The sequence below is a fragment of the Medicago sativa genome, chromosome 1 (assembly GCF_051527215.1).
Source record: "Medicago sativa cultivar Bolivia chromosome 1, Bolivia_mono, whole genome shotgun sequence".
Taxonomy (NCBI): domain Eukaryota; kingdom Viridiplantae; phylum Streptophyta; class Magnoliopsida; order Fabales; family Fabaceae; genus Medicago; species Medicago sativa.
The window spans coordinates 6,674,545-6,787,597 of NC_140749.1; the positions used below are offsets into that span (position 1 = coordinate 6,674,545).

At 32.5% G+C, this 113,053-nt stretch overlaps 16 protein-coding genes and 1 non-coding gene across 25 annotated transcripts; 8 read left to right on the top strand and 9 right to left on the bottom strand.

Moving 5' to 3' along the window:
• Positions 1-519: 519 nt before the first annotated feature.
• On the top strand, positions 520-5,880 carry NPGR1 (no pollen germination related 1). Of its 2 annotated transcripts, none has more exons than XM_085758072.1 (6): positions 520-818; positions 1,672-1,955; positions 2,339-2,597; positions 3,528-4,771; positions 5,023-5,170; positions 5,310-5,880. In XM_085758072.1, exons 2-6 carry the CDS (start codon positions 1,764-1,766, stop codon positions 5,618-5,620), a joined length of 2,154 nt encoding a protein of 717 aa, XP_085614198.1. In that variant the 5' UTR covers positions 520-818; positions 1,672-1,763; the 3' UTR covers positions 5,621-5,880. The 2 variants fall into 2 exon arrangements, with proteins under 2 accessions (XP_085614198.1, XP_085614199.1); XM_085758073.1 differs by having other exon boundaries at positions 805-1,163.
• Positions 5,881-7,098: 1,218 nt separating this feature from the next.
• On the bottom strand, positions 7,099-9,418 carry LOC146952124 (Acyl-CoA N-acyltransferases (NAT) superfamily protein). Of its 2 annotated transcripts, none has more exons than XM_085758076.1 (4): positions 8,810-9,418; positions 8,345-8,431; positions 8,128-8,179; positions 7,099-7,735 (listed from the first exon to the last, which is right to left on the bottom strand). In XM_085758076.1, the coding sequence occupies exon 1, from the start codon at positions 9,397-9,399 to the stop codon at positions 8,812-8,814; it is 588 nt and encodes a 195-aa protein (XP_085614202.1). In that variant the 5' UTR covers positions 9,400-9,418; the 3' UTR covers positions 7,099-7,735; positions 8,128-8,179; positions 8,345-8,431; positions 8,810-8,811. The 2 variants fall into 2 exon arrangements, with proteins under 2 accessions (XP_085614202.1, XP_085614203.1); XM_085758077.1 differs by having other exon boundaries at positions 8,806-9,418.
• LOC146952125 (uncharacterized) lies at positions 7,099-12,014 on the bottom strand. Of its 2 annotated transcripts, none has more exons than XM_085758078.1 (4): positions 11,809-12,014; positions 11,124-11,229; positions 8,128-8,179; positions 7,099-7,735 (listed from the first exon to the last, which is right to left on the bottom strand). In XM_085758078.1, exons 1-3 carry the CDS (start codon positions 11,940-11,942, stop codon positions 8,165-8,167), a joined length of 255 nt encoding a protein of 84 aa, XP_085614204.1. In that variant the 5' UTR covers positions 11,943-12,014; the 3' UTR covers positions 7,099-7,735; positions 8,128-8,164. The 2 variants fall into 2 exon arrangements, with proteins under 2 accessions (XP_085614204.1, XP_085614205.1); XM_085758079.1 differs by lacking the exons at positions 7,099-7,735; positions 8,128-8,179 and adding exons at positions 10,308-10,500; positions 10,895-10,939 and having other exon boundaries at positions 11,809-11,936.
• Positions 12,015-12,758: 744 nt separating this feature from the next.
• On the top strand, positions 12,759-17,725 carry ZCW7. The gene is made up of 4 exons (XM_085758074.1): positions 12,759-13,437; positions 15,995-16,154; positions 16,966-17,157; positions 17,257-17,725. The coding sequence occupies exons 1-4, from the start codon at positions 12,794-12,796 to the stop codon at positions 17,260-17,262; spliced, it is 1,002 nt and encodes a 333-aa protein (XP_085614200.1). The 5' UTR covers positions 12,759-12,793; the 3' UTR covers positions 17,263-17,725.
• A 1,833-nt stretch (positions 17,726-19,558) lies between these two features.
• LOC146952127 (uncharacterized) lies at positions 19,559-21,469 on the bottom strand. The gene has a single exon (XM_085758080.1). The coding sequence runs from the start codon at positions 20,684-20,686 to the stop codon at positions 19,811-19,813; it is 876 nt and encodes a 291-aa protein (XP_085614206.1). The 5' UTR covers positions 20,687-21,469; the 3' UTR covers positions 19,559-19,810.
• Positions 21,470-25,231: 3,762 nt separating this feature from the next.
• LOC146952128 (uncharacterized) lies at positions 25,232-31,694 on the bottom strand. The gene is made up of 10 exons (XM_085716893.1): positions 31,526-31,694; positions 31,323-31,456; positions 30,328-30,609; positions 30,159-30,239; positions 29,973-30,082; positions 29,090-29,165; positions 28,840-28,947; positions 28,111-28,239; positions 27,933-28,017; positions 25,232-25,783 (listed from the first exon to the last, which is right to left on the bottom strand). Exons 1-9 carry the CDS (start codon positions 31,692-31,694, stop codon positions 27,937-27,939), a joined length of 1,170 nt encoding a protein of 389 aa, XP_085573019.1. The 3' UTR covers positions 25,232-25,783; positions 27,933-27,936.
• Positions 31,695-42,678: 10,984 nt separating this feature from the next.
• Positions 42,679-43,215, bottom strand: LOC146952129 (uncharacterized). The gene is made up of 2 exons (XM_085700901.1): positions 43,028-43,215; positions 42,679-42,943 (listed from the first exon to the last, which is right to left on the bottom strand). The coding sequence occupies exons 1-2, from the start codon at positions 43,213-43,215 to the stop codon at positions 42,679-42,681; spliced, it is 453 nt and encodes a 150-aa protein (XP_085557027.1).
• Positions 43,216-45,605: 2,390 nt separating this feature from the next.
• LOC146952130 (F-box/kelch-repeat protein At3g06240-like) lies at positions 45,606-48,556 on the top strand. Of its 3 annotated transcripts, none has more exons than XR_015033917.1 (4): positions 45,606-45,754; positions 45,950-47,385; positions 47,920-48,117; positions 48,197-48,556. XR_015033917.1 is itself a non-coding variant. In XM_085758108.1 (4 exons), exons 2-3 carry the CDS (start codon positions 45,959-45,961, stop codon positions 48,053-48,055), a joined length of 1,563 nt encoding a protein of 520 aa, XP_085614234.1. In that variant the 5' UTR covers positions 45,606-45,754; positions 45,950-45,958; the 3' UTR covers positions 48,056-48,097; positions 48,197-48,556. The 3 variants fall into 3 exon arrangements, 2 of the variants coding, with proteins under 2 accessions (XP_085614234.1, XP_085614224.1); XM_085758108.1 differs by having other exon boundaries at positions 47,920-48,097; XM_085758098.1 differs by having other exon boundaries at positions 47,920-48,556.
• Positions 48,557-50,122: 1,566 nt separating this feature from the next.
• Positions 50,123-50,194, bottom strand: TRNAP-UGG (transfer RNA proline (anticodon UGG)). The gene has a single exon. It is a non-coding gene; the product is annotated as a tRNA-Pro (tRNA).
• Positions 50,195-51,567: 1,373 nt separating this feature from the next.
• Positions 51,568-53,419, top strand: LOC146952132 (LIM domain-containing protein WLIM1-like). The gene is made up of 5 exons (XM_085758239.1): positions 51,568-51,825; positions 52,231-52,327; positions 52,424-52,467; positions 52,559-52,648; positions 52,931-53,419. Exons 1-5 carry the CDS (start codon positions 51,691-51,693, stop codon positions 53,150-53,152), a joined length of 588 nt encoding a protein of 195 aa, XP_085614365.1. The 5' UTR covers positions 51,568-51,690; the 3' UTR covers positions 53,153-53,419.
• Positions 53,420-54,976: 1,557 nt separating this feature from the next.
• LOC146952133 (F-box family protein) lies at positions 54,977-57,354 on the bottom strand. Its single transcript, XM_085758230.1, has 2 exons — positions 56,280-57,354; positions 54,977-55,822 (listed from the first exon to the last, which is right to left on the bottom strand). Exons 1-2 carry the CDS (start codon positions 57,153-57,155, stop codon positions 55,304-55,306), a joined length of 1,395 nt encoding a protein of 464 aa, XP_085614356.1. The 5' UTR covers positions 57,156-57,354; the 3' UTR covers positions 54,977-55,303.
• An 8,387-nt stretch (positions 57,355-65,741) lies between these two features.
• On the top strand, positions 65,742-67,368 carry LOC146952134 (uncharacterized). The gene has a single exon (XM_085758119.1). The coding sequence runs from the start codon at positions 66,015-66,017 to the stop codon at positions 67,119-67,121; it is 1,107 nt and encodes a 368-aa protein (XP_085614245.1). The 5' UTR covers positions 65,742-66,014; the 3' UTR covers positions 67,122-67,368.
• A 5,963-nt stretch (positions 67,369-73,331) lies between these two features.
• LOC146952135 (exocyst complex component EXO70I) lies at positions 73,332-75,946 on the top strand. The gene is made up of 2 exons (XM_085758134.1): positions 73,332-74,176; positions 74,491-75,946. The coding sequence occupies exons 1-2, from the start codon at positions 73,349-73,351 to the stop codon at positions 75,787-75,789; spliced, it is 2,127 nt and encodes a 708-aa protein (XP_085614260.1). The 5' UTR covers positions 73,332-73,348; the 3' UTR covers positions 75,790-75,946.
• Positions 75,947-77,755: 1,809 nt separating this feature from the next.
• On the top strand, positions 77,756-79,202 carry LOC146952136 (uncharacterized). The gene has a single exon (XM_085758148.1). It carries the CDS (start codon positions 77,814-77,816, stop codon positions 79,005-79,007), a length of 1,194 nt encoding a protein of 397 aa, XP_085614274.1. The 5' UTR covers positions 77,756-77,813; the 3' UTR covers positions 79,008-79,202.
• A 5,653-nt stretch (positions 79,203-84,855) lies between these two features.
• On the top strand, positions 84,856-85,783 carry LOC146952137 (uncharacterized). Its single transcript, XM_085758262.1, has 2 exons — positions 84,856-85,357; positions 85,677-85,783. The coding sequence occupies exons 1-2, from the start codon at positions 84,986-84,988 to the stop codon at positions 85,773-85,775; spliced, it is 471 nt and encodes a 156-aa protein (XP_085614388.1). The 5' UTR covers positions 84,856-84,985; the 3' UTR covers positions 85,776-85,783.
• A 1,115-nt stretch (positions 85,784-86,898) lies between these two features.
• LOC146952138 (WD repeat-containing protein PCN-like) lies at positions 86,899-94,671 on the bottom strand. The gene is made up of 11 exons (XM_085758249.1): positions 94,391-94,671; positions 94,162-94,299; positions 93,030-93,327; positions 92,877-92,940; positions 92,366-92,476; positions 92,053-92,218; positions 90,897-91,020; positions 89,996-90,573; positions 89,407-89,588; positions 88,855-89,115; positions 86,899-87,547 (listed from the first exon to the last, which is right to left on the bottom strand). The coding sequence occupies exons 1-11, from the start codon at positions 94,571-94,573 to the stop codon at positions 87,208-87,210; spliced, it is 2,445 nt and encodes an 814-aa protein (XP_085614375.1). The 5' UTR covers positions 94,574-94,671; the 3' UTR covers positions 86,899-87,207.
• A 2,175-nt stretch (positions 94,672-96,846) lies between these two features.
• On the bottom strand, positions 96,847-102,567 carry LOC146952139 (70 kDa peptidyl-prolyl isomerase-like). 4 transcript variants are annotated; one of them, XM_085758175.1, is made up of 13 exons: positions 102,341-102,567; positions 102,153-102,239; positions 101,209-101,454; positions 100,943-101,023; positions 100,752-100,832; positions 100,417-100,611; positions 99,825-99,914; positions 99,528-99,703; positions 98,824-98,946; positions 98,580-98,726; positions 97,709-97,836; positions 97,518-97,617; positions 96,847-97,118 (listed from the first exon to the last, which is right to left on the bottom strand). In XM_085758175.1, the coding sequence occupies exons 1-13, from the start codon at positions 102,522-102,524 to the stop codon at positions 97,011-97,013; spliced, it is 1,746 nt and encodes a 581-aa protein (XP_085614301.1). In that variant the 5' UTR covers positions 102,525-102,567; the 3' UTR covers positions 96,847-97,010. The 4 variants fall into 4 exon arrangements, with proteins under 4 accessions (XP_085614301.1, XP_085614290.1, XP_085614312.1 ...); XM_085758164.1 differs by having other exon boundaries at positions 99,825-100,022; XM_085758186.1 differs by having other exon boundaries at positions 99,825-100,022; positions 101,157-101,454.
• Between the last annotated feature and the right edge of the window lie 10,486 nt (positions 102,568-113,053).

Genomic DNA, 113,053 nt, shown 5'->3' on the forward strand with positions numbered 1-113,053 from the left:
TAAAGATGATTAATTTTGTCGAGTAATTTTTTTTTGGTAGTGGTTGGGGTTTGAACCCCGGACCTTGCACATATTATGCACTGTCCATAACAGCTGAGTTAAGCTCACGAGGACTTTTGTCGAGTAATTTATAGACACACGAAGTGGTTTTTTTTAGCACAATCAAATTTTTACCATACACAAAAGGAAATAATCCAACCCCTAACTACTTGATTAATGATTTTAAACTCCTTACCAATTGGATATATTCATTGTTGATAAATCTAGTTTTATATTTATGTAAAACTAATTATGTCATGCAACTACTTTTTTTTTTTTAAAGAACCTAAATACAATTTATATGGAAAATAACTTCATAGATCCCTCCAAAAAAGAAAAAATGCCTAGATATTTAATATGCATTGACACAAATTTAAATGTATAATACCTACTTTTTTGACCAAATTAACAATTCCTACTTTTTTTTTTTTTTTTTGATATTTTGATATACATAAATATTTCCTTGTAGTAAAGTTGATAATTTTTCTTAACTTTGCATGAAACGTATCATCTCTAATCTAAATTTCCTTTCATACAAAGAAATGAAATATTGGTTTCTGCATAGTTGTCACTCCATTTTATAAAAAAGTGGTTCATCTTTATTATTTATTGAAAACTTTATACACTTTTTTGGGTGGTGTATAAAAATGCAATATTATAAGAATGAATTTGAAAATATAGCGACAGAAAAAACAGAAAGTTGAAGAGAAGGGTCTCTTTCATGGTGTGTTGAAGACTGCAAAAAAGTCCAGATTTTTGGAATCTGTGAAACTGTTGCGGTAAGTCCAAAGCTGCGTTCCCATTAACCTTTTTGTCTACACCCATGTGTTGTTCTTCTTCTGCATTAACCTTTTGTCATTTCTGTTTCTAATCAAAACCCATCATTGCTTTTCACAAAAAAAAAAAACTGTCATTTTTCATGCTCCCATCAATCATGGGTTTTTTTATATTTTGATTTTCTGTTGCAGAAACGTGTCAATTTTTTGTTACATTGTGTTTAGAAGAAAAGTTAGTTTTTGATATATATAATTCACCATTGTTGTGTATTTGTGTTTTTACTTGTGATCTTGTGTTGTATCAACACAACATTTCATGGTACAAAGTTGGGAAACTTTGAATTATAGGTAAAAGGGTTGTTTTGCATTCTTGATTTATTTAGTTACTTGTGTGTGTTTGGTTCTGCGGTGATGAAAATTGATTTGAATGAATTGATTATATATAATTGGTTTTAGTTAAAATGAGTTGAATGGGAAGTGATATATGTTTGGTAATCTTACGTTGTATCAATCATTTCATGAAATAAAGTGGGGAAATGTTACTTTAGTGTGTGTTTGGTTTTGCAGTGATAAAAATTGATTTTGAATGAATTGATTTTAGTTAAAAGTGAGTTGATTGTGAGGTCACTTATGTCTGGTGATCTTGTTTTGTATCAACCATTTCATGACATAAAGTTTGGAAATTTCAAAGTTTCGGTAAATAGGGTGTGGCATTTTTGGTTTATTTAGCTACTTGATACCAATGTTGCTTTAGTACATTATATTTATTTCATTTGTTTTGATTAAATTGCAAATTGTAGTGATAATTGATACGGATTGATGTTTGAACATTGATTTTCTTGTGCTCCTTGTGAAGGTCGGTATTGAGGAGTGATTTCTATTAGCTTCAATTTCAAAAGGAAAAGATTCATAGTTTTTCCCCATTTTACAATTTGATTGTTGAGGAAGATGTTGTGTGCTTGTTCTGGAGAGCAACACAAATTCGAAGAGGCACCACAGTCACCGGATTCCCTAGCAACAAGGGATTTCTCTGCTAGTGGGTTATCTTCAAGGACTGGAGACTGGGATTCAAAACTAAATGAAAATCAAGTTGAAGATGCTGAATCTTCTCTAAAAGAAGCCGCCTCATTAAACTATGAGGTAGAAATTAAAGAACCTTTACTCTCTAACAACATTTTCAATTGCAATTCATATTGTGTTTGTGGGTGGCTGAAATTACATTTGGTTATGAATTTTCCTTTTGAATTGTGATAGAGAGAAGATGGAAACAAACTAGAGAGAATGCGTTTTTGGAAACACTGTAAACAATGTTTTGAATTTTTTTAGAATTTTCAAAAAATTCCATAATGTCTTCTCTGATGTTTATTTTATCGGTGGAAATCGAAACAAGAAACACCAACATACCATAACGCGTCTCTTTATTTATGAAGTTGTTTCTGCTAATATTAGTTGGAGTTGTACTAGTAACTGTTTTTATGTTATTTTCTGTTTTTTTTTTTTTTATTATTATTATGAATTTTAAGGAAGCTAGAGCATTGTTGGGGAGGCTTGAATATCAAAGAGGGAACTTTGAAGCTGCCCTACACGTGCTTCAGGGTATTGACATCAGTACTTTGACCCCAAGGATGATCAGGGCTATTGCTGAGAGAAACAAGCTAAGGAAACCTCGGTCCAAAGCGGGTACTGTGCTACCTAATTTGATGTCAATGCATTCGGTGAGCCTGCTTCTTGAGGCAATTTTGCTTAAAGCCAAATCCTTAGAGGAGCTGAAGCAATACACTGGTATTACCACCTTCATATAATCATTATCTTGTTTCAATGTTTTCCATAATGTACATTGTTGTTTTGTTTGATTGAGGATGCTCTTTTTAAAAGCTGCGTTTATTGAAAGTTTTGTTCTTAGACCAAGTCTTGAACAATCTCCATGTTAGCATCAATTCATATTCATAAATGCCTGTAAATGCTACTACATTATGTGTGTTTTTGCTGTGTGATGTGGCCGTTGCACCCACTACTTTGCGGCCTTTGTGGGTTCTACTGTGATTTCCAATCACACTGCAATTGCAGCATGATGCAGTTGCGGACACTGCCATAACATTGCTCCCGAAACACGTGATGTGGTCTGCAATTTGAAACCTGATCATCATCTCTTTTACACGTTTTCCATAATCTACATTGTTGCATTGTTTGATTGGGCATGCTCTTGTTTAAAACTGCAATTATTAAATGTTTTGTTCTTTAATGAAGTGAATCTTGAACAATTTTTATGTTAGCATTTCATATATGCCTATAAATGCTGCTACATTATGCGTGTTCTTGCTGTGTGATACGGTCATTGCAAACTACTTTGCGGCCGTTGCAGTGTTTTGAGTTTTATTGTGATTTACAACCGCACCACATTGCGGCATTATGAGGTTGCGAAAACTTCCGCAACATTGTAGCTGCATCTTGTGACTCGGTCCGCAATTTGAAACCCTGATCAATATGTCTACACATTTTCCATAACCTTCGTTGTGGTATTGTTTGATTCAGCATGCTCTTGTTATTAGCTCCAATTACTGAAAGTTTTGTTCTTTAATGAAGCGAATCTTGAACAAATCTCCATGTTAGGATCAAAGTGTGTTCATAAATGCCTATAAATGCTGTTACATTATGTGTGTTTTTGCACTCAAAGATGTCAGCACTAATTATTGCTGCTTTCTTATCTATCAGAGGCTGCAAAGGAGTGCAGAACAATTGTGGATACAATTGAATCAGCTCTTCCTAATGGAATGCCGGACGGTATTGGTGAAGAATGTAAGTTGCAGGAAATGTTCCACAAAGCATTGGAGCTGCTTCCAAATCTATGGATCAAGGCAGGTTTTCTAGATGAAGCTGTCACTGCTTATCGGCGTGCTCTGGTCAAACCATGGAATTTGGAGCCAAGGAGGTTGGCCTGTCTACAAAAGGATTTAGCTACCACACTGCTCTATGGTGGTGTTGAAGTAAACCTACCTTCTCATTTGCAAGTGAATGGTCCAACAACATCAATGAGTAACATTGAAGAAGCAATACTTTTGTTATTAATTCTATCAGGAAAGATGGAACTTCAGGAAATAGATTGGGATGCTGAAATAATTGGTCATCTTACATTTTCGCTTTCAATGACTGGGATGTTTGAATCATTGGCAGACTGTGTAGAGCAGATCCTACCAGGTATCTTTGGTCGAGCTGATAGGTGGTACTTTCTTGCTCTTTGTTACAGTGCAGCAGGACAAAATGAAGCAGCGTTGAACCTTTTGAGGAAAGCTTGTGGTAGTTCTGAATCAAAGCATATGCCTCATTTTCCTTCATATTTGTTTGGTGCAAAACTGTGTTCCCAATATCCAAATCATGCTCATGAAGGCATCAAATTTTCACAGCAAGTTATCAATCTAGCCAAGCATCAAAATGAGCATTTTTTGGTTCAAGGCCAACAAATTCTTGGTGTTTGTTACGGGGCTGCAGCTAGAACATCTGTAGTGGATTCCGAAAGAGTTCAATTTCAAAGAGAGTCTTTGAACTTTCTAAATGAAGCTGCTCTAACTGGAAATAATGACGTGGAAGTGATGTTTAGCCTTGGACTTGAAAATGCAATTCAGAGGAATCTAGATGCAGCTTATCAAAACATAATGAGGTACTCAGACATGATGGTTGGAAGTTCTACAAGAGGTTGGCAGCTGTTAGCTCTCATAGTATCTGCACAGCAGAGGTTTAAGGACGCAGAAACTATAGTTGAGTTTGCTTTAGATGACACTGGGAGCGTTGATCAGTTAGAGCTACTTCGACTCAAAGCTGTACTTCAAATTGCGCAGCAGCAACCAAAGCAAGCTATTGAGACCTACAGAACCTTGTTAGCAGTAATAAATGCCAAAAAGGAGATTTCGCTTCAAGCTAAGAGCTTTGAGTTTGATCAAGCAAAAATATTCAGGGATGAGGTGCGTGTTCGTTACTTTTGAGGAAACATCACTTTTATGTTGAAACTAGTTAATTAAATCTAGAACCATTAAAAATAATCCTCTACATTATTATATGCAATAACTTTCATTTATTGTGGTACAGGCTTATCGTCTGCTATAGTAAAAGATTGTGAATTTACAATTACGAACAATTTGAAATTTTATCGCCTAGTTTAGATTCAGCTCCTGAATTTTTAACAAAAATTTCCCTTGCTTTTCATATTTTGCAGGCATTAACGGAACGGAAATTGGAAATGGAAGCATGGCAAGATATGGCAACCATTTATACAGATCTTAATTCCTTTCTTGATGCAAAAGCTTGTGTTGACAAAGCCCAATTGCTAGAATTTTTCTCTCCCAGAAGTTGGCATATTACAGGTATGGAACCTGAACACTGTTTGGTCATCTTTGTTATTGATGATAAGCCGAATGTTTCAGCTGTGCATCTTTTTGGCCTTGGTATTACCATATATTAACAAATCACTAATATGCAATTACATGATTATGGCAATGACAGGGATGTTGTTTGAAGCTCAATCATTATACAAGGAAGCGTTTGTTTCGTTCTCAATCTCGTTGTCAATAGAACCTGATTATATTCCAAGTATCAATTCAACTGCGAAGTTGTTGATTAAACTTGGTATGCAATCACTTCCACTAGCAAGAAGCTTTTTAATGAATGCTTTGCGATTGGAACCGACAAACCATGAAGCTTGGTTCAACCTTGGATTGGTTTCAAAAATGGAGGGTTCATTAGAACAAGCTGCAGATTGCTTTCAAGCTGCATATGAGCTGAAGCTTTCAACTCCAGTTCAACAGTTTGAGTGATTGAGACTTTGGCGAACTTAAATTCTTTGTGGTTGAGGAAAGTAAGCTTCACCAAGAACATAATAGACAAGACATAAGCAGCGACTGATAGGAAAAATTCATTGTATGGTTACCCTTGTTTGGTTAACTGATTCATAAAAAATGTATAGCTCAAGCTAGTTGCTTAACTATAGATGTACTTCAACCTGTTTCCAATGAATTATCAGTTAAATTTGACAGATTAAACACAGGAAATCAGAAGTTTGTTTTCGTTGGTACAATACGTTTTCTTAATTGTTACTTCTTATCTGTCACTGGTTCTTTTTTATCTGTTTTTCGCACTGAGAAAGGTTTTTTATCTTCTTTTTTTTTTTGTCATTCATCATTGTTTCAAGTTACTCATTCATGGTCTCAAGTATGTAGTATGTCCATCTTGGAAATATAGAGGACTTATCTTGGTTGTTAGGATTAATGGAATGAAGCTGTAGAGGGCAGAGCTGGCAATTAACTACGATAATCGAGCTTTACCATAAACAATGATTTGAAAAGCTATCATACTTCGTGTTAAAAGCTCATTTGGAAAATTGATAGAATGATGATTTGATTGGATTAGGTACCATTTTTCGTTTCTTAATTTGGAGGACTTTGTCATGGTCATGCTGTTAGCTTCTTATTTGGATTCTTTGGCAGTGTTTGGCTGTCTGTCTACTGTTCTTTACAGTGAGGTGATGGCTTTGCTTCATGGTTGTGTTGGGATTGGAACCTACAAGGCTATGCTTCATGGCTTTTAAAAACCATGTGTTATTAATTAGATTCTTTGCACACTATTCAGGGCCCGCTTTCTAAAAATCATTTCTGATATTACATACTCCCTCCGTTTCAAAATGAGTGTCGCTTTAGCCAATTGCACACAGATTAAGGAATGAAATAAAGTAGTCAAATGTCATAGCAATTTTACCAAATTATCCTAATCAACTATTGGTTTGTTTTTCATTAAAGAAAAAATAATACTTTGGAAGTAGTGTAACATAGTATTAATTGAAGGGTACAATTGAAAAGAAAAAGTTATTATTGCATTGAAAACCGAAAGTGACATTCATTTTGAAACAAATTTTTTTGGCTAAAGCGACACTCATTTTGAAACGGAGGGAGTAGACACTAAACTGTTTTTAGTCAATATGATTGAAAAGACATACTCTAGACACTATAAATTATGTTTTTCTCTCCCTTTGTTAAAAATTATTATCTCAAAAGCCAATTCCAAATAACTATTTCTTTTTCAACAAAAAAACCTAGTCATATTTACAGGAACATGACTGGTCAACTGATCCTGAGAACAGTTCCAGTGAATATGACCGGTCAACCGATACATGAACAAAGATCTATCATAAGTTGTTTTTATAAGCTCTAGGAGACAGTCTAAAAAAAATTGTAATAGATGTTTTTAGATTAATTCCATTTTAAAGAAATTAAATTATTTTTGTCAAGTAGTCCAATGATTGAAATCTCACCTTTTAACGTGAATAAGTGGAGAATACAGGTTCAAACCCCGCCCCTACATATATAATACAATCTCTCCATCTTTTTCTCTCATGTTCTCTAATATGTCATGTCATCAATCTCATCCTTTCATATATGAAACTCACCTTTTTTATTCAACTGTGTAGATTACACCATTCTCTCATCAACAAAGATAATCCATTCCCAATAGGTAGAAGCTAAAAGCAAGACATTGCTTTCCCGTTCATTTTCTGAAATTATACATTTGTATTGCACGATTTACCAAAAGCACATCTCTGGATGAACAAAATTTCCAAACTAGAGAGAGTAGACTCTGAAAAAGGGTGCCTTCTATGGTGAGAGAGTGTTTCATATCTCCCACGGCGTGGGAGTGAGCTTATACTATATCTGTCCCGCAACTCATTCCTCTCCATTATGCGTTTTTTATGGAAAGGCGGATATAAATGTCACACAGAAAGCCGAGAGGAGAGACAAACAGAATATTTCATTGTCTAGTATAAAAACGAATTGTACAAATGAAACAATTGCACTCAAGTTCCTGTAAATCATCTTCGGGACAAGGGAAGCATGTTGTGTAACGCTGTGTATAGAATCGGACTGGACCTGTCATTGATACTGTAACACAAGAAAAGAAGCCAATCAGGCAAATCAATCTTCCAAACAATAAATAGAGATGCATTTTCATTCTGTCAAATCAAAAGTACTTAATATTCCTTTCTCAGTTAACATATATCAATCTGTTACAAACATAAAACAACTGATCCTAATCTACAATACCTTAAGAAATCAATAAATTCAATCTAAATCAAACAGGTTTGTTCATTCACTACTTCTTGTATTTTTCCAAATTCAATTAGTCCTAAAATTTTCAATCACAAACTCAAATTAGGCACAACTTTATTATCAATTTTTGCATACCGTTGTTAACTTCCATAAATTACAAAGCTAAACAAAGTTGCATAACCGAATGGACAGAATAACTACAAAGTATCAGATAGATCATTCACCTAAATGTAAAACAACAGACAAATTTATTGTCTATCCTCAACCCATCTGCCACTGCATCCACAAATAAAAAAAAGGCAAAACACAACATGAGTGACGTATAAAAATATGGTAGAAACTCGTATTCAAGAAGCACGAGATATATAACGAAAGAGTCAATTTAAGGGTAGCATGAATTAAGAATTGCTGAAAATAAAGTGGCATCTCGAATCACCAAACCTTCAGAGTTGGTTCGCCATTATTTGAGTTTGCAGCTTGCTTTGACATTCCTTTTTGATGTGCCCAGATTTCTCAAATTCCTCTTGCCTGCAATCAACACATACAAGTTAATCAACAGTTACATAAATCATCATCAGTTTGTCATTAACAGTAAAATAACATCATAAGAGTATTTAATTTCTCTTGTTTATTCATGCATCATCCCGACCTCAACATGTAAGCTTAAATTCGTTACATATTTAAGGCCTGTTTGAGTTTACTTGTTTGAACTTATCTAGTGGCGCATGTAAAACTATTTGTGAGAGCATATGACATGTCCATTAACTTTATTTAGCTTTATATCTATAAACTCTATGGTAGCTTAGCTTATAACTTATATAAAACACAGTTTGACTTTATTATATGTTGTTATAGAAATAGCTTATACATAAACACTTCATGAAAATACAAAGAAAACTCACGTACAACTATTTTTTTCTTTTGTTTTTTGTCGAGTAAACCATTCCACGAATACCATCAGGATCAGCAACAAAACCCAAAGGTCGATAAAAGCCAAGAACTCTTGGCTCAGAGTAAAGAGCAATATTGGTAATCCCTCTTCCTACAAGATCCCTCATAAGCCTCTCGACAACAGCTTTCCCTAGTCCAAGCCCTTGAAACGAAGGATCAACAACAACATCCCATATTATGGCATTGAAAACACCATCACCAGTAGCTCTTGCAAATGCAACCGCATTATTCTGCGACTTCCTCTCTTGTATCCATACCATTGAGTCAGTGTGCTCGAGTGCAATGCGTATTTTCTCAGGGTTGCGCCGCGGAAACCCTACTGCTACGAATACTTTGTTAAGTGCTTCTAGGTTTAACCCCTCTGCGGTTCGGCGGAGAATGAAACCTCGCTTTTCTAGGGTTTCGTCGGATATTGAGAGTGGGTAGTCTAGGCTTGCTTGACAAGAAATGGTGAGGTTTCGTAGTGGGTGAGTTTGTGATTTGAAGAAGTTAAGTCGTAGGGAGGATGGAAGAGGAGCATAGATGTTGCCACGTAAGAGCAGCATATTATCACAACAAGAAGATACTACTCTCTCTATTCTTCAGAATTTGTAGTTTTTTTCTTCCTGTGTTTGTGACTTTTGTTTGTGTGGTCTGAGAACGAGTGATGTTTTTTCTGGTTTGGTTTGTGGTTGTGAAAGAGCTGTTGAGGATAATGTGATTGGTTTGGTTGGTAGTTTATTGTATGTATTGCCTATGTGCTTTCTTCTTGTTGGGTCCACAACTAAGTCACAATAGCCATGCTTTAATTTGCAAGATAAAGTTTAGACAAGGGAAAACATTAGGGGGACTGATTCGTTATTGTTTTTTTTATAGGAGGTCAAAATTGTAAGATTGTGATACTTCGGGGATCAAAACTGCAATTAAGCCTTTTTTTTTTTTCTCTCATGTAAATGTGTCATGTCATCAATCTCTCAACCTTAAATATTTTCATTCATTCTTTTAAATTTAAAACACATCTCACCTTTTGTATCCAATTATGTAGATTTCACTAATCTCTCATCAACAAAGATAATCCATTCCCATAGGTAGAAGCAAAAAGCAAGACATTGCTTTCCCGTCCATTTTCTTAGATTAAACATTTGTATTGCACAATTTACCAAAAGCACATATATCTAGACAGACAAAATTTGGTGATTTTTTGGATGCATATACTTCTAAACTGGAGAAAGTAGACTCTGAAAAAAATTATTCGCTATCCCTTAACCATTTAATCCAAATTGATCCAATATCTCATAGTGATCGATTAATAATACTAACGCAAAGCAAATCAAGCAAAGTTGGCATCTTAACATGTTACATGTAACTATGTAAGGCCCTCAAAGCTGGAATCAGTCAACAGGTTGATGAGCCGAGTTTCTGTAGAACGAAAATGGTTTTGCTGAAATTAATATCATACAAAGAGAAAGAGAAGTGTGTCAAACTACCTTCGCAACATATACCCATTTTCTTTCACCACCGATTCTTTACAAACAAACAGAACATTTCATTGTCTAGTATAAAAACAAATTGTACAAATGAAACAATTGCACTCAAGTTCCTGTAAATCATCTTCGGGACAAGGGAAGCACGCTGTGTATAGAATCGGACTGGACCTGTCATTGATACTGTAAAACAAGAAAAGAAACCAATCAAATCGAAAGCACTACTTTATATTCCTTTTTATATTAACATAAATCAATGTGCACAAACATAAAACCACTGATCCTAATCTACACTGCTTTAAAAAATCAGTGAATTCAATCTAAATTCAACTGGTTTGTTGGATTCACTACTTCTTTGCATTTTTCCAAATTAATTTAGTCCTAAATTTTTGAGTGCAAACTCAAAACAAACAAGGATATGCTCACTTGGAAGTACATCGAGGTGCGCAATACAATAGGCACAACTTTTTATCAAAATTTTGCATATAATTGTTAAGTTTCATAAATTTTGAATACTAAACAAAGTTGCATAACCGAATGAACAGGATAACTATAAAATATTAGATAGATCATTCACCTTACAAACAGATATATTTATTGCCTAACCTCAGCCCATCTGCCACTGCATCCACAGATAAAAGAATCAAAACGCAACATTAGTAACGAATAAATGTATCTGAAAATTGTTGGTCAAAAAACATGGGCAGGAAAGAAAGCAGCATATTGCAAGGAAAATTCATTTTAAAATAAATGATAACAAAAGTGGTAGAAACTCTTAATAAAGGTGGCATCTCGAGTCACCAAACCTTTAGAGTTGGTTCGCCTTTATTTGAGTTTGCAGCTTGCTTTGCCATTCCTTTTTGATGTGCACGTGCAGCTCGTCCTGCTGCAGATTTCTCAAAGTCCTCTTGCCTGCAATCAACACAACACATACAAGTTAATCAACAGTTACATAAATCATCAATTTGTCATTATTAACCAGCAAAATAACATCATAACATCATTTACTGTCTTTTGTTTTATTCATGCACCACCCCCACCTCAACATGTAAGCTTAAATTCATTACATATTTAGGGTGTGTTTGGATTGACTTATTCGAACTTATCTTCTGACATAAACGCTTGTGAAACTGTTTGGGAGAGCTTATAGAAACAACTTATGAGATGGGCCCGTTTGAATTGCCTTATTTGAGCTTATCTCTAGTGTATGAAACGTATTACACATGAATGTATTACATCATTGAGCTCTACAAATAACAGATTATAATCAAAGTTGAATTGAAATTTATACAGTAGTTACCAAAATTCATTTTTTAATACAAATTAATCTAAACCAGTATGATCACAAAGAATATAAAAACCCATATGAGTATTGAAATGAAAAACCCAAATCCGTTAAAAAAAAAAAACTTTGTAGGAATTGTACAATTAAGTTTGGTGGAATATTCAGGAGAAAAAAGAAAAGGGGAATTTAGAGAAAAAGGTTTAAACCTTTTCTGAGCGGCTTCAGCAGCTCTAGCACGCGCTTCTTCAGAGGCCAATCGTTCTTCTTCTTTGGTCATGCGCTTGTCACCGCCACCGAAGCAACCAAAGCATATACCCATCTTCTTTAATCCTTCGTTCATTTTTTCTCCCTCTTTCTCTTTATATATATCGCTATCCTGTTTCTACCTGTTCTGTTTTTTTTTTTTTTGTTTGTTTGAATCTCAACTTCTTTGTCTTTTTCTCAATATTTTATTTTTTGACAAAGTCTTTTTCATTATTATTCGTTTAATTTTTTAAAAAGGTAGTAATTTATTTATGGTTTTACCTTTTTTACTTTAATATTTATGGATTTGATTGATATGTACCATTATGTGAAGATTTTTTTTATGTCACTCAATTATAATTTTTTTTTAAAGACACTCAATTATATCTTTAATGATAATAAGATTTAATAACTGATCTTTTAATATGAATCAGTGATCATTGTTGTAAGACAAGAAATCAAAAAACGTCGCACTCACACGACGAAATCGCGAAGAAAAAAATCAAGATAGCTATGAAAATCACTTGTTTAGATTAAATGAAAGAGAAAAAGATGGATGATTTATGGTCAAAATTTTACCCAAAATCACTTCCTCAATGAAAAAGAAAATGAAAGAGATGATCTAATAAGAGAAAACTATTATCGACTTGTAGAAAATTAATTTTAAGCATAGAATATTATTGTTGATATATACACCAGTTAACATGATCCTTAACTTAATAATATTTATTAGAAAATTCCTCAAAAAATAGTTTTTATAAAATTGTACCCAAAAGAATATAGGTATAAATATATTCCTACCAAAATTTAAAAGAAAATATACAATATATTTAGCTATAATTTTATGGTCTAGTTTTGATTGAATTGTTTGAACGCGGTAAGATAAAGGAAGCAGAAGTAAGACTACGAAACCAGATCGCGCTTGAAAGCCAGTGGAGTGAGCGAGCTATGAGCATGAATACGATGAAGCTGGAAGAACAAGAAGACCTAACCCTAACTCCCCCAACCTCTCCTATCCAAATCGACAAAGACCTAACACTCCTTCCACGAATCAAACTCAACCTCACAATCCACCCTTCAAACCCATCCTCCCTCACCTCCCAAATCGACCAATTCCAACTAAAATCCTCTTTACTCACATTCCTTCAAACCTCCAAAACCCTCCCATTTCCTCTCCCCGAAGAAGATCTCATTTTCAAACGCGTTCATAAAGACCCTAAAAAACGTAAACGCGATGAACCTCTCGTTTACGGTACACTCCACATATGGAACCTAACCTTTCTCGAAAGCAAAAACGACGTCGTAGAGACTCGTAACCGTTTAGTTGAGAAAATGAATGGGATTGAGATGAATTTACTTGGTGTTAAATTTAGGCTTGAGGTTAGTGTTTCTGATTGTGATGATTTTGAATTCATGAAGAAAGGTTGGGAAGAGTTTTATGCTTTTGGGAGTGGGAATGTGAATAGGAGGAGGGAGCCGGATACGATTGTCATTAGAGGTGTTCCGTCGAGGTGGTTTGCTGAGACTAGAGTTTCTTCTAAACCCTCTATGCTTGTTACTCATACCATTTTTGAAAAGTTTGGCAAGATAAGGTGTGTTTTTCTTAAACCCTACAAAAATAATTCGGTTATTATGAATATGAATTTAATGTGTTTGTAGCTTATGTTAGTGCTTGATGAAAATAAGCAATAGATGTTTAGAGTTACTTAGTGCATGTTTGGATTGACCTATTTGAGCTTATGTACTGACAGTCTGACATGAGCACTTGTGAGACTTGGGGCCCATTTGGATTGACTTATTTTTGAACTTATGAAAAAAAGCTTATGCTAATAAATAAGTTGATTCATAAGTTCTCATTAACGAAAATGTGTCTTCATAAGTTGTTTTTTCATAACTACCTTGACAAACTTATGAATAATACATAAAAGCTTGTTTATTTGCATAAGATCAAAAATAAGCCAATCCAAACAGGCCCTAATTGAGATAACTTACGGAAACAACTTATGATGTCATAAGTTGTTTTGAACTTTATTTTAGATATAGCCAGTACATAAGCACTTATTTGATAAGTGCTTTTGTTATAACTTATAAGCAAGCAGTAAATTAAATTGTTTGTCCAAATAGGTCTTAGTTTGCTTAGTTAGTATGCTGGGGTTTGTTAATACTTAGTTAGTTTGTTAATTCTTCAATAAGCTCTAATAGTGAGTTTAACTTTGGGTTACAGTTCAACTGCTTTCAACAGCTCTAGCTGAGACAAATGCGGGTTCACAGTTCAACTGTCCAGTTTTGATTTTTAAACATTTCTAGTATCTTGCATGCATCTTTTCAATATGGTTCGTTATGAAATTTCACTAGTAGTTTTTAAGCTCACTAGCTTAACTTTTCACTTTGATCTCCAACAATAGAAGCATAGGTCAGTGACTATTTTGACATCGGTTATAGATTTTGTGAGCTTGTCAATCGAAAATTCTCCACTTCTGGGAGAGTTACTTTAAGCTTGTAAGCGTTTATGGAGAAGTTGAATGAATGAGTTTTTTAAAAAGCTAATTTCAACTTATCAGAAAAGTTATTATCTAGAAGACTTGTAGTTCTATTAAAATTCTTGTAGTGTTTCTTTTTCTGCAAGTGTTTATAGAGAAGAAGTTTATTCAATCTAGCTTTGCATCTGTTGTGATTAATAGAAGTATAAGTCACTTTTATTTGTATGTTTTTAGTGTAGAGATTAGTATGACAAAGTATGTTTAGGATCATGAAAGCCAGAGTTTACTTTGTTTTTGTTATCCTTGTTGTAAGAAGTAAAAAGAAATGGCCTTACCAACAAACACAAGTAAATTGAAAAGGCTGATGTTTGTGTTGCCTGTGTGAAAATTATTCTATTTGGCTATCTTAACAAGATCTCACACACAGCTGTCAGTAATGTGATTGTACCTGATTCTTTTTGGATTGACTTATTTGAGTTTATATACTGCTGTAAGCACTTGTGAGACTGTTTGAGATAACTAACACAAACAGTCCATAAGTTTTTTTCAACTTATTTCTATAAGCTCTTCATGATAGCTTATGAAAACAAATTATAACTTAAATGAAAATAGTTTGACTTTATTTTATATTTTCCTGTAGATATAGCTAATACATAAGCATTTAATTAAGTTGTGTATCCAAATAGATCTTAGTTTGCTTAGTTAGTATGTTGAAGTTTGTTAATAGCTAGTTGGTTAATTCTTCAATAAGCTCTAATAGTCTGTTTGACTTTTGGTCATGGTTTAACTGCTCTCAACAACTTGAGCTTAGACGAAACTGCTATCGATCCGCTCAAATAAGGTCATGGTTTAACTGCTTTCAACAACTTGAGCTTAGACGAAACTGCTATCGATCCGCTCAAATAATTGAGGCGGAGACAATGTTGGTTCACTGTTCATCCGGTTGAACTCTCGGATTTGGTTTTTGAAACATACCTAGCATCTTGTATGCATCTTTTCAATATGATCCCTTATGAGATTTCACTTGCAGTTTTCATGCTTGCAAGCATAACTTTTCACTTCCTTTGATCTTCAACAATAGAAGCATAGGTTGATAACTAAGGCATTAGGGGCTTTTGGACTAGCTTATGAGTTATAGCTTTTGTGAGCTTAGCAATTGAAATAAGTTTAAGGATCTTCACTTATGGAAGAGTTAGTACAAGCTTCCAAATGCTTGTGGATTGAATCAGAGAGTTTTTGAAAAAGCGGAAATGCAGAAGTTGATTTCAACTTATATATGAAGTTATTATTACCTAAAAGACTACAGTTCTTACAAGTGTTTTTTAGTATTTCTTTTTCCGTAAGTGTTTGCAGAGAACTTTATTCAAACTAGCTTTACACCTAATGTGATTGATAGAAGTATAAGCCACTTTTGTTTGTATGTTTATAGTGTAGAGATTAATATGAAGAAGTGTGTTTGGGTGAAGACCAGAGTTTACTTTGTTTTCACTATCCTTATTTTAAGTGAAAAGAAATGAACCTATCAACAAATATAAATAAACATGAAAAGGTTAATGTTTGGATTGCCTATGTGGGAATTATTGTAGTTGACTTGCTTAGCAAGCTCCCACACAGCTGTCAACAGTGTGATTGTACCTGATTATTTTTCTCTTTAATTTGTATTTAACAGGAATCTTAATGTTGCTGAGGACGATTATTCAGCTAAGGATGCAAATGAAGACAGTGGAGATCTAGTTTCGGGGCTTTACTGCAAGATTGTTGTTCAGTTTGAGAAATATAAAGACTTCCATAATGCATTGAGAGTTCTCTGTGGTCGCTCTTTGCAAAAGGTATTGGTTAGCTTCTAGCTTACGAGAATTTTCCAATTAGGTAATTGATTTCAAATTTCCAAAAATCCCGTATACATTTGCCCATGAAGAAGTTGGAGGAGAGAGTTTCTGAAAATGTCGTAATGTAGAAGTTGATTTTAACATACGTGGGTTGTTTAGAAGATTTACTGCCTTTGCAAAATCATTTTAAATTTTATTTTTCTACAATTATTTGTTGAAAAGTTTATCGAAATTGGGTGTTCAGTCTCTTACTATATTTTTTGTCACTTTATTGTGGAATCATACATATCAATAGTGGCTAAAGGAGCTGCAATAAAATTCCAGAAAATGCTTGTTTTGATGAGAGATAACTGTGGGAAAAGCAAGAATGTGATTGGATTGGTTGATTTCAATAACACCATCCTTGTTTTCCACCAAATAGCAGACTTAGCGCATGTTAAACCTTTTAAAACCTTAATTCTTGCATTTTGTAGATAACAAGTTGGTAACAAATTTTGTCAAAAAAAAAAAAAAAAAGTTGGTAACAAATAGCATGTCTGTAAAATTCCACATGCTTGTACATGTTTTGTTATCGTTATTTTACATAATTAGATATTCCTATTCATGTGCCGAGCAATGAAAGTAAAAGTTTTTTGAGCGAGTGCTGAAACTGATAATGTGCAGTAGCAGACTTGCATTACATTCATGATTCATGATAAGTATAGGTGATGAAAGCTGGGCAGCAATTAGCATGAGGAATACTTTGCAAAATTGAAAGCATGGATATGATTTTGATTCATTTTTTATGATTTGTGAAATTACCATTGAACAGCAAGGTTCAAGGTTAAAGGCTGACTACGTGGTTACTTGGGACAAAGATGGATTTTTTCGTAATTCAAGGAATCAACCTCAGGAGAAAAATAACGCAGTAATTGCAGCCGATCATTACAGAAGTGAAGCTCCCCGGCGCCAGGTTTACAATTCTCGCCACAGTCCAGATAGAGTGCGCCCAAGGAGATTCAAGGTGAGATTTCGATATTTCAAGGGCTATATTTTTATTTGTTTCCTTTGGTTAACTAGTTGGACCATCTGTATTGACAAGGAACCCCTTTATTTGATGCAGGAATAAGGACTCAACTTTTTGTTTTATTTTGGATACAAACTTGGCAACATTGTTGTTATGAACTGAACTCAAACTTAGACACATTGAATGTTTGCTGCCGCGGGCCTTCGGGGTCTACTTAGGCTTGTGGGGTTGGATAGTGGGATTGTATTAAGCTGTTATAACATATTATAATTTCATTATTCCACATTACGAAGAGCCTCAGCAGTTAAAGTTGCTCCTTGTATCAAGATCACAAATGTAAGGTAAAACTGTATACGTACTGTCTCAGTTGGTGGGAATTTTATAACACCATATAGTCCTTTAATGTTCCATGTTAAGACTTGAGTCACTTTAACTGAGAAGTATGCATCTGCATATTTGGATTCACTTGTGTGGGATGTAAAAGGGAATTTTAGAAACATAAAATTGTTTTTAATAATTTCTATATTAATCTTCTTAACAAGTGCCCTTAGGGCACTAGTTAGCATTTCCCTTTCTAGTATAATTGATTTTACTTGCAAAGTGAAGTTCAATTTGAAGTTCAAACTGGAGCTTTTATTGAAAGAAACTAACTGCAGTTTTAAATTTGTTGTTGTCAATTTGAATATATTAAAACCTAGTAAATCACTTCATGTTTTACTTATTTTTAAACTAAGCAATTTACATCACTTATTTTTTTTTTTCACATTATACCTCGTCCTTTTTTAACTTTTTCTACAGCTGCAGTTTTATGGTCGCTGTGGATATTATGCTTTGAAAGCACACTGTATATGAGGTTATAAAATGTATATAATCCACAAAAGTCTAGATTTATGGTTTGGATGATTATATATTCTATTTGAGCTTACACTGATAGACCTATGTGGATTGTCACTCTTGTCAGTGAATAATATAGATAGATTACTCCGCCATATCAACATTTTTTTTTTAAATAGATAGAAATACTTTAGTGAGTGGGAAAAAACTATTTGCTGTTTAAGATGATGACAAGAACATAGAATTATGGCGGAGAAGTCAACACCAACGTTTTTGCTCAAAAAAAAAAAAGAAAAACACCAACGTTTTAAATAAAATGTGTACAACCATATGTTATTCAAATATGCACTTAATGGAGCCAAAATGACATCAGCCAAGTTGGAATACATATTTTTACTCTAATAAAAGGATAAGGAAGACCTGAAATAAAATAAAATAAAACTCTCAAATAAAAATAATAATTAGGTTGTTGAACTTTGGTGATTAATGAACTTCATTTAAAATCGTATCAATCGAGAGTGTCTGAATTCTAATATTTGTTGGAACAATTTTTAGTTATGGTTACTTACTTCTCGACTCAACTATGAATTTTCGATGTCCATCTAAGACCAAAAAAAACACAGAACTCTCCAACGAAATTTTTTTTGAGCGTAGATAAATTTTTTCTGCAGCATCTGATTTGATCTAAAACCTAACTTGAGAGAAACTAAACTCCTGACGAATTGGACCAAACATGTGTTGGTGCAGTTGAATGTATAAACTAATGATATTAATTAATAATTAATCATCACAACTAAAAATGTATTTGAATAAACTCAATGTATCTTTCTCTCAAAATAAAAAACTCAATGTATCTTAATAGAGCGTGGTAGGTTGTGCAATCAATAGTTTCTTCAGAATCGGTAGCGTAATGATTTTTTTTTTTTATTATAAAAAAGAATACATCGATGACCATATCAATGAGAATTATTTTATAATTGTTTTATTATAATGTTTAGATTCAAATTTCTAACCTCCTATTCATTTCAAATATCTTGATAGGCTGAGTAACCACCACAGCCAGGCATGTCACTATTTTCTGATCTATATTGTCCTGGAATTTTTAGCTAAAAGGAAAGAATTAAAATGCTAGTTAATTAATCAAAATTCAGAGCATTTTATTTCCATAAGCAAATTTTACATAAAAAGAGAAATATACCAGGGGCGGCCTATTGGATTATTTTGGATATCATCATGTTTGTTTCTTTCAACTTATGTCACATTCTTTGAATGTAATAATGATTCTAAAATATTCTAATAAAAAATAATGATTCTAAAATAGAAGTGGTATAGGAACTAACTTGTTGACATAAACTGCACAAAACTGTACATCTTGGAATTCTTGGTCTATTTCTTTTAAATATCATCTTATTACTCCACTTAATGAAATTTCACTGCTCCATTTCCCTCAAATGAAGAAAATCCAATGTTCCACAAGTATTCATCTTAGAATTTGACTCAATTAATTATATCACAGGCATTGATTACATAAACTAATCCTAACTCTACCAAAATCTACACTGAATTTTTAAAATTGCAGTTACATTGCACTTGTGGACAACAATTTAAAACAATGATCTACATTGAGAACAATGAACATGTAACAAGAAAGGTTGAATAGTCAACTCTTTTCAAGCAAGTCTTCATTCAAAAAAATATACAAGTATTCACATTTCACACAACCAAAATTCTAATCCTAACCAACAAAAATGCATACATGGAAAAGAAAAAGAAGGAGAAACAAAAATAAGAGAGTGATCTGAACAGCATACAATGATCACCAACTTTTCTTGTGTGAATGTTTTGCTTGAATCTTGTTCTTGGAAACATCATCAAAATCACCACCACTTCTTGGAGAAACTAATCCATCATTAGTAGTAACCATTTTCTTCTCACTCCATCTTCTAACATAATCTTTCTTTTTGTTAATCCCTTCATTAACCACCATCTTTTTTTCACTAAACCCTCTAACATAATCTTTTTTCTTCACCACCCCTTCATTTTTCTTCACCACCCCGTCATTATTCACTACATCCATTTTCTTCTCACTCAAACCTCTAACATAATCTCTTTTCTTCATTTCATTTCTTGATTTAATATCCTTCAAAGTTGGAATAACATACCACAGAATACAAGTGAAAATTATTGCAGCTGTTCTTCCAAACACAGTCAACAAAACCAAAATCATTATCACAACAAATGGCAAATAGAACAATGGTTTCTCCATCTCAATATTCTTCATATTCCATGAAATTCTCTTCTTGGGTTGGTTTCTTTCTTCCATAGCAACAATTGATGATTCAGCAGAAGACTTTTTCTCCGTTGACTTAGGACTCAAGCTTCTTGGTTTCACTACTTTTAACTCTTGGCTCTTGTTTTTCACCTTAACAACAATAGGGACAAAATCATCTTTATTTGAATGAACAAAACGAACAAAAGAAATATCATGAGGGTTCATTTGTGAATAAATTTTCTGCCTTTTATCATTTAAATCAGATAAAAGTGCTGAAAATTTATCTAAGCCACGTGTGGAATAAGGGTTATTTTTGCTATCTTTTCTTTTGTATCTTCTAGGGCTTGAATTAGGATTTGCACGACATAGTTCATCATCATCTTCTGGATTGAATGTTCCACAAACAAAAGGGTTCAACATTTTAATGAAATTTTGGTTTTTAGAGATATAAGCTTTTGGTTTGAGAAATTATGGGAATTTGGAAGTTATGTAGCTATAGATATGGGTTTAAACTGGTGACTGGCCATGGGCCCACATAAGAGTCAAACCAAATAATAAAGGATTTAAACTTCTAAGTAATAATCTTATAGAAGTTTCCTAAGGGATATTATTGGTATTTGACTAGTAAGAGAGGAGGACATTTTGTGACATATAGTTAGTTTATAGTCTTTTTTTGACCAATTGCATATGAATGAATTCTTTGTAATTAATAGTACACTATAGTGCCGTAAGAAATGAGTTATGGGAATGGGATAATAGGAAAGACTTGAGAGAACATGTTACTTGTGGAGAAGGGTGTTGAAGAACTAGTCTTTGATTAATAAATGTAAACATGGTTCCAAGGTGGCACTATGTTCTATATCGATCTGTAATGCCTTCTAGAAAGGTAGTGCATGGTTTGAATATGACATGAATTGTCAAGAAACTATTGACAGGGGATGTAGTTGTCAATGGATAAAATAATGGGATTTTTTTTGTTAAGAAATCTGCAGAAATAGTATATTATAATGTTGAATGTGGTAAGCATGTTTGAAATTTTATCTTGGTAGTTTTTAATGGAATTAGATTAGATTAGATTTGTTAAACGGTTGATTTTATATCTACTAATTTCTATTTCAACTTGAAGTAGCCTATCTCATCTCATCTCATAATATTGCATTTGGATTGAAGAGGGTTATGTGACTCACTGACTTACGTTTATAGTTTCGCATTAAATTTGGGCTACGCGCCATGAATTTATAAAGATTCAAGACAATTTTGTAAAGATTAATGCACAAGATTATAATTGTAATGTTAAAGATATAACTAACCATATGTAACTCCACTCAGAAAAAATAAGATATAACCATTAACCAATCATATTGATGACCCTAAAAAAAGCATATATTGATGCAAGTGGTAAGTAAGGGATTTGAGCCCTTTAAACATTTGGTTGAGAGTAGATAATTTATATTGTGTATCCTACATATATAATGTCAAAAAAAATGTTAAAAGGTATAACGCTCCATTTGTAATGTTTGATTATTTTATTTCTAACGAAGTTAATGTTTGATTTTCTTTCCGTAAGATATCATCATAGGCTCCTCTACATGGCGTAATATTATTTGAGAAGTGTCGAACAATAAACATAGATACATATACATATTTCGGTCGATGTTTGAACTTTAGTTTATCATATTTATATTGTGGGTATTTAGCCTCTTCCCTCACTCAACTATTGTTGGTGATATCCTAAGGCTTTAATCGATATAATATTTATTTTATTTTTGAGTAATGTTTTTTTAAATGAGTGCTCAAATTCATTTATAAAACATTTTTTTTAGTAAACTGATAAGATATCTTAGTATTAATATTTATACTCATTATCTATTGCATATAATTCTAATAATTGATACATGTACGTTGCACATTTTTATACAGTACAATCATTCAATTATATCTTATTATTGTGTTGTTATATTATTTTATAAAAAAAAATTAGCAAACATGGTCTGTTTGGTTCGAGAGTTTTGGAGGGAATGGGAGGGAATATTTTTAATTTGAAGTGTTTGGTTCAATTTTTAGAAGGGGATGGGAGGGGAGAGGAGGGGGGCAAATTTGATTGCACTATCAATATTATCCTTAGATTAATTTAAAATCTCAATATTATCCTTATAACAACATTTATTATTATTATATTATATTATCTCTCAAACAACTTTTATTATTATTATTATTATTATTATTATTATTATTATTATTATTATTATTATTATTATTATTATTATTATTAGGTTATAGGTTATATTATCTTGTAACATTTTTTTTTTGGTGGTGTCCGAGGTTCGAACCCGGACCTTGCATATATTATGCATTGTCCTTACCAACTGAGCTAAGTTCACGGGGACTTGTAACAATTTTTATTATTATTAGGTTATATTATCCTTGTAACAACTTTTATTCCATATTATTAACAACTTTTCCTTATAACAACTTTTATTACTACTTGTAACAACCCTATCACTAATCCATTATTCTATCGTCTACGTCGTGTTGTTATCGATTACATCGTTATTGTTTCATTATTTTATTATCCTTATTTAATTAAGTTTAAGGGTAAAACAATAAAATAATTTTAAAATTCCTCCCCTCCCCTTGAGAACCAAATTTTTTTTATTTAAAATATCTCACATCCCCTCCGTTAAAATCCCTTCTTCCCTCCTCTCCCCTCCTGATTCTCGAATCAAACGGACCCTAAATGACGTGTTACGATTGAATGAAAATTCAAAATTTTATATTTATATTATTTTGTATCATTATATTTATTAAACTGTTTTTTAAGGAATATTTATTAAACTCTTGTTTTGATTTTATATTCATGTATGTTTAGATATTAATGGAGTATGATAAAAAAAAATTGTCTAAAAAAAACTTTTTTCAAAAGGAGTATGATAATATCTTGAATTGTGTGATATTTTTGATTTTTTTTTAAATCATAGTGATTATTTTGATATTTAATTATAAGAATTACTCCATTTTAGAGGACATTAATTATGATTATTTATAATTTTTTTAGGGGATAATAATTTTATAATTGTTCTAAGAGAATTTAAACATCCATTTTTAAAATTACAAAATCAAACTCTTACCATAACATATTATGGATTATACGTCTCATTTCAATATACTCGAAAATATAACATACCCTTATTTAAATAAGATATTCAAAGAGGGTCGTACTATAGATTTATTTTTGTAGGAAAACGTGGTGCTTTGATCGTGAACGCAACCATGAGGTAACCATTTGATGATTTATATTGTCCAAATTAAATTCATCATTTTTATTGTTGTGATGTGTTTAGTGGGAATTCCAAGCATGTGTATTGTCTGCAAACAATTGTGAGATAAAATTAAAATATATGACAATGTTCTCTCCCAAGGTATTGCCAATGTCATTAGTCATTCCTTGTAAATATGCATATCCAATGTATTATTTATTGTACATAGTCAATGAATGAAAAACCTATTACAACTACTTTTTTTTAGAGAACCCCGTTACAGCTACATATTAGTTGAATACACTTGTTTCAGTCATTTTTTATATAAAACGGACAATCAAAGTATAGTAAATGTTAAGCTTGAAAAAATACACAAGTCATCAATTACTTCAAAAAAGAGCACCAAAACAACGACACTATCAAAACAAAAAGAAAACTTAAATCAATTTTATGGTAAAATTACACCTGGACATTTGAGTGATTCATTAATCCATTGATAATAATCATAAGAGAAACTCTTAATATATAGAACATAATGTCTTAACATTCTCAAAATTTGGAATAAGGGAAAAGAACAAAAAACTGAAACATTAAACATGATTATGAATTGTGATTATAAACATTGATATGTTTTTTTATACATTAGGTTAGAAACAAACAAATAAAATCTATTAACAGTGATGATATTTTCATACGTTGGGTTAAAAATAACATATTACTTTCTACCAACAAACGAAATTTATGAACAATGATGATATTTTATATAATTTTTGTTTTGGCGAAGGTTGTAGGTTTAGTAATTTTATTTTTTTCGTTCGTGAATGAACAAGTATAACAAACCCATAAACGAAAACTAATTTATTTCGTTCCTGGAAATCGTCATTTTGAAACACAAGAGTGTCCGTATGCACACTAGTAACAATTAAAACACAATTTAAATATATATTAATTCTAACATAATAACAAATGAAGAAAAAAAAATTAGAAAAAGAAAACAACATAAATGTCCAGGTCATATTCATCTGATTTAGCTCGTTTCAAAACGTTGTAAAAATATCTAATAGGCACATCTTTTATCTATTGTAACCTTAGCAAGTTTTGGAAAACCGATAATCCTTTGTTTTACCAAACCAATCATTACACGATGCAAAATATAGCAATTGTTCTTCATCCCATAAAATCATTGTTGACGTAATTTGTTAATTGCAACAACAGTTATGGTTGAGTTTTCAGGAACCCAATTATTTTATCTTTAAGCAATTGTTGCACATGTATATTAGATGGGGGAATAAATTCTCTCAATTTTTCTCAATCGCAACAACTAATTAAAACTATTGAAATGTAATATCTTCTTTAGTTCAAATGTAAACATATTTCTGAGTGACAAATATTCGTCTTAATAATAATTTATATAAAAATCATAATTAATCTAATATATTTGAATATAAAATATATTTTACATCAAAAATCTATCATCCTCATATATTAAATTAAAATTTAAGAAAATGATGAAAGATAGATCCAAAAAATCTTCTCATTATAAAAGATGTTTTCAAATAAAAAAAAATACATATAGCAATGTATTAGTATTTAATGGATGTGGGTCTCGAACCATTTTCATTTTTTTTTATTACCGAGCACTATAGTCAAGAGCAATAGTCATTGAGAGGTTTTTTCATGTTATTAAATTGAATGAAAATAATCTAACTTTCAGGTTTAAGTTTCATTTTTTATTTGTTGATTGCTTTTGAATGTTAATATACCAAAGATTCTTACAAATTGTCTTGTTAAGCAAGTAAGTCACCCTATGCAAGCAACAGTCATCATACACACACACTCACCCTTATGTTGACACGTGTAAAATAGGTTAAATCTGAACTGTAGAAAATTATTATTGCTTTAAATAGTAGTATAGTGAGACTTAGAGAGAAATCACGAAATCATATTCTACTTCCGTCAACTTCTTCTTCTTCAACAAACAACGAAAACACTTTCTTCCTCATAACAAACACAACAATGGCCGAAAAGAAAACTCGTCCCCTTCTTCATGAACATTTCAAAGAGTTGGTGAAATTTTGCGCAGTCAATTTGTTTGTGATTGGTACGGTAATCAACTGTCGTAACCAGTCGCATCATGATATTTTCTTCCAGAATGTTGAAGTCAAGATGTACTTAAAGTTATTCCTGTATGGATTCGAGATCCTATTCGCTTGTCATTCCTACTTTTTTGATGTATCCTACCTCAGCAAGTTGATCCCTCCTACAAGATGATATCATTATTGCATTGGAAGAAGTGGATTTGTTTAGGTTCATGGTGAAGGGACTAATTTGTTCCAGTGTGGCAGAAATCCAAGATTATTGTTAAAGAGCGATCATGTGGAACCGTGTTCATAATATACACAAGTTGTGAACCCTCTATGATGGTATCTTTTGAACAATATGTGTAATACTTTGATATTTCAGATTTGTTTTCATCATTTATTGGTACATATGTCCCCCTATGCCTAATGTAAAACATTAACAATGTGTCACCCGACTTGGACTTGGATATCATCTTCTTCAATTTTTGCAAAATATTATGAGAAGTGTAAACATTATGATCTTTTAAATCAAGTATGTTTTTGTTTTTAAAACCAAACTGATGAATCAATTAAGACTTCAACCTCCGACCTACTATACGACCTTCTGGAACCGATGTTTGATTTTCCAACGTATAAGACAAACCAATCCCAAGACATGATTTCGCCATAGTTCAATGTTTAGAACTCAGTAAATTCTTTGGAGTAAAGCGAAGAAAGATGCCGCGCACGCAAAGATAGAGAAAAACACCAGAAAAACAATCAAAAGAGGAATTTTCATTAGAATACTAATTTATTACCGTTTGGACTTTGTAGCGCTTTTAATTTCATACAAGAATCTTGGTTTGTGTTTGTTGATGTTGGTATTTGAGATTTGTGTCTGTGTTTTAATCGATGATGTGTGTTGTACTAAGGTCGGCTGTTTCTTTGTTGTTTTAATTTACTTATTGATTTTGTTTCACCGCATACGATAATCACAAAATTCTAGATCGATACAAAATAAAACACTTATGTTTATTTTATTTGGCTGTTACATAACATAAAATATTTACCATAAATTTGTGAACCTATTTGTGTTATCTCTTAATTTACATTAGTGTGTGTCACTCACGTTTTGAAACTCTCTTTATTATTCTTGTTTTAAAGAGAGCGAGAAAATTATAAAACGTTTTTTTTAAGGAATTTGCCACCAAATCAATCTTATATTAACATGATTGTTATAGTATAAATTATTATTACCAAGATATTTTTGAATATGCAATCTATATTGCCCAACATATTTATATTTAAAAGAAATAAACAAAAACTGTAAGTTATATTGAGGTTAAACAACCTATATTGATTTAGATTTGTGTGAACCCATTAATAACTCTAGTAATTTATGTTTAAAATGATAATTTATGCATAACTGACAAACTTGTGTCTCGTATTTGGATAAATTATACACATTCCTCTTTTGCCTACTAATTAACTTGTGAATGAACATTTTCTAACTAATTAAAGTAATTATGAAATATTAATCTACCAGTAAAAAAACATTTATCTCGTATATGGTCTATACTTGAAATTTCATAATTAGTACTATATTATAGTGCATTATAATTAGTAAAGAATACTTATCACATGTATAGTTTATCACTAAAATTAACGCATTATAATTAGTAAAGAACACTAATCACATTTATAGTTTATCCCCAAATATGTTATTTCTGTTACATAGTGAGAAAAAAAATAGATTAACTTTTTTTGTCATTTATCTTGTTGTTAGAGAATGTTTTGCTACGTAAAAGGTTTTCATATATAGGATTATTACTTCAAATTACCTAAAACGAGTGTAGCATGTTAGAAATAAAATAATAGGGACACACAATTAGTTAGAATGTGAATTCATTCATATCAATCTAACTTGTAACTTACATCTCAACCAGATTAAATACTCTTATGCACTCCAAATGCAAAATAAAAATAATATTTTTAACACTGGCCTATTTATAACAATTAAAGGTTTTTATTAAAAAAAACAATTAAAAGTTTAATCAAGTGATTTAGCTCAAATGATTAATGACATTCCTTTAAGATGAATTCTTCAGGCATGTTGAAAGAAAAAAGATGAAAAATGATTCGGGAGAATTTGAGTTAATTTCATGATGGAACAATTTTTACCAAACTTTATTTACTATCAAATTTTGGATTAACATGGTAAATTCTCATGAAAACTATAATACCAAAAAAAATAATTAATTAAATGTTTATTCTTAATTAAAGATTTATTTAAGGGTGTTAGCCTATATTTTTGAAGGCTATCATTAAATGCAGTCTAAGAAAGTTGACCTTATCATCGAAGAAATAAAGCGCCTCCTTTCAGTTCCAAAATTCTTTCAAACCAGCCTCCAGTGATGAACTGGGATATTACAACCTACACGGGAAGAGAAAAAAAAATTGATTATCATTTACCTTGCTTTGAAATTGAAAAAATAGTTTATTTAAGTTTTCAGTCATATAAAAATACCTTATTGTTGACAAACTTGAAGAGAAGCCCATGAATTGCTCGCCGCATACCCTGATGTTCAATGTTGAACAGATCGAAAAGTTTTGGTAAGCAGCCCCCATCAACCATGGCCACTTGGTTATGAACATCCTACATTAAATTTAAAAATAATGGGAAATGTTAACTTATGCCCTTAAGGCATAAGATAAGGAACCCAACATAGTAACTTTTTGTTGGAATGTGTGTATTCAATTTAACTTTTGAATTTATAATAAATAAAATACACAAAATTTGAGGGAATATTTCTACTTTTGAATTTATTAACTTGTGCCCTAAGGGCACAAGTTAACATGACCCAAAAATAATATATCAAAAGAATAACAAAGCTGCAGCAAGCAATTTATCCACCAATTTGATGAAACTAGCACAACTACAGTGCACAACAACAATCCAATTGAATGGAACCCCAATTCTTAAACGGCAGGGAAAAAAAATGGAAATTGAATAACAGGGAAGAATAACACGTAGCAGCAGCAACCAACAATTCATATGCGCAGCAAATTAAAGAGGTTGGCAAATTCTAGAATGGGAGTTCACTTTCGAACAACCATGCAGCAAGCACACCACCAAGGATTAATTTCACAAGGAGATTTAAATAAATGGTAGTAGCAATAACAGCACGAATGACAACGGGAAAATAATATATTGATAAGATTTTACAACTACTAATTAAAAACAAACAGAATTTACCTTGCCTAACTTATGCAATAACCCGATAGTATATAGTTTGATTTGTCTGTCATCCAATTGAACCGTTTGCATCAACATTGGTATTACACCAAGTTGCGCAAGTGCAACCTAAAACATTCATACAAAACAATTGAACACAATGGTTACATTCTTAAAGTCTAACATTCACAAGTTTGGTAACGCCTAGCATTCTAAAAGTCATAGGTTGATCAGATAATACGATTATGAATATATTGAAAGTAATGTCAACCTTGTATTCTTCCTTCCGAGTGACAATCGTACAAAGGATACCCAGGCCCAAATCAACGGTCTCAGGCAAGTTTTTGCTCTGGTTTCTGTTTAAGGAAAGATAAAGAGCAACTGTTATTGGAATAAAAAAAAAATAATCCTGCAATCCAAATCTGGAAATGAAAATATTGAGTCCATCTTTGCTCCATTTACCATCATGGATGTGTGACATGTGGCAAAATAAATAATCAAGGGTTGGGATTAAAAGGGTTGGAAAAAACATTGTTTTGTCAAATACAAGGCCACACGCTTCTCTTTTTTCTGTCAGATACAGGCCTAACCATGAAAATGCTAACAATTTGTTAGCATTTTCATAGATAATCAGCTTAAAAAAGGAACACCAGTATCGAGTTAAATAATTGATGTTCAATACAGTAGAAACCTAATCTATCTTTAAAATTGATGAATTCCCCGCCGCCGTTGTATGAATGGAAAGGGCAGGGCCGGCACCGGCGCCGGCGAGAGGGAGAGAGAAGCATGGAAGTGATGATGGTGAGAGGAAGAAGAAGGGTCATGAGTGGAATTGTATCTGACAGAAAAATCAGAAGCGCGTAGACTTGTTTTTGACAAAACAATGTTTTTCCAACCCTTTTAGCATGTGTTTGGCAACTTTAAAAATCACGGTGAGTTTTCACGGTAGCATAGAAGCAACAAATAGGAGCTTCATAGAATCACGTCAAAATATGCATTGGAACGCGAGATTGGAGATTTAAAAGCTGATCCAAACATGCTATTAATCCCATTCCTTGATTTTTTATTTTGCCACATGACACACATCCATGATGGTAAATGGGATAAATTGAGGAAAGTGAAATGGAGCAAAGATGCACTCGAAAATATTATGCTTTTCATACCTGATTATCTTAAGAACGGGTTTAATGACCATATCAGTTGGGAAATCCATGTGATCTACTAAAGCAGGAGCATTAACCGCTAAACTGAAAATCAACCGAAGCTGCAATAAAAGAATATTTAATGTTCATATTAAATTATCATTGTGGATGGATGGCGAGAGAGAGAAATAGACATACAACAGAACGACGAATTTCTTCATCTTTGCACACCAACATGTCTGCTAAAGACAGCATAATCTTCGGTGCAACCGTACTAATCTGTAGATAATGATTGAGTTATTAGATAAATAATATCAAATATAAAATAGCTTTATTTTTTTTTTATTACAAGAATATTAATAAATACCTCCATAGCATTTTCTTTATTATTAAAGCAGAGATGATTTAGAACATGGAGTGAAGATGTTTTCACTTTAAAATTTGGTTTTGCAAAAAACCAGTGAAACAAAGGAATTCCATCATCTATTTTAATGCCCTGAGGGCAATCAATTAGATGAGCAATTGTGTTCATAACCACGCAACTTGTTTCGGTATCACGAGCTGAGGAGGATTCCCGACGTTGATGCATTTTCACAATGTTCACGAGATCCTTAATCACGCCGGAACCACGAACACGTTCTTTATGTTGCTGCAAACAAAAAAATAATAATCAGAAATTCTGAGACAAAGTACCCTATATTTTTTTAAAGCTAAAACAAAAGCAACCAAAAACCTTTATGAATCCATGCTAGCAGCTAATATTTATCATGACTGTTAGGAAACATGGCATCCATGGAAGGAATGAGAGAAAAGCTATAAAAGTAACTTATTGATGGAAATGAATATTATTACAATTGGGAAAAGTTGGTTACAATGTGACACCTTAAGCCTATTTATAGGCACTAACTAACTAGTAACTATATGACTAACATATATCTCTAATAATGACAACAATAACACACTCACACTCAGTCATATTAGCCGGTATAAATGAAATAACTAACTATTAATAGAAACTGCATAATATATATCACACATACTACAATAAGGTAAGCATTGCAAATTTCATACTAAATTCAATATGATCAAGTCAACATCACTTACAAAAATATGTTGAAATCTATAGAAGAAGGAAGGGTATTAAATTCAATTTCGAACCATGCTTCTACAAAAGACAACTCAAAGCTTTGCATCATCGTACTCAAGAAACTTACAAAAATGTTCATTAAAATGCTACCTTATCACAAAAGATTTAAGACTAGCAGTCCTTATACAAAATGGAGGTATGAACATTTTATAGATTGAAGAACCATATACTCAACATTCAGAAATTCAGAGCTATTCAGAGATGAATAACATTACCTCCGAATCCGGGTCCTTGTAGATCCGCAGAAGGGTTTTGCAGCAAAGCCTATGCATCGTATCAGATGGCCCTTTAAGATGCATTAGTATATCATCTGTTATACTTCCAGCCTCAAGCATACCGAAGTCTACACCTAAAAACACATAAAACATAAGTTAAATTTGATACAAAGGAAAAGATTGAAGAAAAATCTAAGATTTACCAGCAACTAGTAGTGCTTGGAGATCATCCATAGATCTCAAGAATTTGCTCAAGTCCCTCATGTATTCAGTCCCGTTGCCAGGATTAGCATCTCGGAGCGTGGCATGGATACGGTCAACACTTGCTTCGACATCGTCATGTTTCCGTTTGCGATTTCCGCGAGAAGCCATCAGAGAAGATGAATCGATGATGCAGCGGCGAAGCTAGCAAAATTTTCATGAGGTGGCCATATATAAAGCAAAATAAATTATATTTCAAAATTAATAGTAAATTTTACCAATAAACAAAAAAAATCAAAGAATATTACTATTTTTTGGGGGCTAACCCTCCGGTTTTTAGGAGACGGGATCAAATATTAATCCAAAGTTTGATTGAAAAGTAAGTAAAATCAAACAAAAAAATATTTCTACCTAAAATTGAACTTGGGGTAGCCAACTATATATTATTAGGGGTAGCTAAATGTAAATATACACCTACTTATTCAATAATTTTTTTCTCTTTGGGGTAGCCATAGCCACCCCTTGGTCCTGAAAGCATACGCCCCTGCGATGATGGGTTTTTGGTAGTGGTAGAAGACTAGGGTTTTGGGGTTTTGACGGGTTTTGGGGTTTTGACGATTGAAACTTCTTTACTCCGAGTTCGAACCAATCTCCTATGAGTCCTATCTCTCTTTTTTTTTTTGTTATTATATTATTATACCCTTTTGTGATTATCTTTCCTTATGCACAAATTAAAAATAATAATTATTTTTTATAAATATAATATAATTATTTAGTTACTCATATGTTTTATAAAAAAAATTAAAATTATTTATTTAGTAATATTAGCTGATTTTATAATATATATAAATGTAATTGTATGCAAATGTCTTCCTAAAAATTTAAAGTATACATGTCATTCTAATTTTCTTATTAGCATTAATTATTTCTCCAATACATAAAAATGCTTACACACATCCCCGTTAGCTTGACTCAGTTGGTAGGGATATTGCATTTTATATGCAAGGCCTGGGGTTCGAACCCCAAATACTCTACTTCTCCACAGTTAAATTGTGTGAGCTCTACCACTAGGCTATTTAACAGAAAGAAAAATAAATGCTTACACACTAGACCCATGTGGCAATGCATTTTACATGTAATAAACAAATTACCTTAATGACAATTTTTAAATCATAAATAATTACCTTAATTAATTATTTCAAATAATAATAATAATTACCTTCATTTTTCATAAGTCTAGAGTAAAATGACATAAAAAAGAACAGTGTCAAACTAAGTTGGGACGCTTCTCTAATCTGTTGTCAATTACTCATACATATTATTAAAAAAATGAAAAATTACATAATAACTAGGGGGACATAGAACCTGACTCGGTCAACAACCCTAACGGGCAAAAAAAAAAAAAAGATCCACAAAGATCCAACCCTAAATAATCCTAACAATTAAGCGCGGCTCTAAAGTTTAGTGAATGAATCGATAGTCAACACTGATGGGATAAAACCGCAAGTGCACAGTTCTATCGAAGTAGTAATAAAAGAGTATCGTTCCGACAGGGAGTTATGAATTCAAATAACTTTCAACAATGATTAGAAAAGAGTTTTGAGTTATAAAGTTTGGATTTTTAATTAAAAGAAAATAACAATAATAAAATAAAAGACCTTTCGAGCCTAACAAACCACACGCGAAACATTACTAGATCTGGAAAATCAGAAACCAGTGCAATGACGACAAGTTTTGAAGCGGAACCTGAAAACGAACCTACCCTCGTGGGTTTTTCACGCCATCGTGAGTCAAGAACATCACTGTCGCGTACCAACAAACACAACCTCATTTGGTGTAACACAGACGCGAAGATGGTGGTATAACCTACCCACCAACCAACACGTTTCGGAAACTAAGCGCAAAAAGATCGTAAAGTCGCCGACATATCTCGCGGTTGGAGGTGGTGCAGAGGAGAGAAACTCATCGCGCCGCCACCACCACAAACCACTACATCTCTCCAACATTGTTTGGATTGAAAGAGATGAAAGACGGTTTAAAGTTTGAGAGAGGTCAGCTACCTTAATTAATGTTTTAAATTGTACGAACAAAAAAATTATCATGATTTTATAATTTCAACTCTATTTTATTACTCAATTTTAACTTAATTATTGTATTTTCTTTATGCTTTTTTAATCTCCAAAAATAATATCATACGTAAATTAAAAAAAATCAATTTTACATATTAAACCAAACAAAAAAAAATCTTTTTCAATTCTAATGTCGACTCTAATAAGCCAATCTTTTTTTTGGTGTCGTCTAGGGTCAAACTCCGAACCTTGTATATATTATGTGTTTTCCTTACCAACTGAGTTAAGTTCACGGGAACTCTAATGTTTTTCTAATAAGCCAATCAATTTTACATATTAGGTGATTGATATTTTTTTTTTTTATTTCGGCTCATATTTACATATTAGGTGACTAATGTTTTTATAAATTGTTGTTTTAAGGGTTAATAGTGTTTTACATCCTGTAATATAGGTCATTTCCGGGTTTGCCCCTTGTAATTTTTTTTTGATTCGGTCCTTGCAAAAAAAATTTGTTTCAAAATACCCCCTAGGCAATCTGAGTATGCATATTCGCTGATGTGGCACGTTGAGTCATCTTTTTTTGATGATGTGGCGCACAAATTGTATAATTAATTGTTTTTCATTTTTTTTATGGGTACACATTGCATTTGTGCTTTTTTTAAAAAAAAATTATATATATATATATATATATATATATATATATATATAAATTCATTCATATTAATTTAGAAAGAAAAAAAACTAATTTTTGAAATTTTAAAAAAAATTGAATAAATTAGAATTTTTTTCGAAAGTAAGAAGTTTTATTTTTTATTTTTTTTGTGGTGGATGGGGTTCGAACCCCGGACCTTACATATATTATTTATTGTCCCTACCAACTGAGTTATGCTAACGATGACACTAATAAGTTTTATTTTATAAAAAAATGAAAAATTATGGAACTTAATATATTTCGAAATTTTTGAAAATAAATATAAAATATATTTCGAAAATTAGAATAAAAAAATTGAAATAAAAACTCAAATTTTTCTTTCGAAATTAGTTGAAATTGACTCAAAATTTGATGGATGAAGAATATTGTTGCTAAAAATATAAAAGATTTGTTTCAAATATATTTTGTGCTGAAAATATATTTATGGACAATAAATAAATTTTTGTACCGTATGAAGGAAGATTTGATGCAAATATATTTTGAAAGGGAATAATTGATGGGTCACTTCAAGAAGGATTGTCCGGAGATTAATGGTAATTCCGCACACAAATTGTATCTGTGGGTTATGAGGATACAAGTGCTTTGGTGGTGTGTTGTTTGGAGGATGAAGAAGGTGATGTTTCTCACCTTGGGAGTGATGCCTTGAGAGAGGATGTTGAATGAATGATTAAAATAAATTATTTAGATGAGAGAGAATGAATAGTTAAGAGAGAGATAAGAACAAAGGCACCGAAGGTAAAGGCACCCTAGAACTGACTGTAACGCCCGTTTTGATTATTTAATTATTTTAAATGAGTTTTAGAATATATCTATATGATTAGTGTGATTTATAAGATTTATGTGATTTATATGATTTTTAGAGAAATTTACGAGACATTGTGACTTATTTTATTGTTTAATAAAATAAGATTCGAAAATAAAATAAATATTAAGTTGTGGGGTTATTTTGTGTAGAAATATATTTATTATTTGATGTAGAGATATATTTGTTATTTTGTGTAGAAATATATATGTTATTTGGTGTAGAAATATATTTGTTATTTTGTGTGGAAATATATTTGTTATTTTGTGTTGAAATATATATGTTATTTAGTGTAGAAATATATTTGTTATTTTGTGTGGAAATATATATGTTATCTGGTGTAGAAATATATTTTTTTTTTGAAAGATGGTGTAGAAATATATTTGTTATTCAGTGAAGAGGTATATTTGTTATTTGGTGTATTAATATTATTAAGTGGGAGAGATATATATTTAATTTAGAAATAAATAAGATTATGAGGAAAAGAGTAATTTTGAGGTTATTAAGTGGGAGAGATATATATTTAATTTCGAAATAAATAAGATTATGAGGAAAAGAGTAATTTTGAGGTGTAAGATAAATTAGATGAGGGGTTATAAATAAAAGAAGTTAGGTTTAGAAAGACATAAAACGTACGATCAATTTTTGGAGAAAACAAGGTTTAGAGAGAAGAGAAGAGAAGAGAAGAGCAGAAAAGAGAAGAGAGAAGGGCTGCCAATCGATAATTCTAAGGTAAGGGTGAGACTAACTTTCAGTAATATTAAGTCTGTAATTCTGATAATTAGATTTAACATGTTTTAGGTTAAGTTTATGAGAATTTGAGAATTAGGGTTTTGAGAGAGATTTGATGATTAGATGATGAAAACTTGTAGAATTGATGTTGAACTAAGTTTTACGAGATTTTATATTGAGGCCCTTGTGCCAAAGATTATTTAAGTTGTTGAAATTATTCCGCTGCGAAGTTTAAAATAATATGATATTGGATTTTGAAGGATAAATATTTATTTATTCAGTTTATGTTTTTAGAAAAAGAATGTGACATTTCGTTTAAGTTGAATTACTCTGATTTTTATTATGAAATTTTTATGTTGGGAAAACGGGGTGTTACAATTGGTATCAGAGCAGGTCGGTCCGTCCGGCCAAGTAGATGAGTCGTTGTGTCGTGTGACGGTAGAATACTGTCGTTGTGTTTTCTATTTAATGGTTATGTTTTATTATGTGATCATGTTTGACTGGCTAACCTTAATGTGGTTTTTGTGTAATGTTTGAAGTTACTATTTTGTTTAAGATATTTAAGTAATAATTAAATTCATTTATCTCTTGTGCTTTGAATTTCGAGGACGAAATTCTTTTAAGGGGGTAGAGTTGTAACGCCCGTTTCGATTATTTAATTATTTTAAATGAGTTTTAGAATATATCTATATGATTAGTGTGATTTATAAGATTTATGTGATTTATATGATTTTTAGAGAAATTTATGAGACATTGTGACTTATTTTATTGTTTAATAAAATAAGATTCGAAAATAAAATAAATATTAAGTTGTGGGGTTATTTTGTGTAGAAATATATTTGTTATTTGATGTAGAGATATATTTGTTATTTTGTGTGGAAATATATATGTTATTTAGTGTAGAAATATATTTGTTAATATATGTTATTTAGTGTAGAAATATATTTGTTATTTTGTGTGGAAATATATTTGTTATTTTGTGTAGAAATATATATGTTATTTAGTGTAGAAATATATTTGTTATTTTGTGTGGAAATATATATGTTATCTGGTGTAGAAATATATTTGTTATTAGTGAAGAGGTATATTTGTTATTTGGTGTATTAATATTATTAAGTGGGAGAGATATATATTTAATTTAGAAATAAATAAGATTATGAGGAAAAGAGTAATTTTGAGGTTATTAAGTGGGAGAGATATATATTTAATTTAGAAATAAATAAGATTATGAGGAAAAGAGTAATTTCGAGGTGTAAGAGAAGTTAGATGAGGGGTTATAAATAAGAGAAGTTAGGTTTAGAAAGACATAGAACGTACGATCAGTTTTTGGAGAAAACAAGGTTTAGAGATAAGAGAAGAGAAGAGAAGAGAGAAAGGCTGCCAATCAATTTTTAGTCCCTATAAAATTTTCAATCTTCACTTTTGGTCCCTCTTTTAAAGTAAACTCAGATGTAAAATTCATATTATTTAATAAAATTGTCCAGAAAAATTCAAAATATTATAAGAATAACTCCAAAAAAAATTCAGAATTTTTTAACAAAACATGAATTTAATATGAATTTTTATATTTTTTAAGGTTAAAAATTCATATTTAATTTGTGTTTTGTTAAAAAATTCTAATTTTTTTTAGGAATTTTTTTTAGAATATTTTACACATTTCTGCACAATTTCATTAAAAAATAAAAAAATTAAATTAAAAATAGGGACCAAAAGTAGTGATTGAAAATTTTATAGGGACTAAAAGTTGAAGGAAAATTTTAGAGGGACTAAAACAAAAAGTTGACATATTTATAGGGACCAAAAACATTTAACCCTTTTTTTTTTCTTCAATATAAGCAATTAAGGTATTCATTTGCAAAAAAAGTCAGCCTATTTTTGTTTTGAACATTGTCTAGACAATTTTCTTTGTTGATACTCTTATGTAGTTGTAGAGGTCAAAAGTGTCAAAATTTAAAAAATAAATTTATCATCAACTGATAGTTTTTTTTACTTGAATAGTTCAAATTTGGAGCTATGTACTAGAGAATCTACACAGGTAAAATTAACACCACATTTTTACACAACTTTAAAGTAGCAGATATATAGATCCTCTTACATATGTGGTTCAATATCCACTTTTTCACACACAACAATTGTTAATAGGCTTCCCCAAAGGCATTGACATTAACTTTGACAATGTTGGGGGAACATGCATAAGGAAACCCTTCTTAACAAGAGAAAACGTTGTTGTTGAAGTATCAGCTGTAATTTTCTTGAACAATCCTACAGTTTGGCACTCATTCGTGTGCTGGCTGGTGCAACTTTACCTCTAGCTCAGTGCCGAAATTACACAAACGCCTTCCATGCACTTCACCATATTATTGCAGATGAAGAGGTTCGGCCACTCTGATATTGTAGACTAATATTGCTTGAAATTATTGCAAGAATTATTTTTTAGGGTTGAATGCTTGCAACTTGTTGCTACTATTGTTTGACTACATTTTAATCTATTGATGTTTCAAAATTATATACTTTCCTTCCATATAAACCCCTTTTATAACATAATAACTTGGTGAAACTTTATGCAAAAATTAATTAGCCATATGCAATGATGTGAAAGTGCCGGTGTACAATAAGTCCAGGTTGAGGAGGAGTGGAAAGACTTATTATTTTGGTCCTCAACCAAAAGCAGGAGCCCCGGGAACTACCGAGGACAACCCAATTGACTTATGTGATGAGGGAGATGATTATATGTAATTGTTTGTAATGTCTAATTGTTTAGGATTTTTTTTTATGTTTTTGAATATGTTGCGCATTTTGGTGTTGAATAAATCTAAATAATGAGTTAATTTGAATAAAGTTGCACAACTACATGAAATCAATTAAAAAAATACACAATTTTATTTAATTTTAATTTCATCTACATTACATTACGTTCTCCCTAAATATGTGGTATCATCATCATCATGATGTTGGGTTTTAATTAAATTCTTGAAAGTTTGCTGAAAATGTTGACATTGAAGTGTCTTATACTTATTGTTCAAATTTGCAAGTCTGTTTGAAAACTCAAAAGAATGAAGAGAACACAACACATGTATTCTACTGAATCAACTATATATGTTTTCACATCGAATTTCCTCATATAAGATGAGTAATCACAAAAAGGAATGCAAAAATTCATATTTTGAATTTGATTAAAAAATTCATAAAAACTTTGATGTTTTGGTATTTTGAGTTTTTGACGCATTAAAAATTCATATTTTATTTGTTCGTTGTCGGAAAATTCTATTTTTTTTGGGAAAATGTTGTGTTTTATGTCCTTAACATGTGTGCAAAAAATAATGAAAAAATTCAACCTCTATGTAACTTTACTGGACATGTAGTTGAGAAAATAATTGCGATTTTATGCGTTTCGGTAAAAAATCAAAATAAATTGAGGCGTAGTCGAAATACTACGTAAATTTACAGATCCTCTATATGTAGGGGTGTAAGCGGTTCGGACTAAACCAACGAAACCGAAAGTCCAAACCGAACCAAACCGAAAAAATATTCGACCTTGTTTGGTTCGGTTTGAAACCGATCCGAAGCAATCAAAACCAATCTAGTTTGGTTTGGTTCATGGTTTTTCATTTCGAGATCCGTGAAACCGATGAACCAATTCGATGATAACCCCACTCCTTATTTTACTAATATTATCCTATCTCACACAAACTTATGGTTAATCCCAAAATTAAAGTCCAACATAAAATACTTTTTAATCCATTCACTTTCTCTCATCATTATCTTCATCCCATCACATCAGTCAGACTCTTTCATTTCTACTAAAAAATAAACCCTAGCCATCAACCACACCAAACCAATAGTTCATCACCACCGGCCACCGCTCTGATCGTTTATCTCTTGGTTAGTTTTATCATGTTTATGCCATTGATTTGTTATTTTGACAATGTTTTAATTATAGGATGTGCTTTTTGGAATTTTTGTGTTTGTTGATGAATGATGTATGTATGTATCATGGATTATTGAAATATTTGAGTTTGATGAAGTTGTTTTTGAAGAATGATGAATGAATGAATTTTGGATCATATGTATGAAATATTGAGTAAGGTTAGTTATGAAAAGTTGTTTGAAAAATAGAGAACATGAAAAAACAAAATATGAAATACAATTATACAAAGTTCAATGAAATATTTTTGTGAGAATATGATTTTTTTTAATTGTATTATTAAACAAACCGATCAACCGAACCAATCCAAACCGAACCAAACCGATTAGTTTGGTTCGGTTTCTTTTTTGAAAAATAGTGAAAACCGAACTAATCCGAACCGATGAAGATTTCATCGGTTCGGACATTTTTTTGACTGAAAACCAATCCAAACCGAACCGTTACACCCCTATCTATATGTATTTTTATAGAGGTGTCTGCAAAAAAATAGTTCAAAATTTGATTTCTAGATTTGATGTTTTGATGTCTTGAGTTTTAGGTGGATTAAAAAATTCATATTTAATCCATCCCTTGTTGAAAAATTCAAATTTTTTTGTGAGATGTTTTTTTTGTCCTAAACATGAGTGCAACAAATTGTGAAAAAATTCTACTTCTAGGTCACTTTTCCTGACTCGCACCGGGAAAAAAATTGCGATTTTCCACGGTTTTGGTCGAAAAATCAAAATAAATCGAGACTTAGTTGGAATGCTACGAAACTTTACAAACATCTTTATAAAAATACATATAGATGATTTGCAAAGTTTCATAGCATTCCGAATAAGTCTCGTTTTTTTTCTTCTGATCGAAACGCGCAAAATCACAATTGATGCTCTGCCAGAAATCGAAATTAAGTGCAGTTGAGCCAACGATAATTAACTGCAGCAGGAAAATATAAACGGAAGTTAACTACCGCTTGAGGCAAAATGTATTTTTCATGTATTTTTAGGAAAAACTCTTGTTAGAAAATCAATTCTCTACTCTTTAAGTGGAATACGTAGTTCTTCAAAAATAAAATTGAAATAAGTGGTTCTATTCTACCTCATTGAATATTTAATATTACTGATTGTCTTAAATAATCTATGGTGGTGTGTAACACCGGTTATTTAACCCTGCTTGTCCCAATTTAGTACACATACTGTAATTTTTTTTGAAAAGGAATGTCTTTGACACCAACATAAGTTAACTTACGTGTTAAGAACATGACTGAACGTGATTTATGTCACGTATGTTGTATTCTAACGTGACTTAAGTCACGCTGAGTATAACATCTGAAGTGATATAAATCACGTGGGGGTATTTTGTGGAGTTTGATTGGGAGTAAGCAGTTTTTTTTATGGGAGAATAGCAATTTTCATGTATTTTTTGATTGAGAAGTTATCCAATGAGCTTTTTTTTTTATAAACTATTAATTTTTCCACCCTATGTTTTACTAGTGCGCCCTGTAAATTTACCAAAAATGTCCTTGAGCAATTCAAATTTTAAAATCTGAACTGTGTTTTCCTTTGTTATAAGGTGAAAAAAAAATGAGTTTTTCACCAATTCAAATTTCAATACCTTTTGAAGAAATCTTATGACCAAGGACAATACCCTCGGTAACCATGAAGTGACAGTTCTCCCAATTAAGTACCAAGTTAGTTTCTTCACATCGTTTCAGCACGATGTCCAAACTTTTCAAACACTCTTCAAATGATGAACCAAAAACCGAAAAATCGTCCATGAATACCTCCATACACTTACCAATTAAATTGGAGAAGATAGCCTGAACACACCTTTGGAATGTTGCTGGTGTGTTACACATGCCAAAAGGCATTCGTCGATAAGCGAAAACACCAAAAGGACAAGTGAAGGTTGTCTTCTCATGGTCTTCGGGATTCACAGCAATTTGATTGTAACCGGAATAACCATCAAGGAAGCAATAAAAGGATTGACCGGAAAGTTTCTCTATCATTTGATCCATGAAGGGCAATGGGAAGTGATCCTTCCTTGTTGCTTTACTGAGCCTTCGATAGTCAATGCACATCCTCCATCCGGTAACGGTTCTTGATGGGATTAATTCATTTTTATCATTGGTGATTACCGTCATTCCTCCTTTCTTTGGAACCACTTGAAATGGGCTAACCCAAGAACTATCCGAAATTGGATAAATCATTCCAGCTTCAAGTAGTTTTACTACTTCCTTTCTTACCACTTCTTTCATTGTTGGATTTAAGAGGCGTTGTGGTTGTGCAACCGGTTTATAGTTTTCTTCCATCATTATTTTGTGCATGCAGTGAGATGGACTTATCCCTTTCAAGTCGGATAATTTCCACCCTATAGCTTCCTTTTGGGCTTTCAAGATCTTCACTAACTTTTCTTCTTCATCAACGGACAAGGAGCTATTGATGATCACTGGTTTGGTACCATCATTCTCAAGGAAAACATACTTCAAGTGCGAGGGTAGGACTTTTAATTCTTCCTTGGTGTCATCATTTTTGTTTTCTTCTTTGGATTCTTCTTTTAATTCTTCAAGAATGGCTTGATGTGGAAGAATCTCTTTTAAGGAATCCAGCTCCTTCAAGCACTCTTCAATTTCTTTGGCTTCTTCGGCACTTATGGTGTTGAGTGCATCTGTTAAAGCACTTTCAAGGGGTGTTCTTTTATGGATTTGCTGCTGTGTGGTCATGATGACTTCTTCAGTAGCATCTAGTTTAAAACATGCACCCTTGTCATTTGTGTGCTTCATGGCTTCTCGAATGTTGATGATAACTTCTTCATTGTCAACCATAACCTTCATGATATTATCATCAAGGTCAATCATCATTCTAGCCGTCTGCATGAAATTCCTCCCCAATAGTAAAGGTACATCTTCATCCTCCTCAATATCCATCACTACAAAATCAGCTGGGCTTGTCAACTTTTACCAGAACATCTTCAACTATTCCCAAGGGTGTGGCGAAGGATTTGTCGGCTAATTGCAATGTCATTCTTGTCCGCTTGATACATAAGTCACCAATTCTTTTGACGACAGACAAGGGCATGAGGTTTATGCTTGATCCAAGATCAAGTAATGCTTTACCAACGGTGGAAGCGCCAATAGCTACCGGAAGAGTGACTCTCCCCGGATCTTGTTCTTTATTTGGCAGTCTTCGTTGGATAATGGCGCTGCAATTAGCGTCACGCTGGACTACTTCTTCTTCATTAATTCTTTTCTTTTAGGAAAGGATTTCTTTCATGAATTTTGCATACGCAGGCATTTGTTCCAATGTTTCAGAGAATGGAATGTCAATTTGTAATTTCTTGAAGAGTTCAAGAAACCTTGCGTATTGCTTTTCCTTATCTTTCTTTGATGGAGCATGTGGATAAGGTAAGTGTTGAGTTAACACTTTCTTTTCAGCTTCTTTCTTCTTTTCTTTCTTTCTTCCCACATCTTTCATAACTACTTTTTTTTTTCTTTTTCGACTACTTCTAATTTATTTTCTAATTCCTCTTCCTTCTCCTTTTCTACAACTATTTCTTTTTATTTTTTTTATTTTTTTGTTTTTCAACTAACTCTCCTTTATTTTCTATATCTACATCCTTCTCTAACTCCACTACATCCTCTTCCTCGACAACATCTTCAACCTTCCTTTCAACCTCAATATCTTTACCAACCCCTTCACCGATCACTTTACCACTCCGTGTTGTTATAGCTTTTAATTGCTATGATTTGCAATGCTCTTTTGAATTTGGTTGTGTGTTGTCGGTGAATGTTCCTCGTTGATTAGCTTGAGCCATTTGTTGAGCCAATTGGCCTACTTGTGTCTCAAGGCTCTTGATTGAAGCATCGGTGTTCTTTTGATTGGTCATAGACACTTGTATGAATTGTTTCAAGGCTTCATCGGTGCTTTGAGGTGGATTTTGTGGATTATTTTGTGGTGGATATTGGTATGGATTGTTGTATGGTTATTGGTAGTAATTTGGTTGTGGTGGATAGTAGTAGTTTGGCGGAGCTCTCCATTGTTGGTTATATGGGTTTCCTTTTGGAAAATTGTTGTTTCCTGGATATATTCCTTGATTGAAGTTGCTTGGATATGGGGCTTGATTTGAACTTCCGGCATGTTGTCCTTGTTGTTGAATTGGTCTTTGTTGGTTTCCCACAAAGTTTACTTCTTCTTCAGATGGTGGTGGACAATAACCAGTAGGGTGATCACCAAAGCATAACTCGCAAGAGTTATGCTTTTATTTTTCTTGTTTATTTAATCCTTTAAGAACATTATAATTTCCTGGAAATAACAAAGCACAAATATGCTCCTAAGATTTACTGGTTGATCTTGCAAGTAACTATTTTTTAAACCAGCAATTGTTTGCCAAAAATCAGTGTAAACAAAGGGACAACTGCAACTTTGATTTCTAGAGGTAACACAATATCGCATTAGTCTCTTAATTTACCAAAATTGCAAACACATCCACAAACATAACTTTTATCATTCACCTTGATCATCAAGTCTATTTTTAGTAGTCAATTTAATACTCAAATGTATTTTCCCTTGATCAATTTAGTACTCGATTACTAGATGAAATAATTTTTAGTTAGACTATATTTACCTTATAATCGAACTACGAATTATTAAGACATTTCCCCTAAAAATCGGTGGGTTAACACACACATACAAAGAGAATAATGTTTTTACATTTTTAATATATTTAAGAGTAAGGAGGTAGAAATCCTCGGTATGAGTCTGATTTAAAACATGTAGAAAAATGATGTTAACCGTGTAGGAAAGAGTAATCTCATTGTTTGCCGGCTTGGTTAAAGTCTTGTCTCAATCCTAGCCTCAACATGTATGGTGTTCTCGGTATGGTTTGGACCGGTTATGAGGCAAAATGTTATTTGATCCAAAATAAAAATTATATGTGGTTCGGTTTGGATGAATATTCTACAAAACTCTAATTCGATCTAAATAAATGCGGTTTAATTTGGTTCTTTTTTTATATCCAAGATGAAACATGTATTTTTTTTATCAATATTAATATTACACTTATGCGGTAAAATAATAGATTTGATGCAAAATATAACACAAATATATTAAAAAAATCAACATTACAAAATGAAAATGATCAATTATATTTGAAACATATGAAATGATAATAAGATATATTAAATTAATACAATATATAAGATTAAAAACTAACAAGCAATATATCAATTCAATATATCATACTAATAAAATAATAAATAAGTATTTTTTTTGGGACAAATAATAAATAACTATTAACATTAATTTTATCAATTTAGTTTGGTTGGGTTTTGAAAAAATGATTAAAAATCTGATATGATCTCAGCGGTTTTTTTTGTAATCTTCAACTTTTTTGATCAATTTACGATTTTACATTGGATCAGTTTGAATTTGAACACCCCATATATCACTAAAGAATTAGTTTCTCTACATATTCTAGTGCAATTGCTTGTTGCAGATTTAGGAGAGAATTAAGTTAAAAAAATAGAGGATCATGATAGCAATACAATTAGTTTATGTGTATTGTTTGTGTTTGAAGCGATATTGTGACATATAAAAATTATATTTGCGAATATAGGGATGACATATTTTTTTAACATGTGTGATGAGTAACGACAATAATCCTTTAATATATCAAAATTTTAAAATAGTTATTGACTGTGCTCCATGTTAATCAAAACAATTCTTTATGTTAAAATGATTTGTTAAATATTGTCATGTTAGTACTTCAATATACCTGCTTATTGTCACAATTTCTATAAGTATTTATCGGTCAAAAAAGTTAATGTGATGGATTATTTTAACTAGACAATTTTGACTAAGAAAATGCATTATTTTAGAATTTCAATGCATTACGTGTCTAAGTCTTTTGATTTACCTTTTTTACATGTTGCCCGTTTGTATTCAAGCCTTGTTGTGCTTTGTGCATACCCTTTCACCAATCTTCAACCTTTGCTGTCAATAATCATTCTTCAAGGTACTTTCACTTCATTTTTACTAATCATTCTTCTTTCTTTACCAATAATCACCATTATGTTAACTGTAATGTTTCTTTGCTATTTGGTTTCTTACTTTCCAAATCTCTTCTTGTAAAGTTCAAATTTTTCTTGTATTTACTTCTTAGTTTCTCTTTATGTGTTCTAATTTACTTATTTTTCTTTTTACAACATAGTGTGTAGCCATGAAAAGAAAAAAAGGTTCAATTAGGGCTAGCCAAAGAGGCAATGAAGCAAAAGAGAAAGATGAAGGGGAAAAAAGTAATGCATGTTGCCCTTATTTTGCCAATCTTCCATCACACCTCACTGCCCACATTTTGCTTAAACTTCCCATTAAGTCTCTTTTAATTTGTAGATGTGTATGCAAAACTTGGAAAACAATGATTTCAGAACCACATTTTGCTAAATTGCACTTTGAGCGAGCACCAATTAGTCTCATGATTCGAAGTGGTGATGGAAACCGAGTGTCAAGAACCCTGTACCTTCTTGAGTGTGAGCCTGAAAGGTTTGAGATTGAAAGCAACAATCATGTGAAGCTTGAGCCTATATTTAAGCTTCCTCTTCGTGATGCTAAATCGATTAGGGAGAAAAGAGACGAGATTGAGAATAAATCCAAACGCCCTCTTTGTTCTGGGAGATTAGCTTTGGAGAAAAAGAATGAGAAAGTAATGGGGGGTAAAAAAGGGGTTTATATTGCTTGTAATCCGGATCATGATAGATTTAAAGTTGTGAATTCGTGCAATGGCTTTCTTTGTTTAAGTGACCCGTCTAACGGTATCCCTTTAGTGATCTGCAACCTGGTCACCGGGGAGTTCATAAGACTTCCTAAAGCTACTACAACTCCTGTCAAGTTGAACACAGGTCGAATGCGTGGATTTTCTGGTTTTGGTTTCCAATCTAAAACTAATGAATATAAGGTGATAAAAATGTGGGTAAGGCATGTTAAACGTACCATTCGTTGGGAGTTTGAGCGTGTGATCCTTGCGATACACACTGTTGGAACATTGTCATGGAGAAATATTGAAGCGGATCTTCAGATTTCTATTTCGAGGCTTGAGTGTCCCACTTGTGTGAATGACACACTTCATTGGATCATATATCATCGTCAAGAAAGGTCAATGTTGTGTTTCAGTTTTGAAAGTGAGAGATTGCAATCATTCCCTTCTCCTCCACATGTGTTTGAAAATCATAATAATGTTTATGGAAATCAGCATATCGGCATGGGAGAATTAAAGGGATTTCTTTACATTTCTGATGCATGTTCTTTCCATGATGTTACATTGTGGGTTATGAATGAATATGGCATTGGGGAATCATGGACTAAGGTTTACAGCATTGATGCTTCATCCAGTCCTTTCAGTAATCCTTATTTGCAGCCTTATGGTTCATGTTGTTGGCCGATAAAACACTTTGAAGAGGGTGCTGTCATATTGTTATATCATTCCTGCAATTGTTTTATCTACTATGAACCTGAGAAATATGGGTCCAAAGTTTTTCAAATTCACGGGACTCGTTCAGAAGAGATTGAAGTAATTCCACATATTCCAAGTCTAATCCCATTGAAGGATATTGTGAAAGGAGACAATATTGAGGTGCTGAATATTCACTCAAGGTAAGGATATAGCTTCTAAAGTTTTATTTACCCAAATGAATCTGATACTCCCTTCAAAATTAATCATAATTAATTTGATTCATAAGACGAGTATTCGAAGGGACATGTGTGAGTTTCCTATGTTACCGTACCGCCTATGATTTGATTTCCATTTTTGGCATTCTATTTGGAGAAATGAAGGCTTGTTGTTATCTATAGATCTTCTCACTTAAGGTTGTATTTTCATCAATCAATTGCTTTCACAAATAATCTATTTATAGTGTTTTTTATATTTGTTATAACTTTAGTTCTGATATCTACCGCCTTGATTTATATGTTGGCTTCGACTGTTAATGAAAATAAGTTCAGGTGGACGGTTGATCCAATTTTTCATTATTAATTACATCTTGTAAGTTTCTTTTATGCCTTATGGATCTTCTTTAGTTGCTAAGTAGTCAATAGTTTCACAACACAATCCCCTCCCCTGCAAATTGCAGTTTTAGCCAGTATTAGATAAATATTGTTCCCTAATATTGTTTTTATTTATTCATATAGGTGTGCAAAGTTTAAATTGCTAGAGGAAAATGAAGTTCTTTCCTTATCCCAACAAATTGTGGAAAGTACACATTCTTCATCATATTATCCTGACATAATAAATATATCTTCCTCCGAATCTGATGGTGAAGACTGAAGAATTCAACGAAGTGCCCACTTCTTAAGAATATTACTGCATGTGTGTTTTCTCATCGATTGGTATTATGACCTGTGCTTAGTACAATTTTAGGCACATAACTCAGTGTTTGTTACTTAATATTGGTCTTATTTTATATAGATGTGCAAATTTTAAATTGCGTGAAGAAAATGAAGATCTTGAATGAGGACTCTTGTTAGGCACCCTCCTCCGGTGAGACTTTTGATGAAAGAGTACAACTGAAAAAGAAGGAACTTCCATACAATAGGCAGGGTTATTCTAAATCACAAGTTGTGATTTTTGAAAAAAAATACATATCTCGCTTTAGGATGCAAATGATGTCTTTTTTTGTAAACTTTAATCTCTATGTTCATTATCTATGGTTTTGGGAGAATGGCTTGCTATCTTTTTACCTTGATTAGGAAAAACTAGACAGTGCTTAGTGCTCAGTTTTTTCCTTCAGTTTCCTGATGTCTTATATATGCTATATGTTTTTCTTCATCTATCTTGTCTTCTTAGATTCTTAGTCTTTATCTGCTCCTTGAAAAGGGTTTCTGAATCCTGAGTGTGAAATATAAACCACTTACTTGAGGAGCTTTGATCAAATTGGTTAGATTTAAACAATTTCAATTTTTTTTTGCATGATGTTGTTTGAGATGTCAGATGATATTATAAGCATCGTGTCACAACATACAAAATAAAGAATTTAAGGAAAGCATGCTTGAAGACACAAACGCTACGTTTATGAATTAATGTGTCTTATTATTTTTGTCAGTAAACAAGTTGGTTACAATTATAGTAAAATACATGTATAGGTTATAGTAGTGGTATTTTTTACTCAATTAAAATTAGAGTAGTTGAAAGTAGATTGTGCAATTCAGATTTTGTTTTTGTCTTAACGTTGACGAGCAAGATCCCTCTGCCATTGACTTTAGATATAGGATAGGCGGCCAACCTCCTGGAGTGAGCAATGTGGTAGCAGTCTCAATTCTCGTATGCTTAACACATGGTGGAGCTAAGGAGCTTCAATCCGATTACTTCTTAACAAATTAGTTTTTGCAATTTGTGAGGGTCGTTCTAGCTATATACGTTAAACTTCCGGTTTCCAATTGGGTAATTTGAAGTTCGGTTAGGTGGTGGTAAAGTCAGACAAAGTATAGTAAAATAACGTGTGTAGTGTAAATTAGAGTGGTTGAATATAGTGTGTGGGTAAACACATGACAGAAGGGTCCTTAATAACTTGAAAACAAAGTTGAAATCAAGGAGAACAAGATTGCAGTATATTGACATATATGTTTCTTCAAAAAAGTATATTGGCATATCTTGTAGATGTAGACGAGTTGCTGAAATCAACATTTCCAAAACCAGCCATAAATATGAATTTCCTCTTCTACACTTGTATGAATAGATATGAAGTTTTTTCGACTGGTGTGAGCTTGTCGACAAATTATAGTTCTGAGGTTGAGTTGAACGGCGATGGAATGGACACAGACTCAACTAAAAAAAATGGAAATGATGAAGTTGATGTTGTTGGCATGTTCATATTATTATACCACTTACTAATTTTTTTCAAAGCAAATTAGGTATTAGCTATCACACTGTAAAGAGACCATGGTGTTCTCATTGTAACCCAAAATGAAATTTATGCTCCTTTAATCTAGTTTTTTTTATTTAGAAGAATCTGGGTTTATGTGCACTTTTGATTTTCTAGAATCTGTGTTCATTTTGACGTTTTAACAAAAAATGTATTTTTTTTCAAGTCAAAGGTAATTTCAATGCCTTTATCTTTCCTTTAAGTTGCTTATCTTTCAATATTACCTGAATTTTTCAAAATTTAATAATCAAACCCAGACTGTTTCAGCCACAATAATAACATTTTATCTGCAATCAGAGTGACCAGCTAATAACAGAGTTTAAAAATTGTTTGAAATGCCACACCACCTCAACGTGAAAGCAACTTATATAAAGAATGAAGTTTTTCATTATTTTCCTCAAACCATAACATGTTATTTCATAAAAATGTAGATAAATTGCAAAATAAACATAAAATTAAAAAATAAAAAATTTGGGGCATTCGGAGAATCGAACTCCGGACCTCTCGCACCCAAAGCGAGAATCATACCACTAGACCAAATGCCCTGTTGATGTTTAACTTTTCTATAAAACATATATATATCTATAAAACATAGCTGCATAGTAGTATTAGATTTGTTGTAGTGGGACATAATATAAGCTGTCATCATAATGGAATGGTTGGGATAGGTAAGACTAAGATGGCAATGATGAATTTTTACGTTCATGAATCTCTTAGTATAGATTTTGTCTATTGAATAATTAAGTTTATGTAGGCTCATTTTGTTAAGTTATATAAATTTGATAAAGTTATACAAATTGTTCATTTTTCATCCTAATCTTGTGATATGCTTACTTCAATGATGGTAGAGAATCTAGATCAGACAACAACCAAAACATGGCACGTAAAAGTTAACACCACACCCAACTCATCATTTTATATGTTGCATAATTACATTGTCACCTTTATTTTCTTCTCAACTTTATTTAATCATCCCATAGTTGTTCATACTTGTAATACAAAATATATAAAAATAAGAAGAAAAAGAACAGCATAACTTTTGAAGATCAATATATCTATCTAGATAGATGCTTATACAATTACCAAAAGGTTGTTTAGTTTGGTCTGTCAGTAACATGCATGACAACTTCATCCATTCTTGTAATTCAAGAAATGAATGTATTCTTCTTTAATTTGTTTGAAAAAGTTAGATCCAAAAATGAAACCTAGCCAGCTGGATGTTGAATCATAATTCCTAAGTTGCTGGCTGGCAGTTGTGATTTTCAACTTATGGGACCCCATAATTAACAAAGTAGCTTTCTAATAAAAATCTACACATTTTTATAATTTATTAGACCAAAATATCTAGTCAAGAATGCAATTCATTAGCAAACATTTTATGCACTAATTTAGGACTTTGATTAGAGACCTACTTGGTATAAAAAGAAAAGGTTGAATCATTTTTATTTTTGACAATTTAGTTTTTTTATAAATAAAATGGTAACATCTCACTAAAATCACATTTCGTGGTAAAACTTATAAATCATGTCTTCAAGTTATAAATAAAAATAATTCTAGTCGAGAACAATGAAATATATCAAAATCAATTTTAAGTCTTCAGAATCACTTTTAAATTCTTTTAAAAGTGAATCCAAACATGCAATTGGAGCGATGCCCCGATGATATATTAGAGCTGCTAGCACAGAATTACTGTTCCAGAGTCCAGACTAAACCATAGGTACTTTACTTTAACAACATAATCTTGCAAAGTGCTAGTTACACTTATTATTTTTCCTTAGTTTTAAAGAATTTATTTATTTATATTCAGAGCAAAAAAATAAAATAAAAAAATAAAAGAGAAAAGTATAGTTAGGTGATGAAAATTTGATCAAAATGATTGTCACTGACAATATAATTGTTGGGAAAACTTTACTTTAGTGTGTCCACAATTTTCTTTATACCACATTTCTCCTCCACTTTAGTTTTATTTCTCTCCTCTTCATAATCTTTTTTGTTCATAGACTTGTTGCAAGTTGGTGAGGTAAGAAGATAAGGAAAAAGAATGGCATTTGCAGGAACAACTCAAAAGTGTATGGCTTGTAGCAAAACAGTTTATCTTGTTGATAAGTTAACTGCTGATAATAGAATTTTCCACAAAGCTTGTTTCAGATGTCACCACTGCAAAGGAACCCTCAAGGTCTATGTCTCTCTCATAACCTCTTAGACATTTCTTTTTGGTCACATATATATAGTCTAGTTTAGCCTTCTAGTATTGGATCTGTTAGAATCATAATCATCAAATTTAGTACATGTTTCAATAGACAGTGAGTTTAGCGAAATGACAATAACACCGTAATTTTATTGAAGCTACAAAGCATAGCTTAAGTAAAAACTATGGTAGCACACAATGAAAATCGCCGTGAATCCAAATATGCAGTAACAATTTTCTTTAACCAGTTGTTCATAAGCATTTTCATCTCAGACCACCGTAATTTTCATGTTAATGAACTTCTTTCATCATTTGGCTTATGGAGGTATGTTACTACATTGAAATAATTTTCATATACAAGTTTGCTGATAGATTAACGTATATACAATTCAGCTAAGCAACTACAATTCTTTTGAGGGAGTTCTTTACTGCAGACCACACTTCGACCAACTGTTCAAAAGAACTGGTAGCCTTGAAAAAAGCTTTGAAGGTAACAAAGGATACATAACTGAATTTGTTAATTAAATGTGTCACAGTACTTTTTTCTTGTCAGTGTCTCAATTGTACTTTTGTTTTGCATACCTAGGGACACCAAAAATTGTCAAACCAGAAAGAAATATAGATAATGAGGTAATGAATTCTAAATCTAGGTGTTTACAATTCACAGTAGTAAATTCATGTTTTCAGCATTCCATATGATTTTTTGAGCTGTTTTAATCAGAAACCTGCAGCAGCTAAAGCCTCAAGTATGTTTGGTGGAACAAGGGACAAATGTTCTGGTTGTCAGAAAACAGTGTATCCAACAGAGAAGGTAATTAGTGTATATGTTTGGAATTACGGCTAGTTTAACAATATCACGGTGACACTGTAATTTTGTTGTAATTCTAAAGTGTAGCTTTTTCTAAAATCATGGTGGACCACAGATTCTGCCAAACTCATCACAAATCCGAACAAAATTATTTTTGAGTTTGTGATTAGTTTGGCAAAATCTCATTGTGCGACCGTGATTTTGGCGAAAGTTGCATCTAAACCCTGATGTTGAATACAAAACTTATTGTTCTACTAATGAAATCAATAATTTGCATTTATAAAGGTTACAGTGAATGGAACTCCTTACCATAAGAGTTGTTTCAAATGCTGCCATGGAGGGTGTACTATTAGTCCTTCCAATTACATAGCCCATGAGGGAAAACTCTACTGCAAACACCACCATATTCAACTGATCAAGCAAAAGGGAAATTTGAGCCAGCTTGAAGGTGACCATGAGAAAAATGCTGGGAAAATCAATGGCGAAGAAGTTGCAGCTGAAACTTGATGACAGAGTCTTAAGTCTCATAAATTTTTCTGCAATCTCTCATGTTTTTGCTTGCCATTATGGTATTCAATATTTGTTTGCAAGTGTGCGGATCTATGAGACATAATTACTCAACTTATAAGTTGTTTGTTTTGTTTTCTGTGTTTTATTTTGATTTTAACGGAAACCAAATGTAACTCCGGTATGGAGTTCGTTACATGGTTTTATTGGCGTCTGGACTCTGATGCATCTTTTGGAATAAAAGCGTATTAATAGAGTTCGTGGCTACACTTTCTAGTTTCCATCAATTATTTTCAGCTCAATAAACATAGCAACTTGTAGTTGTGGGTGAACAGGTTGAAAATTAGAATAGGTTCAGTTCTAAGATAGTTTTAGTCCTTTCTTACATTTACCAGTGCCATCAGAAATTGAAAATAAAGCATGAACCAATTTCTGCTTGTAGTTGTAGTCCTCATGGCAATATAACATTTTATACAGCCTGCAATTACTAGTTTCAATGATCAATATGATCATAGGAGCATGTTGATGGAGAACTTCTAAAGGATAAAAACTAAATTTTAGGAAATTGATCATACAGTAGCCAATGCATTTTTCTTATTTGTAGTAGTTATTCAACTAGCTAGCTACTAACTAGCAAAGTTGCAATTAACATTCTCGGACGAGTGCAAGTATGGCGAACTGATGAGTGATAAGAAGTATTCGATGAAGAGGGGAGCCACCCTAAACCTTAAGACATTAGATATGAGTCCTCTTACTTAAAAATTTGCTCAAGATCTAAATTTTTATCCAATGTGAGACTTCTTACTCGTAGTCTCACACCTCACACAGTAACAAGTTGATCGGTTGCGTACAAAAGGAATCATATGATAGATGAGATGATAGAGCATTTGACTCGTGTTCATAACGAGAATGTACATCCATGCCAACAATCACAGCAGAAATAGAATTTTGATGGGACTGTGGCAGATGTAGTCCTTTTGAAAACATAATAACCTTACAAACTGATGACATAGTGGAAAAATAAAGGATGGATTTTTTTTTCACCCCCAACCTGATTCAGAAAAACACATTTTTTGCTGCCTGTCACACTTCTCACAAATCATGCCATATGGAAGTAAACTTCCAAAAAAAATGTTATGTTGAAAAGTACCCATAAATAGTTGGGCCAATAAAAATCAGTCCAGTTGCTAATAGGTAAAAATTACCAGAGAGCTACAAAGTGCACCATTTCGTTTTTGAAGAAATCTACCTCTGCACAAATCAGGAGCAACCTGTTACCTCCATTTTCAGTAGAATATTGGATATTGAAACAACACACCGTTGTAGCCTTATGTTGAAACTAATGCCAATGGAGAAAAAGAAGTTCTTTTCCTTTCTGTATTCACCCTTTCGTTTTCCAAAACTCATTACCTAACACCACATCCATCTTGATACAAATTTGTCATTAGTACAGTAATTCCATGTGTGTGATGCTCGCGCATATCAAGCAGTTTGGAGAAAATGTCAGGGACAATAGACGTGAAAAAAAAAAAAAAAAAAAACTTAGGATTTGCTTATATGAAAATGATTTATATGAGACCATATGAAGTCACAAACTTCTTCCAAAGCCATCATTGTGTTCAACAACTAATAATAATTCATCTCAAGTAGAAGAAAAAACCTTAGAATTTGAGAACTCTGTTTATAAACTGATGTCAGTCTGCATCAATTCAATCAAAATTTAAGTAACTGCACCAGTCCTGTAAGTAATAACACAAGTAACTTTTTTTTTTACGGGATGAAGTAATAACAGAAATTATAACTTGTACAAGCCAATATCAGTAATTCTACAACAAAGGGACTGTGTTTGAAATTTGAATCATTACAATTTACAAGGGATGAAATGTAAAAGAAGGGACTGACAAGATGTCAATTCCCATTATTTTGCATACATAAATTATGATAAAAGGAAGTCCAAACTCCAAACCAAAGGAAGTCACAAATAAAAGGTGACTCACAGGTAAGGCAATGTGCATAATCTTACAAATGAAACAGCGCCTGCTTGACACTGGCTGTCTAAGATACAGTTAAAGAAGCAAACTACCATCTAAGGAAACGGTCATAATTTCACAGCTAAAAATACATTGTGCACAATGTACAGGTGACATCCAGCTACATGATCAATGTAGAAGGGTTTACTGCATCCACGATGCAGCCATCACGGACAATATTTTTCATGTCTATGACAAAATTGTCCCGAACGAATCCAAATCCAAAAGTACCATCCTGGTACTGCCAAATCCTTCCCTCAGCACTCCTAGGATTTGTTGCTCCAGCAAGGTCAGGAATAACTAAATCATAACTTGAGTTTATGTGAAGAATTCGATTTACCACTTCATTGTCTGACAAATAGAACTGCTGAATGTGATTTACCCCTTCAACATCAGACATAGGGAACTGCTCATGATTTTCATTGTGTGGTTGAACCGGTTGAAGATGAACGCGACTGCCATACATAGATTCTTCCTCTAGAGGAAAGGGAGCTTCCAGAAATGTAGCATTGGACGTCCAGAAAACCGGGGCATAAGTAGAAAACCGTTCAGGAGGATCCCCAAGCCGTCGACAAGCAATCCCCCCAATGTCATCATAAGCCACAAGGTAAAATGCTAAACTCAAATCTGCACAAATTCCCTGCATCATTGACAGTTTCAATGAGCTAGAGCTCCACTATCATTCATCTTCAAAATCATCAAGATTCAAAACAAAATATAGCAATTTGCAGTATACCAATGGTTTACTCAAAATGCAACCAATGGGGGTGTGGGGACAGATTGTTGCTGATCTATATCAACATGACTTTGACTAAGGTGTGCATCAGCATCACCAAAAACTCCAACATGATATAATTAAGATGCCATAAAATGGAAATCAATGATCATGATTCTTTAGCTCTTTTGTCTTTCTTTTACTAACATTTTGCAGTTTGAATACTATGAATAAACAACATGTTGCAATAGCAGCTCAACAAGATAACCATATCAAATATCAATCATCAAATGACAGATACCAAGCACCAAGCTATCATGTTATAATTTTCAACATTGAAAACATAATTGAGCATAAACAACAAGCAACAGATAAGAAACACCTTCCAAAGGCCTTGCAAAGGCCGTGACGCTGTCGGCGAGCAATTCACAACCTTGACAAAATGCTCAGGCTCCCATTTCCTCCTAGCCATCCTTTCCTTCTCCTTCCTTCTTTGTCTCCTCGATCTATCGCTTCCAGGACTAACCCGGTTCGCCAAATGCTGATAAATCTCCAACATCCGATCAGGCGGAGATCCACTATCAATCCCAATCCCATCCTCTCCACCAAAACCACAATCCTCACCGCCGTTATTCCCAAAACTTGAACTCCTCCCAAACACATTCTCCTCCAATACAAAATGAGTTTTCCCCATAAAACAAACATTCACAGGAATCAATTCACTACCATTACCATTATCATTGAAATTCAAATCAGCTCGACCATTAGGATCCAAAAGATTGACAATTTGTCCATCTTCAGAAAGACCCATTTTCAAAAAAGGCACCTTTTTCACCTGATACCCACAAATTTCAGATTCTGATTGGGTTGGTGAAACCCTAGAACCAGCAATAAACGATGAACCCCATTCAAAGAAAACCAATGAAGGTGATTCAATCACAGCACTACCAGGACCACTTCTCCTCCAAAAACCAATGAGATTATCCCATTCATGAAGAACAGTATAGAGATTTCTATAGAGAATTTTACCTTCACCCCATTTTTTGATTTGGGTTTTGGAACCCCATCTTCGATCACAAAGGGAAAGCCAAAGCTTTGCATCATCGGAACAGAGTGTTCCGAATTGCTTTGAGGTACATGCGAATGAAGCGATTTCAATGGGACCCAGAAATGAGAGGATGCATAGCTGAACATCTTCTGGAAAATCGGTGAATGAAGGTGAAGATGAAGAAAACTCTTCATTGAGATTCTTCGCCATTCTTGAATTGAATTGGAAGATTGAAGAGTTGTGATTAATAGATATAGATTTGATTTTGATGAGTTTGGTTTGAAAGATTCCTGGATGCTATGGAATCATTCTCTGTTAAGGAATTTGAGTGAAACAAGGTGAAGATTGAAACCAGAACAGTGATTATGAAACACGCACGTGCGTGCGTGATGTTTCAATGAATGTGCTTGAGTTACGTTGTTGATTGGTGGAAACATTTTGGATAGGAAAGAGGCCCATTGGATATTCGTTCGGTTGGTCCAAATATGCGACCAAAATAGGTGATTTTGTTTCAAATTATATTTGTTGATTCCATAGTAAAATGATATTTTAAGGAATGTTATTTCTTAATTGTAATGTCTGCTTTATTGGTTAATGTTCCAAAATTCATTAGTTGGGGATCAGAAAAACATGGTTGTCGTTCACAAGACGCATCGCTTGACATTGTACCGGGGTCCCGAAAACCAATCAATTTCTTCTGGGCTTCTTTCACTCTTTTAGGTTCATTAGGGGTGTTATATATTTCAGTTTCCAGTTATTATGGTAGACATTTTTTCTCTTTGATTTCATCTGAATTTGTAGTTCCTTTTTTGCCACAAGGGGTCACCCTGACTTTCTATGGAATCGCAGGTTTCTTTCTAAGTTTACATTGGTGGCTTCTAATTTTTTGGAATGTGGGGAGTGGTTATAATTTTTTCGATGAAAAAAATAGAATGGTGTGTTTTTTTCGTTACGGATTTCCTGGAACATATCGTCGTATTTTTCTCCGAGTTCGTATGGAAGATATTCAGTCTCTCATACTACAAGCTAACCCTAACCCAGAACCCAGTAGTGGTGTCCTTTATATGCAAACAAGAGAACAAGGGACCATTCCTTTGACTCCTGTTGATGATTATTATGATAGGACTCCACGCAACATTATACAAAAAGCTTGGGACTTGCCCTAAGAATAAATTCGGTAAACTTGAAACAAGCACACCCTAAGGCAAGTTTGTTTACGTAGAAATTTACTCTTCTTATTTAGGAAATTGCTCATTCCTTTATATCAGCGGCAGTTTATTGCCGTTTGACATTTCTCAATGACAGTTAATTGGCGCTGACTCATTTAAGATTGGGTAAAAATACTTAAAAAGTGATTGGACCGATCTTAAAAGTGTCAGCAGTGATTGGACCGATCTTAAAAGTGTCAGCGGCAGTTAACTACCACTGAAAAATGTTGAGCGACAGTTCACTGCCGCTAATATAAGAGAATGAACAATTTTAAAAGGGAGAAGGGGGATTTTCATTTACCTTAAGATTTAAAAAACTAAAATCTGGATTTCTCAAAACTCTATCATTTGTCAAAGATTTTAAAATTTGGAAGTGAAAAAAAACTCCTTCATATATGTTCGAATTTTGAAATTCAAACAAAAGAGACTTCATTGGCTATCTAATCTTTGATCCATATAAAGAAAGTCACACACCTTAAATATGGACGAATGGAGAATCTTAGACTCGAACTCACGCTTTAACACATCGAATGTTTCTACAACAAGATGTTGTTTGACATTTCTTATTATCAAGATATAAAAGAATTAATTTGTCAAAGATGATAAATTTTATGCATGAGAAGTTTGCATATACTTATAGCGTGCACTTGATTTGGTAAAAAAACATGGACTAATCTGGACAACTTTTTATGTACTCTGTTTGATTTAAAAACTGATCATGAAAGAGGACAAACAAATAGCAGAGACTCCACAAAAACATGAATTTTAGTCTCTCACTAAATCATGTGAAATATTATATTTTACTAGTAATTTAATAATATTGATATGACTTAATTGCAGTTTTTTTTTCCTTTATTTTAACCATTTGCAGAATTGGTTCCCCTATTTTAAAATTTGACGGTTATAGTCCCTCCATCAAATATTTGGTCTAAATTATGGTGATATGACATGTTCTAAAGGAAGTTTTTAAGGGAACTTTCTTACGGTTTCAATGATGCTGATATTTTCACATCATTAGATCATACACCAACACATTTAAAATATATCTCATCATAAATATTTAATTAATAAATATGATGGGTGTTATGGGTTGAGCAAATGCTCGTAGGCCCATTTTCACAGGCCCGATACCAAAAGGTTCAAATACATCGATTGGGCCATTTTTACTCGCAATGCACCCCCTCCTCGCGGAGGGGGTACTCAGTGCAAACAGAGACTTGTTCAAACAACGATAACATCTCCTCCCATGACTCATGCGAATCTTGCTCGGCGATTACAGATTCTCATGAATCCGTAACCGCCGAGCCTCACGCGTGCCTTAGAACGACTCATGCGGTTCCACACTATATAAAGGGGGCTCTCAGCAGTCCCCAAGGTGAGATTCTTTCAACTCTCCTAACCCCCTCACCTAAACTCATTACTGACTTGAACGTCGAAGTGTCTGCAGGCACACACCCCATGTTGTTCCAGCCGAAGCAATTACTTGCAACCATTGTCTAGCTCCGCATTGACAGTCACATTCTGATCAGGTACGATCTATGAGGAACCAAAACTATCAGATTTTAAAGTAAGGGGACCAAAACTACAAAATGGTGAAATAATTGGGGGGGGGGGGGGGGGGGTCAAACTTGCAATTAGCCTATTGATATATATGGTGAATGGTGGTGACCAGCCACCAAAGCTCCGTCGCATGCCATTGTGATATCATTGAAATTTTGCTTGGGACCACAATGGCATCACCAAAGACCCTTTGTATATAGATGTAAGGTCACCAAATCTCCTTCGTGGACCACCACTTGCCACCACCCTTGTTGGATGTTGTGGATGGTGATGATAATCTCGCTAAGTGTATTTTGACGCATTTATGCGTTTAAGACAATTGTGATCATTGGACTGTGGTCGAATAATCAAAATTTTAAACTTGATATCTTTTATTATTTAAAAATAAATAAACATATATTGGAATCTAAATCATATGACTTCGATTCAACAAACTCAGTTATCTTGTATGTGTGGATGTGTCTAGCTGTAACAATCTGATTTGTTGGTAGTAGTGATGAAGCATTGATATACTAATAAATTATATGAAGTTTTTTTTTTTTAGAACAATCAAGAAATAAATTATATAACTTGAATCAACAATGTAAATAAAATTTATAGATATATGACTAATTTGCAAAAAAAATAAAATAAAAAATGAAATGATAGATTACATATTTAGAATTGGGTAAAATATGTTTTTCATCCCTGCAATTATAGGCCATTTGATTTTTCATCCCTGAGCTTACTAATCCTCCCATTTAGCCCCTGTAAAAATTAATCATTTGAAAATTCGTCCCTCATCAGATTTAATCACTGCCACGTCATCAAATTAACAAAATGGCATAGGAATTGACAAAAATACCCCTGGCTCATTTTGAAAATTGTTTTTAAAATTAAAAATACGAAAATAAATTTAAAAAATTTAAAAAACAATTTAAAAATTCTGAAAATAAATTTTAAAATATTAAGATAATTTTCTGAATTTATTTTTTTTGTATAATTTTCAAAATAAAATTAATTTTTTTGAATATTATATATTCTGAAATTTATGAAAAAAATGATATTTTTTAAAAAAAATTAGAATTTTCATAAAAGATTTTCAGAAATTTTTTATGATTTTTTTAAAATAATTTCTCGGAAATAATTTTCAGAAATTTTTTAAAATAATTTTTTTAAAATAATTTTAAGAAATTTTTTTAAATAATTTTTCGGAAATAATTTTTTAAAAAAATTTTCAGAAATTTTTTAAAATAATTTTCGAAAATGATTTTTTAAAATAATTTTCAGAAATTTTTTATGATTTTTAATTTTTATGATTTTTTAAAAATAATTTTCAGATTTTTTCGGAATTTTTTTATGATTTTTAAATTTCTTATTTTATCTTAAATGAGCCAGGGGTATTTTTGTCAATTCCCATGCCATTTTGCTAGTTTGATGACGTGGCAGTGATTAAATCTGATGAGGGACGAATTTTCAAATGATTAATTTTTACAAGGGCAAAATGGGAGGATTAGTAAGCTCAGGGATGAAAAATCAAATGACCTATAATTGCAGGGATGAAAAACATATTTTACCCTTTAGAATTTGATGAAACTAAATTAAAGAATCGCATATGCACAATTTTGCCAAAAAAATCGAAATTCAAAGGAAGACCAAGAAATAATCATCTTTTTGTAAAATAGAGACAATGCTGTGTCAAAAACCCTAAACATTCAAAGTGATCAATCAAACAACTTATGTTAATTCAATTGATTTTTCATTCTCTAACAGATTTTCTCCCCGATTTCAACAATGTATTGTTCTTCCATAACTTCCAACAATGTATTGTTTTACCTTAACTTCATCGATTTGGAGATCACTAAACCTCGTAAAAGACTTAATACCAAACTCTGTTTCCCTCTTGCTTCTTCTAAAAAGTGACAATTCCCTCTGAGAACACGGTGGTTGATTCTAGTGGTTTGAAATTATATTTTTAAAGTAAATAAGTGGAGAATCCGAAATTCGATAGAGAAACAATGAAAATTGAACGCATGAACTTTGTTAGTGGCTTCTTTTTCAATAAAGTTTTTTTTTATTACACCTGCGGGATTTGATAAAGGAGAAATGGAAATTTTTATTACACTTAATTGCAAGAACTGACTTTTATTTAAAGTGGTGAGGATTTTATTAAGCTCTTAGGCATTGTCTTAAAATATTACACCATCATCGGTGGTTTAGTATCTCAATAAAGCTTTTTAATAGAATAAAAGTTTAGATATGTTGAATTCTATTAGAGTTATGCATTATTTCAAAGAGATAATTGACATAGATATTTATAGACTCTGCTCCACTGAAAATTGAACTAACATCTTTGTTGAGTATACATAAACTATTTATCTAATTTTTTGGGTTTCAATTATAACTAACGTTTCATTTACTAGGTTTATTAAATCACCAATACATTTAATCTATATTATAGATAAAATACATTAATTATTCTATGAATCTAAATGTAATTTTTGCTTATAATTAAAATCAGAGTATTAGTTTAAGAGAAATACTAAGATTGTCCTAAGAACCCTTGTTAAAATGTCTAATCAAATAATTTTATTTTAAAAATTATACATTTGTAACTTTCAAACTCATCAATATTTCATTTCTACTTTTCTTAACAAGAGTTCTGATTAACATGAGATAGATAGAATCATCTTCATTTTTTTTTATTTGGAGAGATAAAAAAATTAAAAATAAAAAAAATAAAAAAAATTAATAATAGTAGAATTTGGTGGTAAGACTCACTATCTATCTATATTTTTTTAGTATCTATTTCTTTTTGAATTACCTACAAAGATCCTTTTAACATACTCCCCCCGTCCCATATTAGATGACCTAGTTGACTCTGACACACATACCAATGCATATGTTTTATCTTTGATATCTTCAATTCTCTACTAAAAAAAAATATGAAAATTTAATATTTTAAAAATATTTATCGAGACGAATCCAACAACATCTTAAATGATATTATTTATCTTTGTGAATTAGTAGAAAAATATGATCAAAGTATATTAAGTCAATAATGTATATTGTCAACTAGGTCATGTATTAAGGGACGGAGGGAGTATTACTTTTAGTGTCATTAACCCCAAAAATATATTACTTTTAGTTGAATCTTGCTAACGAATGTCTTAAGAATACACTTTAAAGATTCTAAATTAAGGAAGTAATCGTTGAAAAAGTCTTATACTTTAATTTTTAATGCATTAAATATACAAATTTCTACGAAAACTTACTCGCTAAAGTTCTCAAATAATGCCTAAGGCACTCGCTAACATTTATCCTTTTTAGTTTAATCTCTCTTACTCTCTTAGCATAGAAGAGTGTATTCTCTTCATTTGTACTAGCTAGTAGTCAGCCATGGGCCTCCCTCAGCCATGAGCCTCAAAAAAAAAATTAATACTCACCAATACTACTGCCTTCCAATTTTTTTTAATACCCCCAGCCATTTTCTGTCCCTTTGTTTTAGCCTTTTAGGCCTATTACAATTAGGTCCTCTTGCTTTTGGTGTTAGGTGGAGATTCCTCATGTATACAGTAGTCATTTTCACCTTTGGGTGTACCGCATATATACGACACCTTATATTTATCTTTTAAAAAATATAAATAGAACATTGCTATTTTAAAAAAATACGTTTTGATTTTATCACTGACCTCTTTTCATTCCCAGAGTCGAGTCTCCAAATTCTTAGGGACGGCCCTGCTGGTAGTAGTGATAACGCATTGATGTATTATTTGATTGATGGCGTAACGTAAGAAGAGTAAGATTGGTGAGTTGGCGCCGAATAGTGAGTATCGAACCAATGAAAAATGATATTCATTGATTGCATGTAATAGGAAAATGGTAGATACGACATGTGGAAATGGAACAAATGTAACCGCTTGAGAAGGAGACAGTTTCTGAATGAAGGAAAAAGACAGCGTGAGCAAACCAATGGTAATAGTAGAGCTTAGGTGTTTTCATGCATGCCAACCTCAACCACACGCGTTCTCTTCTTTTTCTTCTCATTGGTTCCTTCTCTTCTTCTTAAATGCTTTTATCGGTGATGACCTCTACTCTATCACTTAATAATGTACTCCCTCCGTTTCAAAATGAGTGTCGTTTTAGGTGTTTACACACATATTAAGAAATGCAATGATTAAAAGAAAGAGAATAGTTATTTTACCAAATTATCCTTATTAACTATTGGTTAGTTTTAAAAGTAATATTTTGGAAGTAGTGTGCAGAGTATTAATTGAAGGGTACAATTGAAAAGAAAAAGTTATTATTGCATTGGAAACTGAAAGCGACACTCATTTTGAAACAAATTTTTTTGGCTAAGGCGACACTCATTTTGAAACGGAGGGAGTACTAAAGTTGCCCGTACACTACCCCATTTCATCACCCTCTTTAACTTAGGTTTTTAAATAGGGAAATGTTAACTTGTGCCCTTAAGACACAAGTTTAGAAGCCAAATGTAGAAATAATATATTGAAATGCGTGCATTAAATTTAATCTTTAATATTTTAATGAGTTAAATGCACAAAATTTAAGGGAATATTTCTTTTTTGGGATTTCTTAACATGTGCCCTAAGGGCACAAGTTAACACTACCCTTTTAAATATGGGAAAGGTTAACTTGTGCCTTAAGGCACAAGATAAGGATCTTAAAATAGAATGAAATAATAAATATTGTATTGAAAATATAAACTTTTTAAGCTTTTAAGGTTATGAATACACAATTTCTAAGGTTAAATTTCTTTATTTAGTTTCTTATCTTGTGCCTTTAGGGCACAAGTTAACAAGACCCTTTTAATATAATAACTGTGATTTCATCATCCTCTGTAACTTACTTAAAGTTTTTGGTTGAGATGTAATCATGGATCAATTGGTTTGGTATTAAGGTTACTTTCGGACTCTCTAGTCAAGAGATAATAACAATGCTATAAATATTGAATGTAAAAAACTCACACTAAAGAGAGATGGTTGGGTTCAAATATGGGACCAACCACCCTCAATTAGATCATAAAAATATGAATTTTTCATAGTTTTAAAACAAACCCACAAAATTTAATTTTAGAACTCTAGTAGTTGAAAGAGACTCAAATCATTTCACTCAATTACTATTAACTATGTTATAATTTTGTATCATTGTCATATTGGAAGATAGAGTAACATGTTAAACTTAGGATAATGTTTCATGGATGCCATTTTCTCCATACACACGTTGTATCATCCATGTGAGAGTTTGTGAGAGACACAAAAGGTGAATTTTTTGTGTATGTGGAGATCACGTGGACACATGTCACAATTGTATGTGGGTGTATAAGTGGTACATGTCACCTAAGGTGGTCTATGTAGCACTACCCTAAACTTAATGGTTAGTAAACTGTAGTTATAAACTTGAACAACCGATCAAATTTAAATCCCAACTAAAACAATTATTGATCAGAATTTACTTACTCCCTCCGGTCACATTTATAAGCAAAAAACAATTTTTTAGGTACATTGAATAACTAATGTATTTGACCTATAATTATGACCGGATACACTAGTTATTCAATGAATCTAAAAAGTTGTTTTTTGCTTATAAATGTGACCGGAGGGAGTACCTCATAATCAAACTTCCATTCACTTATACCCCTTCTATTGAAAATATAAGGGCTAAGGCAAAAAAAATTGCAAGAGAGTGAGCATTTTACAAGTAACGGGTGATCAATCGTGACTGTCCGTATTAAATACTACATTAAATCGACGGTCATAACATCATTATCCACCACTACACACATTTAAGTCGTGCTGCCCCAAATTTCCTTTATTTTTCACTCACTCAAAATTCCTAAACTACCACTATAGCATGTTCTTATCCAATAATATCATTATGTGTAAGCATGCATGGACCCACATTTTCTGCCCAATCCCCAAATGTCATCTCTCATCACTCTAACCAACACGTACCCACCGTACAATTCCAAGTGTCCCTTTCCCCTTCTTTCTTACTTCATGTTGCCTCTTTCTTATTGGTCACTTTTCATAACTCTTTCATGTACTTAACCTCTCATCAACTTCATAGACACATAACATAGCCACACATTTGACACCGTAACCTCCCTTCCAATCCAACACACAATCTTCCTCCTCTTTATAACAACTCTTTCACACACCCTTCATTCTCATTGTGTATTGTTACCTTCCTCACATATCACATAGGAATAGGATCCAATCCTATCCAACCCAACAAGTTTTTTTCTAGCAAAAAACTTTTTTGAGAAATTAAGGTAACATTAACGTAGTACAGTACAACAATGATCAAAACCTTAAATCCATACCCAAATCCAGCAAAAACAGCTGAGATTATGTCAAGGTATAGACCAATAGCACCAAAGCCAGAAACATGTTCAAGTAACAATTCAACGAGTGATGGATCTTCATCATCAAACTCACTTTCTCAAAAGATCAAACAATCTCCTTACCTTAGGAATCTTTGGCCACAGTTACAAGCAAGACCAACAAGGACAAGAAAGAGAGGTAGAGCTCCTATTTCACTACCCTCTTCATTGAAAAGACAAAAAACACATGTCTTAGGTTTTTGTCAACCTTTGCATGTAACATCTCCAATAAAAAACCTTACTTTACAAGGTAATTTTGTTCCTCCTTCTTCACTTCCTCAACTCCCTCTTCCAAATCATGGAGTTGGAGTTCTCAATTGCAATAATTTGGAGAAAAATTCTAATAATCAAAATTTGGTAACACTCCCTCTTCTTCCATTGTCTCCTAATTCACCTCATAATAATAATGCACCAAAATTTGAACTAGAGGTGATAGATTTGAACAACACTAAAGTGGAAGTTCCACAAGAGAGGGATCTTTTGCAACAACTACAAAAACCAGCTTCTAGCACAACCAATGTCATCAATGTGATCACGCCGCAACTGATTCGACCAATTGGTTCATGCATAAATGTTGGTTGCATAAGTGAAGTTTCAACTATACCATGTGTGACAAAAACACCTAAAAAACCACAAGAGTTGGAACAAGAGGTTGAGTCAGAGGAATTGCCAGCTGTCATTTCAGATTCAAACAACAGGGTTAGGATGGCAAATTCAGCTTACAAAGAAATGGTGGGTCAACCAGAATGTCCTTGGCTTGAAATTCAATGTGGTTCATCATGCAAGAGGATTAGTGGTGAGGTAACATTGCAACTTTCTGATTCTTCAAATATACCAATTTCTTCAAATGGATTTTCTTGTTGGGTGAGGATTGAATGGGATAATCATGGACAAAAGAAAAATTGTGTGAATGCTTTTTGTGATGTTGTCAAGTTGTGTTGTGATCAATCAAGGGACTATGTTTTCACTTGGAGGTTTCATACTCGTTCTAGGGAAGCTTCTCAATCCAGTTGCAATGCTTGAAAATTGAAACTTGCACATAGTTCTTCTCTAGAGTGTACTCTAGTCTATAGTATAGTATGAGTAATTAATTTCTTGTCTCAGCTAGTTATAGATATATACTATATATGTGTATATTTAGTAATAGTATATAGTATTAGGGATCAAGTATAGTTTTTTAATTAAGTTTCTTTCTTTTACTAAGATGTGTACAAGAGCTTGTGCTAAAAATATATATGTATCAAGGAGAAGCTATTTAGTTACTATAGAATTAGTTTAGCTTATATGCATTAACAAATAGAGTGCATGCTTTTCCAAATCATTTTATATTGTTAACTACACGTGGTTAATTATCATTGGTATATGATACATTACCCATAATTTTTCAAAGGGAAATGTTAACTTGTGCCCTAAGGGCACAAGATAAGGATCTTAAAATAGAAACAAACAATAAATATTGTATTGAAAATATAAGTTTTTGAACTTTTAAGATTATGAATGCACAATTTCCAAGGTTAAATTTCTTTATTTAGTTTTTTATCTTGTGCCCTTAGGGCACAAGTTAACAAGACCCTTTTTAAAATGGCACTTAGGTCTCACCAATTAATTATTGTCACATTGGTATCCACTTTTTGTGCCACATAGTGTTTGGCTTGCACTATCACATATGAACAAATGGACACAAATTTGGGAGAATGCAAGCTAAAAAGATCTACACTATTTTTGACCCTTAAAACATTTGAAGTGGTATGGTTAGTTAGGATTTAATGAAAAGGTTGCAAGTGATTGGTGAAAGTAAGATAAGATCAAAATGTGGACGCAACTTGGCTACATTTTTTAGGTAGTGTTCATCTAACCTTTAGGGGAATTATTCCAAAAAAATCTAACCTTAGGGGAAAAAGCATCGAAAATTGATGAAAATGTTAAATAAAGGAGAGTATGTGTCACATTTTCATGATCCCTTTTCCGAAGGGGAGAGAGGCAAGACATTCTCTTTATTCTCTTATTTTTTGACCATGCTCGACGGATTTTTAACTATCGGTAATATAAAAAAAATGGTAGTAAGTTTTTTCTTTGACCCTTTCCTTAGGAGAATGAATTCAGATCGGACCAGGGAGCAAAAAAATAATCTTCACATGTATTAGCAAAAATAAGCTTTTATATTCTTAGAAACACATTTAAAATAAGTTTCACATGAATTAGCAAAGAAATCCTTCAAAAAAAATGTATTGGCAAAAATAAAAAAAGCTTCACATCCGACCACCAAGGAGCAGAAATAAAAAAGGCTTGTGACTGATTTTCTCAATGAGATCATAAGAAACAAATGAATAAACTTCATATGAAGAGTTTACCATGGTTTCAAATCATACCAAGTCTGACCAAGAATGTTTTATTCAAATTCTCTTTAATTCTGGTTCTTAGTGGAGTTTATTAACAATTTGAACCCAAATTTTTTCGTCAGACCATTTTTTAAATAGACGAGGTTAAATTTTTTTGTCGGACAAAGATTAAAAAAATATTATTTTTTTGTTGCCTCTCACTGCTTGGATGGAGATTTTAAGTTTAAGGCAATATGTTGGGAGGGGAATTGATGCTACAAACATTGGGCCTCGGGTTTATATCGACGAGGAAGCGATAGCGCCTGCTATTAGTTATCTCAGGAATTATTCTGCTACTACAGAGGAGCCTTTCACTGAAGTGGTTTCAAAGGCCACGAAAAAGAATTTGAAGAAGGGTTTTCATGTTCACAATACCCGCTCTAGGGGTAGGTTACCTGATTGACATGAAGACTTCCTTTGAGTTTGTTTTCTTTTCTTGCTCTCTTTTATTTTCCTTTTGGTTTCTTTATTTTGCTTTTATCACTCTAGAGGGTTTTGGTCTATGTCCCCCCTCTCATTTTGTTTTTGGTTTTTATCTATATATCTAGGTGTTGCAGTTGGTTCATCAACTGCACCCTTTTTGCTTAATTTTTTTTTAGCTTAAAAGCCATAAAATATTTTTTTTAATCCTACTACAATAACCTATTTGATTAAATATAAATAATTTTTTTAATTAAATTTGTACGTACATTGAATTTAATCATGATTTTGTTAACCTTTTTAGGAATTTAAATTTATTAGTCCATAATATTTTTCACATTTTGAAATGCAGACCTATTCAATTATATAATTTTTTTAAATTGTACATTGAATTAAATCTTAATTTGTTAAATTTTTTAAGAATTTAAATTGACCAGTCTATAATATTCACATCTTGAAATGTATTATTATAAATACTGAACTATTTAATTAAATTATAAATACTATTATTCTTTATTAAAGTTTTACATTGAATTAAATCCTTATTTATTAACTTTGTTAAGAATTTAAATTTATCCCTATTTAATTAATATATTATTATAATATTTTTCATTTTACAATGTATTATTATAAATTAGAATTGTAATATGAAGAAGATATTTATTAGTCAAATTCGTTAAAATATCATCTTAATGTTAAGAGAAGATTTAATCTTATTGATCTATCAATTCGTTTGTCTATTTAAACATATGTCAAATTACTTATTTAAATACGATCGTATATGGATTCTCATAAAAATCGTATGGACTAATTTTTTAAATAGACTAACATACGTATAAGAATTTCAAAATATTCAACTTGGATCTAAAAAATAAGTTTATTACAGGCTACAACTTAGATTTAAACTTTAATATTTTTAACAGACAAAACATAAGTTTTGCAAATCTAACTCAATCCTACCTACTTCCACCTAGAGTTTTATGTCATATTGGTGCACTACATGCAAAATCAATTTAAAAATTAATTTATTTTAAAGTAATTAAACGATGAGTATCTAACGAAAAAAACTTTAACATTATGTTCTACACTTCAAATTTGAGCTCGCTAATTTTCTAAGAGAGGCTTACAGATTCATTTGTAAATACCTTTTGAATTCTAAGATCTTCTCTATTTTAGAAAGAGACATCATTCTCTAAATTTCTTTTTGCAAAATGAACTAAAATAAGTAGGGTGTTATAATTTCGTTCACTCAAGAATTAGAGATGACAGTGAACCAGCTTCTCAAAAATTAATAAACTAATTTAAGTGAGTGTGATAAATGAAGAGAAGATTAAAAGTTTTTTTTTCCATTATAAATAAATACAAATCAACATTTAATTTAATTCAAATAAAAATCTTTAAAAGTAATCTATAATTTTTTTTTTGTCTTAAGTAAGTGGATCCTAAATTTCAAAATACAAAATTTGAAACAAGATATATTTAGTTTGAAACAAATAATTTCTAAATTAAAATTTGGGGTAAGTAGCATATTAACCAGCAAAAATCAAAGAGGGAGTATGAAAAAACTATTATGAATGCCAGAACACATAAAAATGCAGCGAAGAGTAATAGAATTGATTAAATCTTTGGCTGTTGGTGAAGCGTCAATTGTCGATCAATCTAAGAAAGAGCAGGATAAATCTTTCCTTATTTAACAAGGTAAATGACCATGCGTTATGATCAATGGAAGGAGGAATAAAATCGAATATGGTCCTTCAATGCAACACATGAAGGATAAAATTGACGCTATACCAACATCCAAAGATGAAGGACAAAAAGTGGTCCGATTTATTGAAGAAGATAAAATTGTTCAGACCATTAATCTTAATAGCCACTTAATGGTAAATAGTAATACTCAAGTTTTATCTAATGTTACAAAATTTGTTGTATTCAGAAATTAGAAAAGTAACTCTTTGAAAAAGAAATCACCACCGAAGATATTACTAGGTTGAGTAACGACCAACTCTCTTTAAAATGTTTCGTAGCATTTCTCGAGTTTATGTAAGGTAGACTAACAACTGCACCGCCTTCAAGATAAAACATCAAAGTTCACCTGTTTGATTACGTACTGCACTGTAAGTAATCGTTCGAGAAATAACACTCTTAATATGGTATTAAACCACTCTATATGGTACGAAGGTCACTCGAAACCGAAGGGACATAAGGAGTAGAAGAAAGGAAGAAGGACTCGTCAACACAAGTTGAAAGAGGGAGAAGTGAGGAAAAACAGGAGAAGCATCAACTGTGTTTTTCGATATGAAGAATGACTGAGGCGAGCTCTCTTTTTACAGGGAGAGTTCGTAACAAATCCGGAGCGACTTAAGGATTGAGCAAACTTAATCTTTAAGTAATCCGCAGATTTGTTTTTCTCGTGAGTGGATATATCCGAATATTCTATTTGATCGGATTATAACGAAACTTATTCGTTAACATTTTCAAGTGATAAAAAATATATTTCTTATTCACCCAAGTCCATCCCAGCCCGACAGTGTCGCATGTGTGAAATATATATATATATATATATATATATATATATATATATATATATATATTCGTAAGCGTTCACCCGTTCGCAAAAGTGGATACCCCAAGGGCACATTCTTGGAGGCAGTGGCGTTGCTAGGACCCTAGGTTAGGGGGTTCAAACTTTTGATCATTGAATGTTTACTTCGTTGTTATACTGATTTACAAATGTATCAAAATTACGAATAAATTCACATGTGTATTTTATTAGTCATTTTAGTCCTCAAATTTGTTTGTAAATAGTTAATTTAGTCTTCAAAAGTGTTTTTGTTGTTCAATTTAGTTCATAAAATTGCAATGATATGGTCATTGAAAATATGTTTTGAATTTAGATATATTTAAAAACCATAGTATTAGTGTCCCACACATCCAAGGATCAAAATAGTTTGTCTATCTAGAAATAAAAGAGAGTTGGTGCAAAGCTTGTATTTGAGGGGGTTCAAATAGATAAATATATAGGATAATTAGTATAAGGGTCATGTTAACTTGTGCCCTAAGGGCACAACAAGTTAAAGAGCTTAAAAAGGAAATTTAAAATAAATTTTATATTGAAAGTATAACTTTTGTAACTTTTAAGACATTTAATGCATAAGTTCCAAGAAAAACTTTCTACATTTGTCTTCTTAACTTATGCCTCAAGGGCATAAGTTAACATTTCCCTTAGTATAAAATCATAAAGTTGAGGGGGTTCAGCTGCACCCCCTGTGTTGTAGCTGGCTCTGCCCATGCTTGGAAATATGTTTTGAATTTAGATATATTTAAAAACCATAGTATTAGCTGGCTCCCCCTATGTTTGGAGGTCACCTCCCTCTTATATAAACACTACTAGTGTGTGTCCTATCGACATTTTTCAATTCATATCGACACTATTCTTTCCTAAGGGGCATGTGTTTATTCTTTTCAACTTCATAAACTACTAGTGTGTGTTCAGCTAGTATTTCAACAAAATTATAAGGAAGGGAAAAATCCTTACGAAGCAGCAAGTTAGATCAAGTCACTCTCACCGCTCCATTGCCCTACCTAATGACGGGCTGTTGTCCGCTGTTGTTAATCTCTATGATTTATGCAAACACAAATACAAGATAGTACAAAGCACCAAAAATTACACATTATAAATATTTTACAAAAAACGTGCAATGAAGTTAAATCAATTTTACAATTCAACGAAGCCTACAAGAATGGTTTGAGACAATCACACATTAATAGAAGCCAAATAAGTTCTTGGACAAATTGTAACATGTTGGTAATGATAGTGATGATCATTTCAATTTCCAGCAAGGCATCAATAAACAACCAAAGTTATCCTCTCTAAAAAACAACTAAAATTATGTACCACATTTTAAATTCTTATTCTTCATTTCCTCTTTTTTTTTTTTTTTTTTTCATCCTACGTATCAAAATATTGTGGACTTGTACAATGCCAAAAGAAAATGAGCTTATTTTTATTATTTTTGTTTATAAAAAAAAATACATGTTATGAAATATTCTTTGGTACATAAACGCAGTGCTAAGTAGTTTACCAAATCATGTTTTTGTTGGATAAAATAGATAGTAGAATTAGGGCAGAAAATAAACCAAAAAATGAGACAAAATAAGAATAATAAGATCACTGTCATTGATAATTTGATAATATATATATAGTATGATCACAATTGGTTATAATATGATCGTGTGTACCAATGAGGAATAAGGACACCGGCTTTGCATATTCTATGCTTCCACAGTTGTCCTTTTGTTTTTTTCCAACAACATGATGCCATTTGTATCCTTAAACACATCGACCTATGTCTTCTTCTGCCTCCAACAATTCACTCTTTCTTTGTCTCTCACAAACACAACTCTTCATATATAGTTATAGTTATACATTATCTCTAAACTTCAACCATTGACATGCATAAAAAACAATTAATGGCATTGTTAATGGTTCCTCAAACAAGTGATTCTCAAGATGCAACAATCACTAAACTTGAATCAGCATATTCTGATTTAGAATCACTTCTTCAATCATCAAAACAAATGGAACAAAACATCGAAACAATGGAAACAAGGTTTGATCTTTTACATGGATCAATCACAACAGCATCAAGAAGAGTACATCCTTTACAATCTTTATCCATGTCAAGAAAAGCACTTGATACAAGAATCAATAGAGCAATTTCTCCTGCTCTTGCTCTTCTCGAAACTTTCAAACTCGCCGAGTCTCTCCAAAACAACCTTCTTAACCTCTCTTCAAAGCTATCAACAGAAAAGACTCATCAAAAGAGGCTTTCAAAGCTTCTAGATTACATGGATTGTGTTGATCAGTTAAATGAAGCTATAAACTCTATAAGTGAAGTTGTTGAGCCAGTGATTATGAGGCTTCAAGAAGTGGTTGAGTTTATAAGCAGAACAAAAGCTGCTGATCAATACAGAACACAAAGGTTAAGAGAAGCACTTATAACTCTTAAAGCACTTTATGAAACTGAGGTTGATGAAATGAGATTTGAAGGTTTGTTGGATCAGGCCTTGCTTCATATGCAGGATGAGTTTGAGGTTCTTTTGCTTAAATTAAAGCATAGGAAGTTAGGTGATATGTCACATATGCAAAATGATGGTGATGATGATTACAAGGTTAGCTTTGAATTGGGATCTGAGTTGGAAATTGAAGTGCTGAGAAGAATTTCAAACACTCTTGCTGCCAATGATTGCTTAGATATATGCATTGACATCTATGTTAAGGTAACATTTTTGAGATTATTTATCTATAATCATGTTGACTATGTTATTTGTTTTCTCTTAAAGTAATTCATTGGTAGTCTAGATTTTGCATTTCACAGTTTCAATCTCTATAATCCAAATATAGATATTTTTGTGTAAACATATTGCTTGTTAGACACAACCAAAGTTAAGCATATAAAAATATTAACAAAATAGGGTAATATTATCTTAAGATGTAAGTAACAAAAAAGGGTAGTATATGTTATATGTTACAGTCTCAAACTTGTAATAGTTTATTTACACTAAACATGAATTTTGTTGTGATAATTCAACAGGTAAGATATAAAAGAGCTGCAAAGGCATTAATGAAGTTAAACCCTGATTACCTAAGAACATACACCCCAGAAGGAATTGATGAAATGGAATGGGAAAACTTAGAAACATCAATAACCCTTTGGACACAACATTTTGAAGTTGCAACAAAGAAAGTTCTTTTATCAGAAAAGAAACTCTGTGAAAGCGTTCTTGGCGAAATCATAGACGGACTAATCCATCCAGAATGCTTTGTGAAAATATCAGACAAGATCATGGCAGTGTTCTTTCGATTTGGAGAAGGCGTCGCCAGAAGCAACAAAGAGCCACAAAAACTGTTCAAACTATTAGACATGTTTGAGTCATTGGAAAAACTCAAACCATATGTACTTGAAATCTTTGATGGTGAATCCGGCGAGGATATCTGCGTGCGGTTTCGTGAGCTTGAGAAGCTAATCATTGATGCATCAAGCAAAGTATTTTGGGAATTCGGGTTGCAAATTGAAGGAAACGTCGACGGTTTTCTCCCGCCTCCACAAGATGGTTCTGTTCCAAAAATTGTTAGATATGCTGTTAACTACCTTAAGTATTTGTCCACAGAGAATTACAGAACAACAATGGCTAAGGTTTTAAGAACAGAACAAACATGGAAAACCGAGTTGATGTTATCTTCGAAACAATCCGAAACAGACGAGGATTTATTGAAGCATGCTATTTGTAATGTAATGGAAGCACTTCAAAGAAACATAGAATCCAAACGTTTGAGTTGTAAGGACAAGATTTTGGTGAATATATTCATGATGAACACATATTGGTATATGTATATGAGAACAAAGAACACAGAACTTGGTGATTTGTTGGGTGAGAAATACATTAAAGAAAGTTACAAAGCAGTGGCAGAAGAATCAGCTTACTTGTACCAGAAGCAAGCTTGGTTGGTTTTGGTGAAGATTTTGGACCATGATGATGATATAAAAGAACAAAAACAAGGGAAGGAAAAAAGCATTGGAAGGTTGGTGAATGAAAAGATTGAGACATTTTTTAAGTGTTTGAGTGAGATTTGTGAGAGGCATAGGAGTTTTTATAGTATACCTGATGTTGATTTGAGGGAACAAATGAGGGATTCAACAGTGAAACTTGTTGTGCCAGTTTATGCAGAGTTTTTGGAGTCTTATTCAGGATTTTTGCAAAGGAAAGTTTATCCTAGTCCTCAAAGGTTGCAAGGGTTGCTTGGGAAGGCTTTTGGTTCTACCAATGATTGGAATTTGAATGGTGGACGTAATTCTGGTTCTTTGGAAACTGATATCAGAAGGTCTAGATGAGATCATGGATTCATTCAGCTTCAGCTAAAATTATTTTTGTGTCTATTAATGTAATGTATGTACTTACTATTGTGTTTTCTATTGAAGTAAAATGTACCAAAGTTGATAGTACAGTTGTTAAATGAAACTCGTAAAATACCATTTTAAGATATAAAAAGATTTGTCCATCATTTAATTTGTATGTTCTTAGTGAGCAGGGTTTGTTACTAGACCGCTACTTTTTATAATCATCGATTGAACTCAAGTGATTAATGAACTCCAGTTAACGATGAATCATTCAGAACCACCAAAGTTTGATCTATGGCTGGAACAATTATTGGCCAGATTTAACTTATCTCCTTATCGAATTTGGAAATACTAGGGTCCGTTTTGTCCATAACTAGAAAAGAAAACAAAGTCATTGTTATAACAACACACATTTAGTTGGCGCACAAGTTGAAACTTAAACAACCTTAAGTTTTAGAAGCAAGTAATTAAGGCATATACTAAAACTCAATGCAACTCTAGAGAGCAAAAAAGCAAAGGTAGGATTAGAGGAAGAGACAGAGAATGGAGAGAAAGAAATAATTGTTGTGGTGTCAACAAGATCAAGAATATCACTATCAAGGAAAGGGTGGAAGTGTTTTATAAAAATATCAAACTCTTTCATGATGACAATAGAAAGGGCTTCTCCACCTCGACTATGTTTTGGTTATTTACCTAAGTCATAGTTAGGCTTCCATTCTCAAAATCCTCACGAGTTATTAGTAGTCCATAATTCATCCTCACAGTTTGGGCAGTTGTGCATGCAAAACTTTGGTGTAGATTTTTCTTTCGGTAATGCATTTTAGATGAGTATTTGTGGAACCATTTTTTCTTCTTCTAAACTTTAATGTATAAATTCTTTATTTTTATTTTTTTCAAAAATCGTATTCAAGTTTCCATTACACCATTACAAATGCATTTGAACAATTGAAAGAGGGATAGAAAGTCGTTACAAAGTAAAATTATGAGTGTTTGAGTGTTTTTTTTCTTTTTCTTTTCATTTGATTAATGTATTTTAAATTTGAAAATTTGACGCGGCAAAAAACAAGCTTTCGTAAACGTGAATATGATTGTGAAATTAGTTTGTGACGATAGCGTCGATCACTAAAAATACGTGTTTGAATTTCACGAACCAATCAAAACGCTGTCAAAACACGAAAAATTAGCTGAATTGGTAAGACCATGTTTCAACAACCAATCGTCACTCAACCCGTGTCAGAAACCATGTGAACCATTTAACTATTTTGAATTTGAAAATTTGATGCGGCAAAAAGCAAAATCTCGTAAACGTGAATATAAATGTGAAACTAGTTTGTGACATCACGTCAGTGCCAATCACTAAAAATAAGTGCTTGAATTTCACTAACCAATCAAAACGCTATCAAAAACACGAAAATGAACTGAATTGGTAAGACCACGTTTCAACAACCATTCGTCATTCAACCCGTGTCAGAAACCGCGTGAACCATTTGATATTCGAGTAATACTTTTAAAACAAATATGGAATATTTCTTTAAATAAAAACTTAAAAATCTTAACCAATTAATACGTAGCAAAAATACCTAATTGGTTAAACAACGATTCAACAACCAATCACAATTCAAATCGTATCAAAAATCGCGTGCACCATCTTATTTGTAACCATGTTATTGGTGTAAAGTACGATTTAAAGTAAAATAATAATAATCAATATTTTCATTAAAGTTTTTTTGCCTTACTTATAAATATTAACCAAAGCAAAATCCTTTAGTTCATATCTTTGGGTTTTGGTTGAGTGGTTCTTACAGTCACAGTCCAACAAGGCACAAGCCTTTTTCATCTTTCACCTTCACTTTCACTGTTCCAAAACCAAAGAAATGTTAAAAAACAAACGGAACAACTTCTTCAACAAGAAGGAAGCTTGGGTAGCAGTAAAAACAAAAGAGAGTGAAAAAGGAAAAGGAAAAGAAAAAGAAAAAGGAAAAGAGATTGAAGAAGAAGAAAAAAAACAGAGTTTGGTAATGGAGGAGGAGAAGAAAGAAGAGAAGAAGAAGAAAGTTTATTCTCCTCTTCCTTCAAACTATGTTACTCTCGCTCAGCTTCAAGAGCGTTGGTTGAAGCAACAAAATGAAAAAAATCAACTAGAAAAAAAGGAGGATCATCAACCAGTGGATGAGCGACACGTGGCGGTTGTGGCTGAAACGAGTGTAACCGTTTCTAGGTCTAATCCTGTTGATCGAAACCGCGAAGACTCGGTGGATAACCACCGTGCGGTGCATGTTGCTGTCGCCAATGAAGACGGCGGGAAATCGGTGACTGAAGCTGGAAGTGCTGATTATCGTAATCGCCGCGGAAATCGTGGTGACTCGGTGGAGAACCGCCGTGCGGTGGTTGTGAAGTCTGATGACAGCCGGAAATCAGTGACCGGAGCTGGAATCCGCGACGGTAACGCTGATAATGCAACTGATTCTAGGTTTATTGCTGTTGATCAGAATCGGCGTGGAAATCGCGACGACTCGGCGATTAACCGTCGTGGAGTGGTTGTGGTGTCTGAAGAGAATCGGAAACCTGTGACCGGAGATGGAATCGCTGATAATGCAACCGTTTCTAAGTCTAATCATTCATGTCGTAATCGCCGCGGAAATCTTGAGGGTTTGGTGGAGAATCGTCGTGAAATCGGCAAGGAGGATGAAGATGAGCAGAAATCGGTGACCGGAGATGGAATCGGCGATAGAAGCGTTGATCTGGATGGTAAGGTGGAGGAATCACAGAAGAAAAAGAAGAAGAAGATCAACCCATCGACGAGATGGAGACAGAACAAGAAGGCTAAGGAGAAGGAGGAGAGAAGAGCAATTGAAGAAGGTAGTGCTGCTAAGGAGGATGAAGTAGTTGCTGAGAAAACGAGTGTGAAAATCGAATTGAAAGATGAAGAGATTGTAGATTCGAAAACAGTTGATGAAGTTGAAGAGAAATTGAGGGTTTTATCTGTGAAATCTGAGAATGGAAAACAGAATTGGAGGTTCAGAAAAATGAACTATGGTATGAGAAAGAATGGTGATGGCGATGGTGACCATCAAGGTGATGGCCATGGCCATGGGCATAGACATAGCCATGGTCATGGTCATGGTGGCCATGGGCATAGGAATTTTAAGGAACAACAAAGCTCTAAGACTTGGGTGAAGAAGGATGGCAGTGTTGGAGAAATTGAGACATAGTTTGGTATTTTTGTTAATTAATTTTCATTAATTTTAGTGGATTATGGTTTATTAAAATTGATGTAATCAAGTGATATGATATGATTGAAGGTTGCATAAATGATAGAGGAGGTGTTATTATGTCTGGCTAATCAACATTTTGAGATTGTAATTGCTGTGAATGATTGATTATTAATGAACAACTTTTGCTGTGAATTGGTTATTAGTGTGATTTTAAGGCTTGTTTATTTTCTCTTGATTCTTGTGCTTTTTTTAATTGAAGATTAAGTGGATCATTTGGTTTGGATAAAATGGGATATGTTTATGGTTTTGGCAGCATTTATCATAGGAAGAAATTTGGAGTGTGTTGTAAACTGATGTCAACAGTAGTAAAGTAATGAAAATGGATCAATAGTAGTCACATATAGTGAATGAGTTAATATAAAATGTGGTGTGCCCGGTAGGTTAAATTCGACCGTCAATGTCGAGTTTGTTTGATTGAACATTTTCATGGTTATTTGAGTTTAAATCAAAAATTTCTTTTATATAATTGAATTTTAAATGGTGTTTTTGTCACTGTCTATGAAAAAAAATTATGAAATAAGTTATGATGATCATAACTTCTTATCTTGGTGCACTGCCCCATCTAATATGAGAAATTATATTTGTACAACTAATTTGTGATAGTCTTTTCTCTTATAATTACATTATATTTTATTTTCCTTCTCCACTCTTTTGATTTTCATGTCAATATCCACTTTTATTTGTATACATATGGTTGTCTCATATGTTGTGTAAAATGATTGTTTAAATAACACACCTCGTCTAATATACAACAAGTCTTTTGTCGTCTTAGAGCAATAGGAGAAAATAATTTTTGGAAGTCCGATTTCTTTGAAGTAATTTTCATCATGTTATAAATATAAAGTTTATATTGTTGGGGAATACATGGAGCCACTCAAGGTGAGTTATGCCTCTCTTAATTGAATACTTTTATATGTTAAAATCAACAATCGAACTCTTAACCATTTTTTTAAAGAACTCAAATCTCTTAACATTTTAACTCATAGTCCGCATTTCAAAACCATGACAACCACACAACCGTGTTCCAATGTACTTAATTTTGCCATGAAATGGAGAAGCTAGAATTTCTAACTTCACGAAGATGCATGAATGACAAGAATTTGATGTGGTTTCAAGGCACCCAAGTATTTTCCCGATTTCAACCATAACATGAATTGTGTACATCAACCTAAACCTCAAATGCAGCTCATAACTTTGTCTTTACCTGTATTGATTATTGACCATCTTTGAATTGACCAAAACTTACTTAGCACATGCAACAAGGAGAAAAGAGAAATGATATTTGAACATCCATTTATGACAACTTTTGTGACAACTTTCTCTCTCATACTCACATTACTTTTTACTTTATCGCTCTGTTTGGTAAAAATAGCGGATAGCTGATAAGCTAGCTGATAGCTTTTAGCTGATAAGCTAGCTGATAGCTTTTAGCTGATAAGCTAGCTGATGACTGATGACTGATAAGCTAGTTGAAGTGTTTGGTAAAATTAGCGGTTGAACTAGCTGATAAATGTAAAATTACATAAAAGGACATTATTAATTCATATAAAATTTATACTAAGATATTTGATAATTTAAATATTTTAAATTTAATAAATGTTTGTATTTTATTAAATTATTGTTTTTCGGTAAAAATTTATTTTCAATTTATTTCGATTCAGTTTCCAGTTATTATACATTAATAAAAAAAAACTAAAGTTTACGAATTTATTTTAAGAATAAAATAAAAAATAATCAATTCATAAGATTAAAAAAATTGTTAAAAAAATGAAGGATAAAACAAAAAAAAAACATACGTTACCAAAAAATGGAAACTGAATTATGGGTTTTAGATAAATTCGTAAGCTCCTGGAACGAAGGATAAAACCCTTCAGTTCATTTTAATCTTATGAATAAAGTGAATCATGGGTTTTATTCAATTCATACGAAGGATAAAACGAAGGATAAAACAATTTAGATAAAACATACGTAAACATACTTTACCAAAAAATGAAAAATGGAAATTCATACTCTAGTTCCTTCGTTTTTATCCTTAATAAAACCCTTGTTAAAAAAAACGAAGGATAAAGTGGAAACTGAAGGGTTTTATTCATGTTAAAAAAAAATGGAAATTGAATACGTTACCAAAAAATAAAAACTTGGATAAAGTGTAAATTCATATAAAATTTACACGTTACCAAAAAAAAAACATATACATACATGGGTTCTAGATAAAGTGGTAAGGGTAAAAATGGAAGAAAAAATGAGAAGCTAAAAGCTATAAGCTCAAACGCTACTTGAAGTAGCTTCTGAAAAATAGCTTATAAGCTCCTGAAATAAGCTATAAGCTCGTTGTAAAAAATCGTTACCAAACAGAGCTTTTTTTGTCAAACGAGCTTATAAGCTAAAAGCTAAAAGCTATAAGCTCAGTTTAATGGCTTACCAAACAGACCCTATCTCTCTATTGCTTTGGTTTTCGTGCACATACCAACTTTTTCTTTGTAAATTATGGTTGTCCCAAAAGTTGTTAACCAAATGGTTGTTCAAATAACACTCCTCAGGAGAAAAAGCACAAAATCTTCTTCCCCAAATGCTCAGACACATACATCCCTTGAGCCATTTCCTTTCTTAGCTTCTTCTTGATTATTTCAACCTTTTTCCCTAAACTCCTTCATCTAACAACTTGCATTCCATTTACATGAAATTCTTCCTCACTTTATACCACGCACCTAAAAAACTCAGCGTGAAAAATGGATCTTGCATGCTACCCTCCAAATTACTGGTTGCCTTGAAGCCAATGTTGATGACAGTATAAGCAACTTTACACTGTCATATATAAGATGTAAAACTAATATAACACCATTAAAACAACAACAATTTAATATTTCATCTCCATAATAAAGTATTGGTATTTTAAAATAGATGGTACATTTAATAGAATTTTAAGACTAAAATTATGATTAATTTAAAAAAAATAAAAAAGAAGAATACATGGATAAGTAACTATTCCAACTTGGTCCAATACCTTACTTCACAAGATTCAAAGCACAATCCATTAATATTCCTATCAACAACTCATTTCCACATAATCTCTAAGGATCATAACGGTTTCCCTCCATTCATTGCCATAGCAAGCAACAGCATACAAATGGTGGTGAGGGATCCAAAACGAGATCGTCCATCTGATGGCTCGTTATTACGCTCCTCGAACCCTCTTTCCCATTATAAAATACGCTAGATGAGAGAGAATAATTGATCAAGAAAGATAGAAACAATGTCAGCAATGTCATCAAGTACTTATAGACACCACCTCCATCTTTGAGACGACAAAGCGCTATTCAACTATATCAACAAATCTCTCTCGTTCATTTGGATCAGTAACTTTTAAAAAAAGTTCTTTTTTATAAGAACGAAAAGAAATGGTGAAATAAATAAATGAAGTCGTAGGAAAAAAACATTTCATATAGGAGGCTTAATACTTGCTCCTCACAATAAGATTAAAAGCTAAGTTAGATTCTAAAATCAAATTAAAGCAGATATCGAATAATATTACACAAGATTAAAAGTTTAGCTTTGTAACTTCAAGGTACAAAATTCAAATCCTCTAAAATAAACATCAATGTCACCTTAATTAACAAAAATAAAAATCCTTTCCTCCAATACCTCTTTATTTATGGCAAAACAAATTCTTGTAAACACAACCTTCTTAAATCTAAGAGACATGACATAGTTATGCATAACCCTTTCCAATTGTTTTTTGAAAAATCTTAAATAATATTGAGCAAAATTTTATATTTTAAGGCTGAACTAATGTAGAAATATAAACTCGTAAACTTTTAGTAAATTTTTCAATTTTATCCATTATTTATGTCTTAAGTGCGACATAAATAGTGAGTACAATGACTTATTTTCATTGGTTTCATATGATGTTGAGTGAATTACTTATTGGCATTTTTTTAAGACAACTTAGGTATCACTTTAAGTTTTTGTTATGATTGATTTTTCGTAATTGATTTGACCTTCCTAGTTACGTTTAAATAATATTTTTGTCTTGCAAGGTTTTTTCCCCTTATTACCATTCTTTTGTGCTTCTTTAATCTTTATTATGTGCAAATTTTCTAACTGAGGTTGATCGGCAAATTGCTACAACAAATCTAAAACTTCATCATTCATATCAACTTAACTCCTTGAGAAAAACGAACAACAATTTGGATTTAAATTTTGCCTTTCGTCACATATCAGCTTATATAAATGAATTCCAGTGTCTATAGAAGTTAGCCACATACTATATGATTCACTAACACCAGATTTTCCCATATGCTTCATACCTGATAGTGATAGTTTTTGGTTTTTTAACCCTCCGATTCTCGTGAACTCTAGTAATTTAGAGTTCAACGGAGAAGAGAATAAAATATGGCGAAAATTTGAGCTTAGATTCTTTTAAATGATTCAAAATTAAACTTATTAATCATTTGATCCCAACCATTGATAGCTTTTATCCGTTAATTTTTTTGAAAAGGTTAAAATCTTTTATTCATTAATATTATCCAAAGACCAAAACCCACATTTTTTTTAATAATTAAGAATTGTGATCAATATCTACATGTAAACCAACACCAATTAAGATTGCATCACATGCAATTTCTGACAGTTATTGCGACCTTGACCTAAAACCTTGCCTAAAATGTAGAATTCACTATCATCCATGTCAACCTCATATTACCCTTTTTATAATATATAGAAATTGAAGCAACAAATTTGACTTTAATCTATGTGGTATGCACTGGATTGACTGTCATGCAGTGTATGAAAAAGAAATAAAGTTCATATAGTAGACAAGGCAATGGAATCTTATTGTGTTTTTATGTAGGACTTTGAGTCTCTAGTCGATGTGGTATGACACTGTTGCAATAATCAATATTTGACTTAATTTGCAATCTAAAGGGGACCATTGTAGCCATGCATGCTAGCATCACTGTAAACCCCATACTGATGAATACTAAAAATAGTAAATTAATCAACTAAAATGTTCACATTGTAATTACACATCTAAAAAGATTTGATATTGTATGTAAACAACTAAATATACCATTCACTAGTCTTTTAATAAGACATTTTAATTTGGAGGGAAATTTATATAGGACTAAGAGAACTAAACTCACAAGAGAGAGCATTCGTAAGTGGAGAGTAGGTTTTAAATTGCGGCTACAATATATAAGGATTTTGAGGTCTTCGCAACTACATCACATCTGCATTTCGACTGCATCAACCACATTTTGCAACAAACTACGACCATAATTTAAAACCATTTTGCTGCAATATTGGTTTGAGACAGCTGATAGCAAAAAAACTCAACCAAAAATTAATAATAATAATAATAATAAGAGAGTGCATTCCCAAGTATTTTGTTGGTTGTTGCAAATCACACATTTGTAGTCAAGTTGAAAATCCAATTATCATTGATAGAAGTAAGAAACTAATCATAAAAGTATCATTAGTTATGACTTAGGTAAAATTAAAATTAACTTTTTGTCCTAAAAAAGGACATCACTAACTTTTTCTCTTATCACATCCTTTCTCTCATTCTTCACTAGCAGACACCCTTGCACACAATTGCCAACTGGCAATATTGATTCATTCACATAAGAGATAAAATAAGAAGCCAAAAAGATTGTACAAAAGGACACACATCAGTTTAGAATTTTAAGGCAATTCCACTATATCTATCTTTTTCTTAATGATTTTTTTCCCCATCTTTTATTCTTCTCCTCTTACTTATGTTGAGAAAAACTATAAAATAAAGCACAAGGGTAAGAACTAAGAAGCATAGAAGATACCTCTAATAAGACTTCTACCACTCTATGATATTTCACTTGATCACTAACTCATATTGAGAACTACAAAAAAAAAAAACAAAAAAAAAAAAGTTGGATTGAATGGATATATCTGCCTCAAAATATAGTGATGCTAGTGAATCTGGTTGGACTCACTACTTGGTCCAATCCTCTTTTTCTGAGAGTTATTTTCAAAGTAAAGGTGAGATTGTAGAGAATGAAGGAAAAGGAGCAAAAATGAATGAGAAGGAGGAATCTGAAGAAGATTTATCAATGGTATCTGATGCATCATCTGGACCTCCACATTATGACAATGAATACCAATGTGAGAATTGGTATACATGTCTTTCTTCAACGACCAAAGAATCCCAAAAGAAGAAAAAAGTCAAAGAATATGAGACAAGTCAACAACCTTCACCTCTTGATGACACTGCTAGCTCTCAATTTTTCAGTTGTCCAAAAAAGAGTCACAAGGTTAATCTTATTGATTGGCTTATTTGAATTTATCTACTAGTAACATTAACATAAGTATTTTTAAAATTGTTTTGTATAGCTTATGAAAACAACTTATGACATTTATGAGTTGTTCACATCCTATCTCCATAAAACTCTACATAATAGCTTATGAAAAATGTCTATAACTTATATGAAACTGTTTGACTTTTTTATTTTCTATAGAATTGTCTTGTTTCACTATATTTTTCTTCTTCTTATTTTTTTTTCTTTCGGAAAAAGACTATATTTCTTGTTATTAGCCATGATAAAATTGTTGATGGTTTATTTTGTCGAACAGAAGAAAGACAAAGACAGTTTCTTAGGGAATGGAGCAATGAAGAGTGCACTGGATTTTTCTGAGTGTATATCTACAACAACAATAAATGTTCAACTCTAGTTCAATTGGTAATTCTTTTAAGATTTAATTTGTATACGTTGTTAATGTAAAATACTTTAATAGATGCATCTAATCATGTTCCGCGATTGTCATCTATTAAAATTATTTCTAAAATATCTCTTTAAATATTTGCATGGTGATATATGATTGAATGCATGTAAAACTTTTTTATACAAACTAATTTATCACCATTAGTCATTACATTATTACTATAAGCCACTTGCATGCCCATTTCATTCTGTTGAGCTTGATTTGTGCAGAAAAATAATAAACTCTAGAAGCATTTTAGTTTCTTTGAGCATTCTCTTGCTAGAAAGCTAGCTTCAGAGGAGCCAGGTGATCTTGACGATGAAAGAAAATGAAAGAATTTTAGGGTAACACTTGTCAATGCTATTGCATTGTTGTGGAAAGAGAGAATAATGGGTGTCAAAGGAGGAAACTGTGCAATTCAATGACTGTCAAAAGGATCATTTATTCTAGTTCTTGTTTTGTTATTTTTCGTTTATTTTCCATTCAATTTAATGTCTCACAAACGGACCTCAGTTGTTATATATGAAAATTATACTCCTTTGGTCTCATTAGATTAAACCGATTGATTATGACAACAGAATACATTAGGGGTGTAACGGTGCGGTTTGGATTGGTTTTTAGTCAAAAAAATGTCCGAACTGATGAAACCTTCATCGGTTTGGATTGGTTCGGTTTTCACTATTTTTCAAAAAAGAAACCGAACCAAACTAATCGGTTGAACATTTTTCACTATTTTTAGGGGATGCATCATGTATTCGATGCCAATTTTATGAATGTCATGCTTATATAAGCTCGAGTGTAAACAGAGTATCATCCGTGCACGTAACTACAGAGACCAAGCTTTGTAGGATCTAAATGGGAGACAAAGTCTCCCTAAGACTGGATTCAAACTCAGAACATTGGTTAAGCTAGAAGAGACGTGTGGCAACTCATCTAAACCCCCCTTGTTGGGTATAGAAGCATAAGCTCTATCATCATTCTATCAAAAAATGAAAGTCTGGTGTTTGCAAAATACCCTCTTCATACAAACAACGGATATTCCCTCCTTCGGATTAACAGCCTAATTTATAATACTGTGCAAATAAACACAAGATTCGACAGAAATGCTAACGCCTACACCATTAAATATTGAACAAGATCACAAAATATGAAACAATCACAATGAAGTAAAACTATTAGAAAAAGTTGCTAGCATTCCTCATAACTTGAACATGTTAAAAGAAAAAATAAATGACTACCCAAAAAAAATGTAAAACTAATATTAATAGAACAAAATTGATTATGACAACACAATACATGATTCTTAATCCCAGCAAAGGAGAGAAAGAAAGTGAAACAACAAAATGGGACATTTATCACCATGATGCATCCCCTAAAGCTGAGAATAATTCTATTAGGTAACCTATGCCCCATAAATATGTCTGTGGACTGGTTGAACATCTAAACTACTGACCACATCGGACCAGGGTTTTTCTATCATAAAGAAGTGATTATTTGAAATATGAGATAGATATAAGACACGATCTTTTTCGAACGGCAAAACTTCAAAGTTTTCAAAGCTCTTTGGCAAAACTTCAATGTTCTTCCTAAATTTAGTCCGTTTCTTAACTTTAAAATTTGGTGAATTCTTGACAACTGATTCTCGCGTACGAAACATTTCACTTTCATCTGATTCGCGAGTATGAAACATTTCACCTTCATCTGGCTTCACGGGCAAGCGAAAGTCAATCAAGCACATAGCCCTGAAGATTGAACAATTTCAAAAGATGAGAAAAGATTACAGATATTCACAAATCATAAAAGATCCCAAATAAACGTGATTTATAATTGACTCATGTAAATCATGTCATCCACTTATATGGGATAAGACTACAACGCTACAAGTGTGATCTCGTGGAATCTTTGTATTGATAATGAGATATTAATACATAACTATATACTTATTTTGTAATTTATCACACAGATCCTACATCATAATCATAAAACGCCAAAATTATGATATCAACGTATGAAAGAGGATTAACTTTCAATGAACCACCATTCACATACCAAAATACCAGCTTTTAATCCAGCCGGTCCTTTTTATTAGAAACATACGACACAAACATAGACCACAGACTGTAAAAGTAGTTAATACTAATTTAACTTCCAAATATAACGTTATCAATAATTAATGCATTTACTTGCTAAAAGTAAAAAATTATCAAAAGGGAAATTTAAAAATTAATATACCTCAAAATTGTTATCTAAGGAAGATCATATTTTATAATTATTTTGTAAGAAAGATCTGATTTGGCATCCTCAAACTCTTTTGTTTCCCTGATAACACCTAGTTCAAACTTATTTGTAGGACTCATACAGACAGATTTTAGCAGCTACACCAAGATTTTAAATGCAAATCCAGAAAGATCATAACACAGACACAGCATGGAGAAACGGAATGAAGAGTAAATTTAGTGATTGTGTGAAATCATTGAGAATGTGCTTGAATACATAAAGAGGAAGTGAAGCCTGTTAGACATTTAGGTTTTTCATGAATTTAATAGCCAATACAACATAAATTGAAACATCTTCTGTAATTTTTTAAAGATAACAGTCATATTCCTAACCAATTAAAAATGGAGCGCTTCATAATTAAACATAGATTGAAACATCTTTCGCATTTTTTTGAAGATAACATACTGTTTTCTATTGTCAATTGCGGATCGCAAAAAATAGCAGTTTTTTCCAATTCCACTACATAACAGTGTTATAGCACTGTTATTTCACATTTAATACTAAATAGAGTATCGGGGGACAATAGCAATTTGTTCAAATTCCACTATGCTAGCTCTATGGTCGCTATTTAACAACACTGTTGTTGAGCCATGCTACGACAAACGGACTCTTTTGTTTAAGATTCCAGTATAAAATCAAACAAGTAAAACGGTCGGAGAAGCAATTTTAAGTGCTTTGGGTTTGTTTACTTATAATTGTGTGATGAACATCTTTCATCTACGTTTGATCATTTCAACAATGCAACACATTAATATTAAATATAAATAAATACCTGGAGCTATAAACCATCACAGAAGATGAAGTTGAAGAGGGAGGGAATGAAAGTCCGATGACTTCACCAGGAAACTCGTGAAATCTCCTAGGAAGAACAAATGTATTCCGCACTGACCAATCCCCCCATTTCTTGGCATCTACGTCGAATTCATACACTCGATTTGAAGAGGTTGTAACTATCAGTACATTGTTGATCTGGGGTGAAAATCCACAAGCTGTAACAGAGGCACCATCCAATGTTGAAATGAACCAGTGCTGCCTATTGCACAAAAAATATTTATTAAAGATGATTACATGGTATGGATATCAAATTTATTGATGGAACGGCACCCACATCCGACAATCAAAGAGCATGAGAGGTGTTGCCTAGGTATTACCGGTCAATCAAGCCAACAACTCTCTACCGAAACAAAATATTGATATGGTGAAGTGTGAACTACCACTTAGCAAAGGTTGTCTTGTGTGCATTTGTTTGTATCTTCCTTAAATTGTTTTTTATTATCAATTTGAGGTCTCTAAATTAAAAAGTTGAGCAAATTAGAGACAATACCTTAGTAAATCCAAGTTAAATACATAGATATCTCCAAAGCAATTCACGGCAGCCAACCACTGCTTATCAGAACTAGTAAACAATTTTGTGATGGGTGGTTCGGCTGGTGATAATCCATCATCTTGCAGTTCACGAAAGGGTGTAAAAGTATGTACTAGTTCCGAGCTATTGACATCCACAACCTTATAGCATTCAAAAGCAAAGAATATCAACAAAACAAACAAAATAAATGCTTAATCCAAATATCAAAAACCGCTAACAAGCAAATGCACCAAAAGAGCAATTTAGAAGTCGATTATACAAACCAATTTGGAATTGATCAATGTTTAAACCCTAGAATCAAACATAATGAGAAACAACAAAAATGGCAGACATCAAGAACTAGAATTTATCGGTTTCCGACATACAAGTTCCAGAACAGAAAAGAGCAAATTATTTACAAAGACCATCATAAATTATGGAGGGAAGTAAGCATAGAATTAAAAAGTCTGGAAACACACGGGCAGTGATGTAAAGCATCCACACTATGCATAATCCAAAATTTTAACTATAAACATACATTTAGAGATGAAGAATAATGCTAACTTACATATATCCTTCTATCATAGCCAGCTACTATCAACAGAGAGGAATCATGAGAAAAAATCATTGAATGGGCAAATGGTAATCTCTCAGGAAGCTTCCTTTTACCAAAACTCCATGTAATTTTTCCGGCTTCAGATCTCTCCACTTTATAAAGAGTAGGCTTTTCATTATCAGAAAACGCAAAAAACTCCCCTGAATTAGCAAGGGTGCTACAAATTATCCTACGAGATGCCTTAATCTTGAATCGGCCAACAGTTTCAGATTTTGCGTAGTCTCCAGTTCTGCGAACATTTCTGAGATGTAGCAAACGGACTTCTATCCAATGTGAAGACTGCAGTAAAAGCATTGGTGACTGATTGAATGAAGTATTAAGTGCTACATGAATGGGTGTTCTTTGAGGCACAGGACAGATACAGTGAGCTTTAAAATTGGTGAATTCTTTTACGGGGTATGCATAGAGTTTTGTGTCATCTCCTGCTGAGATAAGCATGGGATGCCCCGAATGAGCCCATTTGTGGTAACTAGAATCGTCTGGCTTTTCTTCACGACGAGCTCTTTTGATCCTTTCACCTGGCAAAGCATCTGCCAAACAGAAATCCATGGCTAAGGAAACAAAATGACATAAAAAATACTGCTCATTTGGATGAACTTTTTTTACAGCATAGAATTTATTTTTATGAGTTGAAAAGAACTATTGGTTTAGCTAAAAGATTGATCTGATTCTCAGAAAATAGCACCACAATACACTTCTCATTTTTCTCTAAAAAAAACTTCTCCAAAATAATTCTCACACACCGTACATACAGATTGGGTAAGCAAGCTCATCCAACCAATACATAGTCGCAAATACAACTAATACGAAATATATAACAAAAACTATAAAACAATAGAACTTTCAAACATACCTTCTTGACTTATCGGCACAGCAACAGTCAAGGCTCGGGCGTCAAGTTTATTAGCTACTTCATAATCAACGTATATCCACTTCTCTTTCTCTATTGTTGACTCAGACAGCTTATAAAGAATAACCTTCAAATAAAAAGTTAAACAAACATTATAATTCACTAGGAGATTAACTATTGGGAGGCATTTAATCTTATTAAATTGAGCCAAAGAAAGGCAAGAAACAACAGTTTAAAGAAAAAATAACACTAAATTATTTTCACTTACATGCAACATTAATTGCATTTTTCTTAAGTGAATATAAAAAGCATAAAGCAAGATCAGTTGAAGATAGAGACACAATTACATTTTAAACAAAGAGGAGTGTATCTGACTCTGTAGTTAAGAGCTAACGTAGTGGCCGCAACTACGCCATAGCATGGCGTAGCAGCCACTAGGCACTACAAGATCTGCTGTTGCATCGCAGTTTCAGGTAGCGGCTGTAGCTGACACAAACGTGGCCAAATCACAGTAAAATACAAGCTGTAGAGGCCGGTATGGTGAACCTTTCGCAAAAAACTAAATATACCCACAGCTTTTGAGCAATCGCCGGCAGCTCTGTGAGATTCCAGCAGTTCCATAGTTCACTTGCTACTCTTCTTTCTCTCACCACTGCTTCTTCATTCTGTCTAACTCTCGGATCCGTGCATGACTTTTCATTTTCAAATAACTGACGCAGCAGTGGGATTTAGATAGCTGAAATTCAGGGAATAGGGCCACGTGGCCCATTTGTTTTATCTTGGTTTTTTGTTTTGGCCCTCACGGGCTAAATAATCATATCTCAGAATGGCATGGCATCATTAATTAATAAATTGAAAACATTCAGAAGAATAATATGATGAAAACAAATAAAATGATGATATACAATATAATAAAGAAAATAATTACTTATAATATAAAAGTAACATATAACACAACAACAGCAACAATAAATCAGAAACTGTTTGATAAAAAAAAATCAGGAACTGAAAGATAAGTTAAACAACTCATATTGTCAGACAGCTAAATGTTTTATTACACAGATGAACATAAGATCGACAGTTTGTTCACTTCATTTTAGTGCGTAAAAGATAGAAAAAATATGGTTCATAACAATTCACAAATTACGCAACTACATACCTGTCCATCGGCACCGGCAGAGAACAGCATATTGTGATCAGGGGCTACTGCCAGAGCATGTACATCTCCCTTGTGTTTAGTAATAGGTTGTTGAGAGGGAGCTCCTTCACGGCAATCCCAAAACTGGACGCTACCACTGCTGTCTCCGCTAACAAGTATCCCAGACCTGAATAATAACTACTTAATCAGCAACACAGGTAGCATACAGAAAGTGGTACTCCAATACTAAAATCAAAGCAATGCAGCAGTAAATGTGAATCGCAGAAGTGTGCAAATCATTGACAGCTAAGCAAAACGATGCAATTGCATTCACCTTAAATACAGTAGTGACCATATACAAAGTTCATGTCCACTGTCCCTACCCAGTCCTGCTGACATATTATGAGCTTCGATACCTGATTTGGCATCCCAGATTCGAATTATCCTACAAGAGTAGAGAGAGAAAAACATGTTACCCAAATAATGTCAAATAAAAAAGAAGAGAGAATTATGGAGCTGAATGTTTTTAATTTGTATTGGTCTTATGCTTTTTTTTACTAATTAAACATGCAACATCAGTTCTAGTATGAAAATAGGTTACAAACTATAAAGTCCTTGTAACTATGTGAGTGACACAAGATCGTAGTCAGAAAATGATATACTCCTTCGGGTCACTATTATAAACAAAAAAACTACTTTTTAAGTTCATTGATTAACTAATGTATCAGGTCTATAAATATAGACCAAATACATCAGTTATCCAATGAAGCCAAGAGGTATCTATTTGCTTAGAATAATGACCAGAAGGAGTATATGACTATACCAATCACGGCATTTATACATACCCATCACTACTTCCTGAACATATGAATTTAGCATCCGTGCTCCAAGTCACACTTAAAACTCGTCCTGAAAGCAATACCGTAAATCATTCTCTGAACGGGAAACAAACATAATAGAGGGAGAAGAAAAAATAACCAAGACAAAGAGAGTCCAACCTTTGACCCGGTTCAGGGACTTTAAATATATAAATTCATTTGCATCAGATATAGTGTAAATTTTAACACATCCATCATCAAAAGCAACTGCGACTCTTGGCACCACTGAATTGGATTGCTTGAGAACATCAGGTGAATCGGAATCTTCATCACTTTCACTGTTCTCGTTTTCATCCGAACCATGAAATTTCTTCAAATAACCATTCCCTATGTGATGACCATTAGTTTCAACATCGTCACTTTTAGCCAGTGTCACAGCCATTTTCCAGATTGAGACACCAGTTGATTCAAGCACCATCTGTAACCACGTGTCATATTAAACAACAAAAAATAACAAAACCATTAATACCATTAGTCAAGAAAGTACGATAAAATAAAAATAAAAGCACCACTCGTTGATAACATAACAATCTTTCAAAAGGCACAATAAATACATATTACACTAGCGAGGAACTGCAAAGACACACTCTCAACCATTACTAACATATAAATCCAACCAAGAGCATTTTGGATTAGCTTATTTGAACTTAACTACAGACTTAAGCACTTGTGATACTTATTGGAGGAGGCTATGAAAACAGTTTGTTACATGCCCAGAAGCTGTTTTCAGCTTATTTTCATAATATCTCCAGTATAGGTTATGAAAACGGCTTATAGCTTATATTCAAACATTTTTTCTTAATTGTATATAGTTTATAATCGAAATAGCTTAAACATAAGCACTTAAATGAAAAATGCCTATCCTATAAGGGCAAAATTAAGCTATTTATTCAACCAAGTCCTATATAACTAACAACCAGCAACTATCACTAGACTAAAAGTACCACTTAATTCTATATCTTATCATCTAAGATCACTTCAAAAAGTTAAAAAATTTCACTGATCCATATAAAACTAAAAAAAAAAAAAAAAGAGCTTATTATGAAATGTTCATAAGCGATGAAAATGCTAAATGGCTTATACAAAAACAATAACTTCACTCATAAGCTGCATATTTAATTGTTTATCCAAATAGGCCTTAATTCTACATCTTCATATTAAAAAAACACTTTAAAAAATTCAAAATTTTCACCAATCTATATAAAACTACTGCGTAACAAAAAATTGACCAAATAATCAGAAAAAATCATACCGTTTGTTTCAATTGTTGGAGATCCCAAAAAGAAACAGAACCATCAATATTAGAAGAAAACAAACGACCATGAGGAAATCCACCACCAGGACACCAAATTAACGAAGAAACAATTCTATTAGGGTCTCCATGAATTGTCTACAATATCAAATAACACACATTTAATCTCCAATTAACAATAATTAACAACAAAAAAAAAAAACTAATTAATTTGCATTTTGTATTATACCAATTGACAGTGCCAACCAATTGTATTAGCAGAAACAAGCCAAAGCTCTAAAGAACCATCTTCACGCGAAGCAGCAACACGTGTGCCGTCTATGCTTGTAGCTAGAGCTGTAACTGGTGAAGGTTTCCAATCTTCGTTTTTGAGTTGATACTTCACTTTGATCCTATCCATCTTAGAAGACATAGAGATGAAGAAGTGAAGTGAAGAAAAAGTGAGAGTGAATTGATTAGGGAGAGAAGAAACTGAGGAACAACGAGACGGCCATAGTTAGGTTTCGTTTTGAGGTTTAAGCGCGGTGGCTCTAAGCTCTATTTATATTATGGGTTTTTTCTTCAAGCCCAATTCAATTTTCTACAATTTTTTGTCCTTGGCCCAAAATTTATCTTAGGTCAAAAATAAAATATTATAATTATGAAATATATATATATAATGTGTTATATAATTTGGATGAGTTTGATAATAAGAGTGTATAAGGGAGGAGTGTAATGAGTTTGATTCTATAAGTGTTTGTGTGTTTGGATTTTTGAATAGTCGCAGTGGCATCGTGTGTTTTGGGCGCATTTCACTTTAGAGTGACAGTCTATGATACGGTAGTAGTGACTCATTCACTTACCAAATATGGATAAGATGGTGTATAAATTCATGTTTACTAATATATGTATACGTGTGCTAAGCAAAGACTAAAATTTGCGTTTTTTATGCAATTAAATGTCATTAGTTATGGGATAGATTATATCATTTGTGTATGGTATTAATTATTATATTTTTACTTAAAATAAAAAAAAAGTTAAGATAAAAAAATACACAACGTCAACTACGCGCGTATGTAAAACTTTGGTTACGCGCCTTGTGGTGTTCAAAGTTAGTTAGGAACGTATATGTGCGCGCGCACTTGCAGTTACGTATAGTGAAGGATGGAAAGAGATTTATGTACATATAATTGATGTTAACGGTCGAGAATAAATCTTTCAAAAAAACAGTTGAGAATAAATATTTCTCACCCTCTGTATTGGGAATAAAAATAGAGTCAAGATAGGTAAAATATATATATATATATATATATATATATATATATATATATATATAATTTAAAATAACTTATAGCTAGGATATATTTTTTGTTTATGTGTACCAAACATGGGGATAAATATTTCTCATCTTTTTCTTAGGGGAAATATTTCTCATCTTAAATTTGTATTTTTTAAAACAATATTGCGGATTTTTTGGTCAAGCTTGGAGCTTCCTCATATATTGATTTTTCCCTCCACGCTTTACCTCTTTAAGGCGTTCGAAGTCTTCAAAGGATTGACGCGGCTGATTTTTTTTTCTCTAGAGTGTAGCTTGTTCTTTTGTTCTCTCTTTGTTTCACTTCTTTTCATTAGCATTGTAACCAAAAAAAAATATTGAATTTTTAGTTGGGAAACAAACTACTCCTAGATAATATAATATAATCTTTTTAAAATAAAAAAACATAATATAATAATGTAGTATCTGTGTGACAAAACCAAATGACAGAAAATTTAGAACTTGAATGAAATTTGATGAATTGTCAATGCTCATAGTTTATACGTGACTTACATAGTTTTATTTTTTATTTTTTAGGGATGACTTACATAGTTGATTATTTTTGTTTTTGCCGTAGCACCCAAGCGATTATTTTTTATGAATTGCCGTGGTACCCAAGGCCTTTCATGTCCAAAATATCAAGAATTATTTTAAAATTATCTATTCCATAATATAATAGAAATTTCATATTGCTCAAAAAAAAAATACAAATTTCATAATCAACTAATCGATTTGTATATTTATAATCTTTGAAAAAAAAAATTAATTTGTATGTATACAAGATTTTCTTGTCATCCGTGTATAATAATGTAAGACATATGTGTATGATTTAAGACATAATGATGTTGCATGAGTATTAAAAAAATTACCTCAAATTCAAATAACATTTGGCACTATCATCCTGTTTGTTTCTCTATTTACGAGAAAAAATTACCTCAAATTCAAAATAAATTTAATTGCAATTTGGTACCCTATTTCATTAAAAATTTATTAAGGAGAATGTTAAGCAGTACCTCTCGGACATTGGTTAAACAACTAAAACAAATAACTTTCTATAAAAATGGTGACTCTTGGTCCTTCTATTATTATATTTGTGACAATTTTGGTCTAAATTCATGTTTTTCCTCTAAAAATGGTTACTTTTGATGCCAAAAAAAGTGAATTGCAGTCTCAAAAATGATATTTTGTCTTTAAATTCAACATTGGGGCAATAAATCGCATTTTTTTGGGACCAAAAATCACAATTTAAAAGAAAAAACTTGAGTTAGAACTTAGAACCAAAAGTTCAACAGATGTGAAAATATATGGACCAAAAAGTTTCAATTTAAAAAAGAAATGACTATTTTCGTGAATTTGATAAATTAGGACGACCAAAAGTACTTGCACATGAGTTTGGTGTGTATGTTGTTCGTCCAAAGATTAGGAGTTTGTCATATTTCCATAAATAAATGTTTGTTGTGTGACCATGTAAGACTTTCATCCGAAATTTATGCAGCTACCATCTATTACATATTGTATATATTCCTTTTGTTAGAAGCATTTAAAGTATACAGGTTCAACAGGAATCAAAAATTAAACCGCCATCAGAAGGAGCTGCGCTGTCACCAACATTGCCCATTTCCATTTTCACCACCCCATCCTCTTCTTTCTCAACCTTCAATCTCTGCTTGAGAACAGTAATTAAAGTTTAAATTAGAAATACAACTCATGCAGAATTGAAAAACCAATGAAAACTTACAATCAACAGCAATTAACAACAAAAAACATGTGACATAAGGTAACTGTTGGCAATTCCGCCTTCATTGCGGTCCGTCCCTAGCCGCCTAATTGTGGTATTTGGGTTTCCTTCATTGCAACCTCCAACACCTTCATTGTGTTGGATGTTAAGGGGTGGATTTAGTCCCTCATTGCTTGATATGACCCATGTGGTGTTTATAAAGCTTGGGCAACCCTCACCTTACAAGCCGGTTTTGTAAGGTTGAGTTCGACCCAACCTAAATTCTAAGAGTAACACAAGTTTTAAAAATATAAAAGAGTTATCAAGTCTAAGCACTAATATTACCTTTGTCTTAGGTGCAAACATACTTTCATACAGTTTAGCATCTTTTTTGTCACTATCAGCTTGAAGTTGCTTCAATTTCATCTTTAGTACCTTTACCTCCCTGGAAAATGAAAAACCATGTTCTCATAATGATAAGCTTTTAATCCAACAATTAATTTCTCAGGAGAATCAAATCAACCATTTATAATTACCTGTTTTGTGGATCCACCTCAAGAGCTTTCTTGATGTCTACATCTGCTAAAAGAAAGTCTCCTGTCTCTATATATGCTTTTGCTCGTCTATACAAAGCTTTCACATTTTCAAACTCAACATCAAGCACCTGATCAAAAGAATAAGTGTGATATGGAAGTTACACTCGAGCCTAAAATAATAATAAATGTAATATGATTGGCTACACTTATATAACTCAGGCATCCATGTTAAAAGCTGAATGATGAAGCAATAATAATCTATCCATTTACTCTTTTGCACCAGTGGCTTATAATATTGCAGGACAAAAAGGTTACTTCTCAACTGCTATCACTAGTTGAGTCTATGAAGATTCAACAAGCTTGCATACTACAGACCATACCAGACCAGAAGAGTTCGGTTCAATCACCTCTTCAGTTTGTTAGGTCAATGCAAACTTGAAATGATGGATTTTTTCAGGGTTATTTTTTATCCCTGAATTCGTTTATACTGGACTCTGAGATGGAAACAAAACTCAACTCCTTTAAAGATAGGTTCATGTTGGGATCTTAGATGCATCAGTGGAGTCAAGTGCTACAACTGAGATTAATGCTTTATGCGCTACTAAACCTTACAGATCGGCTTTTCAAATTTGGGTTTTTTTAAAAACAATGAACCACTATTATTTCAAGCATGTTTGGAGGAAATGACCATTATGTTATAAACCCATACAATCGTCTTCAGGCTCGTGATTCTCTGCGAGTCTATATGAATCTACTTGAGTTTACACAAAAACAAATTTTGTACGTGAATTAACTCGACTTTGATGCTTGGAGTCGTAAACTAGTACGATTGTGTGCTCGACTATGCCAAATGAGTCGATTGGCTGTTTACCTGAGTACATAGTTTGATTGCTCCAGGAAAGTCATTCAGTTTAAGGCAACAAGCTGCACCGTTCAACCAGCATGAAACTCTCAACGATTTAGCTAACTTTTCCTCATCATCCCCTAAAGATCCATCTCTGCTAACAAAATCAGCAGCCTGAGAAATGGGTATCATGGAATTAGACCAAAGTCGTGAATTAAAAAAATATTAATGAAACTTGAAAAGTCAAAGTTGTTGCAAATAAAGGGTCCACCTTATCATACTTCTTCGCTGCTCGCTGATATTTGCCACTTTTAAATAATAAATTTCCTTCTTCTTTCTTCCTCCCAGCCACCTCAATTTTTTCATTACTATTTAACTCCCATGGTGCTTTCTCCTATGAATTTGAATCAAATAAAAGTTAGTATTATTGAAACCACTAATGTAGATAGACACATCACACATGTATGTGCATAAATGACAAACTATCATACTGCAAGTTAATTTGTTTTCTCCATGCTAGTAAATGATATAAGTTTGAGTGAATCAGCATTTCAATCCTCGAAATTGTAATTGTCGACAAATTTAGTCCCTCAAATTTACAAAGTAGCAAATTAGACCTTTAAATTAAAGAATATCAATCAATTTAGTCATTCAATCAAAATATCTCTTTAGCTAGCATCCATGAAAATTAATGAAAGACCTGCATATTGACTTAAATAGTCTCTTGTTGCATTAAGAAAAACTTAAAAAAATTGTAATTGAGGTGTTAAATTTAAAAAACAAAGATACTAAATTGACTAACATTCGATTTAAGGGACTAAATTGATATTTCATAAATTTGAGGGACTGGATTGTCCCACCCTTGCAATTTTCAATGGCGAAAATGCTCGGATAAGTTTCCATCACAGTCTATATAAAAAAACCTAGATCTCCAATTCCTCAAAGCACCAAGGAAGAGGATATATTTCCTTTTACCTTAATAAAATCCACCATTTCAATGTCATACACTACTTTTGAGCCTGGTGGCACAATAGCAAGATCTTGTTTCACTTCAACATTTCCAAAAGCATAATCGGGATGTATACTGATTATGGCCCTTTCACCCTTCTTCATTGTTGCCACTGCTCGGTCTAAACCAGTAATCACTTGTTCTACAGATAGCAAAATAAAAATACTAGCATCATAACTTCCTAGAAGTCATAAACAGTTGATTATATGGGGTAAAAAAGCATGCAAAGGATAGTGGTTGAGAAATGATAAGAATATACTCACCCTCATCGGTTACAAATTTCAAGGGTTGTGTTTCATCAATTCCTCTTTTTTCGAATACAGTGCCATCTTCTAGCATAGCTGTGTATCTGACTGGCATGGCAATTTTAACAAAACCAATCAGTAAACAGTGGCTCCTTCTTCCTTTCCCTCTTTTACTTTCTTGTGCAATAAATAACACCATACTTCTAGTACTTTTTCCTACAATAGGACTTTTTCGTAGAAAATCATTCAAGAAAAAATGCTACATGCAAGTGAATTGTGTAGCTTTTATTGTCCGTTGACTTCTATAATAACTATTGCATTGTCTTTCTTATATGTGCATAGAAATGTTTTAACAGCCTTTTCGACAAAAGCAGCAACAACAAGTCTTTTCCCACTAGGTATGCTAAAATGAACATTAAGGGATGCAATAAGTCTGAATTTGAAAAATTACCGTCACGTTATCAAGGGTTTGAAAATATCCAATAATCTTTTAGTAAAAAAATATATCAGAAATTTCTTATCATGTCGTGTGACTACAAGCCTTATAGTTCTGAATCCGTTCTGATTTGAATCAACTGAACCAATAATGAAATGTGAGTCATTATCTTACCCGTAACATTTGCACCCTCATTGGCTGTGAAAGCACCCTCCCCTTCTTTAATAATCTTCTTAATCACCATGGAGTCACCAGTAACATTTATGACAGGCTTGAAGGACACCAATTCAATATTAACATGGAGCATTGAGTCTGGTGGAATTGAACGGAACCCGCTGCCAGCTTCACTCCCCTTCTCCCCAAAGGCATCTACATTCACCGCATGAAAACAATTCAAGACTAATTATTTGAGATATTGGACCGTAGGATTCATGAAGTCTTTTATTTGGTTACCAGAAACATAAAATAAAGATATGATACTGGGTTAAGTAGAAGAACAAGAGGCGTACACTGAGGTTGAACAATTAATTCAGCTTTCTCGCCCCTTGTCATAGTCATGATCACTTTTGGCAATCTAGGAAGAAGATGACCTTCAACAAGTAAAATAATTGGTCACAAAGACTGGGATGAAAAATGAAATCATATTCCCCGTTCGGTGAAATAAAATAGGAGTGCAACTTAACAGTGTAACCAGTATTACCATCATTCACATAGAATTCAACTCCTCCTTCCGGAGTTTCTGCAACAACAGTGCCATCTTCAAGTGCCACCTGATACTTCACTATAGTTGCAAAAAAGACCAAAAAGACTAATAAGCTGACACAATCTTCAATATTAAAACACAAGCCAGAAAAAAGAGAAATACAGCAACAGAAAACATCGTTAAAATGGATAATAACATAATAAATCTCAACTTGTTGCCATGTGGGAAGCAAAAGAATTATGTATAAGCAGCTGATAGACTACCAAGGACTTCATCAAGATCACCGGGTCGATCATTCCCTTTCCCCTTCTCCATAATTTTCTTGATAATTCCACCATCTTTGCAAACATCCACCACCGTGATCCAAGAAACGAGTTCCACCTCAAATTGCACAACCGAGTTGGAGTCTTGTGGAATGCTTCCAGACACAACAGAAGGTAATGTGAACAATGCCACCTCTCCTTTCTTCATGGTGACGATTCCATCATCCAATCCAGCATACAATTCACCTATCACACCCACATTAACATTATGAATTTACTCCTGAACCACAAACAATTCACCTTAGTGCAATGTATGGATTCGCGGTGAGCTCGGCAGATTCACGGTGTGTCTCCGTAATTTTGGCAAAAATTACATTTTTGAGCTTCAACAAAATTACGGTGTCACAGCGAATTCGCCAAGCTCACTATCAATCAAAACACACGCTTAGAGGGTAATGTAATCTCAACCGATGATGAACAAATCACGGTTGAAATTCCAATGTATATATGATCTGCCTTTCATGTACGAATTGTCAAATGGGCTTTGGATCTCACTCTCAAAGGCTAGCATTACCATCCTTAACCCGACTCTAATGTCATGTTAAATGAGCTTGGATCTCTCACCCAAAAACTAGCTCAAAGGATGAGGGTGCCCAAGCACACACTCGTTAAGGGATTTAGATTGTACTCGTTCCAATTAGCCTCAATGAGCCCGATATTGTTATTTATAGTCACTACCTCCCCGTGTTAGGATTGGGTAATTTGCGCGCACACACATTCAACAACAAGAGAACCTTGGCAATGTGGGACTCCGATACAACTTCAATACTATAATTTGAAATCCAAAGGACACCCACATAAAATCTATACTAAATAACAACAAAAAAAACATTTTTTTTATTGAAATTACAACAAAACTAAATTATTGTCATTTTTTCACTCACCTTGTCCAAGAGAAAATGTGACAGGAGAATCAGAATCCCTAGCAGAACCCAATTTGGTTCCATCAAGCAAAGTTCCAACATAATGAACTGCATGCATTTCAACAAAGAAAGCATTAAAGGGTGTTAATTTTACATTTGTAAATTCATTCAAGATTGTAGCATAAAGATGAAGATGATTAGGAGCTGACGAGTAACATGATCGTTGAAGTTGGGGGTTTCCCAACCGTGTCCGATTTTGAGAAGCTTCTTCTTGATCGGCGAGTTGGAAGTGAGTTGCCTTTCTTCGCCGAGCTTTTGAGGTGGTGCTGATTCGATGACTTCGCCTGGTTCTTCATCGAGTTCATCTTCTTCTATCTCCGATAACACTGCCATCGTTACGAAAAAGTGTATGCTAATGGAAATAATGAAATGAAATGAATGCAACATTCTAAATTATTCTTATATGGAGTATACTTTTTTATTTGAAAAATAATAAAAATATCAAACCCATAAGTTTAAAGTTTAAAGATATTTTTGAGTAGTCATATTTGTTGATCAACTAGTGTACCGCCCCGTGCCAAGCACGGGATACATTTTATTTAAAATTATTTAACAGGGTTTACATATAAATAAGTTTTTTTAGCTATTATTTGATTTTTTTAGTTTGATTTCATTTCAGAATTTTGACATTATGTAGTACTTTATCTTCATATTTAAAATTGAGACAATAAATCATTGTTTATCGGGACAAAAAAGTTAAATTTTATAAAGATATAACTATTTTTGTGAGAGGGATAAAATAGTGAGAAAAAGTACAACAATGCTTCAAATATAAAAATACTATAAATAATTACTATATTCTTAAAAATATATCTAATTAATAAGAGGTATGATCACCTCTATTATAGTCTACCATTTTGGCTCTGCCCTCTCTTTAGAAATCTTCCGCCACCTCACCCCTTTTTTTTTCCAAAACTTCATCACTCACGATGTACCATCATGCAACGATGGTGCGATGAGTGGTGTCGTCCTTCCGCACCACCCTTTTTTCGGTTTCCACAACAATCCGCGTCGTTGGTTTCCGATTCAACCAGTACCGCGTCTGCTACGGGTGGTGGTTGCTGAGTTGTTGGTATTCGTAAATCGTTGGTTGGCACCGACGATCTTGTTTGGTTCTATGTGTTGCCTTCTCAATGGCAGAACCCCGCGTTGGTTTGGTTGAAACCCAAAAGGGTCCATTCTTTATCCTCTATTTTACCACCGTTTTAGACCTTTTTCGCCGCCGTGTAGATTGGTTATGGTGGGTCATTCGAATCCGCCGTCTCCTCCCTTTCTTTGGAGGTGGTTGCGGTACTGTGTTGGGCCAGAAATGACTATTAATTTGATGTTGATCATAGCAGTAAACAGTTGGTGCGTGTGTATTTGTTAATTACCGTGTTGGCGGTTGAATCTACTCTCCACTCTCAAGAATATGTATGTGTTTCGTATCCCATTAATCCTTGATTGACATGGGACTGTGTGGACTCGAAAAAGTCGTTAATGCTTGTTGTCATTGCAGGGAGTTGATGGTACGTGATCCGATTTTGTGTTGACGATCGATCAATCGCCAAATTATAGACCCGATTGGTCATCACAAACGTCTATCGTTAATGGTATTTGTTTGTTAGAATTAATTAGGGTTGAATCCACTTTGTTGATCCTTTTTTGATGTATTACATGTTAGGGTGGATCCACTTGGATTGACTGGGTCAGGTTTTTTTGTCCTCCCAGGTTTTATATAATTTTTCCCTTTTTTTAATAATATATATGAATAAGGTTAAAAAATTCTTCATGAGAATAAAAAAATAATAAAAATAAAACTTACATGAATTAAAATGTATATTAGGATAGATAACATTAAATAGAGTCAAAGTAAGCTATACATATATATTTTTTAATTTAATATAAAAAAAAATGTAATTGTTTATTCTTTATATCTAAGATTGAAGAGAGTCCCTAAAAAATATTGGAGAGACTATTTCTCTCGGAAGCAAATTGTCTCTAGTGAGAAAAAATTGAGAAAACAATTTTCTTTAATCTCCTCCCTACATTTTTTTTAATTAGAGATCAAGGGTCACAAATTAAAACATTCTAACCTAATTTCGTTATACTTTAGTGTAGTTATGATTTCGAATTCATCGTTTCCCCTTTTTTGCAAGCAAACACTTCCTCCTTCTTAAAGTTCCTAACCAAAACCAACAAACTAAAACCTCCATCAAACACGGGGAAGAAAAAGGTAGGAGATCTATGTCAACCCACTCAATTTCATGCAAATTCTTCAACTCCTCAATGGCGATCCTAAGAGTAAGGTTAAAAAATTCTTCTGGTATGCTAATGCGGGATAGATCAGGCAACTAAAAATAAAGGTAATTGTTTTACCATTTATTAGAAAATGTATTTACTAAAAGGATTGTGAAAAAAAATCTCCTTCATCAAAATAAGCATACATTTTCTTTAGTTCTTTTTGTCTCCATAATTTAACGGTTGAATTTGATCTTAGTTGATTGAAAAGAATTTTGTAACATCGTTTTCCAATCTCTAAAGAAACAAATAAAATGGTTCAAGTAAATGAATAAATATGTACGTTTCAATGGTATTAAATAATCAAGTTAATAGTTATAAATACTTACCTAGGAACAACTTAACTTTTGCCAACAAAATTGTCAGATTCACCTTTTTAAATTTACCGAAAGATAGAAAAAAGAGTACATTCAAACTGATATCTTTTAAAAATTAATTGACAAATAATTAAAATAATAATTAAATATCATAATGTATTATATATTAAAAATAAAAACAAATCGAGTTCACCCATTCGAATTTAATTCAATGTTCTTGTAATGTATCTTTGTATTCTCCTTCAATATCCACCACAATCAGTTTAATTTCTTTCATTCTTCTAGGCTTACTTAAGTAAAATTTATTTTATTGAATCCTTATTATTTTTAGTGTGGAGGGATTGCGAAAGCTAGGAAAGTCAATTGGGTTAAGTGAGATAAGGTGTGTCTTAGTCGATATAGTTGTTGCTTGAGGGTTCGTATAGTGCAGAAGTTTAACTTATCTTTGTTACGTGAATGGTTTTGGAGGCTAATATGGATCAATGAGTTTGCATTTTAAAGTTTTAGCTTCTTAGAATAGGTTGGGGGGAGTTCATGTGAAGAGTGGGGACAGTTAGGCGTATGTGTGGTAAAATTACTTCCATGGTGTTAAAATAGGGGCGGAGATGGGGATTAGAAATTGGTTTGATGACAACTTGATGATAGTGGAGAGTGATGAGAAAAATACTCCTTTTTTTTTGCCATGATTCGTGATTGTAGAGTGGTCCTTTGTGTGATATATTTAGAAGAACTTTTGAGTTATATCAAAATAACTCTGTCATTTAAAGAGATACGTAGGTTAAGGTTGGATGGGGTGGAGACGATGCCATAGAATTTTTCTTGGAAGGAGGTGCAGGGATATATTATTGTTATTTGTTGGACAACATTATTTTTAGGGCTAACGTTTGTTGGACAACATTATTTTTAGGGCTAACGTTTTCGATAAGTTTCTTTAAAGTTGATCATGGTGAAAGGTACTCTGACAAAGGGGTATATCATCAAAAGATGCAGGTGGAGCATGATGAACCTATGACTCTAAAACAATCTCATTAGGAACAAAGTAGCTCCTCTAAATGTCTCTGTTTTCGTGTAGGCTCTTGAATATCTGAATTCTAACAAAATGCCAACTTAGCTTGATGGAGTATTTAAAACATGGACTCATTTTTATGTTCAGGCAGATGTGAAAAAGAGGAAAATTATCTTTTTTTATTTTTAGTGTGAATTCTTTGGTAGCATATAACATAATATTCTAAAGTGGCTGGATAATTATTGTGTTCTTCCCATTAATTATTGTGAGGGTACTCTTCATTTCAGTGGTTCTCAATTGTTCCAAAAAAAGTTAATTTTAGTTTTCAGTTGATTTTGTTGACTTGCATTTGGATTATTTGGAAAGACCAAAATTCTTACATTTTTGTCACAAGAATCAGTTTATGGTGTTGTTAGATAAATTTACAATTCTCGTTTACTGGTTACAAAATGCTAAGAAATCATGTACGTATTTTGAGTTGAAATGTTGGTGGAATAATCTTTCTACCTGTCTTGGTTATTCTACCTCATGATTTGGTTCTTTTGTATCTATGCATCTTGAACTTTGTATTTTCCTTTGTTGGTCATGCACATCTTGTGCTTGAAGGGTTTTTAATATAATTGATTTGACGTCTTCATACAAACAAAATCCACCCCAGTCAAGACACCAACTACATCAACATATAATATATTTCATGTTGTTAGAAAGGGACGGGGGTTCGAAATTAGTTTGATGATAAAAATATTATTCAAATTACATTTCATGTCGTAAGAATCATTGAAAACATCAGATGTAGTGTAAACGAAAACATGTTTGTAGGGACCAAAGCAGATTTAGATATATTGACTTTTGTGTTGATTGTAAAATTAAGTTTGTATTCGTTTTATGATGGTCTATACGAACCACTGTTGCAAGCAACATCAAATGAAGAAATCGTGAACACCATTGGAGCTGCTCCTTGAACTTGTAGATCAATGTTCTTCATATAGACGCACCAATTCGATCACCCTAGATAACAAAGATTAAAACACTATACTTTAAACAAAAAAAAAAATACAAAAAAAAACAAAAAACAAACAATATTAAAAAACTACCTTTCGATCCATTAGAATCAAATCCATGGAAAATGGTAGTTATTTATTTTTGTAATCTTGAACAAACCAAGTACGAACAATCCTCACAACCAATGTTCGCGATTGTTTCCTTGGCGAAACATCAGAGATGAAGTCGTGTTTCGTAGACATTTTTCTTTGCAATAGAAAAAATTATAGAACTAACTTAGAATATAAATATTAGAGAACCAGAGAACAAAAAAAAGAAGAACTAAATTTTGTGAATGTTGTGTACTCGTACCCAAAAGCACTACTATTTATATAGAAAAATAGTACCGTAACGGATATCTATTAATTATTAATTTGACCGTTTTGAAATTAATATTATCAACGTCTTTAATATTATAAAATGTGCATTAAAGGATTAGATTATATTTCATGTAACCTACAAAAATTTAACTTCATAACATTTGAAATTTAATAATATCTTATTAATATTAAGTAATATAATTTTGTAACAGACCAAAATTCAAAATATAATTTATTCAAGTTATTTATTATAATTTTGTAACCTACCAAATTTTTAATGTACCGTATAACTGTTAATTGAATACTAATTATATTAATAATTATTTGATTGTAACATACAAATTTTTAATGTAACATATAAATTTTAATCAAAACAATAATTATATAATAATTATTTAATTTTAACGTACCAATTTTTTAATGTAACATATAAATTTTAATTGAAACAATAATTATATTAATAATTATTTGATTGTAACGTACCTATTTTTTAATGTAACATATAAATTTTAATCGAAAAAATAATTATATTAATAATTATTTGATTGTAACCAACTATGTATTTTATGTAAAATTTAATGTTAAATAAAAAACGGTTTTTAATAATAATTATAATTATTAAGCTTGTATTAAAAATTAAGAGAAATTTTTGGAACAAATGCCAAGTAGGATTATGATGATGTGGACATCTTTAGAGGAGAGGATTTTGGAATAGGCTATTTCTAAAAACTCTAAATTGTTAGTATAAAGATTTGATGACAACATTGTTTTTCTCTTTTTTTATTGGTTAAAAACAAGAGAGATAGAAAGAAAGAGGGATAAAAAGAACATCGAGTATGTGAAAAGAAAGTTATCTAAAATTTGTCATAAACTGGTTGTACAAATATCATTTCTCTTAATTTTTGAGTAAATATATAATTTTACCCTGTGAGTGAGAAGCGTTGACTACTGGACTAGTAGGTTGAACTGGTATGAAGCATCAAGTTTAATCATAAAATTAGAATATTGATTACTTCATTTCATGGATGAGTACAACATATTTGTTGCGGGATTTAAGTCTTGATAATATTATTAGTTTTGAAGAAGATAAATTAGTCCATTCAAATTGGCACCGGAGATAATCAAACCTGAGACCTTGAGGAGGAGTATACGTCAAAGTCCCAAAACAACACCAACAAGCAAACCCAAGTGGGTTAACTCTTGATACGATTAATACAGATTGCAAGAAGTTTTGCGTGAAGAATGTCTGTGCAATATAGTCAGAGAAACATGCAAGTTACGAGAGCATTCCATAAAAGATTGTTTGGTTTTACACTTGATATACAATCAGAGGTGCAATACATATGAACTCTGATACTTACGAATTTCTATATGAAAGTTTATAAGAAATTCTCTAAGTGTTTATGTGTTGATGATTTTGATAGAGTAAGTGCACTAGTAAAATTCACAGCAATGTTATGTATTCTTCAATTCTTCAAGTCCTTATATAGGCAGACACTTGAGAGATGTTGGAGAGTGTTAGCGCAACAATTGAGTTCATGAGAAGTTTGATCGGTGACGTTGGAATGTTTCTTGATTTGGTTAATGTCGTTGAAATTCATTTGCTTCAAATGGAATTATCCATTTTGTTCTCTTTGTCCTTGAAGTTCTCTGTTTGTTTCTGCACGTGATAAGTAGAAGATAAACTGTACCATCAAAGTCTGATAGTGACCTTCCATCCGAAGACGACAAAACCAGTTAGAGGCTTACGTGTCCTTCAGAGTCTGAGAGCCTTCAGAACCTTCAGATGCTTGACTTCTTCAGAGTCTTCTGGAAGTCTTCAACTTCTCATTTGTTTCAGACGCTCTTATATGTGCTCATAAACTTGTTCTTCCAAAATCAAATCTTGATTTAACAACACGAATTTAATTTTATGGTCCTGTACACTTGAATACGTAGTAGCATATTCAATTGTTCTCTTACACTTTGTTATCATCAAAACTTCAGAGGCGTTGTACAAAATCCATTTTGGTTCAACACCCGTCAATGTTTTAGCCTTTATCAACCGTTATGAGGCATTATGAGCCGTAGAGGATATGAGGTGAGAAGAATCTTCTCATTTAGGCCTATGTAGAAGAGGGCCTAATTGGTGGTATGGGGCTTCTGGTCAATCAACAACAGTTAATGAGCATCATTTGTGGCTGCAATGACATCTGGCTTTGCAATGGCCTCTTTATTGACTGTGATGATGGCCTTTGTTTCAATGATTATGATTTTGAATGATTTAATCATTTTGCCATGACGATATACTCATGGTTCTCCTGATCGTCAATTGCCTTAAGTGAATAGAAATTTTCGACTATCTCTTACAGTGAATCGTTAGTTTTCAATAATTTCGTCACTTGCTCGACTTGGTTCTTACAAACTTCTCTAATAGCGGAAATTGCCTTGGTGACACCGTCTATCTTGGTGGAAATAAGACTTTTGTAGTTATTAGTCATTTTATTAAGTTTCACCTCATCTTGCGGTTGTTCATTATTGATATCTCGTTTTTGTCATTTCGATCATCCCTTCACAAGTCACAGGATTTTAGACAACACAGTGATTTTTTGTACCATTTTTTCATAATAAATAAGTCTTTAGCCATTTTTTACTTTTCTTCAATATGTAATAAGACATGATATATTTAATATACCTTCTCTTGTTATTATATGAAGAAGATTAAAAAATGGCGGAAGAAAGTAGCGAGAATAAAGCGGGTGGAGAAAGTCACTATATTGTTTGAACCCTAAAAATTCATTGTCAAGGATGGTCGAAACGATGAAAACATTGCGATATACCAACGATGGAAAACAACACGATGAGACAAAACTAAATGAAACGAGTGATGCACTCAATGCTCTTATTTTCGTTAAGAAAAGGCAGTAGCCGCCAAGATATAGGTCACCGCCAAAGAAGTTAGTCAAAAGTGAGTCAAGTAAGTGAGAAATTTTCCGAAGAGCCTAAAAAATCATTGTCAAAACTCTCTTCAAATTCAAGCGATGACCAACAAAAACATGGAAGACACCGAGATGACAAAATGATTAAATCATACAAAATTTTATTGGAAAAAAGGCCACCACTACCGCCAATATTAAACCATCATAAGAAGGAGCTGCACTGTCACCAACATTGTCCATTTTCATTTTCCCTTCCCCGTACGTCCTCTTTTTTCTCAACCTTCAATCTATACCTGGGAACAATAACAAGAGTTTTAATCAAAAATATAGTTTACGCAGAATTAAAAAAATACGAAATCTGAGATTAACAACAAATATTGGCAAGGAGAAAACATGTTGGCAAGGAGAAAACATGTGATTTAAGGTAACACAAATTATACGTGCACAAACATAAAAGACTTATCAAGTCTAAAAACTAAAATCACCTTTGTTATAGGCGCAAACATATTTCCATTTTAAAAGCTCAATGAGGTAATATTAATCCATCCATTTACTCGTTTGCACTTAATGCTTTCACTGTTGGGAAAAAAGTTCACTTTAAACCTATTATTACCAGTTGAGTCTAAAGAAGATTCCACGAGGTTAATCCCTTATGCACTATGGAGCCTCACCAATTAGCTTTTGCGATTTGTGTTTTTCTTTTCTTTCAAAAATAAAATAAAATTGAATCATTGTACCAAAAAAAAAAAAAATTGAATCAGTTTTATTTTAGGCATGTTTGGAGTTATAGCCTCATACAATCGTCCTCAAACTTGTGATTCAATGAGTCTATACGGGTCTGATTGAGTTTATAGAAAAACAATTTTGTAAGAGAGCTGACTTGAGTGTGAAACCCCAAGTCGAAAACTAGTATGATTTCGTGTAAACTCAGCATTATGACAACCATGATTATGAGAACTAACGACTCGATTGATTGTTACCTTAGTATCTAGTTTGATTGCTCCAGGAAATTCATTCTGTTTAAGGCAAACATGTTGAACCACTCAACCAACATGAACAACTTAGGTTGGTTATGCTTATCATCACCAAAGGATCCATCTTACTAACAAAATCAGCAGCCTGAGATAGAAATAGGTATTAAGGATTTGGACCAAAGTCATGAACTAAAAATATATTAATGGAACTTGCAAGTAAAGGATTAACCTTTTCATACTTCTTCCATGGGGTTATGGCTAGCCGTAACAACCACTACAAATTAGAGTTTTGATATTTGGCTTCCTTGTTTGCTTAGCGACAATTTTGGAATTAGTTGCTACGAAGTTTGAAGGTTTAGAGTGAATTTCCACTACTTGGCCACTTAAAGGAGTCTTCGTTGCTCCATGATTTGGCTTGGTAAACAAGTCTTCATTCTTTGTCAGAAATTCCATCATTATCGCACAATGTCGTAAAATTACATCATCTATTTATTCAATACAATAGAAAAATGTAGTAAAATGCAAATAAACTTAAATAAAAACTTAGTTAATAAATAAGGTAAAATAACATGTTATTAGTTACTAAGAAGAGTTTGTACATACCAAAAACATGTCTTGAAATGCAAAAACATAAGGGAAATAAACTAACATGTTTCTTTAAAGAAAAATCTTAGTAACAGACTGTTTATTTCATTAGATAGACACTAAACATATACAAACCTAATAATAACATACATGAATAAGATGAGAAGTTACTGAGCAACATCTGTGGTGGCAACTATCATAGTGGGGGTGGTGGCCTTTTTTTTTTTCTTTTTTTTCTTTTTTCAATTGGGACTTTGATGATTTAATCCTTTCGTCAAGTTCGGCCAATTTTTGGTCATGTTAGTCATTGTCTATTACCAAGTTGACAGAATTTTTTTATCATCCCATTATGATGAATACTTAGGGTTTTTGTTAATTACTACATCACTTCTCCACCCGGTGACTCATTACTCAGGGTAACATTTTCTTGGTGTCCGACAGCTATCTTGGCAAAGTATAAGAGAATTACATCAATAAATCATTTCATTAAACTTTATCTTTTTCTGCAGTTGTTCATAGTTGATGTTTCTCAATGGTTTTGTCAACCATAAACAATTGAGCGAAACTTAATGAAATGATTAATGTTTATAACACTCTTATTTTTACCAAGAAAGAGGCAAATGTCACCAAGAAAGATGTCACCGTTGAAAAAGTTAGTCATAAGCGATTTGGGCAAGTGATAAAATTATCAAAAAATCCTAAGATTCGTTATTAAGGGAGAATTGAAACTTTCCGTACGTTTATGGCAATTGCATATCTACAGAACCAAGAAGAGGCCTAGGTTGACGAAATGATTCGTTATTAAGTTTTTGGTAGTAACTTATCAACTTATTTATCTATGTTATTGGGTCTATTAAATCTATTATTATTAAGTCTAACTCATGTTTAATGTGTATGTCTTTCTAATGAATGAAACATTACTATGTTATTATATCTATGTTGCAAAAAAAATTCTTAAAAGAAAAATGTTACTTTGTTTTTACCGAATTTTTTTACATTACCTGAATGTCTCTGATCTCTATATGTGCTTGTGCTCGTCTCTACAAAGTTTTCACATTGCAAAACGCAACATCAAGCACCTGATAAAAAGAGTCAGCTACGTTTATAATAACTCAGACATCAATTTATTATGGTTACTCTCATATAACATGTGCTTCCCTTTTTTTTCTTGAAGGAACATGTGCTTCCCTTTTAAAAGCTCAATCATGAGGTAATATTAATCCATCCATTTACTCGTTTGCACTAGAGGCTTCGGAAAAAAGTTCACTTTGAAACAGTTATTACCAGTTGAATCTACGACAATTCCATGAGGTTAATTCTTTGTGCACTATGCTGAGTTGGCCTAAGGGTAAGGCTACTAAAGCCCTTGCTTTAAGCCTACACAAAAAAATATTTTTCTTTATATTATATAGGGTAAATTA

Coding starts and splice junctions, on each gene's coding strand:
- NPGR1 (XM_085758072.1), top strand. CDS start 1,764: ATGTTGTGTGCTTGTTCTGGAGAGCAACACAAATTCGAAGAGGCACCA. Junction 4,772..5,022: donor CAAAAATATTCAGGGATGAG/GTGCGTGTTCGT, acceptor CATATTTTGCAG/GCATTAACGGAACGGAAATT. Junction 5,171..5,309: donor CAGAAGTTGGCATATTACAG/GTATGGAACCTG, acceptor TGGCAATGACAG/GGATGTTGTTTGAAGCTCAA.
- LOC146952124 (XM_085758076.1), bottom strand. CDS start 9,399: ATGCTGCTCTTACGTGGCAACATCTATGCTCCTCTTCCATCCTCCCTA.
- LOC146952125 (XM_085758078.1), bottom strand. CDS start 11,942: ATGAACGAAGGATTAAAGAAGATGGGTATATGCTTTGGTTGCTTCGGT. Junction 11,230..11,808: donor GCTGAAGCCGCTCAGAAAAG/GTTTAAACCTTT, acceptor TGTTGATTGCAG/GCAAGAGGACTTTGAGAAAT.
- ZCW7 (XM_085758074.1), top strand. CDS start 12,794: ATGAGCATGAATACGATGAAGCTGGAAGAACAAGAAGACCTAACCCTA. Junction 13,438..15,994: donor GAAAAGTTTGGCAAGATAAG/GTGTGTTTTTCT, acceptor TGTATTTAACAG/GAATCTTAATGTTGCTGAGG. Junction 16,155..16,965: donor GTGGTCGCTCTTTGCAAAAG/GTATTGGTTAGC, acceptor ACCATTGAACAG/CAAGGTTCAAGGTTAAAGGC.
- LOC146952127 (XM_085758080.1), bottom strand. CDS start 20,686: ATGTTGAACCCTTTTGTTTGTGGAACATTCAATCCAGAAGATGATGAT.
- LOC146952128 (XM_085716893.1), bottom strand. CDS start 31,694: ATGGCTTCTCGCGGAAATCGCAAACGGAAACATGACGATGTCGAAGCA. Junction 29,166..29,972: donor AAGATAATCAGGTATGAAAA/GCATAATATTTT, acceptor CAGAAACCAGAG/CAAAAACTTGCCTGAGACCG. Junction 28,018..28,110: donor TCAAGTTTGTCAACAATAAG/GTATTTTTATAT, acceptor CTTCCCGTGTAG/GTTGTAATATCCCAGTTCAT.
- LOC146952129 (XM_085700901.1), bottom strand. CDS start 43,215: ATGAAAGATGTGGGAAGAAAGAAAGAAAAGAAGAAAGAAGCTGAAAAG. Junction 42,944..43,027: donor ACATTGGAACAAATGCCTGC/GTATGCAAAATT, acceptor CGCTAATTGCAG/CGCCATTATCCAACGAAGAC.
- LOC146952130 (XM_085758098.1), top strand. CDS start 45,959: ATGAAAAGAAAAAAAGGTTCAATTAGGGCTAGCCAAAGAGGCAATGAA. Junction 47,386..47,919: donor GTGCTGAATATTCACTCAAG/GTAAGGATATAG, acceptor TTATTCATATAG/GTGTGCAAAGTTTAAATTGC.
- LOC146952132 (XM_085758239.1), top strand. CDS start 51,691: ATGGCATTTGCAGGAACAACTCAAAAGTGTATGGCTTGTAGCAAAACA. Junction 52,328..52,423: donor CCTTGAAAAAAGCTTTGAAG/GTAACAAAGGAT, acceptor TTGCATACCTAG/GGACACCAAAAATTGTCAAA. Junction 52,468..52,558: donor AAAGAAATATAGATAATGAG/GTAATGAATTCT, acceptor TGTTTTAATCAG/AAACCTGCAGCAGCTAAAGC.
- LOC146952133 (XM_085758230.1), bottom strand. CDS start 57,155: ATGGCGAAGAATCTCAATGAAGAGTTTTCTTCATCTTCACCTTCATTC. Junction 55,823..56,279: donor CTTTGCAAGGCCTTTGGAAG/GTGTTTCTTATC, acceptor TCAATGATGCAG/GGAATTTGTGCAGATTTGAG.
- LOC146952134 (XM_085758119.1), top strand. CDS start 66,015: ATGATCAAAACCTTAAATCCATACCCAAATCCAGCAAAAACAGCTGAG.
- LOC146952135 (XM_085758134.1), top strand. CDS start 73,349: ATGCATAAAAAACAATTAATGGCATTGTTAATGGTTCCTCAAACAAGT. Junction 74,177..74,490: donor GCATTGACATCTATGTTAAG/GTAACATTTTTG, acceptor ATAATTCAACAG/GTAAGATATAAAAGAGCTGC.
- LOC146952136 (XM_085758148.1), top strand. CDS start 77,814: ATGGAGGAGGAGAAGAAAGAAGAGAAGAAGAAGAAAGTTTATTCTCCT.
- LOC146952137 (XM_085758262.1), top strand. CDS start 84,986: ATGGATATATCTGCCTCAAAATATAGTGATGCTAGTGAATCTGGTTGG. Junction 85,358..85,676: donor GTCCAAAAAAGAGTCACAAG/GTTAATCTTATT, acceptor TTTGTCGAACAG/AAGAAAGACAAAGACAGTTT.
- LOC146952138 (XM_085758249.1), bottom strand. CDS start 94,573: ATGTCTTCTAAGATGGATAGGATCAAAGTGAAGTATCAACTCAAAAAC. Junction 93,328..94,161: donor TCCAACAATTGAAACAAACG/GTATGATTTTTT, acceptor ACGTGGTTACAG/ATGGTGCTTGAATCAACTGG. Junction 92,941..93,029: donor GTCCCTGAACCGGGTCAAAG/GTTGGACTCTCT, acceptor TATTGCTTTCAG/GACGAGTTTTAAGTGTGACT.
- LOC146952139 (XM_085758164.1), bottom strand. CDS start 102,524: ATGGCAGTGTTATCGGAGATAGAAGAAGATGAACTCGATGAAGAACCA. Junction 102,240..102,340: donor CTTCAACGATCATGTTACTC/GTCAGCTCCTAA, acceptor AAATGCATGCAG/TTCATTATGTTGGAACTTTG. Junction 97,837..98,579: donor CAATCAAACTATGTACTCAG/GTAAACAGCCAA, acceptor TCTTTTGATCAG/GTGCTTGATGTTGAGTTTGA.